General features: G+C 39.9%; 2 protein-coding genes and 1 long non-coding RNA gene across 3 annotated transcripts; 2 read left to right on the forward strand and 1 right to left on the reverse strand.

Moving 5' to 3' along the window:
• Positions 1 to 280: 280 nt before the first annotated feature.
• COL4A5 (collagen type IV alpha 5 chain) lies at positions 281 to 71,652 on the forward strand. The gene is made up of 52 exons (XM_021547744.3): positions 281 to 393; positions 20,054 to 20,113; positions 24,999 to 25,088; positions 26,411 to 26,455; positions 27,162 to 27,206; positions 27,313 to 27,375; positions 28,115 to 28,168; positions 28,874 to 28,900; positions 30,064 to 30,144; positions 31,179 to 31,241; positions 31,760 to 31,795; positions 31,881 to 31,922; positions 32,030 to 32,122; positions 34,246 to 34,299; positions 34,404 to 34,460; positions 36,636 to 36,680; positions 36,781 to 36,834; positions 37,013 to 37,054; positions 37,517 to 37,649; positions 38,277 to 38,450; positions 39,291 to 39,374; positions 40,608 to 40,700; positions 41,267 to 41,337; positions 41,564 to 41,755; positions 42,202 to 42,370; positions 43,040 to 43,132; positions 43,219 to 43,323; positions 43,877 to 43,974; positions 44,230 to 44,380; positions 45,033 to 45,146; positions 48,373 to 48,540; positions 49,325 to 49,414; positions 50,174 to 50,323; positions 51,560 to 51,658; positions 52,618 to 52,707; positions 53,023 to 53,162; positions 54,068 to 54,194; positions 55,422 to 55,502; positions 56,046 to 56,144; positions 56,700 to 56,750; positions 57,487 to 57,678; positions 60,060 to 60,071; positions 63,926 to 64,059; positions 64,391 to 64,463; positions 64,611 to 64,682; positions 65,045 to 65,173; positions 65,460 to 65,558; positions 66,830 to 67,042; positions 67,380 to 67,557; positions 68,120 to 68,234; positions 68,522 to 68,694; positions 70,171 to 71,652. Exons 1-52 carry the CDS (start codon positions 304 to 306, stop codon positions 70,250 to 70,252), a joined length of 5,085 nt encoding a protein of 1,694 aa, XP_021403419.1. The 5' UTR covers positions 281 to 303; the 3' UTR covers positions 70,253 to 71,652.
• Positions 71,653 to 76,081: 4,429 nt separating this feature from the next.
• On the reverse strand, positions 76,082 to 98,259 carry IRS4 (insulin receptor substrate 4). Its single transcript, XM_021547745.2, has 2 exons — positions 94,599 to 98,259; positions 76,082 to 78,467 (listed from the first exon to the last, which is right to left on the reverse strand). The coding sequence occupies exons 1-2, from the start codon at positions 98,074 to 98,076 to the stop codon at positions 78,463 to 78,465; spliced, it is 3,483 nt and encodes a 1,160-aa protein (XP_021403420.1). The 5' UTR covers positions 98,077 to 98,259; the 3' UTR covers positions 76,082 to 78,462.
• A 3,538-nt stretch (positions 98,260 to 101,797) lies between these two features.
• Positions 101,798 to 130,811, forward strand: LOC110480095 (uncharacterized). Its single transcript, XR_002467047.1, has 3 exons — positions 101,798 to 101,859; positions 126,149 to 126,222; positions 130,771 to 130,811. It is a non-coding gene; the product is annotated as an uncharacterized LOC110480095 (long non-coding RNA).
• The last annotated feature ends 4,839 nt before the right edge of the window (positions 130,812 to 135,650 follow it).

A 135,650-nucleotide genomic window follows, 5' to 3' on the forward strand; every position in this document is an offset into this window, starting at 1 on the left:
GGTGCGGGGCGGGGAGAGGCGGCGCCCGCTCTTCGAGCCGACAAAACCGCGGCGCCCGAGGGAAGGGTGGGGGGGATCGTGGCCTCCTCGGAGAGGGGCGGTAGCAGCGTGCCCCGCACCGCCCGCCCCCGGAGCGGAGGAATACTGTAGTCCCGGGAGGACTTGAGCCAGGAGGAGCGGGGGAGCGCGGCAGAGGGGCGGGCGCTGGCGTCGGGGCGGCCGGTGCGAGCCGCCTGCAGGAGCCGCGCTGCCCCGCCGGGCTATGCCCGCGCCGCTGGGCCGGCCCCGGAGCTCCTGAGCAGGATGGAGCCGCGGCGCTGGAGCTGCAGCCTGGCCGCCGGCTGCCTGGCGCTGCTGCTGGGGTGCTGGGGGCCGCAGGAGGCGGCGGCGGCGGTGAGTGCGGGGCGCCCTCCTTCTTCTCCTTGGGCGCCCTCCTTCTCCTCGGGCGCCGCGGTCCGTGCCGGGCGCGGTGTGGAGCCTCGCGGGGGGCTTTGGAGCCCCTTGAGGGCTGGCGTGGCTGAAGGTGGCATTCCCCTGACAGGAGCTCGCTGGCTTCTTGCGCGGGCGGGGGTCGGCGGGGCTGGGCCGCGGGAGGGTCTCCCCGGCTCCCGCCGGTGTTGGGGCTCCCGGGCCGAGCCCCGCGGTGCTGCCCCGTCGGACCGGACCGCTCCCGGCGGGCCGCCCGCGCGTCTGGGTTCGCCGGCTGCTCCGGGGAGGAGGGAGTGCGAGGCGGGGGAAGCCCGGGAGGGCTTAGTGTGGGCTCTGAACCCGCTGTTCCTCCAGGACAAAGGAGGAAAGATTTCCCCCCCCCGCCTTTTCCCCCCCAAAGAACTCCGTGAAGAGGTGTCTGAGCTCTTGCCGCTGAGCCATCACCTGCAGCCGTGAGTAACGCTTGGATGTGGCAGGGAGATGGAGCCATGTGGGCATGGCTCGTCGGAGGACTGTGCCTCGCACTGGGACTTGGTTTTCTCGAGGGTTGTATTTCTGCTTTCTTAAAACTCGAGTGGAAGTGCTAGCGGCGATGGTAAATGTGTGCGGTGTAGTAGAGAGCGGACGGGAGGCGGCCTGGAGGAGACTTTGTGTTTGGAAAAGGGATGCTGCCCGGCTTCCCTGGAGTGGCAGGGCCGTGGGACTGAGAGGTGGCAGAGGTGATCGCTAGCTTCAGGTTTCAGGCTATTTGACTAAGACCTCTAGCTGTTAACAAGTGGTAAAATGATCTAAAGAGGTTTCCACTTTAACCTGCATTAATTTCAGATTTTATAATCTATGTACTTTCTTAACATTTTTTTTAAGTTTACTTGGAAAGTGAAAAAAAAATCTAGATTTCTGTTGTTTAGGGTTCCTTTCTAGTTGAAAAGTCATAATGTGCTATGGTAATAGGTGCAGAGTATAATTCTGCTACTTCCCCCCTTCAATTCTGTAGTTAGTGCTGACAAAATCTTATTTGTCCTGAACTCTCCTTTGAAGTGCATTCCTTTACAGTGAAACTTTGTAGACCTTTCATCTACTCTCTGAAAAAGCAAAGACCAGCCATAATATACTTCCTTCCTCTTCCACCCCTCCTTACTGTGCCCAGGTGGGAACCCAAGTGTAAGTGATACTGGTGTGCCAGCAGTGCTCACTGATACGGAGCTGCTCGGCTCCGCGTTGTCTGTGCCACTGGTCCTGGTGCTCTGCTCAGTGAGGCCTCAGCCCAGCCTGCCTGCCAATGCCCCCACCCCAAAGAAGGACCCAGGCAGTCCCACCTACAGGACCTCACTGTTTTAGCAGGTAGGGGTTGAAGATAGGGATATTTGCGTGTATAAATGTGGCCCTTTTCTTTCTTCAGGAAAGTGTCCAAGCAGAGTTCTGTGTGTGCAATTACTGTGAATTTGTGGGGTGTGGGAAGGGACCTGTGGTGACCTTATAGGCAGTCCCCTGCCTTGGGAGAAATGAAGAAGGGAGCAAAACCAGTGGTAGAATTTCTGGTTCTTAACACCACCTTGTGCTGCAGCCTCTCTTTTAGGATTTGCAGTGAGATAAGATAAACTGAAGACCCAAGGGCTAAGTGGGGGCGGGGAAAAGAGAGAGATGTCTCTGTTCCACACTACATAAATCCCGCTGGTCTTTTGTAATATGTTTTTTTCTAATGGTTTCTCAGTACTTTGGTGTTCTGATGATGGTGTTTTAAGTTTCCTGTCATAACGCTAAATATTGCTTGTTAATGGGTATCAGTAATTTATTCTACCCATTGTCAGAAAGGGTTGAGTAGATGCTGCAGCAGTATGTTTGATACATACAGTCTCTCCTGTGAATTTTGTTTTGGGACCCTGTGTCAGAATCATCCTCCCAAAAGGACAAATTTGGTCAAATGACTTCAAATCATTCTGGTGTCCTTATTAAAATAATACCTGAAATTGTTATTCAATATCATAATTCACATTTCCAATAAAAAAATGTGTATATTCTGTGTTCCAGATTGTTGTAATAGTGTGTATTGCTATGTGATCAGTTACTAAGTGAGAGAACATAGTTAAGAATCATCTGCCTGTGCCCATCACACAGAAATCCTTGTGATTTATTAAAAAAATCCAAACCAACATTTCATAGTGAAGTAGGGATGGATTTCACTGTTTAAATTTTATTGCTGGGTTTTCACAGCCCACAGTCTACACTTGATGAGCAGCATATGGATCATGCTTTGCACTCACGTGCAGCCTCATTGTTGATGTAGAGTGAGGCATGCAACTACTGATGAATGGTGTAAAAGTAACTGGGAATTTGAAAATGTGTTTTCTTTTGAATGGGTGAATGAATGAGATGGAAGATGGTTTCATCAATTAGTGAAGTTAGAGTATTTTTTAAAAGTGCGTATTTGTATGCTTTCAGCAGAGGGCTTTTTCCAATGGACAATTTCAATCACTGCTTAACTGCCTTGCTAGTTTTAATATAAATCCACATACATGTATATAAGCCAATCTTTTATAAGCAGAATTTTTTTCTTCTCCTGGCAGGTTTACACTTGCACTGTGTTATAGAAAAGTGATTGCAAGCTGTGACAGGGAAATCTGTTTAATTAGAGAACATAGATGGACTAGATTCTTCAGTTGTGCTGTCTATGAAACTCACTAGAAGTTAGTGACTGATAATTGGCTTATATTGGAAAAAATTCCCTCATGGCTAAGGCCTAGATTTTTAAAGTGTAAATAGTCTTTGTCAGCCTAAATGTTAGTAAAAATTGAGTAGTGTCTGCAATGTCTTTTTTCTTTGCCTTCCATTATAATTCCACTTTGACTAAAAGTATAGGATTGAAAAGAGTTGTTCAAATATGGTAAGGCAAGCTGGTAAGTTGGATATAACTTGTGTTTAGAGAAATAATTATTATTTGTGAAAGTTCTCCAAGTTAGTTGAGATTTCTTTTTTCCTTTCAGAGGTTGCCATATGTAAAAATACATGCTGCCATGTCAGTAATTACAATGTACATGATCAATACAGTTAATTTGATGGTCATCTGTGTTTCTTGTTTGTTCTAATTATTTTATCATGGTGGTGGTTGTTTTTATTTTCCATTTCATAACTGGCAGTGGCTCTTTCTAGTTACAAAAGCTAGGTCTGTAAAAGCAGAAAGTAGTGGAAGCTGGCTTTTAGGATTCAGAAGGTATTTAATCCTGAAATTCTGTAGATGTGTCTTGATTAGTCATGCACAAGATGGGTTTCATAACATCAAGGCTGAAGGCCTCCTGCTTGCAACTTATCATGTCATGTGTTTTGGTTTTGAACTTTTCCATGGCTTTTAGTTGAAGATATATAGTAGAAATTATATCTCAAGTTCTGTTCTAGCATGTACTAAAATGTTGCCATATCCAAGGAATCCTGAATGAAGCAGGATGTAAGAACAATTTAGACCATAACAGAATCTTATATAAAATCACTATGTATTGTTTTCATTTTTTCCACATGATGGAAATAGAATGATATTTCAGTGGGACTTCCTAGGCTTTCATTTTCCTGGTCATGAATGAATAATGTATGCATTGGAACCAATTATTAGTTACCTTTCTTAAAGTAGAAAGGGAAATTTTCCTAAGACAAAATTAGTTAATTTATTTAATAGGAAATGTAAATTTATGCAGTGATTTTTTTCCTACTATGAATAAGCGATGATGCTTACTGTAATGCAATTAGCTGTTGTTGGGTTTACTAGAACATGTGCAAACTTTTCTGTATTATAAAACTACTGAAATCATGAAGGGCATCCCAGCAAATCTAATGTGCATATTTTCAGTCTGGAGCAAAGTACGAGGAAGAACGTGTTTTGCACATGCAGTGAAGATGCATTGTGCATTTTTACCTTTCTTTCACTGAGATGAGAAAGCTTCCTTTTCCAATTGTGCAAACAGTCCACTGATCACCCCAGAACAAGATAGCCAGGCAATGCTCAGGTGCATGTTCTAGGAATGGTATTGCACAAATGCACTGAATAGAAAGTAGCCTCTGCCAGCGGTGATAATACCAGACAAAATTAAAACACTTCTTGCTTGCCTGTTTCATAATGCTGTGTGGAGTCAGTGACATTAAAAACCACTGGGGTGCTTTGAAGTTCCTGCTCAATGCAGTGTTTGGCAATCTGGTGTTGACTGCAGAATTTTTAGTGCTGTAAACCATCTATTCTCAAGAGTACCTGAAATAAAACTTGTTCAAAATATAGAGTACTGATGCAGTTTTAATGATCACTAAGCAGTGTTCTCTACCCTCCCCTGAAAGGCTTGCAGTGCAATTAAACCTTATTAAATATCATTGGTACAGTACAGTGTCTGAAAAAAAAGGCAATGTGCTGAGCATCTTGGGTATGTAGTTGCTAAGTGGGGAGAAAAAGTTTCAATGTGATGTGAAATTGTCATCAGAATAAACCTAGCTGAGATGAAAAGGGTCCTATTTATAAAAAGAAATCTATTGCTTATTTTTTAAAAATTGCTTTGCAATTGACTGAGTCTTTCTTGCAGAGCTTAAGTATTTCTTGGACAACTTGTGAGACACTGTGAGAAGCAAAGACTGCAGGATGTGATCTTAATTTTAAGAGAGATGAATGAAAGGCAATTAGATAATTGCAAAGCTGCATTACAAGTTTTACATTGTAGCTGAAGCCTGTTAATCCTTTACTCTCCCTTCTTCCAGAAGGCATGATGCTGAAACTAATGTATTAGGAGACATACCGTCAGTCTGCTTCAAAAAGACTGATATTGTGTGATTCCTAGTTATGAAACCCTGCCTCTCTTTTTACACGTTTGAGTAGGAGACTGGACTAAATAAACCCAAGGCTCCTTCCAGCTTGAATTATCCTAAAAGTCTAAAATTTTGTGGAAGTACAGTTGTGCTCCTAGGTGTACTTTCTGTTAAGACAATTTTCATATCCAGTAATTAAGAGTTAATCATAATTCATTGAGTTAAATTGCAGATTGCAAGGTATCTGTTTTTTTTTTTAAATTTAGTTTCTACTAGTTAATAAATAATCTCTTGTCAGCATATAGCATTCAGAATTTTAATTTTGTCTTCTACTTTTGTAAAGGTGTCTTATGAAGTGTGTGTTTTTATGTGTATTATTAAATGTGTTTGTATGTGCATTATTCAATGTGTTTGTATGTGTATATGTTATAATGGAACAGAAGAGAAATTGTAATGGCAATATAGACAGTGTTTAGGGGTTTTGGTTTGGGATTATTTTTTTACTTGAGGAGTGTGTGTTAGGAGTTGGAAAGAAAGGGGCTTTAAAGCTATGGATTTCAGCTCACTTGAAGGCTCTTGGTTATTGCAGCTCTGTTGTTGGATTTCTTTGTTCCCTCCCTTTGGAGGGCAAGGGAAATAGTTTAGTCTCTCATCTGTATTTTGTTTCTTTTACCTAATCTCTACAGAGAGTTAAAATATCAGAGTTGAATTTCAATCTCTTCTCTCTCCTAGCACTGTAAAAGGCATATGTGTACAAGACACTGCTGTTTTACTTTTGGTTTAGTTTATTATCTACAGAATGATTTGTTTCATTGAGGTTTAGCTAGACCTGCAGAACTGCCCTGCTCTAGTCTAACATGATGCCAGTGCATACTAGATAAGCTTTGCTGCTGCAGCTCTGCTGAAATCCTGCTTTTCCCTCTCTTTCCTCAACATAAGCCAAGGCTTATTCACTTCCCTGAAGTGAATACAGTGAATGCTAACACAGGTTAGTAAGTCTTTTTGCCAGTGTCTGTATCTGTCAGGCTTTTCTGCTGAAAGGCATTAAACATGTTGGAAAGTGTGTTTATTCAACACCATTAATTTAGATAAAAATATTTATGCTGTACTGCTTCCTAGAGAATTTAGATGCCTTTAGAAACCAGACTTCCACAACCTTTGGTTGCTCCTGAGGTCTGATGTGGCAGACCCCTTCTCCAGGAGGAGCAATGAGCATGGAGGAAATCCTTGGTTGCTGTTGATGTGGTTCACTGGTAAAAAATCAAGACTTTAATCTCCTGACATCTCTTTCTCTACTGCAGTAGTTGTCTGTCCTGCTGTTGTATTTGGAGACCTAGTTCCAATAGATAAGGTCACCTCATTGGCTCTGGTAGAAGAAATAGAGGTTTGGCAGGTCTATTTGGTGCTGTTTCTGCACAGACTCACCTGAGAGCCATGGCAAATATCCAGAGCTGCAGTGGAATGGCTTCAGAACCATTCACTGGAAAGATAAAGCTTCATAGAGACTCTTCAGCTCAGCTTGTTTTAGGAACTACTGCTGTAAGTGACAGAAGTCACAATAGCTTAGTACTTTTGTACAGAAAATGAAACAGAACTATGCACATGTTCCTTTCTATCTTATTTTTCAAGTTGACTGTCTTTATATGGTTACCAGGCTGGACAAAAACATAGAACTTTATTATGCAAAGTATAAAATTTTGTCTTTATCTGGCAACTATAGTGCTAAAGTTAAGTAAACTACAACATTTGTACTGAGAGAAATTGTACTGAGCCCTTGTAATAGTGATGAGTTTTGAATGCTGTTTCAAGTAATTAGCTGGATGTTTGGAAGAATCAGTTACCAATGGGTACTGTGTTTTTTTGCTTGCCTGCAGTGCTGTAGGCTGGCAGTCTTATTTTCCTATTACCAGCTCCTTCATGCTTTTCTTATAGTAGGAGATTTCTACTTTTCTGTCTTAATCTAGAAAGATATGACTGATAAGCCTTAATTTGTATGAAGTAGTAACTTAATTTGTATTATAGTATAAGCAGCATGATGCAAAACTTGTGACTTGGAATCCTTGTACTACTTAAAAGTAGTTAGGGGAAATAAGAAGTGATGATATATACTGGACTTACCTGTATTTCTCCAGTACTCTGCACATATCAAAAACCTACAGTATATTCAGAATAGTTAGTTTTATTTCTGTCTGTTCTGGTTCCTATCTACTCCAACTCCTGCATTCTGTGTGAAAATACAGCAAGCATTAGTTATTAATTACATAAAGCTGTGAAGCTTAGGCAACCATTAATTCTGCAGTTATAGCTGATTTTTTGTAATTCACCATGTTAGCAATGGAAACTTGTCTTCCTTCCTTAGGAAAGATTTTGTTTCGCGAGTCATAAATATATTTCTCTCTAGCATTAGTCTGTACCTGTTAAATGTATCATCAGTTCTTCAAAAGCAAACTTTTCTCTTTATGCACTTAAATGCCCCGGGAATCTGATAGAAAGGAAGAAAATGACCACCCTGAACCATGAACTGCATTCTTTCTACATCTTGAATTAAAGTAGCAATTATTAAAACCCACAATTAAATCGCTTTACTTAAAGCCATGAAAACTAATGTGACTTGCAGGCAAGGCTAGACAAGTCTGCAGCTCCTAGAAATTGTGATGTTCTGACAAGAAATGCCACTGAAAAAAATGTTTGGGTGAAGGAGCTTATGAACTCAGCTTTAAAATCTTTTTAAAATAATCCTTTTTATGAGGCAGTGGGTTTTTTTGAGTCGACTTACTTAGAACCAACCTGTCACACAGAAAGACAGCAGAAACCATTTTTTCTGAAAGGTAATTTCTAGCTGTCATTCAGACAATAGGAATTGACTTCATAATAGAAAATACTTGTTCTGAATTAGTTAGAACACTTCTGTTGTATATTCAACCCTAAAGGGCAAAGCTATTCAGATGGAAAAGGAAGCTTCTGCGCTGAGAAATGAGAATTTATATTTGACCTTGCCATCTCTTTTCATAAGTTCACTGTGTTATCAGAAATGAGGGGAAAAAAAATTGAGATTTCTGCAAAACCATTACTTATTTAGTGACTTAAGAATTTAGCAATATTTAAAATAATAAGGAGAAAATCTAGAGAGAATGAGAAGTTAGCCTGGAGAAAAGGAGACTCAGGGGTGACCTTATCACTCTCTACCTGAAAGGTGGCTGTAGTCAGGTGGGGCTCAGTCTCTTCTTGCAGGCAACAACTGACAGAACGAGAGGACACAGGCTGAAACTGCACCAAGGGAAGTTTAGGTTAGATGTTAGAAAGAAATTCTTCACTGAAAGAATAACTGGGCAATGGAATCATCTGCCCTGGAGGTGTTTAAAAAAAGACTGGACACGGCACTCAGTGCTGTGGTTTAGTTGATGGTGAGGTGCTAGGTAGATCATGGGTTGGACTAGATGATCTTAAAGGTGTTTTCCAACCTAGTTCATTCTGTGATTCTGTAAGTTGCAAAGCTTGAGTGTGTTTAATTTTGGTAGTTTAACTTCCAATATTCATTTGGGACCTTTTCTAATGGGGAAGGTAGTGCCATGAAATTTGCTAGAAGGCTGTGCCCAGAGTCTGCCCAGATACACAGTGAAAACATCCATGCAGAAGTTGGTATTTGTCTGGGTGGAAATGATTTTTTAATTCTGATTGAAGGAAGAGTATATACATAATTTTATTTCGTTTCTGAGCCAGAATGCTGATGGAAACCTCTTGGCAATAGAATGAATGACACTCCTGTATCAGCAGAAAGTAATTTTTCTGTTCTAGAATCTTTAATATTCTTAAAGCAGTGGCAATAATAAAGTGTTAAAACATCTCTATCTAATATATGAATTTTTGTATCCTAAGTAAACCTAGAAAACTTCTTCATGCTTGGATGAGAAGATGCTTGTTGGCAGGTCTAGTCATGCTCAGGAAATGTGTATTTTCAGGACATGGGTATACTGTACCCAAAAATCAGAGTAATGAAACAGGCCTCTTTAAAGAACCTTAGATTGCAGATATGCTGCAAAAGTAATTGTGGTGGAAGAGCATGGTCTGTTATAGAAATATAATGGAAATAGTAGTACTTTTTTTTTCCTGTATTTTTAAACAGTTGGACTAAGCAGATGTGTTTAACATAACAAGCTCATTAATCTGGGATGTATTTTTCTAAATTGTAGTGTAAGCTTTTCAGTAGCTATTTTTGTCTTGATAGCAGAAAGAGGAGGTAAGAAAAGGGCACATGGTGTGATTCTTGGGAATGGTGCTAAGCATGGTCAGGAGCTGGACTTTGTGATTCTTGAGGGTCCCTTCCAACTCGGCTTACTCTGTGACTCTGAATATGCTGATCATTTTGGTAGAAAATTACTTAAAGCAACAAGGATGACCTTAAGCTTTCTGGTGGTGTTCAGGAGTGTAGTGTCAGTTGCTAAAAGAATCAATACAGAACGTGAATATTTAAAGTGTAAAGATGAATTTTCTGAAGGAAATCATTAGAAACTGATAATGAAGAGACAAGGTGTAACAAACTTACCAGAACCCTCATTCCCAATCCTCCTGTTCTGCTGGGGGGTAGGAGTGAAGAAATTGAAAGCGAAGTTAACCTGGGAAGAAGTATGGCAGGAGCAAGGTGTTGGAAGGTCCTTTTTTTTTTGTATTTCTCATTACCCTACGCTGACTTTCAGTTGGTAATACAATTTATTTCTCTGAGTCTGTTTTACTTGTGATGCTAATTGCTGAATTATCTCTCCATATGCTTGTCTTGGCTCAGGAACCTTTTGCTATGTTTTTTCTTTCCTGTCCAGGTAAGGAATAATAGTGGAACTTGGGGGCACATGGCACCCACCACAAAAGTATTGTTGGATTTAACATCCTGAAAGTTTTACTTAGGTGTAGATAACAAAATTAAGAAGAGGTGATGTTCCAAGCTAATTTATTGTAGGATCATAGTAAAATTTAGGCTGGAAGCATAATCCTTCTGTTCTGGAATCTAGATTTGGTGACCTCTTGCTGACTTTGAATTTCTGTTTATTGCTCAAATAGTTGCAGTCTAAAAGGACCTTGAAACACTATCTTCTATTCCAAACCTTGCTTATTGTAGGAATAATGTTAAAACTTGGTGGGAAAGCTCCTAATTCAAAATTTGCAGTTAACTTACTGATTACTGTGGGATGCAGAGCATGTGTCAAACTTGAAGCAGGTTATTTTCTTTTCATATGTTTGGCTGCAAATAGCACTTGTGGAAGTCGGTATACTCCCTAAAATGGGATGCCTGAGGGAATACTTTCCCTTAGAGAAAGTGACTTTATTTTGGAGTGAGTACAAGTGCCAGGGGCTGTTTCTTACTCCTGCCAAGCTTCAGATTGAACTGCATCTCAAGTTTTAATAATACTCGAATGCTGTTTCTTATGAATGGCTCTCCTTACTTTTAATTATTGTGCTGGGGTGTTGGAACCATATGTGATCTCTCCTTGCTTACCTGCCCCCACCTCCACCCTTTTTAAAACTGACAGTATTTTAGTGTGATGTTGCAAGGAAGACAGCTCACCGACATCCTCGGACCTGGTCAGAGAATCACTGCAAGGAGATAATTCAGGTTGCATATTGTCAACTTGCTACTGGGGAGCCCCCAGAATGTGACTCTGAATAAAATCAATTGCTGACAAAAGCAATAATGTAAATTTACAAGTATTGAAGTGAGAAGCTCAGTGCTGCTACTGAAGATTTCCTCCCTCCCCTTTTGTTTCCCTCTGAAACAAAAATACAGTGTCTTTCCTGTCCCTCTGTACCTTCTTTCTCTAGCACTGATGAGTTTACTTTTGCCTGTCCTGTAATTGATACAGTGTTAATGCTTTCAAAATTTTGTTGGCTTTTTAATGTTTTATTTAAAGATATAATCTATGGCCCTTTCAACTACTTCATTGCATGGGTTCAATTTTTTTTAATGTAGCAAATCTCTGAAAAATGTGACTTAATTCCTGAGACTTGCCTTCTGTTTCATGATGATCAGTGCAATCTGAATGCAATGATTCTCAGGATAATGTAATTTGTAGCCTCTAGATGTAATTTCTCTGGTGTAAGGGAGTGGAATCTTTTTCTTCTAATCAAAGTTGAGTATCAAATTCCAAGATCTGCATGTGCTAGATAGAATGTTCTACTAGCACTAGCTTGGGGCTATCTTACAGCAATTTAAAGGCAATAAAATACATTCAGGCCCCCTTTTGGTTTTTTCCCTGTAAGATAGTCTGGGAAATTACTGTTGTGATTCTCCATTCACCATAAGGTCACTCCTTTATAGGAAGGTGCATTTTGCACAGAAGTACCTCACTTGAAGTGGCAGGTGCTCTAAGGAGCCCTAACCTGCTGCTATAGCACATAACCAGTGCTTAAGTGAATGAACTTGAGAGGCTGACACTGAGGGTACTCCATTTCTGCTGAAGTTCAACGTGTGAGTTTCTGGACAGGCATCTGAGACCTCTCACTAAATATTCAACTTTTATCAGCTTTAAGGATTTCTGAACCCATGTGGATAAAAGGGTCTCCCATCTCCTCAGATCCTGATGTTCCATTCTTTTACGAGTGCCTCTGACTTGCCGGGTTAGGAGAATTGTTTGGTCTTCATTGCTTCTTTGTTTAGCTAGGCCCTCTTCAGTGCCCCTTTTTAAACTGATTACCTGGGGCTGGAGAGTAGCTCCCTGTTAGCATTGAGCACCACAGAGAAAGTGCTGCCTGTAGTGCTCTCTTCAGGTGTTAAAGTGCACACATAGTGTGCTGCTGCCACAGGCATAAACAAATGATAAAACAGCTCAAACTAGAAGAACCTTGAAGCTATGATACTTGGTCCAAGAACTGAAGGAGAATAGAGCTGATAATCACCTCCACCACAAATAAAAAAAATCCCCCAGACACCCACCAAGCCTTAAAGTGAGTTAGGTCTTGTTCTGGCAGTTAAGAGGGTGTGGACTTCTTCAGATAACATCTCAGTGCAATATCACTCTGCACAGCCTCTATTCTTTTTAGCATGTATATTTGCTTAATCTTTGGTATTAACTTAGTGCTCTTGGTAGTTTCAAAATAGACCAGAATGGAGTTAGATTAATCTGAAATGCTATTCTATTTTGCCTCCTTTCTCCAAGGAAGAAATGGGTTTCTGTTCTTGTGAGGTCTGCTTCATGCTCTTGACACCTGAAAGTGCAGTTGTCAGTGACAAATGTCTGACCTCTGTTAACAGGACTCTGGAACTGAAGCTTCTTCTATTGCATGTTATATGGACAAGGGTGAGGAACAGGACATTTTCCAGGGAATGGTTGTGTCTTTATTCCATTTCTTTAACTGGGAAAGGAGTAAAAGCAGAGTGCCAGAATGACTGGTGCTATGAGTGTGCAATACTTGGCTTGCAAGCATATCTGAGACTTAGAAGCCTAACTGACCGTTTGGTCTAGGTTTGTGTTACATTTGGACATGGTTATAGAAAGTGGCAACATCTTAACACCTGTCACATGGGAAAGGTCCTAAATGACTACTAAATCTTAACCTGTAATGAGTACCATATGGCACTTCTTATTTGCAGCTGGAAAAAATCAGGAAGGCCCAAGAGGCTGGTGATTAGAGACTTGTGTGTAAAATAAAAGTAAAATTGAGACTTCCTGAAAAGTCAAGTGGCTTACTGTATCCTGCCACTGACTGACTGCCAGGTGCTCCATGTGGGTGTCTCAGGGATGGTGTGAGATGTGTAGCGATGGAGGCATGCTTAAAACTAACCATTCCTCTAATTTACTTGTTTAGGGGTTCACTTATAGTCTGTATAAAAGTTAGAAGATGGCTTGCATTCAGAGTTCAGCATTTAGAACTGAAATGAGCAGTGTAGACTGCCTGCAGAGGTGGTATGAAATTTATGCATTCCCAAACTGCAAAGCCAACCAGAGTTACTTTGTTTAGGATGTTTCTCTAGATATGCTGAATATTTAGAGGTTAATGCAGCTGCAGTGCTTGCTGAAGGAAATGAATGTGGTGTTTGGCATCTGTCAGTTCATTAATGTGGAGATGGAGTGGGTTGAGAAGGCCACCTGGTAGTTTACATTCTGGTTTAGTGCTCTTAGCTTGCATGTTTACCAAGAGGTGTACCTGCCAAATCTAAACATAGATGCTTTGTAAGATGCTGCCTCTGGGTGGCAGCATAAAGATAGCACTTCAAAGTTGCTGTTAAAGGAATTTTTTTCCAATTCATACAGTCTGATGTGGAGCTGCCTGGAAATTCATGTTCATTAGGCCAGAAGTATTTGGCCTCTCAGGTCTCTTCAATTGTAGCTTTGATATGCTTGTGAGAAGGGCAAGGGAGCTTATCTGATTATTTTACTTTCTGTGTCTCATTCAGTAAAATATACTGTACTGAAGCCCATTCTGTGTTGTAAGACTAATAGACTGCAGAAACCTTAGGGTTTTCAGAAGTGGTGAGAACTGTCCATGTCCTTTTCCTCACCTACACTTGAGTGCAAGGCTGGCAGTGCCCCTTAAAGCAGAGGGCAACAATCATTTTTGAAGATGGAAGACTGTGTAGAAAGTAGGAGTGAACTACTGTGAGTTGTAAAGGCTAACTGTTCCTTAAACATTGTACTTCAAGTTTCTGCCTAATGTTTCTTCATGTTCTGAAGAGTTATCAGCCTCAGCCTTCTTAAACCCAAGTATTGAGAAAGGGGGTAAAGAGTTAGATGCCCAGCTGGGCTCTTCTACTTTGTCTTCTGGTTCAGGGGTCAGATACAGAGAAATTGTCACATTTTGATACCTCCTGTCCTGAATGGGTGAGTAGTTGCAGTCTGGGAATTAATCAAAGTTGTTCAAGTTTTGGGGTGTTCATTCAGTAAAGAGTCCTTGGCTCCAAAAGTTGCCTGTAGTTAGACTGGTCTATGGGAAGATCTGTTGCTGCAAATATTGCCATTATTTTAACTAGAAGCTTCTGTGAAAGATATTCTTTATGAAAAACTGTATGTTAAAGAACCATAATAGTTAAGTTTAAAGCAATAAATTCCATATTGTTTCAGTACAAGGTACAGGCAGAAAAGTTCAATCCTCTTTAGATAAGAGCTCCTGTCCATTTCTTGTAGCACAAAATGTTTTTAACACAGACGAACTTGTTTCAATTTTTGCATATTCTGAAGGTAGTTATGCCAAGCTTTTCTAGCTTATAATTTTAGGGTTTTTCTAAGTACACCACTAATCCCAACCAATTTGTAGTAACTGTATTCTAAGAGAATTTATTAGTTCTTAAATTTTCCAGTTAATCAGACCATTCATGTGGGGTGTGATAACTAGACTTAACTAGATCACTTAGTGATAACTAGATCACTTAGAGTAGTTCCATGTTATTATTAATAGCTATTCATGTATCTAAAAAATAAGCACATAGTGCTACCCCTTCAGAGGAAAGAGGGGGTTTTTATCATCAGGTGCTTGAGAATGGTTTTTAACCTGCCTCTTGTGTTCTCATTCACTCTGGGCAGAACTGTAGCTAGTACAACTAAAACTCTGCCAGTCTGAACAGGTCTTATATTGTACAGATTTCAAAGAAAGATAGTGCCTTGAGGTGCAACAGATGAAATTGCATGCCAGAAGTTCCCTTAGTTAAAAAAAAAATTGCCAAGCACTTCTGCAAACATATTTTGACTCTTACAATGTAGACCATGATATTCTTTTCACATCTTTGGGTAGACTGAGGGAAACAATTCCTTAGAAGGGCATGTAAAAGCATTTCAGTCATATTCTGCTTTAGCAATGTTACTGCCCATAAATTCACCACTTTAGTGAGAAAAGGATGGCCATTTGGATTAGACACCTGTGATGACTTTGCTGCCATAGCTGACTTCACACAGATATATTAATAATAAATTATCTTCAAATTTGTACTCCTGCTTAAGCCTAAAGAGCACGGATGTGAAATCATAATTAGAACTCACAATAGGTGCTTTAACTCTGCTTGTCAAATCCCCACAAAACCTTTTGTTTGTTGGTTATATTTCTGTCCAGGCAAGTGAAGGGAAAATCAGCTTGCTGAAGATACATGGTGAAATCTTTGACTTGGAGGAGCAGTAAATCCTTAGCTAGAAAACTGCACAGGTGTTTTGTTACACAGATCTTGACAAGCTAATGAATATGAGGATACTCTTCAAGATCACCACCAAAAAAAAGCTTAATCTTTGCTTGGAATTGAAAGGCTGAATTTATTTGCATTATAAATAAAGGTATGAATAATTGAGTTTGTGGCTTTTGCATGGTTACAGCAGGAAGATTACTTAAGCCATCCTCTTAGAGCAAAGGCATTTGTAACTGATGCTTTGCTGTATCAGAGTGAACAACAGTCAGTCTTTATGATTGATAGAATTATTCAGTATTTATGCTCCTTTTTTTTTCCGATGCTGAACTTATGCTGACAATTGGTAAAGTGTCATATTTGAAAGCAGAGGGTGATGTTTAATAGCATTAAGCATTTGTTCACTGTGTATTAGCTTTATTCTAAGAATATCTTTCACAGATGTCTAACAGGTAATTGCAGCCCCTACTGTGAAAATTGTCTTCTACCAACCCTAAGTCATGAACAAGAGCAGCTTGAAAAAGCTTTTAACCACAGCACATTTTGAGGATGACTTAGGCTATTCATTTCACTGAGCTGAGTGTAACAAACCAGGAGTAGGAATATGTACTTTTCTTCTTCAAACTGAAAAACAACAAACAAACAAAACTGTGTTCTGTTGGTGGCATAAAGCAGTTTTCCTCAGTCCATGTAATACACAAAAGACCAAGCTTGTTCTGGAAGAATTATCCTTTGACCAGTAAACCAATACCATCCCTCCTTTTATATACTAATGAAAAGACTTGTTCTCTACACACAGATTCAATGGGTAGAAGCTGTCAGGAAAATCCAGTGACAGGATTAGCTAAACTTGAATAGATTAATTAGAGCCTTTGGTTGTGTCTTGCTATGGAAAAGTCAGCATAGGAAATAAGCAGTGATAATGCATTCATCTTTACAGGTACAGGAGCAGGGAGGCAACAGGAGCACAGTAAGGAGAAAATCTAAGCAGCTTGTCTTGAGTTCTTAAAAGTTGCTTTGATTCCTTATTCATCTTGGAGTAGTTGAAAACTAAAAGATTTTGATAGATGTGGAGATTGTGACCAGCTCCTTATGGTCAAGCTACAGCTTGCTATTATATAAAATATTTTTTATTATCTTTTGTCACCTGAGACAGTGTGTCCTACTGGCCAGAGCCAGGAACAGAACTGCTACTGAAGGCTTCTGGATGCCAGGTAATAATACAAGGCAAGAGTTGTGCTTGGTTTTCCAACTGCATCAAGTGTAACTTGGAGTTCCCCTGAGGTTTGGAGTCATTCAGTTTTCCATATCTGGAAACCCAGGAGGTCACATAATTTTCAGAACAAGTGATGATTAACTGGTTACTAAGGGTAAAGTACAGATGGTAACCATCTAAATCTTACTCTTAATGTAGATTTTTCTGCATTTGGAATGCCATTGCATCCATTTTCTCTGTGTGATTGAAATGTAGATAACTTATTGTTCATGTGCAGGAGAAATTCCAAGTGTTCCTATGCATAGTATGGAGCCTAGATTTCCTTAGCATTCATGTGAGATACACAACTGATTCTGTGACATCAAAATCTCTAGCTTGTGGCTGCTGAGTGATTTTCAAACTTGTACTAACTTGTTATGTAATATGCAATCTCCTGTACTGCAATTTTTGTGCCTGCTTTGCTTAGTTTAAAAAAATGGCCTTGAGATTACTGAAAAATCTAAACAATAAGGCAGCTTTCACTCAGAGCAGGTCATTAAGCCTTTTTTCTCCTCTGTGCCATCATGTTTTACTTTATTTTTTTTTTAAGTTATACAGCAATAAGACCTCTAAGTGGCATTAATTGATCTTGAGATAATATAGATTCTCTTTTTTTTTATATTCAGACTGTTTAATTAAGAATACTTTAATTTGGTGCAGATACAAGTTAATGCAAATGAGAAGCACAGTCTGCCAAATACAGCTTTTGTACAGGAAGATAAGTGACTCTGCTGGAGGAGTACTTCTTGATAAGCTTGTGTGTGAATAGATCATCCCTGGATTTATGCCGAAAATTTACTACCATTTGATTACATTGGGTATTTGAAAAGTTTTCTGATTACAGGCCTTTAGCTTCCCTTCACTGCTGTTTCCTTCCTGCAAGTAATGCAACTGAACTGGATATCCAAAACCAAAAAGCATTTGTCAAAAAGCATTCAGTGAGTACTCCTGACTCTCCAACACGGGCCAATTACGTAGGTTAAGAACCTACTCAAAATATAAGAAATCCAGTCTGAATATCTAAATTGCTTTGGAAGACAGTCATAGGTTTAAAAAGAACCCCTACATTGATTAAATCAAAACACTTTGGTGCAAACAAGATAAGGGAGAGAAGTACATTTTTTGTAAACTCTGTATATGAAACTTTTAATGGATACAAGTTGCAGCATAAGGAAGGGGCTGTGGGATCTCCACTGCTGTAGTTATTCAGCCTGCAACTGAACAAGGACCTGTGCACACTGCCTAAGCTGCCCTGCTTTGAGTGATTCCTTCCATACCAAGTTATTTCATTTGTTTTATTAATTAGATCTATTTCATTTGGTCTTGGTGCTGAATCACAGTTAAAGATGTGTAAGCACTGACAAAGCAGCTTTCAACATAGAGTAGCAAAGGGCAGAGACTCCTGAGCTTAATTGTCTGAAAACTCACCTTCACAACGTTGTGCACCTCTGACTTGTTTTGTGAAGGGGCCATGTGGTCTCATATCATCTTTTTCCCTCCCAGCTTCCCTTTCTCCCTGTTTATCCCAACAGTAACCTTGTACCTGAAAACTGAAAAAAAATCTATTAGAAATATTTTGTGGAAGCTGCAAATTAGTCTCTTCTGTTCCATAGGCTGAATAAATTCTCCTCTTTGTGCAGGATATTGATCATGCTTTTGGTGTTTGTACTATTTTAAGCTGTGTGTTCTAGCACAGTTTTTGGTGGGTTTTGGTATGTGCTGATATAGTTTGTTATCTTCCCCCACCTCTTGGAGGCAGCAGAGGTTTTCCATGTTGCTCTCACTGTTCCATCCTTGTAACACAGAATCAGTGCTGCACAAAGTGAGCAAGGTTTTACTGTGAGGGAAGGGAATATTGCATGGAACTAAGGTTAATCCCCTTTAAATGAAGCCTTGTTAAAGAGATTAATACTAACACTGCTTCACAAGGAACTTGCTTTTTTAAAACCCATTTTTAAAAGTGAAAGAGATCAGATTCCAAATTCATAGGATAGCTGGGATTGAAAGGGCATCAGAAGAACATCTAGCCAAACATCCTGTTCCAAACAGGAACAGCCATGAGGTCATTGGACATTGCTCATCCAGCCTGATCTTTGAAAGCCAGGCTGGAAAGATTCAATTTCATTCTAGGGAATGACTCAATAAAACCCTGTTAAATAAGAATTTTTAGTTTTCATATACATAGCACCAAGAAACTGGTAACAAAAGCCACATGGAAGGTCAGGAGAAACACTCTGGTCATGTCATGTAGCATCACTGCTAGACTTAAATCTCAAAGCTCTGCCTTTTGCTTGCAACATGCTTGAATAGATCCTGGGATTTTGTAGCTCCAAGTGAATTAAGTTACTTCTGTATTTTCAAACTGATGCTTAGTAGTATGTTTAGGCTAAGAGCCAGGGCATTCCTAATGCCAGGTAAGGGATGGGTCGTGTCTGTAAATGCTGTTGTGGTAATGGAGGCTACAATTCAAATGTGGGTGTATTTCAGATCTGACATACCCACCAGTTTCTTGATTGAAACTTTCTACATAATGGTCTCTGTCGATTACTGAAGGGGATGACCCCAAATGCTCAGCTTTTCCAACTTTTAAAGCATTAGCCCTGTGTTTTTAATACAGTGCTGCACCTGATCTCAGAGCAAGTTGAACCCTGAAGTATGTCAGCTAGTGTATCTTCTAATACGGCTCATAGTTTTTAACTATGAAGAGGTCTGAAATATGTATTATGTAGAAAAATTCTACCAAAGAAAAGGATTTATTCTAGACATCTCACTTCTGTAAACAAATTTGTTAATCTGAGATCAACACAGGGCTCTAATGAATATCCCATGTTAGAAGGGGGGTGGAAGAATACAATCTAAGCAAATGTGATATGGAAGGGTTACTTAACTTGGGTCATCTTATCCTTTCTTCTTCTATATCCCTCTCCTTTGAACCCCTTGAAATCTGGGTGCCTGTCACCTTATGCTAGAGACTGTTGTAGCTGGTTTGTCAAGCTTTGCACTGGTATGTGAATGCAGCTGCATGAAATAGAGGTTTTTAAATGTGTTTTCTCAGTAACTGAGCTATGGGGGGAAGAATTAATCACGTAGTAAGTATTTGTCTAATAACTATCACAAATGTGCTCATAACCGTCAGGCTTGATTTAAACTCTTGTGCAAAACCTGACATCTGCTGGTGGGAAGCATAACTGGGCTCTTCTCAGCTGGAGATGTGCTGAAGAGCCTGTTTTATAAAGTGTTGGTGCTTTTGGCTATAGGTGTTGCATTGTACTGTTTAAGCATAAATTTGGAAATCTAAAATGTAAAATACTTACAACATTGGTATTGTTAAAGGTGATTGAACTTTCAGTTAACTGTGTCTGCTGAACACATGTATAATGGCTGGTGGACAAACTTTATAGGTTTACATTTTAGACAAACTTTTTAACTTTTTGTGACAATATCAAATACTTCATATAGTCTTATGCCAGTTAAAAACAATTTTTTCCCCTTATGTTTTAAAGGCTTGCCATGGATGTACATCTTTGTCCAAATGTGATTGCAGTGGAGTAAAAGGTGAAAAGGTAAATATTCTTTTTTTTTAACTGTGAGACCAGCACACAAATGACTGAACCATATGCAAACTTCTGGTAACTTAAGCTTATGGATGATAATGGATAAAGGTTATGGATTAAATTATTGTTCATATCTTTTTTCTTTGATGGTAGTGTGAGCAGGAACCAAAGAGCAGAGCTGTATTAACAGTCAGGTATTGAGTCAGACTGACTGGTCTATCTGACAGTGTAAGATTTTCATATCATTATTTTTTCAAGAATGGGGAATTAATGCACAGATTTTTTTTCCATTTATCTGGCAATTTTGAAAAAAAAAAAGCACCCCAGAGAAGAGACAAACTCTAGTAAAATAGAAAGAATTCCTATTTACAGCCAAATCCTGCCTATAGTAGCTACTTAGTGTTGACAAGCTAAGGTGTGGAATGTAGCATAATGGCTAGGCTAGTAATGCTTCAGTGGGATTTTAAAATTGAGTGAGTGTAGGTTGTTTTCTCTCTTGCACTGCCAGTTCATACGTAGTTGATGCTGACTAATATGTTCTGAACTTGTACTGCTTTTCACCTCTTAATTTGTACAGCTGTAAGCAAAGGTGATGATTGCTGTCACTGTCTAGATGTGAGCTGGACAGTGGGAGTGACAAAATTCACATAAAACTTTCCCGACACAGCTGGCATCCAAGTAAGCAACTAGTTAAAGGCCAAAGATGTATTCTTGAATCAAGCAGAGTAAAAACTATCCCCACTGCAAAAAGTGTCTCTGTGTACCTCATTCAGGTGCAACAAGCTGTTTTGGTCTGCCCAGATGGCATCCTAAGGCTGAGAAATGTATGTTGACATATTAGAGCTTTCCTGCTTCCTTGCAGCTTTGCCTTCCAGTCTCAGTATATCTGTACAGTACTTCAAGTTTGTCAACATTATTTCTTACTGTTTTACAATTTTTTCTCTGAGGAAACAGCAGGTGCCCAGCATTTCTTCTAGGTACAATGCACTGTAGATAAACAGCTCAGTACTGTGAACCCAGCAAATACTCTGTTCTTTCTTCATTGTGGGGAAGCCTGGTTGTGAGTAAATTGTGTTTAAATAGTTCCCATGTAGCTGCTGTTGTCACAGGGAATGAATGGGATGTGATCACTGCAAGGGGCAGAGGCTGCCCAAAATGCTTCCACTCTTAGTCCTGTGAACAGTTTTTGCTTGAGATACAATGGAGTTGTCCTAAAGATGTGAACAGAGTTTGAGAAGCATGTCTTATCAAACCACTTACCCTATCTCAGCAAGGTTCTAGGAGGGTTTCAGTGCTCTAGATTAATTTTTGACACATTTCAAGGGTAGTTTTTGACTTGCATAAACAAATGTAACCTTAAATGAACAAAAGTAATTCAAAATACTGCCACTATAATGTGCTGGTGCAGAGTTTTACTATTGGCTCAGGTTACACAAGGCAACTGTCCAAAATTCAAGGTAATGCTCAATGCCACACCTGCCATCCAGATAGCTCCAGACAGATGAAGTCATTCCTTGGCATTTGCTTGCTTTTAGTTCATTGAGTACATTCCCTATTTACATACCTAGCAAAGAATGGTATTCCCTTGATGGCAAGATTTCCAAGTTAGATTTGGTTAGCCAAGCATGAACCTGGTTAATGTTCCTAGAGGATCTCAGATGCAGGTACCCAAACCAGATGCATCCTAACTAGTCACAAATTATTTCAAGTTCAGTTTGAAGGCATTTAAAGATCAGATTTCTATGTCCAGTAGTTATTGCAGGTACAACTTTGGAGAACCTTTCTGTAATTCTAAGTTGTTTTTTTTTTTTTGCACTTGTCACAGCTATTTTGTGAATTGACTGAGCAAGTAGCTGTTGTCTGGTTAATGTGGATCTAATGCAATCTGTCCTTAGAATTGGTATGAAACTGGGGAACTGTGATTCATTTCCACTGCAGCCAAGGTAAACACAGCATAATCCTGAAGCATGCCGGAGGATTTTTAAATATTCCCTCTGAAGCTTGCAGACCATCATGTACCTTATGTAAAGGAAGGATGAAAAGCAAAGCCCCACATTTCCTAGGTATGGTGTGTTGCTAGTGGAACTTGTTTGAGCACACATGTACACACCTCATTGTTAGTTGTCCTATAATTACAAAGCCCTCAGTATTTGATGCACTGTTGGATTCAGCAGTTCAGCTCTGGGGAGCCCCAAGGTCTGTTGCTGAAATCCTAATGCTTTATCTTATAAATTCTTTGCTTTGGTTTGCTTAGGTTTTGAATTGTTGTTTGAATCTTCCTAGATTCTTGTACTACTGCAAGATGTCAAGGGCTGTCTGAAGATGATTAGCTGGATCCCTCACAGTGTATCACTTAGTTATACATTTGCTCTAAGTTTCCAAAACCAATACTGCTTCATCCTGCAGTGACATCTGAACCAGGAGTGATACGTTTTGAAGAATGCAAGTCCTGTCAGAGGGGATTTCTGTGTTTGTCTTGATTAGATACTGTAGTTTTAAATGTGTTGAATTAGTGCTCTTGGAGTTGAGGAAGAATTTGTTGGTTAGCATTACAATGTGAGGCAGCCATTACTTTCACCCCGTTATTTACAAAGGTGGAAAGCAATATGGGTGGCTGAGGCATCAGTTCTTCCATGCTGTGCATTTTAATATTACTATGGACTTTTGTACATGAATTTAGTTTTAAGCAGCCACCCATAGTTAAGTGGTTTTGGACTCTTTGAAACTCATTATTTTCATAGCAAGGGCAGGAAGCAAGTATGTGCCATGCTTGTCAAATGTTACAGCCATGTTCTTGCATATGTTTAGACATTAAAATGGGCTCTTCAGCTACTGCTTTTCTGATGATTTTTTTTTCTCCATTTAAAATGTTTTTTGGTTTGTTTGGGGTTTTTTTGGGGTTTTTTTTGCCATGAGTATTTCACATTAATGTAAGTAATTATTCTGGTTTCTCTCCCCATACTGTTTATTTATAAATATGGGATTTTGGAGAACAAATTCCAGAAATGTGAATTACTTGTCTATGCTTTAAAACTGCATCTATCCCTACTTGTGTCCTATTATTAGAGTACATGGAAGTCTGCCAAACTTTTCTGTATCCCTGTTTAATTGGCTATATCTTGCTGCAGCAAAGCATAATTTTAGGGTGTTTCCTACCTATATTTTTTTCTTTCTACACTCCAAGCAACAGTCACGTTCAAGCTTGTGAGCTGGCAGTTTTGCTGTATTGGTGTAGCTGATGGAGGGCCACTGAGATCAGATTCCTTGCTCATTCCCCAGACATGATGGCTTATAGCTGGGGCAACTTTATTTTGGTATGGAAACAATCCTGGATTTTCAGGATTGGAAGAGGACATCTGGGTTGACCTAAACCTTTGCTATTTATGTTTTAGTTTAGTAGCTTCCAGTCTGAAACAAGATGTATCCAACCTTATGCAGTTCTTTCTGTGTGAGCAGAACTGCCTAGTGAGTTTTTGAATTTATAAGAAAATATATTGCACACTAAGCAGGGACTTAATTGCATTCTATCCCCAACAATATGTCTTTTTTGGCACTGACTTTTTGTGGAAGACTTGTTAAATTTCTTTTCCGTTTCAGTATGTTCCTGCAGTGAGCAGGCAGTTTGTTCTGCCAAATTTGTAGCATCCAAATCCTCATGAAAATCGGTATGGTGAGGGGAGTAGGAAAATCTGGAGGCAGAAGCAACATCTGAAAATGGTTGTTACTTACGGAATCATCTATAGGCTGTTTAAGTAGAAGACAGTTTAAAAAAAACAACTCAAAGAGAACTGGATCAGAATAGTTTCCCTTCCCACAAAATTTGCTCACATTTCTTTAAGCAATTTTTTATCAAAAATAGGGATTATAGTGCAGCCATTTCCACTGTAATTATTTTAACTTTAATGTAAGTTCCCTTAGGCCATGTCTGATGTACTCCCTCAGCTGCCTCCAATCATAGTCCTTCAAATAATCTGTTTGCTTTTGGGGGTAGTTTGCTTGCAAACTCCACCGGAGTTGCCCTGGCAACAGTTTTCCTCATGCAAGACTCTCATTTTTGCTGCTCACTTTCAAAGTGGGAAAATACTCATTTCAGTTTCAATACTACAGTTCACTAGCATCTGTTGTTGCCTCTTTTGTTCCTCTTAGCTGTTCAACTTGATGTTTCTGTTTCTTTGAAGGCCTTGGCTTCCCCATTCCATGACTGGAGTGGAGACCTTGGAGTAGCTGCATTTTAGAGAACAGTTCCTCAGCCTCAGGTGACACAAAGCCAACCCTCTGTTAAAAGTCTGTTCTAGCAACCATTTGTAGATGCTACTTGCTGTAACAAAAACGTGAAGAAGAGTGATCAGGTTGAGATTAGTAGGCACTCTGTAGCCTGGCCTGCCCCTCACACATCTGACATGCCTCTTGTACACGAGCTGATTTTTTTTTTTCCAGTGTGCAAACACAGTTCATGCCAGAGCTTGCTCCAAAATCTGGTTTTACCTAATATTTTCTTTATCTGGCACTCCTGAATTCCTCATTTTCTCTTCTTCAGGAACACACTAACCCTTTCATATCCTGACCAGAGGTAGGAACACTCCTCCACAGTGTCACTTTTCAGATGAGGTAGCAGACCAACTGTACAGCATGCAGAAGTACCTGTATTGGCTTTGCAGGGGAGAACACTCCATGAAAACTTGTAAACCTATGAAATCGGTTTGAGTGCTGTAATTAAAGGTAAATCTGTCCCTGTTCAGGAATTTCTTTAGTTAAGCAGGTAAGATGGTTAGTGTTAGCTTGTCAGTGCAATGACTTCCTACAGAAAAGAAGAAAGATGTGTGTTCTAAATCTTTCTATCATATATTTTGTTTCTGTCATATTTCACCTCCACCACCACCTATTCTTTTTGTAGGGTGAAAGAGGATTCCCAGGCTTGGAAGGACAGCCAGGTTTGCCTGGATTTCCAGGACCAGAAGGACCACCTGGTCCAAGAGGCTCAAAGGTAAGTCCCAATTCACTTGAATGGTATGAAGGTGCTGGGCAGTGTTTGCCTAATTGTAGTGCTGATCCTAAGCAATTCCAGAACTCCTGATTATCATTGGTTTAATAGTTAAAGTCTTCAGATGTTGGGATGTAACAGGTCTTTTGGTTGATTAGTTTGAATAGTCAGCCCATGGAAAAAGATTGCTTTGAGTTTGCTATCCAGTTCTTCCCCTACACAGGTGCTTGGCAGCACTACCTTGCACTAGGTACTGCCCATGAGGGTCAAAGAACAGGCTTGGCAAGGTGCTGTGATGCAGCTTTGTTAGTCCTTGCACTAAAGAGATCCTGGCTTAGCTGAGTTTATTGATAAGAGCAGAGGTTTGCTCTCAGCTGCCCTGGGGGCTCCCACCATGTAGGTAAACTGTTGTTTGCACCTGGTGACATTCCTGGGCTGAGTTTGGATGGGGTGATGCTAATGAGGGCCTCATTGAACCTATGTGCAGAGAGCTGAGGAATGGTCCTGGCTTTCCCTGGAGGGGCTCCATTTACTTTTATTTACTACTGAATTGTACCCTTACTCAGATGGTGTAATTCAGCAGTAAAATTCCTCTGAATATATTTGCCTTTAAGAAATATAAAGATATCAGGGATCTGCCATTTTTTTTTAATAAATGCTCATAGTATACACCTAACAGAAGCACATAAAAAAGCAAAGGAAAAAATAGGCAGGTGATAAGAAAAAAATAAAGGAAGTCTACACTGAAAGAGAAGATTAATTTGCTATAACAAGAGTGAAACAGCACAGGGGTCTTGGACTAGAAACTTTTGCTACACTTTTATTCCATAAACGCATTTTCTTAAGATTTTGATGCAAAGTTCTGCATTGTGATTCTATGATGATCATGAAGCAGAGCAGCTCTGGTACAGTGTGAGCCCTGTTGAATCGTGACTCCCCTGCTCTGCCCACACGGGGCCGCTGGAGGATGCTCCATGGGAGGGATGACCCTGAGGTTCTCAGGGACCCGACAGCACTGGGGCCTTTAGGAAAACTCCCCTCTGAGGCATGGGTCATCAGCGGGAACAAATACTTTTCAGCTCAGAGTCCAACACCAAAAGTTAAAATAGTTTTGAACCCTTTAACTCAGGGTTATGGCAGCTACTAAATGGCAGCTGCTATAACTTTTAGCCCACTTACTATGAGCATGTAGGAGAAAGTTAAAGCTTTTATCTTTCCTAACTGCTCAAAGTGATTAAATAAAGACACTGAGTAGTTTAATTTGATAGAAACACTAACTGCAGCTTGAGTGTGGGGTCTTGTTTGTTTCTGTTGTTTTTTTTTAGGGTGACGATGGTCTTCCAGGGCCTATTGGACCCAAAGGAATCAGAGTAAGTATTGATGCAGTTTTAGGGTTGGAATAGTAATAAAGACCAACAGGCATTGGGGTGGGTCCTAACAGAAGTGGTGATTGACAAGAAAAAAAATTCACTTAAATCTGAGGAGTAATCTACCCACCAAAAGAGATCGTACTGCTTTTTACAATTAATACAAGATTGCATGAGCAATACTATCTTACATATTGTTTGCATTTCATAAACTGTTTTAGGGGGAGCTGCCCCAATACTCATTTTGCAACACAGGACCTAAGCAAGTGGCAGTACATTTGTTTCAATGCATTCTGAAGTAGAGGCAATATGTCTACAGTCCATACAGGAGAGGTGGACTTGTCTGGAAGTCCTTTAGATTTTGTGCCTTTGCTTTATCTGTCAGACACCTCAGCTGGTAATAATTGACACATCTCTGACTTTGTTTGGCTGCATCCATTTTTCACACCACAAGTGTTTATTCATTTTCTCTTTGTATCTGTAATCTATTCCTTTAGTAGTTCTGCATTGTCTTTTCTATGTTTTTGTGGCTATTTCCCTGAAAGATTGGTAAGAACTTTGAATGCCATGTCAGCATGATTTTTTATTCCTTACATGTGATTCAGATGTTTGTCTGTCTTTAATTACACCTGCACAAATAAGTTACATTTAATGAAATAATGGTAAATCCTTTTGCACCCATTCATACACATGGTTCATTTTCTTCTAGGGACCGCCAGGGCTTCCCGGCTTTCCAGGAACACCAGGACTTCCTGTGAGTAGGAATGGGCTGTCTAGCTACAAATCCATTCCCTTTTGTCTTTCAAGCCCGGAGGAGCACCCTGCACTCTTAACTCTTCTTTCCCTTTTCTACTTTAAAGGGATTGCCAGGACAAGATGGGCCACCAGGACCTCAGGGTATCCCAGGATGCAATGGAACAAAGGTGGAATTTCTTAAAAAATCTGAATGCAACAATAATATAGTAAAAAGCTCTTGTTCTCCTGGCTGTACCTAATAAATTTAGTCTGTTGTGTGTAACAGTACTTGCTGTTACTGAGTTGTGAAGGTAATTCCAAGATAATTCATTGAGAGAAGGGGTCATGGTCTGGTATTTGAAGCACAAGCTTTGCCAGAAATTGCCAGCACCAAGACAAAACACTGTGCGCTCTGCAGCCTGTGTGGTTAAACTCTGTGTTCTAATCCTTACTTGTATAAGTTGCAGCTGAGAGCTGTGTCTGATAATTACCTCAGATGCTGTGTCTCATCATTGTAGTAGATTCATGCTACCAAGAAAACCTCATTATTTAACAGTGATACTTTTTAATTATTAATTTTAATATTATATTGAAAATACTGTTGGAGGGAATAATTTCATTCTGACATGCTACTTAGCTTCATGTTGGGATTTTCCCAAAGAAGTTGATTTTCTGTAACATTCTGTGAGTTTTCCATCTCTGTAGTGTAGTATTTTGCCTGGAAATATGCAGAAACACCTGACTGTGGAAATTTGTTTCCCTCAGTTGTGTGAATTAACTAAGTGATTATTCTGTCTTGTTCCAATATAATTTTCTATTCTGGAGTCATAAGCTAACAATTAAACTGGACTTTGGAATCAAAATTTGCTTATCTGGTTTTGTTATGTTTTAGTTTGGTGTTGACTAATAATTTTCTTCATCCCTAAGGGAGAGCGTGGGTTCCCAGGCAGTCCAGGTTTTCCTGGTTTACAAGGGCCTCCTGTAAGTAAAAGATTTCCCAGTCTTGTAATCCACTGAAAGACTTCTATTATGAAAAATAAGAAAAACTGTAAAAAGAGGCTGATATTTTTCTTTTAATAAATAGGATTGTAAAAAAATATTTAATCAGAGCATTTTACATGTCCAATGAAAGTGAGTTTTTCTGGTGCATGCTGTAATAAAGCTTAAAAACCTCTTTGAATTCTCACATGCTGAGATGCTTTACCACCTGCAGAAAAATACAAATACAGGCATCTGTGTCAGAGAAGGAAGATTTTGATACTGACATCTTGTGTTTCTAAAGAGTATTATTGGTAATTAAAGGGTCAGAAAAAAGAGGGGGTTTTCAGTATAAAACACAAGGGTGTGTAGCAAAGTGACTGTCAGAACCAAAGTACAAACAGACATAGTAGCCAGGATGGCTAATAGGAGGCAACATAGAAAAAAATGCTAAGAAAGGGAAATGCAATCCTTCTAATGCTCAACATTCACTAGGAAAGTTCTCTAATTTTTCCATTTGATTCTGAAGTTCATTAAAAATTTATTTTCCCCTGTTCCATATATTGTTATAAGTTTCTGTCTTTAATGTTTGCCTCATTGTGTAGATCTGATTAGTGGTTTGCAAACAACATACCAGTAATTTATTTCTATTGATCTTAATTTTTTTTTTTTTTTTTGGTTGTTGTTGTTTGTTTCTTTTAAACAAAGGGACCCCCTGGGCTGCCAGGTATGAAGGTGAGTGTGATGTATTCTCACATCCGGGTACTTACCAGACAGGGGTGTGCAGTGGGATCTGCCATGAGTAACCTGCTTGTTTCATGCAAGACTGTGTGCATGCACTGGAACCTGGAGTGATGTTCTTGGTGTTTCCAGGCCACTCCAGTGCAGCTAACTGGAAATTCTGCAGTAGCTTCGTTTGGGTCAGTAGCTTGAGAAGTAGCAGAGTGTTTCCTGAAGCTGTTCCTCGGGACTGCGAAGGGTCAGTTGAGGCATCAAGTTAACAAAATGTCTACAAATGCCCAAATGCACATTTGTCTGCCTGTGCATACTCAAAACACTCCCAAAGACTTTACAATAGTGACCTAAAATACCCAGTGACAAGAATAATACAACATCTTTTGTACTTTTGAAACTGTTTTTTGTACTCTACATGTTACATAGATGGTTTTTGCTCCTGGAGTCTCATGATCTGATGTTGAACCTCTTATTTTTTTAAGGGTTTGACCAGTTGAGCATGTGCCAAAATACCATTTTTGATTGAGATCTATTTAGGAGGAAACTTGGATTACACTGTAAACTCCTGAAAGGACAGCATAACCCTGGTACTGGAAAATTGGGACTATTAAGCTGAATTGCCTTTCTTAGCTCCTTTTCTTCCGAGTTGTTTTCAAGATATTAAAGGACAATCTCATCAGAACATATACTTTCAAAACAAAGATATTCCCTGAAATCAATAAGAAACTACTTCAATATGGAGCACAAAGCATAATTGTTGCAACAGTACAATCAGCACTAATCTCATAAGCTGGGACATTGGAAAAAGCTGAATGAGTCATTTTTCTGTTGTGTCCTATCCACTGCTTTCACATGAAGCTGGAATGTTTCTTTTGTGAAGAATTTGTGTTTCAATCCCCTAATCTTTTGGAATTTAGATCAATGCTGCTATCTTTGTACAAAATACATCTTTTAATAGTTGTTAGTTTAGCCATTTATAATCTTCATCTCTCCTAAACAGAGCTATTCTTTGAGAATCTAGTGCTTATATGAACATATACTTCTAGGGTGTAGCATAGCTCAGAGTCTCTTAGAGTCTTAGGAGCCACTATGTGCCTTTTGGAGTCAAAATGGTGGTAAGGAATTATAAAATGTATTGTTAAAGTCAACTGTATTTTTTCTAGGGTGAAGCAGGTGAAATAATTACATCCTTGCTGCCAGGACAGAAAGGTGACCCAGGATTTCCAGGTCTTCCAGGGATACCTGTAAGTTGCATAAAGTATTATTAGGCTGTGTTCTGCCAAAAAGATAACATGAAAAGTACTGTTATTACAGCACAATTGGCAACTTGATGCTTGGGGATTCATATGTTTTCTTGGAGATGCAGGGTTCACATTTAATGTACCTCTGATTTATGGCTTGAGGGGAAGTGTGTGATTCCATATTGCTCTTAATAGGGTGACCCACAGAAGCCAGAAATGTCCCCTGGTCAGGGAGGTGGTATCCAGCAGACAGCAGCACCCAGTCACTGATTTGCTGCTCTGCTTTCCCTGTCTCTTCCCCCTTCCTAGACATTCTTTGTATCAGTTCTGGAGTTTCCTTCCCTTCTTTACTCTGAGTTGGTCACATCTGGCTTTCTGGCTGTAGCTGCTGTTTTGGATGGTGGGAAGGAGAGGCTAAACCTCAGCTGTTCTCCTCATGTTGCACCTCCTGAACAGTGTTTCTGCCCTCCCAGCAGTGCTCTGTGAAAACAGCTAGTGACTGCAGGCCCTGTGCTTCCCCACTGAGCCTTTCATTGCTCTAGTGGAAGAACAAGGGAAGCCGAAAATGAGTCTATCGGTCTGAGCTGGACAGAAGCCAGACTCCCATTTCCTGGTACACAGAGGCAGGCCCCACACTATTCTGTGACCAGACTGAGCCTGTTGGCATTTCTGGCCCTCTGATCTGTGCTTCCCTATTGTCTGTTTCTGGCTGGGAGGAATCACAAATACAAAGTGTTTTGTTGTTCTCTCTCAGTGCATGAAGAGAAAGAAAGTGCAAAAGTAGTTCAAAACAAACCAAAAAGCATTCCCTTATCCAAGCCAAACAGATGCACTGATGTTAAGAGCAGAACTCTCCTAACATGATGTACACTCCTTTAGGCCTTTCCCCAAGGACAGATTGGTAGGTTAGTGGTCAGCTACATGGATTTGACATGTATGGGGTGGCAGCTGTTGGGGTTGTTTGAGCTTGAAGCTCTCACTTGATTTCTTTTTTCATAAAAAGTTGATTTTCATGGCCTCCTCCCCTTCCTTAACAGGGCCCCCCTGGCTCCGTGGGAATTCCAGGTCCAGTTGGCCCTCCAGGGCCCCCAGGTTTGACAGTAAGTTTCTTTAACCTGCTGCTCATAAAGCCTTAAATGGGACAGTCACTGCTTCATTTTGGGTTCTCAGAGGCAGGTCAGTAAAGTGCAGAGGCCATGGTAGTCAGGACTTGGTATGAGGACAGCAGCAGCCATGTGTTCAGTTCAGCCTGGAGCTGTTATATTGTGCCTGTTTAAATAACATACTTCTGAAACAACCTGTTCCCAGACATCGTTTTGCTTTAAATTGTGTTGAATCATTGTGCAGGCTTCTTAATGTGAAACATGAGACAAGATTTAGCTTATTTACACTGATGTTTAATACCTGACTGTTCAATTTCATTTTATGGTCTCACCTAAGGGAATTTTCTTACATATTTGTGAAGTTGAATAGCTTGAGTTTTCAAAGGCAGGCAAGGTGCCTTGTCGGCATGGAGATAATTCACAGGAAACAAAGCTGCAACATTGTTGGGGTTTTTTTCTACAGAGGTTGTAAAGTGCTTTTAAGTGATTAGTTTTTTTGTTTCCTTTTTCAATAGGGACCTCCTGGTCCACCAGGGCTTCCAGGACCCAAGGTATTGTCTATCTCATATTGATGGACTGTTTTCTTTTTCTTTCTGTTTGTGACTTCTAAGGGCTGATGAGTTATACATTTTGCAGGGTAATATGGGTTTGAATTTCCAAGGACCCAAAGGTGAAAAAGTGAGTAGGTGATCATAATGATATTTTTACTTATTACTTTCAAAATACTTATGCTTGCCATTTTTGCTTGTATTGCCTGTAACAAGCTGCATCTTCCTACATGTTAGGGTGAACAAGGTCTTCAGGGACCTCCAGGGCCACCAGGACAAATTGGAGAACAGAAAAGACCAAATGACATTGAGTTTCAGAAAGGAGATCAGGTGAGTGGGACACTACACCCAAATGTGGTGAGCGTGTGATCAAGCTGCAGCCTCTGTTGGTGTGGCTCATATATGCTCACATTCTGCTTACTGCAGAGGTTCTATTTTTTTTTTCCTTAGAGTACTGAATATTCCAGGCCTGAGTACTTTTCCTTTAATAGTAATCATGCCAATCACATTAGTTTTTACTTGCCTTAGTAAAATAATTATTCTAAAGAAACTCTCTAAAGGCAGTTCACAGTAACATTAAAAGCAGTTAAAATACTCCAATTCTTTGGAACACCCAGAATTGCAATTTTCAAAGCAGTCTGGGGATTCAGATTCCCACTAATTAACCAGCTGTGTCATCCATTGTGAAGAAGTCTTTCAAAAATTTTAATTCAATTTCTTCCTTTTTTGTTATTAGTGATGCCCCACGATCTTTACTCCTTGTGGTCTGAATAAAGTGCTTTCCCTGTTTCTGGCATCTCAAAAGTAAATATCAGTCAGATTGTTACAAGTAAGCTCAAAATACTGGTTTGATTTGTATGCATCCCTCCCTACTCATCAATGCCAGAAAGTCATTGGGAGAGTTAGCAATTTTCAAGTTATTATACTTTTTTTTCTTTCTTTTTCACTGGAGAACATTCTGCAGTGCTGTTTAATTCTGGGTGCCATAGACAGTCTAAGCAAAACCAGCATGGATGCCTAGATGTCACATTTTCCTTGAAGTTTTTGTGATGTACTCAAATACCACCCTGGGTAATAGAGGAGTTGAGGTAGATACTTTGAGGGAAAAGAGTTGAGTGATCATTTTTGTGCTCTCACTACTTTGCAAATGTCACTATAGTAACTGACATTTAAACTATTAGTTTCTTACATCAGTGTTTGGATCAGTTTCTTCCTTTCTATCTTATCTTGGGAAATGTGTCAGAGAAGAAGGCTTTCCACACAGCAGTATTTTATTTGAGCAGGTTGTAGGACAATTCTGCCCTTCATCTTGATCAAAACCATTTGTTACTTTTCCTTTCAGAAGACCATGAAGCAGCACTATGTGCTGCTGTACACTTGCAGTGCACAGTCATCCTAGGAAGGTCTCTGGTTTTGTCTGTAACTGGGTGATAGGACAGAGTAAAGAGCAGCATTGTGTGTCTTTATAATTCTAATAAAACACAAGATAACATTTTGACCACACTGTTGAAGAAAAAGTTAATCTGATTTTATTTGGGTTAGAGTAATTTGCTTCTGTCATTAGGGACCACTGAAGGACTAATTATACTGGCACCAATTTATGTAAATACACAAAGTAAAAGCATTCTACCTACATTCCTTTTAAAGCACTAAGAATTATAAACATTCTGAGTGCATTGCCTTTGACCAACATTTATCATGATTTCCAAATTTGCAAATTGGTTTTTATTTTAGCAAAATTTATGCTTGGTAGTGCACAATAAGTAAAAAATGTCAATATTGCAGTTACTTTTTTGTGAAATGCACATGGAGTTCTGGTATGTGCCTCCACCTATGATCTCTGATTAAAATCAGGTGTGTAGATGTGCTTGAGTCTGGGATGACTCCAAGAAAATAATGGAAACTGCACAGAAACTTTTTTCCGGATTCAGTAACCTGTAACTTTTCTTTAGGTTAATGGTGAAAAGATATAATAACTTGTACAAAGGTGTAATAAGAGAAAATAGAAATGAGAACTTTTTAACACAGTGATCCTGTGATACTTTTCTGACAAACGTACTTTGATCCTGATGGCCTCTAAGTTTAAGCAATTACCAGTAATCTAATGACTGTTGCTCCTATAATTTCAGCAGAATTTGGCATTTGTTCTTTCTTCCCTTTTTTCCTTTCTTCTCTTTACTATTGGATAGCATCTGCAGGCCACCAAGCCAGCTGCTGCAGTGCATGCAAGAGGCAGCTGTGTTTTTAGGAGTGAATCATCTAAATAAACAGGATGAGCAGTTAATAAAATTTATAGATTCCCTTGTAATTCCACACAAAGAATAAATATGATCCTTTGTAACTTGGAATCTAAATGACAGCAAAAGTAATGCTATTTAAGTTAAAAAAGTCAACTGAACTGCTAGAGAGTGATGGAGGCTCTAATTCTCTTTTTCTCTGCCCATGATTGACAGGGTATTCCAGGTGATCCAGGCCCACCAGGACTTCCTGGGCCTCCAGGCCCTCCTGTGAGTAGAACTCTTAGTTCTATTTTGTTTCATTTGTATCAGAACTGTAACTTCATTCTACTCTGGCTTGTGGGCTCAGTTTAAGATGATGTTTGTGTGTCCAGGGTCTTCCCGGTGGTGTGAAAGGTGAAAAAGGTGAGCAAGGAGAACCAGGCAAAAGAGTAAGTAGTCTGTTTAACCAAACATTTATCTTTCCATTCAGTGTTATCTTTGACAATTAAGCAAATGTTGAATTCAGGTGGGGCCATCAGTTTATGGGTAAGAGACTACTTTTTTTTCTCCTTGTAACCTGGCAACTCATAGATGATGCACAGGGGTCATGACAGTGTTTCTAGCTGTGGCTCTCTGTGTTTCTGATAGAATTATCTACATGTAGATCTTAGTTTGAGGGGCAGGAGAAAATATTTTAAACTGTTATCTGGTTAACATGTGAGAATCTTGACAGTTGTTGGACTGCTGGTCTGAAGCAGCAGTTTTCTGTTTCCTTTTAGAAAGGGTCTTCATTCACTTTGCTATGTACTGGGTTGCCAAGCAGCATGAGATTGGTGTGTGTGTATAGATATATATATATATAAGCTGGTCCATATAAACTCATTCTTGGTGGGTTTGCTTGTGAGATTAATCACAAAACCAAGTCTCTGAATACTGTTAAGACCACAAGTAGTCTGTTTATTTCCCAAGAGACTGACTCAATTTATGCGCTCTTTGGGGAGGGCACGAGTCAGGATTGCTTTATCTAGGGATAGCAAGAGTGGCTTTGTTCCTGATCAGACTCAAATTAATCCTGGAATTAAAATGTACTTGGATATCACAGCTCAGAAAAGCTGATCATAGAAGTGCTAAGAAATAGGATGAGAATAACATGGGCTGGACCAACAAAGAGAGGCTGTAACCAGCTCAAAACATTCAAAAACATTCAGTATCTTTACTTCCACAGCTTCTGAATGCATTGTTTCATCAACAAAGTGCCTTTGAAAGTCAAGGCACAAGTTCTGCTCTGGTTAATTGGACAATATATAAACACTTCAGAAACATGCTGGTAGTAGATTTTCCAATTTCCATAGGAAATAAAGACAGTGGAAAAAAAAGTTCGGTACTCCAGATAAAATCTTTCATAGTTGCTAAGATTTACAGAAGGGCTTTGATTTGTCTCTTTTAAAGAACATAAAATCAGATTTACCAAGCCAAAAGTCTCATTGTATTTTGAGTGGGTTTTAAATTGCTGCTTTTCTCTGCAAAAATAGATGAGAACCACATAAATTTGCAGAGATCTGAAGGGATAAAAGTCCTAAGGGGATATGTCAGATGCCTTTTGCCAAAAGCTTGTTTACCAATATTTTTGTTTGGTTTTATTACTCTGAATCTGGGCATGTTGCTTACTTGAAGTGCAATTTTGCTATTAAGGTACTTTAAAGTTGCATTTTAGGGCTCCATATGATTCTGTGAGGCTCAAAGCCATTCCAGATATACTAAAAAATGTCAGTCTGCATATTCAAATAGGTAGTTCTTCACATTCACAGGAAATCTTAAAACCTCAGTTTTGAGCGTTAGAACTCATCACTGGTAAAAACAAACTTCACAAATCACACTCTGATTCACTACATCTGTGAGGTCTTATTATCAATTTTTCAGTGACTGAGAGCTGATCTTGGCACTGAGGAGGGTTCACGAGGTGAACCTGCTCTAGTTCTGTTCCAGCAGGGTCCCCCAGACATGGCTTCTGTAACTCTGACAATAAAGTGCCATTTTTCTGCCCAGTGAATGGTCTGGAATTAACTGGAGCTTGCCCTGCTTTTATTGCAGCCATGACAAATCTGTTCAGCAAGAACATGCTTTTTAGAAGTCACTTCTTTGAGCAGAACTTCATCTTATATTTTCATTTATACTAATGAGAAAATCATGTTGATTTAAAGAAGAGTTAAAAGTCAAACACAAAGTTTTGTTTAGTTTCACTAGTCACATGCTACTAATTTCCTAATTAAATATAGTGTTCTACTATTTAGGGAGTTAGGATCTGTTTTCCAAAAAAATAATTTCTCCATTGCTAAAATAAAAGGAGTAGTAAACACAATGAATCAGCAGTAGTTAACTGGAGGTCATTTTTTGTTGTATTCACCCAGCATTACTCTGAGACTGTCATGATTTTGTGCTCTGGTTTTCAAAATGGAACCTCAGTTTAGGTAACTCCATTGGTTATGGTTGATGTCTTTGTGTTTTCCCAAGAACTGCATTTTAGATAGTTTGATTTATTGAAAAATGGGAAACAAGTAACAAAATTTCCATAAGAATTCTTTACCACTGAAGCATTTTATTTCAATGCATATTTGTCTTTGAAGGGAAAGCCTGGCAAAGATGGAGAACCTGGTCAGCCTGGTAGGGATGTGAGTAATTAATATGTTTTTAATCTAAACAGTCTCTTTATAAGCTTTTCTTTTGATATGGGGAAGATCTGAGTGTGAATATATTTCCCTTTTCTTGAAGGGTTTACCTGGTGGGCCTGGAATAAATGGTGCTCCAGGAAGAGAAGGTGAAAAGGTATGCCAGGACTTTTGTCAGTATTGCTGTAATAGATGGAAATTTTGCCATCACTGAGTTCATTTTTGCCTGAGTAGTAAATGCATTGCCTTTGCTATTACAGTGTTGAGGATTATTTGCAATAATTTGTTTAAGTAGTGCTGCACAGTATCAGAAATACTCTTAATTTCATTGGTAGGGTGAAAAAGGTGACATGGGTCCCCCTGGTCCTCCTGGAATTGTAAGTTGTCGATCCTTTATTTTTTCTGTATTTGGTTGACAGTGGTGTTTCATTGTAGTTCTTGGCTGACTGAGAGTCCTATCTCTGGGTACAGCACCAAGAGCACCAGAAAATTTTTAACATATACACTAACAGAAACAATGGTTTCCTTCTTTCAAGATCAGTTCTGTGCTCTGGGATTTGCTAGGTCACAAACACAGGCTAGACTATAACCTCAGACCAGCAGGACTGAGTCAGCCTCACTGAAGCCTGTTGTAACTATGTTGGCTTGGCAGGCAAACAGCTTCCTATTGGGGAGTGCTCTTTACTGGAATTTTCCCTGGTAATTCAGTGGAGTGGGGAAAGCATCCTGTCATTGGCATAAGATTCAAAGTATGTTGAACTTTCCCTCCCTCACATCTCTACGATTCCAATGACTCTTTTCTTGGCAAGTAGTTTCACATGAGCATGTAACATTTACAGGTTGTTCCAAGACCAGGCATTGATGCAACAGTGGGACCAAAAGGTAGCAAAGGATTGCCAGGACTACCAGGAGCCAAAGGGGAGCGTGGATTCTCTGGTAGGCCAGGCCCACCTGGCTTGCCAGGAGCTCCAGGTAGGAGTGCAAGCTTTAAATTAAGTTGTATGCTCAAAAGTGTCGTTGGGTATTTGGCTTCTCAGTCTTCACACACTCCTTTTAACAGAAGGCAGAATATTTAGAACTGGCTTTCAGCTTGAGGGGTAGTCTTGAACTTCTGGGGTAATGTGAGGAATTCTGAGCATGCATTGCCCTTGCTGTGGTGAACTGAGGATGCTAATCAGATACTAGCTTAATGCTCCTAGGAGTAATCTATCTCATATCACTTATCTGTAATTAATATACATTGTCCATTGCATTACACAGAGAAAGTTTTGTGTACCACATGCCTGGTAGGAGATGATCTGAGTCTCCAGTGGGAGTGAGCAGTGACACCTCTAAGTGCATTATACATGCACAAAGAGAAACATAACTATTCTAATGATACAGCTTATATATGAGGGATTTTTATCAATACTTCTTTCATTAGTCCTATTTTTGTTTGTGTTGGTTTATTTTCCCAGTCATAAACTTAGTTGTTGAGTTTCAGGTCAATTTTTCAAACAAACATCTCCAAAAACGTGAGATGTATATCATTGTCATCCTTGCAAAAATGTGATGTAAAAACCATTAAGCTAGCAAGGAACTAAGTCCTTCCTGTCTTAGGGATCACTACTGTTGGACCTCCCGGCCCACCTGGCTTACCTGGTGAGAGAGGACAGAAGGGAGATCCAGGTTTACCTGGGATTTCTATTCCTGGGCAGCCAGGAGTTGAGGGACCACAAGGACCGCCAGGACCACCAGGTCCCCCAGGGCCACCTGCACCATCTGTTGCTCCTGGTAAGTGATGATCACATAAACAGCAAGCAGAAGAGACTAAACAGCTTTGACATTTGTTTAGGTTTGGGTTTCTGTGGTTTGTTTGTTTGGGTTTTTTAATTCCACCTCCAAGGTGTTGTTTATCAGCAGCTGAAGTCCATGATATTCTGTTGCTATAGGTTCTCTAAGCTGTTCCCATTGCAAATCAAAACATCTGTAGGAGGACCTTAGGCTTAAGGACAGGTACAGAATTTGTTCCCTTCTAAGAGTTGTGATAGCAGGACAGTCAAAGGTGTAACTTTTCACAGAATTCCAGTGACATTTCATAAATATTCTGGTATATAGACCATGAGATACTAGCTTTGGAGTACACAATTTGGATGAAAGCACTTAGCTCATTTTTTTGGTATAAGGAGAGTAGGGAATGGTAGATAGGAATATAAGAACTGGAAAGCTTTAATGGACAGGGGCTAACATGGTTCAGAGAGGAATTTAGTGCCTAGATGGCATTGGCATCTGAAGTGCCCTTGGTCTGAGGATGTTTCATAGGCATGGTTTTATGCTATGAGGCTGAACATCAGAAGAGATGGAAGTGTGTAGGCTGTGGGGAGCAGTGGGAGATGGTTGAAGTTGTAAAGAATTTATGATTGTTGTGTAATATCACTGTTTCCTTTTGAGACTGAATTACATGTGTGGGTTTTCACCAGCAGTCCTGTCTGAATTGCCAAAATGTTTGGTCTGTGATTATGGTGGATGTATTAGAATCTGCACAGAAATACATTTTAGTACTGAATACATGTATTTGGTGCTGCTGTCAGTCTGACACAAATAGATAATAAAGCCTCTCCTGATTTTCCTTAGGTGATGGGTTATGTGAACAAGGGCCGCCAGGTCCTCCAGGAGCTCCAGGACAGCAAGGTTTTACAGGGGAACGAGGCCAAAAAGGTGCAGTGTCATGGCTATATATTCTATTGTTCTCTTTTTTTTTGAAGCTTGGTAAAAAATGTAAAGCCTGCATTAAATAGTGATTAACAATGCCCCTTCCCAGTAGGGTTAAGTGCAAATGTTTTACGTCTCTGTGTAAGAAAGCTGATTGCTTTGAGTGTAGGATACTCCTTCACACCTTATATTAAAGCACAGGAGTCTGAGTGACTGAGAGTGCAACCAATGTCTAGCATGGATCTTGAATAAAGTAAAATGGAACTTGAGGTTTATGAAATCTCTCAGGCAGATAGAAAATGGGTGCTTTGTAACAGCACTGGCCAAGTCTGTGTAAAAATGTTTTCTAGTTCATTAATAAACTTGACATTTTTTATGGAAAGCAGCATTAAAGTTATATTTATAAGACTCCTAATTTGAGCTAGTCAGTCTGCAGTGAGTTTGTTTATTTTCTAAGCAAAAGAAAGTCATATTTAATATATATCCTTGTTTCCAAAAAGACAACCTTGCAATGAGGATGCTGATACGGGTAAGTGAGAATCTTTTCCTAGCCCAACCATGGACATCATAAATTACTTTAGATATCTCACGTAATTTTGTACTCACTTCAAAGAAAAATATTTTTTCTTATGGAGATTGTAAGGATTAACTAATTAACCTAAATGAAATGTTCAAATATTTCACTGATGAATGTCACATAAGTCTGTATGTGAAGAAAATTCCTAAGCTTCTTGAAACAAATCTTTTTTTTTTTTCTAATTAAATACTTTTAGTCTATTTTCAAATCAATGAAACATTCCCAGTATTTATTTTGCACTCTTGGAGTTTAATGAAGTTTGGGATTTTGATATATGTGCTTTAGGGTTGTAGTGAGAAGTGTCAAGTACCTGCTTTAAAAGGGAACACTTTTGCTGAGGAAAAAAGTCCATGATTTTATTTTCTATTTTTGGAAGCCCTGGTTTTGTTTTAATTATTTTGCATTGTTATAAATACATTATAGTCATATCTGATATTGGTTGTCTGACTCCTTGCCACCAAAAAAGCTTCAGTTTAATTTGTTGGGGGCCAGTGAGGGGGGAGGCTTCTAATATTTAAGCAAAAATTATTTGAAGTAGTCACTTTGGACCTGGTATTAGAGATCAGTAGCAAGAAAACAGTTGCTGTTGTGTTGAGTTCTTTTAATGTGATGCTCTTTTGATCTGATGCTCAAGTATGCTTTTTCAATGCAAATTTCTTTAGGTGATCGAGGAGACACATGCTTCAACTGCATAGGAACTGGAGTAACTGGTCCTCCTGGGGAGAGGGGACCACCAGGACCTCCAGGTAGTCCAGGTACGGCTGGAGTCTTCACTAGTTCACTTAATATGTTCCACAAAGTCACTTTTTATCAGGGTGTCTGGGTACGATGGTCACAATATGTCTGTATGTCATGTCCAAGTTCAAATGTGCATTTGTCAGCTGCTGTGCCGAGTTGGTATATGTTGTGTTTTGCACAGTTGGAAAGAAACAAGATGGGCATGTGTAAAAGAAACCCTCATTCTTTGGAAATCTAGTCTTTGAGAAATATTTCGTTGTTCAAAGACAGCCTTGCAAGCATTCTGCATTTTAAAGATTTAGGGTCTGCTGTAGATTTAACTGAGAGAAAAATTAACTTCTACTACTGCTGTTCCTGGAGTAATGGAGGAGCTGGAGCTTTTGAAAAGCATGATGTTTTTTGACACTACTGATTCAACTTAGAGTTACAAATATGTTTCTGCTCAAATAAAATGAAGCTCTCAAAAAAAAAAGTAAACTTTGTCTGCTTATAAAACAACTTAGCTATTATCAATGAAACAATGTTTGATATTGCAGCCTCTCCAGATTTATGTTTTTCTTTTATGCTTTTCTGTAATACTTAGGTTCTCCTGGTTTTCCTGGACCAAAAGGTGAAAAGGGGCTTCCTGGATTAACTGGCCTTGTAGGGCCACCAGTAAGTGGTGGTGTTATGTTCTGGTGGGGGAAATAGTGTCTCATTTGTCTTGCATGATAGGTAGATCTGTAAACAATAGATTTAATTTATTGTCTAATAGGTATGTTTTTTGTCCATAACTATCTTGAATGCATGATTCATACATTGTTCCATACTCAGAGGGGGAGTGAGAGAAAAACTAAAATACCTTCTTCTTGTCTTTCTTTTTTTTTTTTCCTTCTCTCAGGGCTTCCCAGGCACCCCAGGTGCTCCTGGTAGACCTGGTCCTAAAGGAGACCCAGGGGATGTCCTGACTTCTCCAAGAATGAAAGGTGACAAAGGAGACCCTGGCTTCCCAGGACCTCCAGGTCTCCCTGGCATAGATGGCACTCCTGGACGAGATGGACTGCCAGGTTTGCCTGGCCCTAAGGGGGAACCTGTGAGTTCCATGTTAGGCTGTCTTTGACAGGATGGATGTTTTGGGAAGTCCTGCATGCATTTGATATAGTGCGGATAAGAGAACTGGCACAAATGCACTTTCTCTGTATGTGATAAGGCAGGAATTCACTTCAGTAAATGCCAACCTGGTGATGATACACTGAGGTGCCTCCTGAATCTGCCAGTGCTCTCTAGAAATAAGCTGAGGCTCCTCTTGGGCAGTGTCAGAGGGTCCCTTCTGTCATTGTCTACTTTTCACCTTTGTACTGGGAGGAGCTAAGTAGCCAGGTTTAGGCCTGCTCTCTACTGTGTTAGCAAGATGCAAGCAGCTAATGAGGGCTGAAAGGATCGAAACTGCCAGAGACTTCCAAAGCAGAAGCAATGAAACACTTTACTCTTTTGATAGTTAATACATTATCTTTCCCAACATGCTCTTCCTATTTTCAGGGCAGTGTTGCATTCAAAGGAGAAATGGGTATTCCAGGTGACCCAGGGATTCCAGGTCCTCCTGGAGAAAAGGGCCTTCCTGGACCTCCTGGTTTTGGTCCCCAAGGCTCACCTGGTGAAAAGGGCATCCAAGGTGTATCTGGCCATCCAGGGCCTCCTGGCATCCCGGGTGAGTTGGTCTCCGTGTGCTATTGAGCGAGTGCTGCAAAGCCAAACTGCCCCTTTTGCTTCAGGTAGTTCTCAGAACATAATGCTGCTTTTAAACTTTTCCTAGAGGCTTTGTGAAACCTGTTATTTGTGGGGGGCTGCCTTACTGAGGGTCCTCACAGAACCAGAGGGAGGGGGGCATCTGTGCTGTGTCACTTTAGGCACGTGCCTCATCTTCTGCTCTGACCTCCTGGGAAGCTTCTCCTTCCCCACTGACTGCAGTGAAAATGCACTGTGACTACCTTAATATGCTTGTCTATACTGCAGCTAAAACAGGTTGGGGGAAAAAAGGGCTGCTTTGAACAAGTTTGCTGTTGTTACTTTCTTGTCAACTACACAGATCCTAATCAAGTTGTGCTGGTGTCAGCTATGGAAAATACTATTCACATGATGGTACCTAGGATGAAGCTATTAAAAAATAACAGTTCAGAAAAACTGTCTGAACATTGAACAGGGCTTCTGAGCCTCTAAGAGCCTTGTGGGGCTTGGGACTGGAGAACCTATTGAATAAAGTATTGCTGATGCCTGAGTTCTTTATAAGCTTGTGATGGGACTGACATTATTTCAGCTTAAAGAAAAACAGAAAAGCAACTCTTACTGAGTGATTCATATTTCTGCTTTTTGTTTTTAGGTCCAAAAGGTGACCCTGGCCAGACCATTACAGAACCAGGAGTTCCTGGTCCCCCTGGTCCTCCAGGAAGAAATGGTGATCCAGGCCTTCCAGGTAAAGCAGCAGCTATATACCCAGGGAATTCCAAGAGCTTTTAATTCTGATTCTGGATAACAATGTTGATGATCTTCTTTTTACAGGAGATCCTGGTCAGCCAGGTCAGCGTGGTTTACCTGGCATCCCAGGTGCAAAGGGAGAGCCAGGTATTCCTGGCATTGGACTTCCAGGTCCACCAGGCCCAAAGGGTATGTTTACTGCCCTGGTAATGTATGGTACTGGCTGGAAGAGGGGACAAAAGGGGTAGTGTCTCTTCACTTTTTACTAGGGACTAGACTTCTGTCTCTAGAATCCTTTAAAAAATGTTTGTCCTAAAGCTATACATCTTTATAACAGTTTCAGAAATACCAGGAGAAAAAATTGCTGAGGTCTTATTACTCTGTTCACTGTCCTGCTCCTTCTCAGTAGCTTACATTCTTCAGTAAACCAATAACACACTTTGGGAAATGAGCTTGAATCAATAAATGATCTCCAAATGCTGCTTCAAGATGTTAATGTTTCTGATGTGAACTGCTTGTGATTTTTGTAAAAGCTCAAAGCCTAGGGAGTACCCCCTCTGAGAGTCCCTGAGACCCTTTGTGGCAAAGACTGAACGCTCAGAAGTTCTCTCAGCTGAATGGGTACCCCTTCATTGCTTGGGCTAGCACAGAACCTCTTTTATGTGCTTTAGGCATGTCTGGAGGAGTTGTCCTAATGCTCTCTGGTGTCCCTTCTGCTGCCCTAATCTTCTGTTCTGTGTAGGTTTCCCAGGGACTCCAGGCCCACCCGGAGCTCCAGGAACTCCAGGTCGCCCTGGTCTGGATGGACCTCCTGGACCACCTGGTTTCCCAGGAGAGAAGGTCTGTGTGTGTGTTTACTATAAAACTTCCTTAGAGGTTTTTCTGTGTCACTGGGAAGATGGTGAGGAGGATTTCACCTCTCATTCTCAGCTTTTGATAGTGGGGAAATAAATATTTTACTTGACATTTTGAGTGAGGGTAGAAAAAATAGAAATTGGACTCTAAGATGGTGGCCATTTTTAATTTGTTGCTTTTAACATTTTTAAGAGAGGCTGAACTTAGAAAATCCTCTTTTAATTCTTTTATTTGTTACAGGGAGAGCGTGGATTTGGAGTTCCAGGACCACCTGGGCCCCCAGGACCCCCAGGCATAAAAGGAGTTCAAGGACCTAAAGGTGATCCTGGCTTCCCAGGAAGCCCTGGTCTCCCAGGCCGGGCAGGCTTTGATGGAACCCCAGGGCCCAAAGGTATTGAGAACTCTTCCCCTGTTTTGTTCCCCTACTGAACTTTTAAAAATGTAGCTGTGCTGGGAGGCATATGTCAATTAAATACAAGCAATGCTGATTTTAGAGCCATTACTTCAAAATCAATTTTTCCAAAGCAGACACACCTGTGTAAATGGAAAATTGTGTTCTCAAAAGGCAGCTAAGGGAATAAATCCCAAACAGTGGGTCAGTACCTGAAGGTCTGTATTCTAAAAACAAATAATGTTTATATGGAGGTAAAGCTTTAAGGATAGAATAATTGTCATTTAGATGCACTGTGCTTCCACATGCACAGAGTTAGCAATTCATTTTACCTCTGCTCTTGACCATGGCCTGTACTGACCTGCCCAGCATGCCTGGTTTGCTGGTGAGCATCTTTTGAGTTTGATGTGGATGATGGTGCAATATATGTGTGTGTAGCCTAGAAACATAAACTTAATGCAGTCCACATTGAGTGAGGACAAATCTCTGGCCTTGGGAAATAGCCTCTGGAGTGTGTTTTTTTTCTCTCTTAGATCAATGTTTGTTTGCATGCTAGGATGAGATTTCAAGTACAATGTGCAGGGACTCTGCTTTTAAAGCAAATGTCTCTGAAATTAGTTCAGTATTTGACTAAACAAGAGTGTTCTTCTAGGTGACCCTGGACCAAGTGGACCACCAGGACTTCCAGGCCCACCAGGCATTCCTGGCATTGGTGGTCAAGGTCCTCCTGGATCTCCAGGACCTCCAGGTCCTGTTGGCCCTCCAGGTAAAACTTACACAAATGGTTCCCATAGGTTATTTCTGGCATATACAAGCAGGGACACAAGAGGCTGAAGGTCCAACTCACAGATAGACAGTGATAATTAAGTATATGTCTCTGAAGGGAGTTTGGTTGCCTTTTGTCTAAAATGACTGGTGATTGATATGAACTTGTTCCATCTCTGCACAGAAGGGTACATGTGCATGCATGTACATCATTCTATTCATAGAGTTTGTTCAGGGAAATTCCTTTTATTCAGTGAATGGGCTTGCTGTGCTCCAATTCTTGATGTTGCAAATACATGGCAGGCACCAATGTGAGAACACTTCTGTGGTCTTCAGCATGCCTTGCACTGAAGCCCTTCCAAACACATCCAGTTCCAGTATTAAATATTTAATTCTGCCATGCCTGTAAAGCAATGTTTGTGTTGCATGTCTTTGAGCTACGCTATTTGAACATGTTTGTATCAGCACTGGGCTTGTCACTGTTTGCAATGCATGCTGACAAAGTCATGACCAGCTCTAAGACCATGGATCATGGGTTGGTTGGTCATATTCAGATTGTTATGAACTGTGAGCTGAGGTTCAGCAAAGTGCTGAACTTGAAGGTGGACAAGCACTTGAGTAAATAGACCCATGGAGCTTGAATTCTGCTTGCATGCACAATGTGGGTCATGTTTAAATATGTTCTTGCTGAGTGGGGCAAGGAACATGTGGTCGGCACCAGCAAGCCTGGGATGTGCCCAGTGTGGGGAGCAAGGGACAGAAGGGGTTGGGACAAGGCAGACACGGGCTCCCTGGGGCAGCAGTGGGTCCTGTGCCTGGCTGGCTGTGCTGACTACAGGGTCCTGAGCTGCACTGGAGGCTAAACTGAAACAGAAGGGCTTGATTTTGGGGTGAGGGGGATGTATTAGTGTGGGTTTGAATGTTTCATCCAGTGCATGCTCTTTTATCTTCCTGTAACATCTCCCTTGGTGCTAGCCAGAGTTTGATTTCATGTGACCACCAATTTATTCTGTAAAATACCAATGCTGACAATGCACAATGATTACTAGAGTTGATGGATTTGAAATGCCTCTATTTTCACTCTTCGTGTCTGTACTGACTAATCAGTGTGGCTATTAACAGCATGGGGCTCTGAAATCTGGTGCATGCTGGAAGGTCCTGCTTGAGAAATCCTTATTTCCCTTGGCACTGCTCTGTCTCTGTTTTGTGCAGAATGCCTTACATTCCCTTCTCCCATCCACTGTGTTTTACTAGGCTGTTTTGATTCTGATCCTTTATGCAGCATTAGGGTAAAGTTTCTGGGACTCTGTTTTTCAAGTAATTTGGAAAATTCTTGGAAGGAAGTCCCTGTTCAGAATTTCCTTTTTCTGTACCACCATTTATTCAAGTAGTTTGCAATAGCACAACATTTTTCCTTTTTTTAATATGTAGCAAATTACTTTAGAATGTATTGTGTTGTCTATATTGTTCTAGTTATGATGTGGTCACATTTTTTGAGACCAGAAATTAGATTGGAATTAATTTCTATTTTAAAAAATAACTTTACCATTCTAGGTATGGAGTTTGTCCTATATATTATGTTTTCTTTTTTTTTCTATTTGCTGATAGAAAGCCCTTGAACACAGAGTATGTGTATCCCCTGTCCATCATCTGGTACTGTGTTTTTTCTGTGCAAAATAGCCACTCCAGGCACATGACACCATGCTTTAAAGCAGTGATAAGCTGCTGCCAGAGGGGAACATGCTTAGAATTAAATCAATGGAACTCTACATCTTATGCCATCAAGAAAATTTAATCTGCCTTTTCAGTGTGCAAAGAACACATGATGACATACTCCTAAACTTGTTCCTGCAGCTGAGAGTGGGGTCACCATTACAGAGTTGGAATTCTGCTGCCTTGGAGTTATTGATGAGGTTTTGGCATGGCGGTGTCAATTATCTCAGATTATGCCAGGGCATGCAACATGCAATATACCATCTGTGGTGTAACAATGCATGCTTGCACAATAGAACTAAAAGAATGTGGAAAAATACTGGAAGTTTTTTTTATTTTGTGTAATAAGAAAGGAACATCTTTTGAAAATCCATATTTGGAGGGATTTAACAGAATGTGGGACAAATCAATGAGAAGCTGATCGATCAGGTGTACTCTGGTGTTCAGAAAGGGTCCATGCCAGTGTCTAGAAATGAGAATTTTGTAAGAAGCATATCAGAAAAAGCTTGTTCCCCACTTTTGTAGAGAACATTAGATAAAGAGAGAAGGGATTTTTTTTTTTTAATGTACCGTCCATATTTGAAAATATCTGTGTTTGTGGCTTCTGTATACAGAGATGGATGCACTTTTAAAAAGATCTCCAAGTTTCCTTGCAGTCCTGTTTCTCTTAGCTGCATTAGCATTGAATTCTTTGTATTTAGATCTGTTTTCGGTAACTTTAGATAGATTTTTTTTTTTGTCTTTGTTCTAATCTATATGTGATTTATTTTGTTTCCTAACTTAATGACTATTACAACTGCTTACTGCTACCTGTCTCAACTTCCTGATGAGCTCTAACTCGTTGGCTTTTGAACCTCAGGTCCCCCAGGTACTGTGGTTTCTTTACCAAAGCCTTTTCTTAAGTTGAGATTTATGAATTCTCCTTTTTGGTCAGCTACATTTCCACAGTGAGCATCTTCACTGACTGTGCACTGGAGGGAGATGAGCCACCTGCTTGCTTCAGTGTCTTGAGCTCTGGGTCACTAGCAATGAACAATCTTAAGCAAGTTTTGACAATTATTATTTTTCATTCAGGGAAAATACAATGCAGTGCAGAATTTTGCTAACCCTCAAAAATATTCAGCTGATGTTATCTTATATTGTAGGAAAATTAAATAATTCATGGAAATATGTGGATCTGAATAATTTTTAAATACAAACTAGTCTAATCAATTTGGCTTTTTCTTTTATTAATCAGATTTAAAATGTTGTTGAAGAGAGTTGTTTTCCTTTTGAGACTTGAATTGCATTTGCTTCATCTTAGTAAAATTTTAGTCATGTTTCTTTTCAGGAGAACATGGCTTTCTAACACTTAAGCCATTAAAAAATAAATTGTTTTAGAATAATTGCAGGGTTTTCAGCAGTGCTAGGAATGGATTGCAATTAAAACTATTCCTATGGTGCTATACCCAGACACAGATCTCAGCCTTGCCTGACTTTTTGCTAAAAGGTTGTGTCTTAACCACATTGTCTAGGGCTGCAAGGCATTCCAGGAGAAAAAGGGGATCCAGGTCCTCCAGGCTTCGATATTCCTGGTCCTCCAGGGGACCAAGGAGCTCCAGGATATCCAGGACCCCCTGGACTACCAGGGCCTCAGGGCTCACCTGGACCCCCTGGCAGGGATGGAATACCTGGATTTCCAGGTAAGTTCATGTATTTTACCTATGGAGAAAAACCAAACTGCAGTCGCAGGTGGTAAGCTCTTTATGCTTGGCCGTGCCAGCTTAATGTGCTTAAGGTGTTTATCCAATCTATTTAAAGTTGGATATATGTAACCATTACACCTCATACTTTAAAAAAAAACTTTGTAACAATATTTGTTGCATTAAAATCCTTGTTACCTTTTCACTCTTCCCTGTAACTTGATTTAAATATTTCATACCTTATTCTTTTTCATTTAAGAATTTGTTTAAAGAAAATCAGGATAAATGATACTTAATTTTAAGTATTAATTTCCTTATTCTAAGCGTTAGACTATTCAGTTGAGCTAGTCTGTTTTGGCCTTTAAAAAAGAAATAAAAAAAATTAATTTTGATAATCTCTTGGATAGAGGGACCAGTACGAAAGGTTCTAGAAGTAGTGTATATTTAATTGTCTTCTTGCCTTTCACTATATTCAAGTTTGTTCCAACTAGTATTTGTGTTTCAAACCAGGGAATTAAACCTCTTGGAGATATAAACATGCTTTCTACTGTAGCAGAGCAGTGCAAGTTTTCTTCTCATGAACTAACTGGAAAAATTGCCACAATTTTCAAGTGTCATTTTATCTGATATTAATTTATACAATAAATGAGTGCTTGTAATCCCCTTCAAACAAGCATGTGCTGGTTAATAAATACCATAGAGATCCAGAGAAGCAAATTTAAGGTACCTGTCAGGTTTTGAATCTCTGTTCAGAATGACAGTGTGGTTGGTTCAATGCTTTTAGGTGCCAAAGGTGAAATGGGTGTCATGGGAGCTCCTGGTCCGCCAGGGCCTCCAGGAACTCCTGGAAGAAATGGTCTGCCTGGCTTGAAAGGTAATGTTTGTTTTATTCACCCCTAAAGGGATACAAAATGCTGTTTTCCCCATCCTGTGTTGAAAGAGGTTTTGTAATACTAATATCTAGGTTTTAATTTCTGGGACCTACCTAAGTTATTGTCTTGTGACAATGCTGATGTTCAGAATTGCTTTGCATTTTTTAGCCATAGCATTCAATCACTATTTCGTTGATGTCATGAACTGGTAGCTATTTTAGAAACATTTCCTTTGGATTGATGGCATTGAAGTAGGGCAATATTTCTGCATTGTGTTTTGAAATCTGCTTAAAACAGCAGAAAAATGAAAATCAGTAGCTTAGGATTATGGAGTCATCAAGAATTAGCTATATAGGTATCACAGAGAGTCTCTTTCCTCTGCATTTTCCCAACCCCCTTGTTGGAGATGAATTTTGAAAGTTTGGTAGAAGCAAACCCAGTTCACCTCTCCAGAACAAGGAGGCTCTGAGTCCAAAGCTGCTGTAGCTGTTGTGATGCCTTTGTGCTGGTAGCATAGCATGGCTCAGACACAGCTGCTGCCTCTGCTGCCCAGAGCTGGCAGACACCCCTGTGCACTCCATTCACTCAGCCTTGTTCCAGGGCTAAAGATGCTGTGCAGCACCTTCCATAAACTGCCTGATCCTTTGGTGAATTCCAACCTCATTAATAAATCATGGAATGCCTATGTAAGAAAAACCATTACAAGGACATTAGCCTAACTTAACGATTCTTTTTCCTTTTGTTGGCTGTACCTTCTGTAGGTAATAGTGGATTACCTGGTCCACCAGGACCTCCTGGACCAGTGGGGCAGAAAGGCATCAAAGGTGAAGCAGGTCTGCCAGGCCCACCTGGAACACTTGATCCCAAACACCTGGGAGCAAAAGGAGAAAAAGGCGAGCCGGGTGTTCCAGGTAAGGCACTTTGCATGTGGATATGGGGAGGTGGTTTGTCCTCCACACATAGTAGTGAGCTGTGCAATTACTATTCATTCATTCTTACAGAAAAAAAAAAATAACTTGGAATATAAATGTGGTTTAAGGCTGTTGTATTTAGGCTTTTTTAAAAAGGGGTTTTGTGACCAAGTTCCTCTTTATGGTTAGTTTGCAGTGTCCTTGTTCATTAGCTGTTACTGTTATTTGGCACATGGCAGTTTTGTAATAGCACTAAGGTGCTTTCAGCAGGATTACAATTCAGTCTTCTAGGAGTTATTCCTAAGCATGATGAGAGAGTGTACATAGCTGCTGTCCTGGCTGCATTCCTGCTGTCTCAAAGGCCCTTCAGTCTTTGCCACATAGGATGAAATTGCTCAGGTCATCTGCTCATGCACCACCTCTATATTCTCCCTTTGGGTGTCTCTCTGAACCACTGATTAGCTAAATGTCATCTCTGTGTGTGTTTCTGCTTGGGAAGTTGGCAGCCTGGAAGTCTTTGTCAAGTCTGTGTTCTCTCATTCTTGCTGGCTTCTTCCTCCTCCCCCACCAAGGGTTCTGATGTCTCCTTTGAACTCTCAATTTAGTCTTGAGAAGAGTAAAACTATTCTACCCTAGAGAGAGCCAGAATGCTTTTCCCTAATGTTGCCCCAGCCATTATTGTGCTTATTTACCTATTGTATTAATTTCTCTCAAGCCTAGATAGGCTCCTAAGACACTGGTTTTCTTTTCCTGTGGAAGGCAGGTTTAACTACATCAGCAGGGCAACACAAAGTTCTTATGGGATAACAGCCACATAAAATTCATAAAAATCAACTAAAAGACCTGCATTAATTTTATAATATATTAGTCCCAAAGTGATTTTGTAGCAATGTAATTTAACTTATATGTAAATAATCTGGGTGAATGCAGAGGTTAGAATGGTGTCTGCTCATCCAGAAGACAGCCCTTGAATGAAGTATATTGGCATTAGTCATGAAGTTACTTTTTTTGTCTACTTATTTTGTTCCTGTCCTGTAGTAATTTTAAATTTTCCAGAACGAATACTTTGTGTTCTGTGATACTTCTCTTTGCTAAGCTAGCAGTAATTATATTTACTGAGGAAAATATCCTATTTGGTTTTTATTCATCCATAGCTACATCTGATCTCTTAAGGTAAAAGAAAACATACAGTAGTAGTGATAGTAATAATAATAAAATGTGTCTTTTACCCTTGAGGTATTCCTGGTTTATCAGGCCAGAAAGGTTATCAAGGTCTCCCAGGTGACCCAGGCCCACCAGGACTTAGTGGCCCACCAGGTGTGCCAGGATTGCCAGGTCAGTAAACAAGACTTCAGCTGGACAGCTTTGAATAGAGATTTGCATGTGTTTTCATCACATGGAGTTGGGATGTTAATCCACTTATATCTAAACTAACCTTAGGGATTTGCACTTAAAACTGCAGCACAGTTTTGGGACATTTAAAGTCATTATCCAAACATATGCTTGAAGCTCTTCCCTTCAAACAGAGGCAAGAGCAGGTTTAAACTGATCCCATTAAAGATTAAGGTGCCTTTTAGGATGACTGGAAACGTACCTGCTGCTTGAGCAAGCAACGTGACTGCAGAACCTGCCAATAGGACTTTCACTTTGTGTGTTTATTTTGTATATTGCTAAGCATTATATTTTGAAAATGGCCAAATGGATGCATTGCAAAGGCTGTCTGAATGTCAAATATTTGCTTTAAAGAATTGCAAGGACCAAGAAAACTAATTCTGTTTTGCACCACTTCTCCCTAGAGCTGTAACAATTTATGTGAGATCTTGAGTCCTTGCTTGCTGTGTCTAATCTAGGCCTTGCTCAAAATAATTTTTTGAGCTTGGGGAATAATTGTTAACATCCAGGACTCATCTAATTTGGGCATTGTAGGTTGCATTTAAATCTGTAAAAGAAGCTGCTGAATGCTTGTTGCACATGAGGAGATAATGTGTTCATTCTGCATGAGAGACTGTGTCACACCAGAATCCTTTCAGATGGTGACTAAATCCTGGACTGAGATTTAGCCTATTTCATTAGACTTACTTCAAAACAAATAAGCAGTGGCCCTGCTTGCAACAAAATGAAGGTGTTGAATATTTTACTACAAGTGTGGAAGAGCAAGTAGGAGCAGTATGAGGCCTAAAGCACCTCCAAATCCATTGCTTGTAATCAGATGATAAGCATGGTCATATGAGAATGTATGGATATCAGAAACCTGTAATTATTGCCATTAATTAACTCAATCACACCTTTCCTAGGCATCAAGGGAGACATGGGGCTTCCTGGGCAGCCAGGACCAACAGGACCTCCAGGATTAAAAGGAGCTATGGGAGAGATGGGTCTTCCAGGTTAGTTTCTGTGTTGAATTTTACTTCATTTGGGCTAGTGTTCTCCTTTTATACTCCAAAGATGACTCTGCTTGTGTCTAGCATGTAATAATAGCAATAAAGATGAGGATTGCATAAAGCCCTACATACATAATGAAGATTTTTAGGTAATTGTTTTAGTTTGTTTCTTAAAGTAAAATAACATTAGGTATTCAAGGCCAGTCAGTCAAATTATTGGGCATTTCTAGTTCAGTTTCTGTACTTTGAATGATTTCTGTAAATTACTGCAGAAGTTCTATTTATATTTATTTTAATTTCATTTTATCTTTTGGACAGGTCCCCCTGGGCTTAAAGGCAGCCAAGGACTAGCAGGACGTCCAGGGCAGCCTGGGCCTGCAGGGTTTCCTGGACTGAAAGGGGAGAAAGGTGACCCTGGTCTTTCAAGCATTGGCATTCCTGGCCCCCCCGGACCAAAGGTACAAAATCCTTCCAATTGAAAATTCCATTAGGAAATTAGATTTTGTGTTGACTTTTTCCCCCTCAACTGTTACTTAATATATACTATGTATAACTGTAAATATGTATATAAATATATTAGTAATGAGCTGGGTGGACTTTGCAGGTGAGATAAAAAATTCTAATTTTAAAGGTGGAAATATTTATATATAACTTAATGAGGTTAAAGGAGAAGATTGTTTACCAGACTTTTCAAGTTGGGTTTATTTAGTGGCCTCATCTTCACTGTGACACTTTTGTAGTTGCTAGGGATTTATATAATTAATATTATTGTCCCCCTGTTTAATTATGTAGTTAATTCCTAAAAAATTCAGCAATGCATTTAAGAATAACTTACTGATAATGCAGCATGATTGCTGCTGCTTAAAATTTTAAAGTCTGTATAAAGTATTTTAATTAATATTCACCTATATCATCCTTTGTGCCACCCACAATAAAGTGACAAAAAGATCTTCAGAATGTCTAACAGTCTTCACTGATGCCTTGCAATTGATGTTGTGCACAATTAACTTAGCAAAAACATTGCATGACTAAAGCTGCACTGATTTCCTTTTTATTCTGCATTGTCATGGGGTAGAAATCTGATCATGCTGGAAGAAAGGAAGATACTTTTTTCTTTAACATAGGCCAGTCCTGAGGAAAAACTATGATACTGTACACAAAATTATATGGGAAGACTGTTGAAGTCTTTACTCTTGCTGTTTTTGCTTAATTTTGTGTTGAGATGATTGACATTAACTGGATATGAAGAGAGGTGTACACAATATACTTGTGACCCTGATGTGATGGTAGGATGGGGAACATACAATAAGGACTTTCCTATCTTACGAAGTCTGGGTTCTTATTTCTGCTTAATGTTTTCCAGGGTGATCTTGGCTTGCCTGGATACCCAGGTAGTCCAGGCTCTAAAGGCATAGCTGGAAATCCTGGCTTGCCTGGATTTCCAGGCAGTCCAGGTGCAAAAGGAGAACCAGGCCTTCCTGGATTCCCAGGTAATTCTCAAGAGATTTTTTTTTTTTTTTAATTCCCCTCTTGCTAATATCAATATGAACAGCTAAACACAGTGGGTAGCTGGGGGAGACTCCAGTTTCTCAGAGTTTCTGGCAATCTGCTGCTTCCAAGCTTTATGCTGTTGGAATTGTCACTGCAAAAGTGTGGGAATGCATCTCTTATGAGTCTCTTCTGAAGTTGTTCATCTGCTCTGAGGGGATGGAGCAGCTGTGTTAGTTAATACTCTCCATAGCACTCACTCTTAACCTCCTCTAACACACAAATATTGGGGTCAAAAAAAAGAAGTATCTATATCTTTTTCTTCATGAATCAATAAAAAAGTGCCATCCTGGAAGACTTAGCAGTGTTCTTCATAGCATTTATTGTCAAAAAAATATTTTATAAAGAGAAATCTCTGAAATATAATTAAATTAGGTTTTACATTTTGTTCTTTAAAAAATATTAATAGTGGTTGTTCACAGGTGTATGTCAGTTTTTTCATTCAAAATTTAAGGAAACAAAGTTTTTGCCTCTGCTGCATTTACAGCACTAAAGGCTGTTTTACAAACATGCTTGAGCTGCTTTGGTTTAGAAAATTAGGGAATTTAGAATTGTGGTCATTGACAGCAGGAAGCTCAGAAGAAAACAAAACCTGGCCATGAGCCTGACAGTTTTTACCCTCTGTTTCATGTCATGCCTGAAAGACTGAACAGCCACAAGGTGTATTGAGACACTGCCTTGACCAGGCTCAGGTGCTGCTCAGAGCAGACATGCAACAGATCAGGTGTTTCTCCTGCCTCCCACTCAGCTCATGCTGTAGGGGTGAGAATCCAGGGTAAACTCTAAGATCATTTTTACTTTTTCAGGAAGGGAAAAGAGGATTGGGAAACAACTATTCAATCCCAGCTCATAATGCTTTCAATTTGTTGTCAAGCAGAAACATCTGTCTGTACAATGGTAACTTTTGAGTTGCTGTGTCCTTGGCCATGAGCACTCGCCTGTTAAGAGGAGGCTTGAGAGTACCAGCAAGAGTAGTTGTACCAGCATGTTTTGTTTCTGTGCATTCTTTGCTTTCTAATTCATCTCCTTGACCAGCTGTAAATCTGCAAAATGAGCATACAGTATCTTGGTAAAATTAACTTGTTTGTTACTTATGGCATCTCAGATCGTAGCATCTGCTGAAAAGTCAGTTTTGTTCATTATTTGATTGAAATGCCTGCATTTTACAGGAACACCAGGAATTCCAGGACCAAAAGGTATTGAGGGCCCTCCAGGTAATCCTGGCCTGCCTGGACCACCTGGGCCAGTAGGTGAGCACGGACAGTGCAGCAGAGTTCAGCTGCTTCTGTGAAAAACACAACACATGAAGGCACTTCATGTCTTACCTTTTTCATAATGGAAATGTATCCATATGTACATGCATGCTCAAACACCATTGCACACACTTAATTCACCAAAATTAAACAACAAAGAAATTTAACTTTCTTTTGAGGACTTGTATTTGCTGTCAATTCATTAGCTATTGAAACAAGAAGTTAACTCTTTCTGTACTTACCAGCTTTATTTATGCTAAGTATTACAGTGGGCTAATGTGTTTTTATAGGAACAAAATCATAATTTATTCTAAAGGGAAGCATTATATTTTTAGCAACAGTAATTTCTTGAAAATTCACAGCCCTAAAAGACTTTTCTGAATTGTCAGGGGTGAGAGAGGTTTAATTTTAAGATTACACCCCTGTAAATCTTTTATTGCATTAACACACCTTTATATTCAGATGGTGGTGAAGGGGATGCTGGTTTTCTTTACTGCAGTTTAGGCAAGACTATGCTGATGTGTTCCATCCTTGTTTTAGGTGATATTGGTCGTCCTGGCCCTCCTGGTCCTTCAGGAGAAAAGGGACAGCCTGGTCGAGATGGTATCCCTGGACCAGCGGGTCAGAAGGGTGAACCAGGTTAGGTGCCCTTCCTGTTTCTCTCCTCCTCTTCACTCTGCTTTGACATGTCCTGCTTGCACTAGTCTTTCTTTCCTGTAACTGCCCTTACACCCTCAAAGCTGTTCTGTGGTTCCTGGCTGCTGGGTGGCTCACAAAGGGTGCCGTCAAGCTGCCAGGGAGGCACAGGACAAGAATTCAGTCAGCTCTCCTGGATTTTATTACCTGTTCCTGTATTCCATGGTAGCTGTATTGCTTCAGCTCAGTTACACAGTGGATAAACTGTGTGATCCCTGCTGTAAAGACAGATCTTCAGACAAAAATGCCAACATAGTAACTCCCAAAATCTGAAAGAATTGATTGCAAGGGGATGGAAACAGTTATGAAAGTTAGGAATGCATTCAACAGCAAAACCTCCAACGTTGGGGAAGGCTGGTAAGTGAATGACAATCCAAGCAATCTCAAGGATCACTTATTTAGATGAACTGCACTCTCATTGTTCTAAGCCTCATATTCCCATTCCTGGAGACCTGAAAGCTAAATATTAATTTTTGTCTAAATCTGTCTTTTTTTCAGGTCTACCAGGTTTTGGGCGTCCAGGACCCCCAGGGCTCCCAGGATTGTCAGGTAAAGCTTTTCTGTTGCCCATTGCTAAAAAGGTTCAATGTAAAATACATTTACACACCAAAACCAAGAAGGGTATGTTTTGTTTTTGTTTTTTTGTAACGAATGCTATAGCTACCAATAATTTTTTTTTCCTCATCAGACTGTTTTAAATTAACCACAGCAATAAAGACCGTTTATTACTGACCACTGTATTTTGTCAATTAGCAATTGTGCAGCCAGAACAAATGCACACAGAGCAATATTGCATTGTGTGGAACTTTGCTGATTGGTGTCAGTAAATTCATACAACAGATGAGAAATGAAGATGCTTTGAAAGTATAGGTACTTGATACATTGCTCTTCTCTGGTAGCATTAAAGCTCCTAAATTCTCCAGGCTTACTTGAAATTTTTGCATGTCATAATTTTCAGCAATATCTCAAAAAAGGATAAAGTCTTAATACTGACAGATTTCTTTACAGAAAGCCTTATTTGTAGGCTTACAGTCTCCAAGGATGTTTATGAATTACAGCATCACTGGCTTTTTAACATGTTATAAGCTATGGTGCTTTCTCCTGCAAGAAATATTAGCCCTCACTCTTTTCTGAATGTTAGACAATTTTACTCTGCCTCACCCTGCAAATAAGGGGAGTTGTGGCCAGACTTGTGCCTTCTGCAAGAGAGAGAAATGGCTTTGCAAGTTGGCTTTTGGGCTTTATATAAACTTCTAACAGTATTCACAAATACGACTTTCTACAGGGCAAAAAGGAGAGCTGGGGTTGCCTGGCCCACCAGGACCCCCTGGACTTCCAGGACCGAAGGGAGAACCAGGTTTCCAGGGATTCCCTGGTCTTCAGGGTCCACCAGGTCCACCAGGAATACCAGGGCCACCTCTAGAAGGTCCTAAAGGTAGCCCTGGCCCACCAGGTGTTCCAGGAAGGCCAGGTAAGAGCATGATTCATATCTGTGAACATCAGACTTTGATACTTTGCTGGTAGGTCATCAGCCTTTAAATTGGCTCAGTTTATTTGGATGGATAAGGTCAAGCCTCATGGCATAGGTGTGTGGGCAACCAGAGAATTATGTTGCCAAAAAAACCCAGTATCTATAAATATAACTAGCCTCAGTTTCTCTAAATTTTGGATGCCTGGCAGCAAAAATCAAAGGCGTTCCCACGTGGGAGGGTCTCCGCATGCTGCCCCAATAATCACTCACGAGCACCTCTGAACATCTGAGACCTTTGCAGTGTTGTCACGCGATCAGCAAACGTCACCGCGCACAAAAAACCAAAAGTAACAAGCCCCATCATCCTAAGAGTCATGAAAATCCAATTCCCACTAGCATCCCAGCATGGTCAGATTGGATACTGCTCCTCATCTCCAGGCCATGTAACACCAGTCATTGCTCCACTGTGTCACGTGGCTCCCGTGGACTCTGTGCTCCATCGTGCCATGTTCATCTTTCCATTCCATGTTTGCATCTTATTCCTGCACCAACTAATTCTGGGAATGAGAAAATTCTACACTGAGTTAACATTGCTGAGCACCTACCTGGCTGGCCTGTGTTAGAAATTGATTTCTATTTTGTGTTACAGAATGTTTATTTGCATTTAGATACTGCTCTTGAAAAAAAACTAATTTAAATGAACCTGCCACAGCTCCAGCTCAAGCTTAGTTCTGGACCTTAAATCCAGAAGTACTTTGCTACATCTAAGATTCATCTTGCATAACAGGCTTGATCTCCCTAAAGGAGACTGCTTTCAAACCAAGCTGTTGGTTGATGACAGGGATTTTTTTTTCCTTTGCAGATTAATGGTGAGGCAATATTTTTATTTATTGCCCTCAAATTATTCTTTAAATAAAAGACTTTTCTGAGGAAAGTTAGTTTTGAGTTAGTACATTTGTAAAATAGCTGCAACACAGATATTGTTGATTTTTGGGTATCAAGGGAGAGTTTAGCTTTGCAGTATACAGTTGAAAAGATTTAAAGAGTCCCATTTTCCTCATTCGCTTCTGACACAAGAGGAGGCAGTCACACTCAATAATGTTTCTTTGAATGAAATTTTATCAAAATATTTTCCCTAGAGCTGGAATTGAGCCATATGTTATTACCAATGGCAATATGAGTTTTTTCTTTTGCAGAGTAGGCTATGAACTCATATACCCTAACTGTGTATTTAAAAAGAGTCATTATAAACATTGGTTTTAATCTATAACACCTTAGAACTTGGGTGCTGTTTGCCAGTATAATGAGGTTTTCTTTTAGTGCCAGTGAAAATCCTTCAGTTGTGTTTCATCCTAAAACTGTTTTGTGTGTGACTGATGTAGAACAACCACCCTATGGGTTAATAATCCCCAGCCAGGAACAATGTCTTCCTCGTTTCCTTTTGGTTAGTAGAATGAGGAGTGCAAGCCTTCCTCCTTTTTCCTGGAGGAACTGACTCCCTGCTGTGTCCCAGGGGCTCTAACCAGGCAGCAAAGCATCCCTGCAGCACATTTGTATCCCTGTTTGCTTTGGATTTTGTTAGTTCTTCTGTATACAGTAGTACAGTGATTCAAATTTTGGCCTAGGACAGTGATTGGTCCGTAACAGTATAGGCTTTAATTTTTAAAAGTTTCTTATACAGAGGACGTCTCCGTACTTCAAAGTCATCTTTAAAAGTACATCAGGCTAAGCAACCTCTGAGGTGTAATAGAAGAACCAACTGAGATCTCTGCTCTGCTGTAGCATTGGGGTTTTATGGAGCTGCTCATCCTGTTCACACTTCCCTGCCTAAATCAAGTTTACTGATTCTGATCAGCTGGGAAGGTGGAGCAATGGTGGGACTCATTTTGTGCAGGCTTATGAGCAGGGGAAACAACCAGTGAGGTTCTGCTCAGCCATGTTCTCTCTCTTTCTCTCTTTCTTTCTCTTATTTTCATTTTTGTTGCATGCAATGTATAAAGTGAAGCATTTGTTTTGCTTAGTTACGTGTGAACTAATGTGGATAAACCAAACTATTATTGCAGTTCTGGTACAATCAGCACTCCAGCCTTTTGTTTCCAATGATAACAGAGTCTATTGTTGGAATGCTGATTTTGTAACATTTCAGCATAAGGCAGTTACTCATAAAAGCAGCTGTGTGGCTGTCAAATTACCCCTTCCAGGGACAGAAATAAAACAAGAAGCTGTTTGCGTGTACTGTTTGTTGTTGACTTCTGGGTATATTCTAAGATTAGTAAAAGAGATGAAGTCAAACATGATGTAGCTCTCTGACTCCAGTTGAGTTACCCCTAAAATAAACATTGCTAGATGGTGTTGGCATAGATTTATTAATTCATTATAAAATTAAGCCAATTTCCAGGGCAACAGAACACTGCTGTTATTCCACATGTCTATTTTCCTTGCTATAAATAATAATAGTTTGGTGTTTTGCACACTGTATGTAAAGGAATATTGAGCTAAATCTAAAAAGAAAGGTTTAGTTGAATATGTTAGTTTGTTGATATTTCTAACAATTTTGATGTTTTTCCCCTTGTTCTAATGATGACCTTGGTGAATTCTGACCCCCTACTCCCAGGTCCCTCAGGTTAGACCCGTAACTCCAAAATAATAACTTTGCATGGAAATGAATGTATTACTTTTGTAGTGTCTAAATGTAGATATGCAGAGTCATGTTTCAGACATACCTTTTAATTTGTGGTGGGAAAAAAATGCTCAGAGTTGGCTCTCAGCCATCTTCCATGTTGTGGGACTGACACTGGAAGGACGCAGTTGCTCTGCCCATGGTGAAGACCATGCGAGTCTAGATTTGCAAGGCTTTTATAAACTGTCCCCAGCTGTGAAACTTGTTTTTAGCATTTTTTTTTTTCCTCAGTGCAGTTGGAAACAACATATTCTGATTTTTCAGCTTTTTTTAAAAAAGCACATTGCACTGTCCTCCCATGACTTGCTACATAATTGTGTGTTGCAGCTTGGGCAAGTGACAGTAGTCATTTTTGTAGCACCTGCTACTGTTGATTTTGGACACTCTCAAGTGACTTAAATAAATTAGATGCTTCTTTTATACCAACAGTATTGGTAGGAAAATTTATATAGACTAACAGTTGTGTTTTAGATTCCCAATTTAGAGCCTTTTAAGTTTTCGGTGCAGAGAAATCCTTATTTCCATTGTTTCACTTCACTAGCCCAGTTAGAGGAAATGAGAAAAGTTCTTCCTTGCACAAGTATTTATTGAAAATAAAGCTCACAGCCATGTCCTCCCTGGCACTAGGGCAGTGGGACAGAATTGGTGAGACATTTATTGTAACCTTAGTGTATCAGCATGGAACACAAACTGGCACTTGGGAAGATTTAAACATCTAGACATGAAACATGTCTAGACTGAAAATGACTTGGTATATCTATTTAATAATGATGTCTTTAGGTTTTGCTATGATGACTTTCAGGCAGCAAAGAACTGTCATGGAAATTTAATAAAGGAATACATTTTTGTTTTCAGCCTGCTGTCCTAAGCACCACGAGGTAGCAAATTTGGTAGCCCCTGATGTTTGAATCCTATCTTTATATAGCCATGTCAAAAAAAGAGAATGTGGCTTTACCTTTTAATTTGACTGTGGTCACCCAAGCAGTAACCACACTTTCAAAGAGAGCTGCCATCATGGGGTGCTGAGAGGAACTAAGCAATTGCATCAAATTTTGTTCCACCCTGTAACTGTGATCAGCCAGAATTCAGTGATGAACATGTGTAGGACTGATTTATAAATCATAGCAGAACTTACCTATCAGTAAAATATTGTTTATAAGTACTTAACAGTAACAATGAAATGTCCATGTCTTTATTTTTAACAACTGTATTACAGTTAGTATTTAAAATAATTTACCAAATATATAAGAAATAGTGCTGTGAGGTAAACCTGATGTGTATTTGTTGCAGTTTTTAGCTGCAAATTGCATGATGATATGTTGATATATTTTAATCATTTCACTGACATGAAATATGCAAGTGGCACAGGAGCTAAAAATATATATTAACTTAGGAGCATTGTAGGGACAACCAGCTTATCTTTTTAGAGAGGGCATTTAAATAATTTTTCTAAGGGTGTTATCACATGCCATTCTTCATATAATCTTGAGTAGGCAAATTAGCATCTTGAAATATTTTTATCACGACAAAACAATGCCAACAGTAAAGACAAATTCAAAATTTGCAAGTTCTGCTGTATTTTTGCTTACAGCATTTGCAGCCCTGTTGATCCATGTCAATCTTGCTTACAGTTTCAACGAGGGCCTAAGCCTACTTTTCAGTCCTGGAATTGTATTCACATATAGTTGAGGCTCATACCTGATTAGTGATGATAAGTCCTTCTGTTAGTCACACTTCCTCCCTGCCCAAAGCAGAACTTTGCACAGGAGTAAGTTGTATTGCATAATTTACCTATTTGCCTGTGAGGCTGAGTATTGTCAGTGAAATGGTTACATAGTCCAAACCTGTTGTGAGAAGGACTAACCATTTATAGGCCTTAGCTGTAATGTTAAAGCAATAAAACGTTCTCTAGTGAAGCTTTAAGTTTGCTGTTAAATGAAGTGTCAGATTAGTTTCAGTAGAGCCTAGTCACCAGAATAACTAGTATCTGAAAATACCTATGTTTGTGTATTCATGTGTGGTTTTATGCATGCATGTGGATTATACTGTAAATACAAAATATGCTGGTGAAATGGGTTGTTGTGTAGTGTATATGCTGTCATCTGTACTATTTCTAACTAGTAATCTTGTTTTGTACTGTGTGATGTCTGACCCTTCTAACATCGATCATTGGGCTTTGGTGAACTCTGATCCTTCCAGGGCCTCCAGGTTAGACTCTTAACTCGGGCAATTTGTTTTACTGCATTGCACTTGATGTAAGAGAAACAGATGTTTTCCTGTGATTCTGGGATTGTCTTTTCAAGGGCTGTGGTTACTCTGCAGACTGTATGTGTTTGACTAGCATGCCCCAGATGGTAATCTGGTATTATTTTGCATGTGTACAGTACTAGACCAGTATGAAGGAGCAAAATGAACACAAAAAGTCCTTGCATGATGGGATGTTTTCTGTAGCTGAAACTGCTACAGGATATGTGTGAAATCTGGTACAAAACTGCTGTTGATTTAAAAAAGGAAGGAACTCTATAATCAAATTTGCATGCAGAAACACAAATCATCAAATTTATCTATTGGGTATAGACTATGAGGATGTCAAAGGAGATTCAAAATTGCAGGAGGACTGAAAATCCAGCACAGTGATTAAATGTTAGATTCATATGCAGGAGAGAATGTCATAGCACTGTCCTGCAAAAAAAAATTCTTTGTTAATCCAATTATGAGCTCTAACTTGTAAAATGTTATTGGCTGTTGCTGCACTTGTTTATGGTTTATTTTGCCACAAATTAATACTGGTTACCTTCCTTTTAGATGGTGGGACAAAGGTGGAGGTCTCATCTTTGAGTTCTCCAGATATCAGAGTTTTCTTTTATACCCACTGCTTTGTTTTGGATTAATGTGGCTGTAGCAAAGGCAAAATATTTAAAGACCAGCCCAGTTTCTCTATTAGATTTACACAGTGTAAGTCTACTGAAGATTTAAAAAGCCAGTTGCAGGAAGAGTCATTCAACATAAGGAAGTTTCTGCAACTCAGGTTATGTAGGCAAGGCAGAATGACAAGCTTCCTGCTGCCCAGCAGTCAGGAGACAGCTCTTTAATAGGTGTGTCTAATTCTAACAAGAAAGCAGCACTACAATGTTTACACTGTACTGTGTTAGTGTTGAGACTAGCTTACAAAAGGAATTCAGGCTGTTAAGAAGCACTTAAGACATAGTGAATGTAATGCTGGTCAGCAGAGGGGATATTTGTACCATCTAATTTTGGGTTTCTTGGCTCCTAGTAAAGACACTGGTCTGGTCACCAGTAAGCTGCTAATGCAGGAGAGCTGCACTGCCTTCTGGAAAGACCTGCTTCATCAGCTAGATAAGGGGCCTTGGTTCCTGATTTGGGTAGTGCAAATAATTCCTCTTTGTTTTCCTTTTAGTTTACCCTGAATTTAGCACTGAAATAGAGCTAGGAAGTTAAGCCAAAATATCTTTTTCTTTTTTTGTTTTTGTTTTTTTTTAACACTGAAGGCACAAACTTGGGCAGAATGAATGATATATACTGATGTGTGCGTATTTGTTCTGCAATGTTAAGGTCCACCAGGCCCAGAAGGTCCACGAGGGCCACCAGGCAGTGGAGGACTTAAAGGGGAAAAAGGGAACCCAGGTCCACCTGGTCCACCTGGCCTGACTGGTCCAAAGGGAGATCAAGGACCACCTGGACGCCAGGTAGGACAAGAAATGGAGTTTTCACCTAGTTAATTTTAAAATCAAATAATAATGGAATATATTTGGGTGGAACATGGAGTTTAATAAAAGCCAAACTGTCTTGTAGCAAGGAAGAGGATATTTTCCTCAGCTATCCCCCATAGGCAGGATGTCCCTGCTATGTTCCCGTGGGAGCTGTTGACGCAGCCTCGTGTTCCCACTCGCACTGACAGCCCCCATGGCCTCAGCCCTCCACAGCCCCCAGTGTGCTTTGCTGTCCCCAGCCACCTGTTCCATTCTGGTCCTCTGGATCTGCTGAGATGAGGGAATAACATGAGGCTCTTCTCTGCAGGGGGATCCTGGTCGTCCAGGTCTGAATGGAATGAAGGGTGACCCTGGGGTTCCAGGCGTTCCAGGATTCCCAGGTATTTCACTGGGTATTCCCAGGTATTTAACCAGCATTTTGAGCAAAACCTCCGGACACAGTAACAGCCTGTTTAGGTCATTCCTGCAGCAGACTTTGTAGAACAGCATGTTCTTTCACTGGGTAACTGTGTGAATTGATGTTTCAGGTATGAAGGGTCCCACTGGACCTGCGGGACCCGCTGGCCTCACGGGCAGCCAGGGACTGCCAGGCCCACCAGGTAGGAGTCCTGTGTAGTGGCACTGTCACTTTTGCTTCCTGTCAGTGGAATTTGTTACGTAGATGAGTTGGTCTCAGCCAGCAGTCAAAGTGAAGTGAGCAAGATCTTCAACGTAATTCCAACCTGTCCTTTTTAGCTCCTACAAGTAATTCTAATGTTTTATATTCTGTATCCAGTCTATATGAATTAAATCCTCTGAGAGGGTCCTTAGAGGGGGTCACCAAGAGTACTTTTTTGTCTTATACATACACTTTTCTTTTTTGCAATGTTGGAGCTCTTGGCTTCTGATCGTGAAATAAAGAAACTGCTTCTAATGCTGTCTTCCACCTTGGTTTATCTAATACCCATCTTCCTTCTCTCAGGTCCACCAGGTTTACCAGGTACCATTGGACGAAGCATTGTTGTCAAAGGTGATCCTGGTTCCCCAGGTCCTCCAGGACAGCCTGGGTCCAAAGGGCCACCTGGATTGCCAGGGCCACAGGGATTGCCAGGTACGATCCAAGGTGGCTGCAGAGGACATGACCAGAAATTACCAGAGTGCAGGTGCCAGTGACATGGCACAGGCTGCAGAGATGAGTTACTGACCTCAGCAAGGGGCAAGAGAGAAATGCAGGTTAATAGATAACAGATAAACACAGGATTCCACTATACACATCTGGTTTAATGGACACCTCTTATGTTATCAGAAAGAAGCAACAGATGAGTCACTGACAACTTGAAGATTTCTGTAGTGAGATTTCAAGAGCTTTTATTTCAGCTATGCTTTGTGTGTTCTAGGTCCAATTGGTCTTCCTGGTGACCCAGGGAGAGATGGACTTCCTGGTTTTGATGGTCCAGCAGGACGAAAAGGAGAGAGAGGTCTCCCAGGCCAGCCAGGTAGGGTGTTTATGCTATGAGGACTCACTGGAAAAAGACTCCCATTTCTAATGGAGGTCAATACTGGGAAATAAGATCTTTGCTTCATGGAAATAATGGTAAAATCATAATTTTAGGATTTCCTTAATGCAGAAATATTACAAGCACCGGAACATACTTTGATTTGGAATATTCTCAGCACCAACACACTGCTGGTCATTGCTGAGTAACATTGTCAAGTGCTTTACCTCAAGCTTAATGGCTTCCCCTTTGCAACATAGATGATGCAGAGGAGATAATGAAGATTGTAAAAAACTGAAGAGAGAGCTTAAAATAATGCTTATTTTGCATGGAAATTATGAGTGGGAACAAACAGACTTCATAAAAGAGTTTCACCAAACTCAGAGATTGGACTATCATTTAGGTATTGCCTAGAACTACTGAACTAGGATTTGAGAAATCAGACTAGGCACTGGGACAATTTTCTAGAAGTGATAGACATTAAGTAGCTCTGTATTACATCCTATGAGAAAAATTAATTAGAACTAAAACAGTTTAAAAGTATACAAAAATCCATAACACCTATTTTTCCTTTTTCTCTGAGCAGCTCTATGAAATATGTTTGCATTATTTTAGTAAAAAAATGTAAATAATGGCTGCAGAATAACACAGTCTGAATATTTGTAGTTATATTTCCTGATATTGGTGTTCAAGAACAGCCTTTTCTGATACATTTCTCAGTCATTTGACTCATTTTTGCTCACATTCAAGGCTGTTCTAGCTTCTTTCCACTTTAATAACGTATTCCAAAACTGGCAGCAGCTTTTTATTTTGATGGGCTTTGGCTCAGGTGTTACCACAGCATGGCTTGGAGTGAGACTTGCCCCTGTTTCTGGTTCTACCATTTATTTTGTGATCTTGAGCAAGATATTTCAACATTATCTTAAGCTGCACACACAGGTATATTTTGGAAGTGGGAAGCTGACTGAAGTAATTCCGGTGGCTGCCATGTCCTCTGCAGTGCCTGACAGCCCTGAGAATATTTAACTTCACAATACCCCTACAACACAGAGAAGTTCCACTGTTACAACCACCTATGACAATCTCCCTGATTCAACCAAGCTTAAATGAAAAAAAAAAAAAATCCAGGAAGACAGTGTTAACAACTACCAGGTGCCCTAACACACAAGCACTTAATCACAAGACCAACAACCTTCCAGAGCTATGCTGGTCATAAAAGAGCAAGCAATGGTGTTAATCAACACTGTGCTGTGTTTCTCTCATGTGAACAGGTTCACGAGGAATACAAGGACCTCCTGGTCCTGATGGCTTACAAGGCCCACCTGGTCCTCCTGGAACAGCTTCTGTTGCTCATGGATTCCTTATAACTCGGCACAGCCAGACCAGCGACACACCACTGTGTCCTCAGGGAACATCAAGAATATATGATGGATTCTCTCTTCTATATGTGCAAGGAAATGAGAGAGCACACGGCCAGGATTTGGGTGAGATATTCTCTATGCTCTCTCTTTAAGAGGAAACATGTTGTAGCTGCTTCTTTGAATGCTCAGGTTCTCTGAAGACATAGCAGTCTTGGAGATTTCTAGATGAGAATGGGGATTGCATACTGAGATCTACTATCTCCAAAGGATGCATATTGTAATTCAGAATGAAGGAATATAAACCAAAATGGAGAAGTGAAGTTTTTCCCCCATGTGACAATCTGATAGCACTTGCTGTGCACTCATAGGAGAGGAAGGATCCACAAGTACTGTTCTGAAAGAATTGCTATAAAAAGCAATGAAGTGAAAACTTTGCTGTCTTATGTGTTTTACTCTGTAGGTACTGCTGGGAGCTGTCTTAGACGTTTCAGCACAATGCCCTTCATGTTCTGCAACATCAACAATGTTTGTAACTTTGCATCAAGGAATGACTATTCCTACTGGCTGTCAACCCCCGAGTCAATGCCGATGAGCATGGAGCCACTGACTGGGCAAAGCATTCAGCCGTTCATTAGCCGGTGAGGCAAAGCAGGCCAGCAGGTCTGTTTTAGTATCTGGAGAAACAGTACATCTCAGCCATGTGTTTCCAACATGCAGCTTGGGAATTAAGAGATGAATCTGTCATGTTTTGTTCTGGGAGAGACTAGAAAAATAATTTGTTTTAAAGTATTCATTGTCTGCAGAGGTTCATCTCTCTGCAGCAGTGATAAGAAGAGGCTGTACAGCTTTTCTCAAACAAGCAAGCTTTGTAGTCAGCAGAGTGAGATCACTGTGGACAGGAAAGAACATAGAAGCAATTGGCTTTAGAATTAAGGCACTCACTTGGGGACTTTGAGCTTCCAGTTTCTGTTTCAGGAACTGCTTCAGTATTTTATCCAATGTAGTGGAAATACAGACAGATTTGAGCTCCAAAATACTCTTACTGCAGTCACAAAATATGTGAGAAATAGAAGTCTAGATTAATAGGTGAGCTTCTTGCAGGTGAGTTTTGTTCCCTTTTTCAGTGTAAAAATTCTTAATAAAACATACTCCTATTATATTTTAACATCACATGTTTCTCTGGTATTCCCCTGTGTCCAGATGTGTTGTGTGTGAAGCTCCTGCTATGGTGATAGCTGTCCACAGCCAGACCATTCAGATCCCTTCATGTCCTCCAGGCTGGGACTCCCTCTGGATTGGTTACTCTTTCATGATGGTAAGAACTGCCTCCTACTCCAGAAGCAGCTACTGCCTGCCCACCTGTGTCCTCAGCTGCTTTAGGACACTGATAAGAACTGCAAGGGTTGTCATTTTACCTTCGTCCACTAACCAAGGCAGCCAAGACTGACAGTACCCAGGTCCCAGCATCACTGATGTTTATGGAGGTGCCTGACACCACATTATCTCTGCCAAGAATGAACAGTGACTTTTCAGTAGCTGACTGCTGTGCCATTCAGTTTTTAACACCTAAGATCCTTGTTTGTGTTCTCTTTCCTCCACTAGCACACGAGTGCTGGAGCAGAGGGCTCTGGCCAGGCCTTGGCATCGCCTGGATCCTGTTTGGAGGAATTCCGCTCAGCGCCGTTCATCGAGTGCCATGGCCGGGGCACCTGTAATTATTATGCCAATTCCTACAGCTTCTGGCTGGCAACTGTAGAGGTGGCGGAAATGTTCAGGTAAGAAAACCTGTTTCTTGTCCTTTGCTTTATTCTGGAATGAATGCTTTTGAAACTAAATTTATTCCAAAGATCAAAAGATATTTGTTTATAGGGATATAGGGAAATAATTTAGCTTGTTTTCCCCCCTCACAACCAGTTTTTCAAGTGTTTCTTTGGTAAGCCTTTAATATTATGTAAAAACTTGCTAGGGCACATTCTGTTTTGCAAGGAGCCAGATTCTTTTTGTGTCAACTCTCATTCACATTTTGTTGTAGCACCTCCTCTGAAAGTAGTCCTACTGTGTTTACTATATTTGGAGACCAAAAGAACTTTGACTTTTTTCTTGCCAAACCTTTCAATAAGCTCAAATATTTGGAAAAGTGGTTCACAGATACACAAGGGATGGAAGTGAAGGGCAAGATCAACTCTACTTAAACCTTTTAAGGCAAAGGTTCATATGATTTGTTTTTAAAAATCTTATATGAAGGTTTCCTACCCTCCATAGCCAGCCTTTTATTCCACTTTGCAGAAGGAAACAGAATGGCATTTTGGCTGCAAGGAAGCCAGAGTGGCCATTATGTCCTCAGCTTCTCTGCAGTCAGCATTTCAGCTGGAGTCTCTCAGCCCCTCCAACTTTTTCCCTTTCAAGTTGAGTAGCAAATCATTTCTTCACTGAAGAACCATCTCCTTTCATAAAATAAATAGCTACTGCCCTGTTTGTATGCTGATAAAACACTCTTAATATTTCCTGATACCTAATTGAAAAGTCTAGCTTTGTGGCACAGGGCTGGCACTATGCTCTGAGCATTGGTGGCCCCAAGTTGGTTTTGTAACACCTACAATCAGGGTACTTGACATAATTCATCACTCTTTTCTGGGTAGTTGATTATTGGTAATTTCCCAGTGAAAACTTCCTGTTAGTAGCTGCCATGCACCCTTGAGATTTCTCTCTCTACTGTTTTCTCCCTCCCATTAAAACAACTTCCTTCATTCTATTTTTTTAAAGAAACTTTAAAGTATTTGACTTGTGTACACACATATTATGCTAATTGTATTAATCTCCTGTCTTGTTACCCTTTCAAAATGAAAATAAATTATTTGGTAAAGCTACCACTTAAATACAGCTTTGACTGTATTTAAGTAGCAGTATTTTCGATGTGTTGTTAAAATACCCTTCAACTAAAGGCCAGAAACAGACCCCAGATACAGTCTAAAATGTACACAATTCACCTTCCCCTTGGGTTGTGTTTGTGCTCCATCATCTGCCAGACTGAAACAGGTTCTTAGCATACCTTGGGGACACTGACACAACTGAGCATCTGTCACCTGGTGCTGGCAACAGACAGTGAATGATCCCTTTTAGAAAAACTCAAGTTCAGGACTCATTCCCTGCTCACATCCTGAAGTTTTATATGAAACAGTGAATTCAGTACAAGTTGAAAGGAACTGTAAACAAAGAAAAACCTAATGCAACCTTTCCTTTGTGTCAACCAGCAAACCTCAGTCTGAGACACTGAAAGCTGGAGACTTGAGGACGCGGATTAGTCGTTGTCAAGTTTGCATGAAGAAGACGTAACATCTTGGAGAATGTTTTATAAAACAGTCGAAAATTCCTAAGATGCACTGTCTTCCAGCTGCAACAATGGTGCTACTGTGCAGAAAGAAAAGAAAAAACCAATCCAAACTGTTTTAAACATGCAAATTCAAGTGTACCTCACTCATGTGCCAAACTAAGGGCTGTTCAGTACGTATTTGACAGCAGGACTAAGATGAAAGAATCGACCTCTTGGAAACAGAAAAGAACACTTGAGGTTCACAAAGGATCAGAAGATGAATTTTTTCATTTCTCTCCCTGTACCAAATGGCACCTTTTTGATCAACCAAGAGAATAGAGAAGAACACGACGCACTGAGTATGTTTAAAATAACAAGACTGCAGTTTTGAAAAACATTTTTCATGGTGCTACTAACCCTACTGTATTTTTAATATGAAATTTTAAGCTTATTTCTCTTTGTAAGTAATGAAATGTGTATATTGTGTAAACACCTTTTTAATCTAAACTTTCAGTCATCTAGAAACAAACCAGACTGATATAAAAATCCTTATGTCTAAAATTAAAAGATAAGACAGTATTTTATTATGAAACTTGTGGTACAGAGAGAATTTACCCCTCTTATGCCAGTTTCTTCATTTAATTTTTCATTTCCTTCCTCAGTTGCCAACCTGATGTATTTGGGGAATGCACAATTATTCTGAAGTGATTTTGATCAGGGTTTTAAATGTTGTACACCGTACTAGCAGTGGTTTTATTTGTGCTTAGAAAACCCAATCCACTTGAAAAGGGTTTTTTTAATCTTGTGAAATATGTGAAATTATTAGCCATATTCTATATCCTTCTTTTAAGAATACAAGTCACATTCACATTTTAGTAATCAGTTTGGTTTAACCAAACCTGTCCTTTGGGAATATCCAGTTACCAAAGCATTTAGAATGATGCTTGCATGAAACTTCAACTCTGAAGTGGTGTCATGTGTTTTATCTATAATAGTATGCACACTAAGAAACCTTCTGAATAAAATAAAGCATAAGCTGGTGGAAACCTTCCTATTTACAAATGAATCTTTTAATCTTATGTGAATTTATACACATCCACAATGTATTCACAGTATACAGCAACTCCTGTGTATGTATAGTTCACATAAGGCCTTGAAAGATGGTGCATGCAGTCTTTCTGATGTCAGTTTGTAAGAATCCTCCTATGTATGTCTAAAGAGTGTCACTACTTGTGCAATAGCTGAAAAGTGATCATTTTTGTATGCATGACTGTTCAGCTTCCATGGTCAGAGCGTTTCATTTACCCTCTTGTATAAACAGCTCCCTGACAATGCAGGACTCTGTCAAGTGACAATACTTTCATATTTGCATTGTATATTGCCACCTCGACTACCAATACAACCTAACTTGTGAATTAACGTACTGCTCTATACAGTTGATGTGTATTTGTTTATTGAATACTGTTATTTATCTGCTAATGGCTGTTCTTACCTTCCAGTTATCCCTGTAAACACGGAGCATCTGACATCTCCTTGTTTTACACATTTGACAAATGACATAGGACTGGTGACTAAGCAGGTGGCAGTGATATACAATGAGATTGGTGCTGATTTCTAAAGCTTTCAACTAAGTATGAAACTGAAGTTCTTTAGTTTAAAGTGCAAAATAATAATAGCTTTGTCTTTTTTCCATTAGCTGCAGTTATATCTGTTGGTAGAGAGTGGGAATTCAGCAATGTGTATCTTTCAGCTCAGTTTAGTTTGGTTTGCTGATGCATGTAGTAATAAACTGAACCTGCTGCTACCTCCAAGTCAGGAACTTTTTACCAAAGCTGAAATAAAATAGTAAGTCCCTTCATGTAAACACAAGCTCTTATCTTGCTGCTGGTTCTGCAGAAGTCTAAAATGGACATAGCTGCCAATCCCTAGCCCTAAAACAGCAGAAAAATGGAAGCTAAGGCCAAGGAGCTCTCAAAGGAAAGGGCTCTCCCAGCCTTCCCTACCAGCACCCCATCTTGTGTTTACTGACACAAAGTGTTCAGATGTGGGGACATGGAATAGAGTGGACCATGTTTAGTAAACCAGTGCATAACTGGTGCTTCTTTGTGAGATGTGGGCTTCTCTTGCAGCAGGTGAAACCAAGACAGGAGATCATCCTCCAGGCTAAGGTACAGAGGACCCAGACCTGCTTGTCTTGGGGCAGCTTCAGGGCCCAAAGCTGTGAGGTGACCACAGAAAAGTAAAGTATGTAAAGCAGCTGTGCTTGTGACAGCTCTGTTCTCTGTTGTGTCCTTGCAGCTCTGGCCCTAACCTGGACAGGAGTCCTGAAACTTAATGAGCTTCAGGCACAGAATTCCAAAGGGGCGATTTTTTACTAAGAGAAAAGTGGTCTAGACACAAAGGAATATCATTTGAGATCTGCAGCAGAGATTCAAAAGATGTTGGGTTAATTCTCACCCCACCTCCTGTGCCTTAGAGCAGGTAAATCACTTGACCTGTGTTGGATTGGAGTTACTGATCTATAAAAGAAAACATGGTTATTATTCTCTTCTGCTTCTTGATGCTTAGACTGTAAGCTCCTTGGGGCAGAGACATTGAGGGGGCTCAAATGTTGGTTGGGGCCTCTAGGTGCTATCCATCACTATATAAACATTAAACTACAGGTAAAAGTTTGTGTTTGCAGCTTTATTATTAAAAAAGGAAAACACTACTTTGGCCATTGGATCCTTAAAATAGTTTCCAACAACACCTAAACACAGTGCAGCTCGGGACACCACTTCAGCTCTGGTTAAGGCTCTTTTCCTGATGTCTGGTATGATTTTGCAAGTTTTTATTCTCATAACTAATCATATAGACTTGGGCTATTTTAGTTAATCTCAGCAGGCACCTGGCAGGTCTGAGCTGTTGGGGACATGCTGCAGCCACTCGAGGGCACCGTGTGCTTTGGCAGGAGCTGTGACAGCAGCACTGCCAGCTCTGGCCCTGCCTGGAGGAGGGAGGACTGCAGGGAAGCTCAGCAGGAGGGGGCTCCCCACCCTTCCTTGCCCACCACGTAGGCCCAGTTCTTGTGAGCTGCTGCATGTGGGGCACTGTAAATTGCAACCAGAATGATGAGTGGAAAAATGCAATTTTTTAAAAGGAATACTAGTTTTAATCCTAAAACCAGGATTTAGCAATCTTGTGCCTAGGCTGGATTTATATTGTTCTAGTGTTAAAAAAAATAAATGTTCTGCTTTTCAGTCCCTCTAGAAAACCTATTACGAAGAGGAAAAAGCTTCCTTCAACATCATATTCATTTATAGAGTGGAATTTAAATTTAAACTTCTTAAACACTTTTGCAGTCCGAGGACAAACTCAACCAAAAGGGGCACACGGGGCAGTGCAGCAGGACTTCTGTATCCTGAACTAGATGTCACACACAAGTACTGTGCTGCAGAAGCTCTGAAATGTGCAGCATTTTGTCCTCTGCTGTGCAAGTCAATTCCTCTCTAGTGACCATTTCCAACAGAGTACAGGAAGTATCTGTTTAAAAAGTAGTTTTAAACTTGAATATTTTCTATATACTTTGATACCCAGGTGCAGTACTTCTGTAGTCAGCTTGCTGCCTGAACTGTGCTGCTGTGCCATCCTTGGCCACACCTGAGGGAAGGCTGCTGGGCCAGATTCAGGACTGTGCTGCTGGGAGCAGCATTATGTGTTTTAACAGATCCTTCCCAGAATGTTTCAGATAACCCAGCACTGCTGGACACACAATGCTTCTGCTGCCATGGCTACTTCCACTAGAAGCACAAGCTGAAAACTGCATAGGAGACTGGAATAATTTAGTCTTTCCAGGTTAGTCCAGTGAAAAAAAGCAGGACACTTGCTAATGGGACACAGAGGCAGTGATTAGCTCAGGGGAGCAGTGAGTGTTCTACATATAAAATGTAGGGTAAGTATCTAGAACTCCCAAGCTTTGGAAAGAAAGATTATTAACTCTTCCCCTTTGCAGCAGACAGGTGAGCACTGCCTGAGGACAGCCCCAGTCCAGGTGACAATAACTGGTCAGTACCAGACACCTGCTGTCCCTACAAGGGGGTCTCTGCCCGGGTGTAGCACGGGATGGGGGCTGAGGCTGCTCTGCCAACAGCAGCTTCCATGCCTGCTCAGCTGTTGCCTCACACTAAGCTTTAAAAAGTTGTAAATTAATTCAGAAGGAAACCAAAGTAAGCAAAGCTTGGTGTGTTTCTTTAGCAAAAGGGGATGAGGGGGAGAAGTTTCTATCTTCCAGACATGCACAGCAAGCTCAGAGCTCTTGCTCTCCCCAAGACATGCTGCTCCACAGCTCTGCATGGACAAAGGAGGGGAGAAACTTATATATATATCTATATATTCGAGGAAACACTATTGTTATAGCCAAAAGAGGATGCAGGGATAAAAAAAAAAAAACAAAAGGCAATACAGAGTATATTGATAGCATATTGATACATGGTACCTCTAACAAGGTCCTTCTTCCAGTGCTGGGAATCACTGATTCCAAAGTATTTGGTTATTTCCAGTACCACAGAGCTCAGGGAGATGCACAGGCCATGAGAATTGGGCAATGCATTTCCACAGACTTTTAAGATCCAGTCTAGTGACTGTCTTTGGATTATGGCAGAAAGTCTATCTTTTCTTTTGGCTTTAGCTGAGAGTTTTCACTATCCTTTAGGCACCCAAACGGGCTTGAAAAATCAGTGTAAAATTGTGTCCCCCCCACATAAAAAAACACCATAACCCTCCAGTAGTTGGCCCATTTCAAATCCAGTCAAAGGTAGTTGCAGCACTTCCTGTTACACTGTCACAACAGCCTGGACAGAGTTTGGATAATTGTCACTGTTTGTTTGCACTGCTGGTAGGGACCTTTCTGCCATGGTTGAGCAGCCCCCTTCTCTTTTCCCTCTCGTTACAGGCTCCACACTATGCAAAGGGACCCTAAGAAAAGGTTGGTTTATTTGAGGAAAACCCTATTCTTACAGCAAAGATGACCTTTCCAGGGAGTTGTTTCAATGTACTATTCTGAGTAACAGGGTAAGAATTAATTTGGGTAATTTTAAAGAAAGGTTTCATCATATTTCACAGTAATCACCCACATTTATGGAGCATATTTGCTCCCATCTATAGATAAAAGCCTCTTTCTATAGAAAATTATTTGCCATATCCTTCAAGTCAGTAAGGAATCTGAAAAGGTACTACCTTTTGTTGGTATTTTCTGATTTCAGTTGTTTTTACAGGTGGGTGCATTACTTGAAATGATGAGATGATCTATTTTTGTTTGGGTTTCAAATACTGAGACCTATTTACTGTATCTTTAAAACCAAAATGTCACTGGAAAAGATACAACACCAAAACACACCTGTTCCTTCATGCCCTCAAGTCAGGCCCCTATTTGATAACACACCACTGAAAATTTCTTTCAGGACTAGTACTTTTTGATCATGAGTCTTCCCTATTCAGTGATGGACAAAGTTTGGGTCAATTTTTTGTTCATGCCTTCCACATTTAAAGCAGAAAATGTACTGGGCACTGATTTTATATATAGGTTTTTTTGTTGTTTTTGTTGTTTTCATTCCAAAGGGTAATTGTTTACAGGGATTATGAATCCATGGCAAAAAAAAAAAAAAAATGGGTGTTTTTCTGTATCTTACTTTCTAAACTAAGTGGAAAGGCAAAACTGGAGAGATGGGAAATCACTACCCTGAAATAGTGCTAAAACTTCTCCAAATCTTCAGGGATACAGGGTGACAAAACCACTTTCAGGAGAAGCAGCTGCAGCAGGAGGTCTGACGGAAAAACCCGAAAGTTTGTTTAAAAATAAAACCCAGACACGGAGCTACATGAACACGTATTTACTGCAAGTAGCTCTATGGAAAGCCAAGTCAGATAAATATAAACACTATACAGAGCTTCAAGCCAGTCTCCCAAAACCGCAAAGGCGATGTGTTTTACAAAGAAAACAACAGAACAATATTTACAATGGAAGACAAAGCCAGATCAATCAGCCCAACTTTAAAACAGATCTGTGGAGCAGAAATAGCAAATATAATGAACAGTTTCAACCATATATATTTTAATTTGTACAGACAATAACTGTCCAATATCAAATTAAATTTACAGGACAAACATTGTTCTATCATTGGTATTTTCGTACTATACAGCAGCATAAACGGGTAGCTGGAAGGTAGTATATATAGTGATATGTTTTACATCATCTGAAAATGTTCTTCCAGCACAATACTGAATAAATTAGTTGCTGTAAACTAAGAGATTCAAAAAGATTGCATATTTATTATGCCGTACCTATTAGTATTTGTACCACTATACTTGAGGTTACCCATTTACTTATTTATTCAGCATGTATTAAATCAGTGCTGTATATTGTACAATGGCAGCCTCAGGGACTCTAATATGAAATAAGTATGTAACAAATTTCTTCAAAACAACCTTTTCCTTTCACATTAAATGTTTAGAACTATCTTCACCAAATTTTGATTTCTTAGAAAAGATGTAAAGCTTTATAAAAAGCTGTCTATGTATTGCATTATTCATTTATGAGACCAACCAACAGCTATATGGCAAGACAGTATCATGGTCTGTAAGAGTGGTTGTGTTTTTAATTCCTGTATGTTTTAGCAGCAAGTAATTGTACCAACTGAAACTTCTCTTCCAGAATCAAAAACAGGTCTGTGCTTTTAAACCCTGTAGCAACAGATTTTCCTGTCACTAGACACTGTGTAAACTGATTGGTATCATGTTTCCTAAAAGAATCCCAAAACAATCACCTCGTATTTTAGTGACATGTACATTTCATTACTACTCAGAAATAGATCTGGGTACACATCACTGAACAATCCAAGCTGACAGTGTCTGATTTGTTACACAAACTGTACCAGCAATCTAAAGGTTGTTGGAGGTGAGGCAGCCTGGCACATCCGTTGTACAATATACACGTGGAGGATTCCCAGCTGTGTGGTGCAGTACAGCATGAGGATTTGTGTACCACTTTGAAACCCTTTAGCAATCATCAGTGCCTTTTATAATCCATTGCATGTACCAATGACTAGTGTCATGCTCTTTTAAGTTCATAGCAGTGTTAAAAAGCTAAACTCATTTCAACCAAAAAAAAATTCAGTACAAGAGTGAAGCACTTAAATTGTAGAAAAATCAGGGCTTATTTTAAAAATGTCAAATATTCATTGTTCACGTTTCTGTCAGTGGGATAAAGACAGTCGATGAGCCAACATTTTACTTTATTTCCCCTTTATGCCAGAAAGAAAGAATAAAAATAGTCCCAAATTAAAAGTGGGACTTTGGTTGAAAGTAAGATCAATTAGGGTGGTTTCCCTTTAAAAAGCTACAGCTGACAAGTCTAATGCAGAAGTCACAAACATTGGATACGACTCCGCAGTTCTCCATTCGAATCCATGAACAAAAACCTCATTTTACACAATTCATATTTATAAACAAGAACAAAAACAATCTACAAGACAACCAGCCCATTAATCCTACTTTGTACATACCAAAATTCTGAGCAAAAAAATTTCCGTTTAAGCTCTGACAGACACTTGACTTAAAAGCCTCTAGCCTATGCTCAAGAAATACCTCTTGTACCATAAAAGCAAAACTTTAAAAAAAAGAAAAAAAAAAGGCAGAAGAGGTCTCTTTTCCTCAGAGCTGTCCAGTCCCACTGGTTCACCCCTCAAGCTAATGTGCATCTTTCCCTCCCTCCTTCTGCCCAGTCACCTGGAAAAATCCTGAACTGCCAAAGTATTTCTAAGCAATGCATGTTTTAAGCTAACCACTTGTTAATGTACCAGAGAAGTAAAACCCATGATAAACAGACAATCAGAAACCAGCTTTGACTTCTCAGAATATAAAGTTTTTTAAAAAATTAACAAGAGAGGCAGGAAGAAGAAAGGGACATACAGGGATCTCCTATTAGCATTCACACTGCCTCCCAAATAGATATGACATGAAAGACCAAATTCCATCACCAAAGCACAGCTATGAAAAAACGTCAATTCAAATTAATTCAATTGTAGAGAGCCGATGTCTATGAAAAAAAATAATTAAAAGGATGTGTGTCTATGTCCGTGCTGGTGGAAATGAAAGTAGCCGGCTGGAGCTGAGCTTTGCTTCCAAAAGCACCACACAGTTTCTGGAGTTACCAGCAGAAAAGTCTTCTCTTCCAACAATGGTTTCCATGGCAATGCAATCAGTCTAGAAAGGAGGGGGGAAAAAAAAAAGTCAGTGACATTTCAGATGCAAGTTATATCAGAAAAAAAAATGTTTTCTAGGGAGGAGAACACATGGAGCTTATCCACTGCAGGAGTGAGAGCTGCTGACTGCAGAACGCAGGTCCAGAGGGAGGGGACACTCCCTGATGCCAACCCTTCAGAGATCCTGAGGGAGAAGAAGGATGGAGTCTGAAGCAAGCACTGAGGAGCCACTGCAGCCAGAGTGACACGTGTACATGGGACAGGAACTGGGGCAGCAGCCAGCCCCTGGTGCCAGCCCATGCTGGGGACAGCCCAAGGCTCAGAGGTCCCACTGCACTGTCCCAGGCGCAGAGAGCCGCGGGGGCCGCTCACCAGGACCTGCGGCCACGCTCCCACCCACAGCAGGGCACGGCTGCCAGCTCCAAGCACGGAGCAGCAAGTCGTGACAGCTGCCTGCCCTGGCCTCAGCTTTTCAGGAAAAAGCTTGATTTAGTTATAATTAGAAACACCTCACAGCACACTCGTCCCTTTTTGAAGGAAGTCTCACTGCAAGGCAACACCCAAGTACAAAAGCACACAGCTATAGCCCTTCTTCAGAGGCTTCAAACTGACTGGAAAAGGCAGAAATCCAAGCCTTACTAAAATGAGGGGCAAAAAATATACTCTTATATTGCAGGAAGGTACAGATGGGTGACGAGGCACAAATGAAAACAGGAGGGAGTCTGCCCTCAAAGCACCTTATCAGCCCTGCAATTAACCACGCACATGCCAAGGTGAGAGCAACTCAGGAGTTTCCTGACATGGAAGACAAAGTGATGAAGGGCACGCAAATGCTTTCTGCAGTTGCATGAACACAAATGAGGAACATATAAAAAGTCACTTTTCAGCTCTCTACAAAACCCCTTCCGCTCCCAGCTGAGCCAACACGAACACTAATTTTCAGTCTGGAGGGCTACTGCAAACCCAAACAGTGAATCACTCTCCCAGCTGAGACAGACTGTCCTCTTCCACCATTTTTGTCCTCTCAGCCAAGACTGAGGGCACTGTCCTCTGCCAGGCAGGTGTGTGTGCTCACCTTCTCTGCAAGGTTGGAGGTACATACCTGCAGGACCTTTCCTTGCAGTACAGCAAAGAAGGAAACAACCAGTTGCTCTCATTGAGAAACGATGAGTGCAAGAGGTTTAGGCTTAAGAAAACAACAGATATAGAAATGTCAGCTACTTTTTCCCTCCAAGCCACACCGTGCCAGCTCTCTCCCTGTTCTGGGAGCTGCCTGAGCTGCAATATGGGAACACTTGCACAGCAATGGCAGCACAGTCCTCTGAAGCAGAGGATGGGTTTCAGGAATTAATCCTGCCCATGCTCTTATGCTGGGTCACAAGGACATCAGTTACATCTCACTGCTTTAGATCTCATAGTTCTTCCTTGCCTCTGCTCCACGGATATGCTAAAGAAAAAATGACCATGTAAAGAACAAGCATTATGTGTAATAATGCAAACCTGTATGTTTACTTACAAACCAGTCATGAGGTACATACACACCAACTCCACCCTGTGCTAAAGAACTTCTGACTTCTGTCCAGCTAAAAGTACTCTCCCTCCGAAAGAAAGAAGCAAGCTAAAAAAACCAGAAAAAAGACCAAAGCTCAGCTGAGCAGCCCTGCCCCATCCCAGCACTCAGCAAAGGCTGCCTGTGGCTCCAGAGACAGAGAGGCAAAGGCAATGCAGGTCTGACAGCACTGTGGGAAGTACAGAGGGGTCCTTCCTCTTCAGGAGAAACTCCCTTTTAATCCTACGCAGCCTCACCAAGGTCCAGGTTGCTGTTTTCAAATATTCCAGTGATTTCAAAAATACAGCAACTTAGTTTTCCTCAATTAAAGGAAGCAACAGCCAAAATACACCCACAACTTGAGAATCTCTATTTGTTTTATTTCACAGACATCATAAGATCACTACAAAAAGCTATTGCTTTGTACACACAGAGCGTGATGTGGTCAGCAATGGCTTTGTTTTCACAAAGGCCAACTGAAGCTATTATTTCTGAAATAGTTTTCCTCTTTAGAAAAATATTGTTTTGTTGTAAGACCAAAGAATGAAAATATGCACCACAGCTTACATGAATCACACCTCAGTATGATGCATGCAAGTCAAACATTAAAACAGTTAAAGCTTCTATATTAAACTTATACTCAATAAAAATTAACTTTACCAGCAACCCCCCACCCTGTCCTTGCTGTGGACCTGTAAGCTCACATAAAAGGAACTTCAAAAACTGTCTCTGCTTTTGTCAGGACATTTTTCCTCCACGCCTTACACACCAGACACACCTGAAAGCTGTTTGACAAGTTATTCTAATCTCTCCAAGCACATCCCCAAAACATTTTGAAGAGCAAAGGCCCAGTTGCTTAAAGACAATCCCATATGGCAGAACTCAGTATTTACACCTAAAATATTTTGAAAATTTTCATAAACTAATGCCAAATTACATTTAAGCTATTTGGATGGGAAGGGGAAGGGCTTAAAAGGAAAAAAAACCTCAAGCCTGCTCAAGTCCTAAGTTTAATTCTCTATAGCAGCCTGATGTACTCAGCAGCATGGTAAACAATTCTAAAGCAAGAGCATCGGGTAACTCCGGGCAGAACCCCAACAGCACAAATTAATTTATCAGAAACCAGAAGAAAGCCTGGGACCTCCCTGCACCACCTCCCCTTCCCAAAACTCTGCACATCCTAAACAAGAGCTCATTAGTTTCCTGCCTCCATGATTATAAACTACACTTCAATGTTTCTTCTCCATTTTTAAGGTAAAACAGAATTATATGAACTGTAAAAAAAAGTAAGGGAGTTTCACGTAAATATTACCTACAAGCTGATGTCAGTCTCATAAAGCCTTGAGTCTTTCATACATGGAGCTATTGGTTGTCACCACTTCTCTAATCCCCTTATTAAAGCTGGAAACTGCAATATTGCAGTTGGAGCAGTACAGCTGGCTGCTGTCCTGAGTCAGCAGCACTTTTTTGGTATAAAAGTATCAAGTAGATATTTATATATATACACACACATATATGTGTATAGATGGATGCATATATCATATATATCACATATTTATCTTTTCCCAGACAGAAAAGGCTAAGAGCAACTTGTGAAACTTGACCACATGAAAGAAAAATATTTCATTTGAAATCTAAGAGGAGACCCAAGTCTTGCAAGATCCCTCCTGCAATGCCCTGCAGTCACCACCACCCCCGAGGCCCCACAGGTCACCCAGCACAAACCTCCAGGCATGGCAGAAATCCCCCAACACACCAGTGCAGTCTGCACCCAGGGGCAAGTGGGGTCTGCAGCCCAGCCCAAGGCAGCTGGGCAGGCACAATCACGAGCCCTGGCACAATTCCCAAATCCCCCAGCCCTGGAGCTGGGCTGGGTCACAGCACCCCCTCACTGAGCCTCACAGGTCACTGCTCCCACTGCCCATGGGCATCAGCACCCCGGGGTCACCTGGGCACCAGGGAGGCTTAGCAAGAGAAGCTGTTCATCAGAAGAGGTGTAAAATGGGTTTAATGTGAGAGCAAGGCTTGGGCTGCTGACACCTGGATTCCCACCTCTGTGGCCCCTACCAGAAGGATCCTTTTGAAGGGACATGAGGGGTTGCAAAAGGACTTGCACATTAGGCTTTGTGACAGTTCCCCTCCCACATCTGAACTGCTTCCATTTTTTTACTAACCCGTTGGTGAAGGAAACCTAATGAGGCCAAGCAGTGCTTGAAGAAAACAGCAGTGCTTATGTGAAGCTGAATAATCTTATTTCAGTCTCATAATATAAGATTCCTCAGGCATCAGTTTCCTCTGTTAATAGTACAGATATGAGAATTGCTGATCAACAATAAAAACCAGATTAACACTTCATACCAGATCCCATATGAATGGATTTAACTCGGCACTGACTAAACAATAAAGGAAGCTGTCAGAAAAAGGGATGAAGAAACTCTTCTATAAGGAAAACAAATTATGAGATGTGAACTAGCAGAGACAAGAGGTACAATTCTCAAAGAGTAACCCAGCATTCCCCTGAAGTTCTCAAACAAAATGCCACCAAGTAAAGCTTGGTGGCCAGATCAGACAGAACTTTCTCTTGCAGTGTAAACACACAGCTGTTCCTGGACTGTCACAAGCTCTTCTAAGAAAATCTACACAGTCTGAAAGAAAAAATAATTAAAAATCTGATAACTGAGCATGACAACAAACAAGCAGCAAAAAAACCTCTCGAGGCAGCCCAGAAATATACTACTCTAAGAAGTTTCCATTGCATTGCACCCTACACTGGCCTTTTCTATCCAAACTTCAGGTCTATTAACAGATTTTGCACAAAAGCTTCAGCCTTTATTCTACTGCTTCAGACTATTGACAATACAAATTCAACTTCTCATCAATGTTTAATATGGAAACCTAGTCTAGACAGCATCCAAACATTTTCAAAGTTCATCTCATGAAATATATAAGCAAAGTTTGGAAAATTGAAGCAACCTCTTCATTACACAATTCAATTTCAATTCATCAGTTTAAGATGGGATCAGATTATTAAACTACATGCAGCTGTCTGAATTCTGCTGAGGAACAACCAGAGGAAGAATAACACAAGGCAGAAAGAAACTAAGGGGCAAATATTTGAAATAGGATGGTAGCACTGCTAAAAGACGTTTTATTTAAAATTAAGAAACACACTGAGAAAGCATTCTGCAAGTTTTTTCTATGCAAAAATCACAGTTTTATAAAACTTAGGGGCAGAGACCTAAATCAGCTGTAATTCATTAGATGCAAACCCAGTGTGATCCACTTGCAAATGTATGAGATGAGAATATACCAAATTTACACTTCATTTCCTGCATCTGAATTATCAAGGCCATACAAGTCAAGACACTTTGAAACATACTGAGAGGCTCTAAGAACACAGCAGACATACCCTAATTCTCTCAAAGAAATCCATCCTCAATAATACCTGTTTTCACAGGAAAGATTTTTACTGACATAATTCTGCAATTGATTCCTAAAAGGATAAAAGTTTTGCTTACTGAAGATATTAGTTTAAAATAATTAAATTATTAAAATCTCTATGTCAAAGACTAAAACAGTTTAATGCTTTCTGGAGAACACTGCTGAAGTTCTCCATTTCCTGAACTTCAGGTTAGGGGGAAATCAGAATTAATCTGATTTACTCAGATCAAAAGCAGCAGAGCAGCCCCTAGATTTTCTGTGCACACGGCCACACAATATTCCTGTTGTTCAGGAGAGCAATAAACCCAGCACAACCTCAGGACACAATGTGGCATCCAAAAGCATTTTGTTCAGCAGCCAGGCTGGGGAAGGAGCACAGCAGCAAGTTCCACACGGGGCCCTCCCCATGGCAGGCAGGCCAGGGAGGGATCACTTGTCCAAATACATTCTTCACAGATTGGTGAAAATTTTTCTTTTGCTCTCAATTTTATGAAATAGAGTCACTATCCCATGCCATTGTCCTATTTCTTGGAATTCTTATTTTAATGGCATAGCTTTAGACATTGCTAGAGGCAAACAGTGTTACTTGAGAAAAGCCAAATGTCTTAATTTGTACCTGGCAGACACCAAGTTTACAAATACAAATCAAAACCTGAGCCACTTGCTGCATCCCTCACATGTGCAGTTATGGTGCCTGGGTGACCCAAACAAGGCCCTGACACAGAGACAGCCTGATTTGGCAAGATGTTCAACTACCTGCTGACCACCAAGCACACACCCCATCTACTTTCTTCAGCCAACAACAGACTGATGATGCTCCAAATCAGCTAACTAACGTATGTTGAACCTATAATTTTACTGACTTTCCAGAAGCCAAAAAAAAGAAGGCAAAATTTGGTAAAAAAAATCCTGCTTCATGACCCACTTTTCACTGGATAAACCATTTAAATGTTGCAACTGGTAACAATATCCCAGAATTGTTCATTTAAAACACAGTTTTGTTACTATCAGTGCTCAGCAATTTCACGAGCTAAGAACCTCTCCCATGCTTTCAGAAAATTTCTACTCACTTAGCAGAAATGCCTTATCTCTTGCAACAGTGGCTTTTTTCCCCTGTTTGAATAAACAGCAGCGTTGTTTCTAGGAAGGCTGTATGCACACTCCCTAAAGTCATCTCTTCTGCTGATACTATTCCTAGAATCAGTAAACTTGCCTGCAGTTTTGGCAGAGGTCTAACAGCAACTCAAATTGCACTGGACAGCTTGACAAGAAGTTGTTGGAGGGTTTTTTGAGTTCGTTTGGAGGTTTTAAACTAAATTTCTATTACAATATAACACAACAACACTAAAAATTAACTCTTCTCCACCTCAAAATACATAGTTCAAAACTTCAGATTTTCATGTTGTAGAATAATCAAAAAAAAGGTTTTGCTTTTGAAAAAGCATTCTCACAGCAAGTATGTGGGTTACTGCACCTGACCTGAACCACAGAAAATATGGGTAAATTTTAGCCAAAAAAAAAGTTGTTTGTGTGGCTTCTGAGAATACCACCTGCTGCAATTCCCTCTGCTCCCATGACAAAGGTCAGGAGCCCTCAGTACCAATAGGGAGGAATATTTCCTGTCTGTGCTCTTGCTGCAAAGTGGGCATTATGAACTGTTTGGAAACAAATAGGAAAGAAAACAGCCACAGCAAACACCTCTGTACATACAGCCCTGCTTCCTGCATCCAGAAAGAAGGGAATAATACTTGGGAAGTTTCAGTAGGGCAGAGAGAACTCCTGCAAGGTGTGACACAGCTTCTCAGTGAGGAACAGACTGGTAACAAGAACTCTTCAGCCTGCAGAGGAGTATTGGGACATAACAGGAAATTTTAAAAGCCCAGATTATATCACAGGTCCACACGACGAGTGGTACAACACACTGGATAAGTGTATGACAGAGGAGGGCACAGCATCTACGCAATCCTAAGTGGCCTGGAAGAAAAAGATAAGATTTGTTATCTCTCCCACTCCACAAAACAGGAGCTGCCAAATTAAGATGGTGCAGAGCAGGGTCCAAAATGCAAAGAGGTCTGCATGCAGCATGTCCTGATGGATTGGGAGCTGCTGTGGATACAAGGAGTTTACACAGGATCAGAGAGAGATTGGAGAAGTACTTGGATTAAAGAATTCTAAAACTGACTTGAATTACAAAGCAGACAAACTACATCAGGCTCAAGAAATCCCCTAAGCTGAAAAAAAAAAAAAAACAAACCCAAAAATCAGAGGTTTGAGTGTATGTTTGTGGGAGGTATTATACACACCTACCCTGCTCTTCCTCTGCTGGGTAGTGTCTGCTTGCAGGCACAGGTCTGGGGCTTGAGTGAGCCAAACTATTCTTAGGAACACAACCAAGAGAAAGGGCAGGGTCACTCATGACTAATGAAACACCACCCCACCTTTCAAACCACCTTTCCCAAAACTTCCTTTCTACATGAAGTTTCACCTGCTGTAATTCATCCCTTCTCTCTTCTCAACTACTTTAGACCTCAACACCTGCAAGCATTCAGCACTACCTTTTTCTTTCACCTCTAGTGCTATAAATGACTGTCAAAGGCAGAAAGTTACTACACAGCCCAACACCTACACAGTTACACACCTGTGCAGGCTCATGTGTGCCTGCATAGAAAATAAATATACCTTTGCTATCACTCACTCTCTACTATCACACATAGCAGTGACATGCATCAATTTTTTACATTTCCTAATTATCACATTATTGATTCTCCATTAATATTAGGACACCCCAAACCCTGGCTCACGCAGGAGAGGAAAAGAAAGGTTCAGACTGGACTTCACATATGAAGCAACATCTTCTCAAACCTCAGGACATGCCCAACAGCCAAGGATTGCACTTCCGGCTTCCAGGAGCAGTTTGGGAGCTCACAAGGACAGAGTTAAACTGACTTTAAACACGGACAATGTTTAATCAACAGTGTCCAACTCTTGTTTAGTGTCTACCTTGAGGAACATGTCAACATTAATATTTCAATCACTCATACCCTCAACAATGAATCCAACCTCAATGCTGCCACCACTTCCAGATTGACCCAAAACCACTGCAGTGTCTGTTCAACTTGATCAACAGACACAGAAATAAAATCACTTTCTCCTGTGAAAGTGACTGCGCTGCACTCCAGCCATCATTCCAGGACATCATTCCTGCAGCTGACAGCACTGCAGCAGGAATGAGCAGGTTCCATGCAGACCTCCCCACCCAGATATGGGCTCCAAACGCTCTGGGGCATTGGTTACACATCCTAAAGGTGACAATCTTCCAAGCCCCACTGTGCCTTCTCTCCAATGCTAGAAGACTGCCTGAAACTGAGAGATGTCACCTTAAAAAACCCCAAGAAGGAGCCAGTAGTAACACCAAGGCAGTTCCACCAGCTTGGCTGCTTCTGGAGCAAAATCTCACCAAAACAGAGGCCTCAGTCCACACAACATTAACTGCCAAAGGATGCTGCACAGGGTGATCCTGTGTTTTGGTATGCATTCCTGCATAGCTGCTCACACCAAATCCACCAGCTATATGTCTGCAAGAAAATTAACTTACAGAAAGGAAAAAGAAATAAAAACAGAAAAAAACCCACATCATATTCCACATCTAAAAGGGAGGCATAAACACTGGGACACGCTCCTAACTCAGAGATACATGTTGGCCCACATTCCTCTTACCAAGATTAATATCCTGGCCTGTGTTCTGACATTCATCTCATCCTTTTCAAGTCATTTAAACCATTACGACACTACCTTCCCTTGCTCCCTGCCATGTGCATACCCTTCCAAATGCCTACACCAGCTTCCTCTCCTACAACCACTCTCAGCAGCCTTTTATCTCTCCAGGCTCTTATCTGGATTCTGCCAATGGCAGCAGCCTTGATCTCTATCTTTCTCCACCCCAGCACATTAGGTTTCATCCATCTCTTTAGTTTCATCTCTAAATTGTAAGCTCCTCAAGAGAGGGACCAACACATTTACATTTGTGGCACCATACAGGGACCTCCATCCTGTCTACCTGTTCAGGTTCCACAACAAGTAAGAAATCCTGTCTGGAGCTACATGCTTTCATTAACAGACTGTTGTAATAATGTCTGAATGACCTCAAGATCAAATCTGTTCATTTTTTCTGCCCATTTCTAACTGATTTCCTGTTCACCACAATCTGCAATTTAAAAACATCTCGTTCTACAAGCACTTAAATACAAATCCCACCCACCCCAAAAAAGCATCACACAGCAAAATATAGACAAAAAAGGCCTCCCAAAGCATTTCACACAAAATTTCAAACAAAAAACAAATGTTGTTATGAGCAAATATACTACTAGAAAAGTAAAGAGCTTACAAATTGTTCTAACAGATTAACTTAAAATTCTAAATAATTCCATACAGGAAACAGAAATGCCAGTGCCTGTCAATAACTTAAACAGGGGTTTCATACAAATTATGTATCCCACAGCTCACAAGAAAAGCTCTGCTTGGGCTAGCATGCAATCAGTACATACTTAGCAATGATACATCTGCTTCACTGTCACTAAGAACTTCCCAAATTCCTGCTATCCTAAGAGGTCTGGGTAACAAAAAGCACTAGTTCCCAAAAAATTAATTCAGGTTCAGGCTATCCAGCAGGAAAAAAAAAGTTACATGGCTAATTCATCTGGTCAGCAAGAACCTAAACAATAAAGCAAACTGGGTCAGCATGGATACAGGAACTGAATCACACTATTCCCTGTGGAAGGAGAGTATTCCTCAACAGTGCCTCAATAAATTCAGAAACCAATTTTAATAGGTTTTTTTGAAGCCCTTTTGATATTACTTCCTACAATTTTCAGGGGGGAAAAAGTATTTTTGATATTCTCAATCTTTCTGCAAAATTCTGTTCTACTAAAAAAGAATCCTTCCTCTAAGTAGGCAGCATATTTATCAGCCTTTCATACCCTCGCAAAAAGGAAGTACTATTCTTATCTATTTATGCCCTAAATAATAATTCCGTTTGGTATTTATAGAAGTTCATAACATGCATATGCTATGCAATGAATACAACCCCTATTTACCTTTAGTAGTAATTTATTAAAGTTTTCAGTTTTCTTGAGTCACATTAAATTGTATCTTCACCTTGGAATTACAGCCAAATCCGAACTATAGTAATTTCAGTATAAGCCACTTCTTTCAAAAATCCCCTCTTCTTGGAAGACTAAAAAAAGATTAGAACTCACACTTAACTCACAAGTCACAGGCAAACAAAATACATGTATACACACAGGTGCAGTCTCAATGATTTGCATCCAACCATAGATCTAAATCAACAGAAAAATAATCTGGGAAATAAGCAACCTCTGGCCCTTAAGACACAGCTCATGACTTGAAGAGGGCAGAAAATTCTTGCTAACTCTACTAACACTGTTGCTCCTGGGGTAAAGCTACACCTGAAGCAAAATCTCCACAAATCCAAACACTCATATATGTTCAAGATCATTTAGATAAGATACTCAGCAACACCTCTGAAATGCCTTTGATGAGTCAGGCTCATTCACCTTTGTCTTCCCACTGCCCTCAAGTATGTCAGAAATCCCTTCCTGATCACAGCTCTGCCTCTCAAGTAAATCATAACCCATCCCTAAGCTTGAGTGACCTTCACAGAGTTGCAGGGCTTGATTAAAACTGGAACACGCTTCTCCATTTTTCCCTTGTCACTGCCTAAACCTGCAATACAACAGTGCAACTTGATCACAGGATTGTTGAGAATATTTAGAACCTGAACTGAAAAAAGTTAAACAGCAAATTTTCAGGGGGGGACCATCAAACAGTTCTCCAGCCAAGTCATTACACACCATTTAAGGTTGTTCATAAGACAATAGGCCATTTTTAAGAGAAAACAGCAGTAATAGTACATCTCCAGACTCCAGAGAGTTTGACTCTCTCACACCCGACTTCCAGTTTTATCACTCCATTTTCCTTTGAGCTGAAGAATGCCACATTTGATCACAACAGTACCTAAAATAGAACTCTGGAGTTTGTTTCCTTCTTCAGCTCAGAAAAACAAACTTGTTAGTGCAATCAAAAGAATTCAGCATGGTTTTGGGAGCACCACAGATCCACAAACAGAGCACACACACACACCAAGGTACAAGACAGTACTATAAGCTCTTTTTAGTACCACCCAAAACCTCAAGGTATAAATCCTCCCCCGAGCAATCAAAATGACGAAAATGTATTAAAGATCCTTTCATTAAAAAAAGACCATATACAGAGAAAAGCAAACCCAAACTCTACCTACTGCTAACATACCACTGGACATACAAAAACCCCAAAGAAATACCCAGTGACAAACCAGCCCAGTAATCATATGCTGGAATAGAGCCTCTGGAAAGACCAAAGAGGCACTGCACACCCTCTGCAACTCCAACCTGCTGCCCCAGCCACAGGGGAACCAAGGGGCCCTCAGACATCAAGGGAGGAGGTGAAAATGTGAACTTGTAGAGGGAAGAGTAATAATGCATTTAAGATTTCAACTAAAGACTTCAAAATAAAAAACAAAACAAACCCAAAAACATCCACAAAAAGCACTCTGAACCCATGCTGGATTATTCCAGACCTCCCTGCATCCTGCAGCCAATGCTTTCACCAACTAGACAGCTACAAGTGAATGGTTTTAGACTTCCAAAAAGACAAATGTCACCATCAGCTACAACTATGGATTTGAAGTATGGAAAGCTGATTTCCAGAAGTATTTAAACGCTGACTCCAAGTAAGCATTCTCTTTTAATGGCAGGGGAACAGCCTTGCCTCAAACTTTTTCACCAAAACACAAGTAAAACTGAACTGATTCTTGGTCAAATATGTCATAATTAACTCACTCCCACGCCACACAGCAAAAATCTGTTCTGCCTTCAGCAGCTCACATTCTACTCAAGAAGAAATTACCCAGGGTATTTTTAAGCATAGCTGCAAGTTACCCAATATTATTAAAGTGGCATCTGTTACAACAAGATTAAAATTGTTTGAGTTGTTTGGGTTTTTTTAAGAATTATTATCCCAGCACTACTTCAAAGATGTAGGATACACAGCAGCACTTGGATGTGCTGCAGTAGAGTTCTTTAAATTATTTTTAAATGAGCTCCTGCCTTAAGTATTCTGCCAATACAGAAGAGCCTCAGTTTGAAACAAACTTTAAAACCACTACTTAGAAACCCAAAAGGAGTGGTTATTTGCTTCATATCCCATAAACTGTAATTTACTATATTAGTAATAGGTAAAAATTTCAGCTTCTGAATTTCTTAAAGTGTATATTGTTCCTTATAGTCTTCAAGATTTTGCATTTGAAATATGCAAGTTACCAGAAAGGATTTGGACAATTTGAAACGTAAGTTTTGCTTTACAGCTATTGTTGTTTTCCTTCCTCTCAGCTTCTCAAAGTGTACACAGCACTCTCACTCAGTCTGGCACAGGAGAGCTTAAAAAGGTGAGGAACAATTATATTATAATCCAGCACTTTAGAGAACATCTTAAATAATATCATAGCATAGTGTAAGAATATCAGATATGTATCACAGAGTAGCACATAAGACTGAAGAGTGGGTGTAAAACAGCAGAGTTGCTATTAAGCTGAACATTACATTTAATCTAAACAGCTGTTTTTTGAGTCCAGGGTATCTTTGCAGGTATAATATTTCTAATTAGGACTGAAGAAACTTGTATTATACAGGACTCATTATGCATTTTATTACTGCTCTTTCTCATTATCCTGCTTAGTTTCTACAAGGTCCAATAACAAGGTATACATTAGCTAAGCCCTGTTTGAAGTAGCTTTAGTGTTCTGTACTCCTAGCACAAAATGTCATGACTCAGATTCATGTAATCAAAACTGCAAACCACTTGCTTCAATATTGTGTAACAATTTCATTATGAAATTGTTTTGCAAATGACCTCCTTAAACTGCAAGCACTGAAAATCAGTATCTTAAGTTCTTATTATCATTATCAACATAAAACCTGAGCTCAGCTTTGCCTAAAACCCCCCAAAAAAAGTTTAATAACAAGTCAGGCATAGTTACCATTCCAGTTTCTGCTCTCCCCTTCCTGCATACATGTAATGAATGGAGAAGGGGAAAACAAAAAGTTTGATTCACATCAGTGAACCTGAACCAAAAGTAGTTTGGGAATTAAAATGAGGGAGCAGTGATGCATTGGAAATCACTCCACCACCCTCGGCAGTTTGGAGAACACAGCTGAGTCACAGAACACAATATGCCATTTAAGCAAACAAAAACAAAAAGCAAACAATCCAAAGCTGGGAAGTGTTTTCCTTCCAATAAAACTGTGGTTCAGGGAGAGGAGATGAACTTCTCTGCCTGACAGAACTTAATACAGATAGGATAGCTCCTTTCCAGGAAGTTACAGGTAAATACATCTGCTAAGTATGTTCCTTAAAAATGGATTTAGCCACAGAGCACTTTTTAAAGCAGAGAGACTGAAAAAGTGAGATGCAGTAAAAAAGACAGCATGCGGTTCTGCTAAGTCTCCAAAAGTATTAAAAATATAAATTACCTAAAGGCACACTACACCTCCTCAGGAGACAAGAGGTTGAAGACTGAAGCTTTATCTTCACTACTTACTGGAATGTGAAAACGTTTTTCTGGATTACAGAAAACTTATAAAATATTAAAATAAAAGCTTTATTACCATAGAAACCAATAAGCTGTTTAAAGAATACAGACTTCTGAAATTGTGCTTGCTATAGCTCAGAGACATGATTTCCTATGTGAAAGTAAACAGCTATACTTATAATGAAGAATTTTATGTCATTCATGAGAAACAAATATACATCACCAATTTACAGTACTGTATTAAAGTCTGGCAAGCTGCTTTCAGCCTGGACTATCCCAAAATCTGTTCACCCCTTCATGAGCCCCTACAAGTGATAAGTGTCCACACCCCACCCACCCTCCTATATACCAGAAATATTTTACACTGCCTTCATAAAAAACTGTTAGGCCTTGTGTAATTTTATGTTTCTTATTAGGACTATAAAGATGCTTGATTTCCTGGCAAAGCCCACATTTTTTGCACAGAGCTGTTTTTGCCTCCTTTCAATGCATTTCATTTCCAGAAAACTTCCACTCCCAACAAAAGCCAGCAGCTGTTATGCCTCTTGCTCCTCTGCAACTTGTAATAGAGAAGGGAAAAACCCCAGGCAGGGGCAGTAAATATTTTGCTGAAGCAACAGTAAGCAAAATGCTTATAATAAATACAATTTCTAAACACAGTATCTCTTGCAAAATATTTTTCAATGTAATATTTACAAAATAACTGAAAACATATTCGGGTTTTTTTTCATCCTAATTATGTAAAAAAAATTATAACATAGATTTTAGTCATATAAGGGGAATAAGATTGAGTTTAAAATTCTGCTGGTTTTGGAGGTGCTTAAAAAAAAAAAACACAAATCAGCTGCAGTAATCAGTGTGCCTCTGACTGCAGACTTAGCAGACAAATCTTTGAAGTGCTGAAAGACTAACTTTGGAAGCAAGCACTTCTTGGACTGGCAACTTTCAACGTCTTCTAAATTTGATTCCAACCAACAAAACAAAGCAGAGGAAAAAAACCACTAAGGCAAACCACACATTTCTGAGCAGCCCCAAGCAGTGCTGCCAGACTCTGAATGGCATGCAAGCTGAGTCAGGCTTATACTTTCCACTAGTAAAAGCTATACAATTTTAAGCTCATGCAATACCTTCTACCTTTAGAAGTTTTGTTTTAAAGCAAAAATAGAAAAAAAAAAATCCTTCCAGGGTTCAAGAGTATAATTAAAAATATAAAAGTCAGCAGCAGCCTGGCCCCTTACTGCTTTATCTGTAGACAAAGTAAACAAGTATCAATGTCCAACCATGATTAAATATTTCCTCTTAGTATCCAACAATTATTGACTGTAAGTACATTTGCAAAGAGAGGAAAACATAATTTCCAACAAAAAAGGTTTTCTACCAGGAGAGTGAATTACTGTAAGGAGTTCAGTGGGTCACTGGCACCAAAGCAATGATTGCTCTTCCAGAGTTCCAGCACAGCACTCACACACACCATGGCTCAGCCGGGGGACATGCACTGACACCATAATTACTGGCTTTGCTCCCACCACGAGAGCTTATCAAATGAACAGGAGCGTCCCTCCTCTTTCCCATACTCTTTATCCCCACCTGCAACACCTTTATTTTTATGCACACTTCAAACTGCACTACCTTTCCACTGGGCCAGACCACTGACAACTTGAAAGGCAGCAGCCTCCCCCACCAAGTTTCAGACCTGGAAGACACTGCTCAGAGCCAGCTCCTCCTCAACCACAGGTATTCCTCACCTGCTACACAAAAGGCAGATCCCAGGGAAAGGTTACTGCTCAGCTCAGCCCTAGGTGGTGAATTTGAAGGCCACGAGCTGCCTGAGCCCCCCTCCACACTGCCCAGCCAAGTCCTCAGGCTTCTCCAGAGGACATAAAGATGCTGTGGAGACCAAAGCTCAAAAGCAGGCACCAAACCTTCAAGGGGAAAAAAAACTGAGTTCTGTTTACCTAAGATTCAGGTAAATAAATCTGAGCAGATTTGCACATTAAAAAACGCTATAATAGGTATTTCAACTACATTAAAAAGAAACAAGAAATATATTTAAGCCTCAAATTTTGAGGTCTAAATCAAATTTAGCCATTTTGAGCTTTTAAATAACAAAAATTGCAGATCAGAAAAAAAAAAATGAAGAGTCATCAGAAGGGAAAAATAGCAAAACAGAAGTAAAGAGCTACCATAACCTCAGGACAAGAATTCACAACATGAAATACCACTTGTGCTTATGCTAGCAAAATTAATTAAAAAAAAAAAAAAAAAAGGCAGACGACAGTTTGATAACACCTCTGCAGAAATCCTTTAGGCCAAGGACCACATCCTCTTTCACTGCTGTTCAGTGGTTCAGATGCTGCACTACAACAAAACTGGCTGTACTAGAATAACACAGCAGATTATAAAAAGCATCTACCCCACTCTGAAGGCAGCGCTAAGCAGACAATCTAATTCCTATGGTTAAGCAAGCATGAAAGGGAAGTGATTTTAAAGTTACAAACCTTTTCTCGCGTTACACTTCAGCCCATCTGATCTGCTGAAATCTATGCTTACATAAGCTCCACTGTCCAAACCTGAAGTACCATTTTGGAGATGGCAAGCTGGCGCTGTAGTACTCGCCTCACAGCTTAGAGGGTCATCACGTAAATTCAGAGCAATGTAGTTTAAGCCATTCTGAAATCCAGTTGAGGTATCCCTGGACATTTTGTTTTCCTGACCATCAGAAATGTTTTCATCGGGTTTTAACCAAACATTGTCGAATGAGGCAGAGCTGTGTCTTTTGCTACTGTCAGTAAAGAAAGAGGATGAGGTTGTCACAGTCCCAGCAGAAGAGAATGTTTCAGAACTGTGTCTCCTCCGGCCTTGAGGGTCAGCTCGAATCACTTTCGGTCCTATAGGAGGGTCAGAACTAGGGACAGAGAAGCTACTGCTACCACCATATCGATCAACAATGCAGAGTCTATTAACGATGGAAGAAGGACTATCCATCTTTACAGCACTGTCAGATTCAGTGGCAAATGGCCTCGGTGGTGTTGCTGCCATGTTGAATGTCATCTCAGTGTAGTCATCAGTCCTGTTACTTGCCGTGCTAACACATGCAGCACCAAATGAAAGCCTGGCATAGTCAGGGTTTGGTTGGTTTCTAGGAATACTGGAACTTGCATAAATTGAAATATCTGTTAGAGAGTTTGACAGTTCCTTCGCTGCTTTTGGTGACTGCACATCCAAGTCAACACTCATGTAATCAGAGAGTGGTGACTGTCTGTGGTCACTACTTGAGCCTAGAGATGATGGAGATCCTTCTGCAGACAAGGAATATGGCGTGTTACTCGCCTTTTCATTAAAATCAATATTTATGTATTCGCCAGGACTCGCTGGCTCAGGTGGAACTGTACGATCATACATTCTGGGGATGGTGTTACTCCCTCTCGTACCTAGGGGCAGTCGTGTGGGCCTGGTAGCCCTGTTCTGCACAAGTCCTTCATCCGAACCTTTCAACGTCGGCAGTTTAGAGATGCCATTAGCCAGAGTCTCACTGCTGACTCCCTTAACATTTTCTGGTGCACCATACAAGAGTTTTCCAGGTGAAGACATTGGAACATATTCACTGTGGTCACCATTTTGTCCTGATAATGCCTTAAAGCTTCGGGGCAAAGAAAAATATGAACTAAAACCTTTGGAAACAGAAGTGGTATGAATATAATTTGAATCACTGGGGTGTTTTGGAACTGAATTGCCAGGTGACATATCCATATACTCGTTGTTTACGATCTTCTCATTACTTCCTTTAGAAGCAAATCCAGTTAAAGGACTCCGTACAGGTGAAGAGCTGCCCTTTGGAAACATCATCATATAGCCTCGGGAGTCAACTTGAGATGGTGACCACGAATTGTTAATCTGTTTTGGAACAGACATGCTTTTAGGAGTCATTGGCAAATAATCACTGGTGCTGGATAGAGAAGATGCAACTCCTGGCATCATTGGCATGTACCCATCATCCCTGGCTTTACTCCTGCTTTGGTTACACATGGAATCAAGGTTAGTGTCACTGTACTCCAATTCATGGTTATCTTTCAATTTTGGTGTTTCAGAGTAAAGTAATCGTCCGTGATTTCCTGTAGAATCTTCATCCAACAAAGCTGTAGTTTGTGTTGTCTTCTGCTGCACTGCCACAGAACTTGGCTTTGTTAGAGAGTAAGCTCTTTTCCTGAAGCATTTTTCAGCCTCCATATAATCATCTCTTGAGCCATCATCTCCCTGTTGCTTATTCATGGACATGTACTCACTCAGACAGTTCTCCTCTCTGATAGGTGGTGTGTTTCCCAGGGAATCTGGTGTATTACTCCTCACCCTAAAGTACCTGAAATCTCCAGGGCTGGAGCCATACTCATCAGAAGAGATGAATCCCCCATCACTTGGGGAACCACAAACAGACGAGCTGGAAGGCCTGGTCAGCATGTCCGAAGCAGAACCATGGCCACTGCTGGAAGAAACACTGATGGGACTTGTGGTGGAGGGAAAATGAGAAACAGGTAGCGAAGCAGACCTGGTGTGATAAGATGAGCTGAAAGCAGCTCTCACGTACCTTCCACTCCCTTCCTGCCGGCCCAAATTCATCCTTGCAGTATTCAGGTGGATCAGACTCCCAGTCACTGACCTAAAAGGTCTAGTCATGGTTCCTTCTCCTTCACTGGATGTTCTGAAGCGATAGGAGTTGTTGCTTTTGGTGGTAGGAGGAGTGCCTCCAGCAACACTCTCAGTTCTAGATCTTCTCTGCAAGCCTGTCTGGCTGGGGGGTAGGTTGCCCAAGTGCCTTCTGGTGGTGATGAAGGATATGGGATTGGTACCGCTGCCACCACCAGAAGACTGGCTCTTGCTGCGAGGCCTGAACTCTGCAAAGGCCTTTAGAGCTTTCATGGTATCCAGAAAAGTCTCATGCATATTTTGGGCAACAACCGAATCATCTACTTGCATCCAGAGCTCTCCAGGTCCAATGGAGGCAGATCTGCCCACTTCAATGAAGAAGAAGTTCTCTGAGTGTCCACAGCGGCGAATGTTCATAAGCTGCAAGTGAACAGAGGGCACCTCCGAGTTCAGCTTGACAAGGTGGATGGCTTTGCTGGAGAGGCACAACCTGTACACTCCAGTGAGGTTTTTTGTTTGTCCCAAGCCTTTGGGCTTCACGTTGACCTGCCACACCTCCTTGAAGACGGTGCCAGGCCTCAGGGAGGCCCCGTAGTGCTCATCATCCTCATCCACCTGCTGATCAGCATGGTCCTCCTGCTCCAGGAAGCCCCTCTTGCTCTGATTCATGAGCTCGCTGATGGCCTGGTACCAGGCCTCCTGCTCGGCCTCGTTCTCGGCCAGCATGGCGAAGTACTCGTCCTTGGTGTACAGGGCGATGATGTGCTTGTGCTTAGCGTCGGCCCGGCGGCTCACGGTGAAGCACTGGTACAGGGGGATGACCCGCTTGGGCGGGGGGCAGCACAACGCGGCCGCCCCGCCAACCCCCGCCGCCCGCAGGCTGCTCTTGAACTTCTTCTCGCTGTCATAGTACTCCAGCCGGGCGGGGGCCAGGTGGCTCTCGGCCCGAAGGACGAAGTAACGCTTGTGCCCGTGCTTCTGCTTCCGCAGGTACCCGCATTTCCTCACGTCCTCGCCGGCGCCGCGGCCCGCCGGGGGGGGCTGCCCGCCGCGGCCAGCCGAGGGAACGGCCCGGCCCGGCGCGGGGGCGGCCTCGGGCGCCGGGCACAGCGAGGCGCTGGGCGAGCGCCGCAGCAGCAGCAGCAGGTGGTGCGGCTGAGGGGACGGGCAGCGCCCGCCCTCGCCCGCCGCCGGCTCCCCCTCGCCCACCGCCGCGCCGAGCACGCCGGGCTCCTGCTGGGGCGCGGCTCCGCCTCCCGTGTGCCGGGCGCCCGGCTCCTCCTCGCTGCTGCCGCCGCCGCCGCCGCCGCCCGAGCCATTCATCCCGCTCGCCATCTTAGGGGCCACGCAGGGTCCGGTGCCGCCGGGGACGGGGCACAGGGCGGGCAGCGGGAATCCGCGCTCACCGGAGAAGCGCCCCGTGCATGGGAAGCGGGCGGTGCCTCCTGTGCCCCCAGCCCGGTCCGCGCTTCCCCCGGTCGCTCCGGCCACTCGCACTCACGGGCGGCGGCGGCGGCACCGCGGCGAAAACATCACGTGACTCCGCCGAGGGCGGGGCCGCGGCGGGCGGGGCGCCCGGCGCGCGGAGAGAGGGGGCAGCGGCGCGCCGACCGGGCCGCGCGCCAGAGTGGCAGTGGCAGAGCCAATAGGAAGCGGCAGTCCTTCGCCAGTCAGCCAATCAGCGGGCGCTCCAGGGAGGAGGGGCGGGCTTCGCTGCGCCCTGTCCGGGGAGGCGGGGTTAAAGAGGACGGACAACGCGGCGGACCAATGGGAGGCGGCGGTCGCCCCGGGGCTGGCCGCGATCTGCAGGGGTGTTTCCTGTGCTGGGGAAAGAGGCGGGGCCGACCGCGATTGGCAGGAGTGTTGAGCGGTCGGTCCGACAGCCAATCCGCGCCTCACACACACAGACGGGGGAGGCAAGGCGGGGGAGAGGTGTATTCGGCGGCGAGAGTAAGGGGGAAGGCGGGGCATTGAGGAGATGGGCAAGCTGTTTGGCTAATCAGCGCAGAGCCGCGGCTGACGAGCGGTACCGGCTGACGTTGCGTTCGCCCGGTTCCTTCGGGGCGGACCCCGCCCCTAGCGCGCGGAGCCGGCGGCGTCTGCCATTGGCCGGCGGCGTCTGCCATTGGCCGGCGGCGTCTGCCATTGGCCGGCGGGGAGGGCGCGCGGGCGGGGAGGGGTGGGGGGCCGGAGCGCGCGCCGCAGAGGAAGTAAACAACCCGCCAGCGCGCGAGCGGGCGCTGCCGGGGCGGGCGGCGTGAGGGGCTGCGCGTGATTCCCCCACAGGGCGCCATGTCCGGCCCCGGGGCTCTGCCTCACTCGCGCTCACGGACCCCACACATCTTCTCAGCCTCCAGACCCCCCTTAAAGCCCTCTCAGATTCTCTCGTAGCCCTCACGGGCTCCCTCATAGCCCTCACAGACTCTCAAAGCCCTCACAGATTTCTTGCATAGCTTCTCATAGCCCTCACAGCCTCTCAAAGCCCTCACAGACTCTCTCATAGCCCTCACAGCCTGTCAAAGCCCCCACAGACTCTCTCATAGCCCCTCAAAGCCCTCACAGATTCTCTCACAGCCCCCTCAGCCCCCACTCCTGCCCTGGCAGAGGCAGCGCGGAGTTGGTGACATGCAGTGGGTTGTTTATTTTCCATCCACTGCTGCGTCACCATTGTCTCGGGTTCGGGATTGCCCTCTGCCCGTCGAAGTGGGGTGACAATCCGCATTACTCTTGTGACCTTTGCCTGTGAGATCCGGGCAGGCCACTAACATAATTCCTAGGGTTTAGCTCAAAATACGAAGCGTGAAGAGCAAATTCATTCTGTTTCACAGGTAACGGGCATTTCTGTGACATAAAAATCTCTGCTCCATCTAGATTAATTGTATTGATAAAATACAGCGCTGGATGAAGTTACATGTACGGCTGCCCCACTGCAATGGTGGAGGGCAGGGAGCCACTTCCAGTCCTCTATCCACTTCCCCAACATTTTCTTCCTCTGGTAATTAATTCCTCCTTTTGGCAGCTCGCCTATGTCCTCACAGAGGACACTGTCCAAGCTGTGGGCAGAGCACACGGCAGGTCTGTGACAGCCCAGAACCCAAGCCTTGTTCCTGTGCTGTGGTGCAGGGGTGCTTAAACTGCAGGGCAGGGCAGGGTGTTGGCCACAGATACTGTTCCTGGTGCCTTCTCACTCTTAATAAAAGCATCTCTGCCAAAGGTACGTTTTATTTGAGTTAGGAGTTTGTGTGTACCAGTCATGTCAAGTGTAAAAATAATCCTTTTCCTGTAATGCAACAGCAAAGATCATTTCCCTAGCCAGTAATTTTGACCACACGTCTCTTTACTTTCTGTCTTGATTTGCTTTCAAGGGCATTCTTGGACTCACTCACCTATGATTCATTATGAGATGACAACTCTCAACAATTCCTGACATCAGCTTCCATCACCCGCTTGTTTTGTTTTGGGATAAATAGTTCTATGTTTTCTTTCATTCTGCCTCTCAGGTGTGGGAAAAGATATTTTTTGAAGTCCGGTAACTCAATTTGAAAGCTGACATGCCAAGCCTTGTACTTTCCACGTTGATTGTTCATGTGTCTTTTTTTTTTATATATATAATTCTGTATTCACTGCCTGCTCACAGTGTTTAAGCTGCACTCCTTTTGGTTTATGTTTTTACATCATCTAACATGGCCTATTCCTGTACATTGCTAGAGGTCCTAAGTGTTATGGCAATACTGTAAATAGGGTGTTACTACAGAAATTTATTTATTCCCAAAACAAGAATTATTAACACTAGAAAACTGATATTAAATATAGTTTTTGGAGCCATTCAGACATGTTGGCACAAAAATACACAACTCAACTCCCCATTAGTTAATGGTGTCATGACTTAACTATACAATTATATTGCATTGTATTGTTAATAGCCCTTGGTAGAATGAAACTGGTTTTGGAAGATGAATTCCTTTTATTTTTCATTCTTCTCTGCCTGGTCCAACAGTTGGGTGAGGCTGAGATTTCCATAATTGTTAGGGCTTCATTCTGTACTTTTACATGAAAATTTAAAGTGGTTTTAAATGTATAGAGCCAGGTGAACTTTGTTCATTGCATGTGTATTTGGGCTTGTTGATAAAGGATATACATGGGAAGAAGAAGGGAAAACTTTTGAAAGAACGGGCTTAGGTTCTCTTTTTTGTTTATGTTTTTTTTTAGTCATCAACCTCTGGGCTTGCTTGACAGTAACTATGAATAATCTGTCCCAGTAAGAAAAAAAATATATCAGTGTTTTCTGTTCTCTTTTAAAGTCCTTTGCTCTTACATTGCATTTACAGTGCTTTTGCTAGGGAGTTGAGAAAGCGACCTATGCATAATGAAGTCATGCAGAATTTTGGGGTGGTGGACACATGTGATCAGACTGGCAGGGACCTGCAGAAACAGAATTAATAGAAATGGATTTTTCCACTGGGTTCTCTCCAGCTTAAAAGTAGTGCTTAGCATTCCTGAAAACTTAATTTATTCATGTTTTCCTATGTGATTACTAAAAAATACTTACCAAAAGTACAGGCTAATCTATAATTTGCATACTCTTTCTCAACTTTCATTAGTAGAAAGAACAACTATTTGTTTCTTCTGTCTTTGAATAGATATTGTTTAGAGTCTTTTGTGCAGTTGTAGAATCAAAATTACGGGTTTCCTGCAAGAATGATTTTTTTTTATTTTTGTAGCTTATATAATACATTTAAGTATACCTGTTAGTGTATTATACCCTTCCATTACTGAGATAATTGTCTGGCTATGGGATTGGATCCAATTTTACTATCTTTTTTGTCACAAATGATTATAACTTTCACAGACTTCTGTAGGTTTCTTTCTTACTGTTTCTCTGGCTACTTGTCTGGCATAGCCATAGATCACTTTGTAAAGTCAATGCCCCACTTTTTATATAGAATCACCTTTATATTCATCACTTTTGCTTACAGAAACCAACATAGCCTGTGTATGGAATATTTCCTTAGCTGTGGGTGCACTGTCTTTCAGAAATGAAAAAGAAATCCAGATTCTCCTCCACACGTCTCTTGATCTTCACCAGACTTGAAGAACCTGTAGTTCTTAGAGCTGGAGGTATGTTTGCTTTATGTTTCATGTATTTGCTCCTTCTACCCTACCAAGTGTCTGCATGAAGCAGGCACTGTCTTAGGCCAAAAATTTGAAACCATTTCTTTCATTACAGTTTCCACAAGTGACTATAATGAGTGTAATATAAAGCAATTAAGCTATTGGTAGTCATATTGTTGACCCAAATGCAGGGCCAAATATGTCATCTGTGGCTGAAGTATTGAGGAACAAGGAATGGGTTCCTGCAGGGATGTCTGAAATTCTACAAGGAGTGATATTATTCATTTAGTTAAGATATAAGAAGTAAATGGTTTTGGATGTGATGTTGCATGATTTATTGTTCATTTATTCTAGTTACAATAGCCTGTCTTACGCCCATCCTCAGTTACATCTACAGGAGTAATTATCCAATAAAAACCAGAAAGGAAATAAGTTTTGTTGAGTAGTAAAACACAATCCTGGTTCGGTTGTGCTTGTGACATGTTCATAAAAGAAAAGGAACTGGAGAAATTACCTCTCTAGAAATTTAGAATAGAAATATCCCAGAAGTATTTAGCAACCAAAGGATGTTAAGTAAAGGGTAAGATTCACAGTTTTTAATTGTATGTGTTACATTTTCACCAATCATATATTTCTATACATTTGTGCAAAATAAATTAATGTAATTGTTCATAATGTGTATTTAGGGCCCAAACTCTTCCCTCATTTTAACTTTACATCTCCAAAGTAGCCTGCTCTCATTTCCTTCTTAGCAGTTTTGTTCTCACAGCAGGTCATACGGTGATTTTCACAAGAGGCAAAGTTAGCTCACAAAATCAAATAGAACAATGATTTTAAATTACCAGTTAGCATGGGTCATTCTGCAGATGGGGAAGTGTACCTGTCAGTGGAATAAGAAAATGAAACTATTGTGCCATTCTTAACCAAGATCCAGAGGACAGTAATACCCTCTGTTTAAGGTACAGATAGAGAGTTCTAAATTGTCACTTCAGTTTTTGGCAGGCTTGCCCTACTTCCTTGGGCAAATCTCTCCTACCTTGTTTCAATCCCTTGGTCATTTAATGGAAATAAAAATTTCCCTTCCTCAAAAGAGTTTTAGAGATTTTATCTCTAAAAAATCTGTTCATGACAAAGAACCTCACACATTTTGGTATCAAGGTTATATCAAATTATTATAAAGCCAGCCTGATGCTGGCTTTCCTTCATTCCTATGGTTGTATAGAATCCACTGTGCTCTAAGAGTCCTCTACATGTGCATTGCCCGGCATAAGCTACATGTGGTCTTATTTCTCTCGTCCAGGTCTTCCTTGCTGTGTTGTAATAAGATGCTGAAATGTTCATAGCAATTGTGATGATGCTCACTTATGAAAATGTACATATTTGAATTTAAGATTTTCAGGCACAAAAATTAAAGGCAGACATATTAAAGAGTTCCCAGTTTAAGTTAGAGGGAGCTGTGGGTGCTCAGCCCCTCTCTGATAATGAGGATTTGGTTGTTTATTTGTTCCATTATACTCCTTTCACCATCTATCTAATCCTATCACATTATTGTCTACAGAAATACTGAGACACTTGGTTTCTTTACTATTTTGTATAATTGGGGATGGTGTCACCACGCAGTGAAAAGAGCCACAGAATGCTGCTTTTCAAAGGCATACGCTCACATTTTCACAACATTTTCTCACTGGATCATGAATGAATAGTAAGATTATTCTGCCTGTTTGTTTTCCTATTGATGGATAGTTGCTGTTTGGGATATATAGATTTAGGATTATGTGTGATATTATGCAACTCTGCTAGTGAAAGAAACATAAATATGCCCTTTTGCTGTACACAGTTTGGCCATATGTCCAGATCATTAAGACAGGGAAACTATTAAAGCAACCAGACTCTTATTCACTAGTTTCACAGATTGTCTTTGAAGAATAGCAGAGTGGAACAGAAACTAAAGATACCCATTTATATAACTGGAAATTAAAATGGTATAATTAATATCAGTTTTCAACTATTTATGGTAATGAGCAGACAGTTCTGGTTTTGTAAATCAAAAGCTTTTTTTTCCAGACTGAGTAGAGATGAACCTTTCCCACTACCTTCTTTGCGGTACATCGTATCTAGCAAAAGGTGTTTTATATCAATTAGCCAGTATGTCTTTAATTCTTTGATTTTGCTACTAGGTGCTGATTGCCCCCTTTGGTTTGGTGGTTCTTGGTGATGGAGTCAGAATTCCAGGCAATGCCTCTGCAAGTGCCACAGGCAAAGATGAGGATCACTGGCTCTGACTGGAACTGAGCCAGTTCTGGAAATGTGACTGCCAGGGAGGGCACTGTGCTGGCCACTGCTACTAAAGACTGGGCTGATAGACTGCGTCAACAGGGTTTATAGTACTTGTAGCAACCTGTAGCAACACCAGGCAGTGGAATTAATTTCATCTTCCCCCACCAAAAAAAGAAAGGCCTTTTTAATGCCCAAATAGGGACATGAGGAATTTGAGATAAGAACAGGTAACGGACAAAACATGGATGAACAGTGCTAGAGGGGGAAGAGCAGAATGATTGTGGAGTATTTTGGTAGTTGTAATTATGATGAAGGAATGAAGGGAGTATTGTCTGTAACTATTGTTGGTGTTGATGCTATTTTGATTTTGATGCAGGGAATTCTTTTGGTTGATGTAAGTGAAGTTTGTGATGAATGTGTATTTTCATGATAATTCTTAAACATATGGTACCCAGGGGTGAAGAATGGAATGCTGGCTGAGGCAGCGCGGTGTTGGTGACATGCAGTGCGTTGTTTATTTTGGTAGGTTTGGGTAGCTGGGCGTAGGGGCTACACGGGTGGCTTCTGTGAGCAGCTGCCAGGAGTTTCCCCCATGTCCAGTACAGCGAATGCCACCTTTGCGGTGCTAGCGCCTCAGGGATGATGTATTATGGAGGGGAAAGCGTGATTATGGGTTTTCTCTGGTGGTCGTCCTTGTTTCCATCTCAGGGAGGGCAGAGCTTGGTTCCAGCAGTCTCTTTCTGGAGCTCCCTGATGCTCCTTAACCTTTCTCCCTGCGCTCGCAGCAGTGCCGGCGGTGTGAGCGAATCAATCTTCTCGGCCTCCGCTCGCTCCGCTGCTCCTGCGCTGCCACCCGCTCCCCGGGACGGCCTCTGGCACCTGGGCGGCGGCGTGTTCCCATGGCAGCTCTGTCCGGGGCCACGGCCGTTCTGGCGAGTGCCGAGGACGTGGCTTTGTACCCGTCCCGTTGGGAGGGCGCCGGGCGGCGGCCGGGAGCGCCTCCGGAGCCGCGGGGGGACGGACCGGACAGACGGACGGCGCGCCTCTCCTGGCGCTCCCGGGGCGAGCTTCAGGGAGTGCCCCTGGCTGTCGGAATGCCGTGAGCTCCAGAGAACCCGTAATTTCCACTTCCCAAAGGTGCGGTGAAAATACCTTTATCCTTCTGTAAGGAATTATTTTAAATGTGTAGCATGACACCAAGACCTCTCGGACAAAACATACTAAATGCACTGCTTTACTGTTTGACGTCATTAGCAGAGAGTGGTTGCCTTTTTGTTAGTATATATGAGTCTGGTTTAATTATTGCAAAGGGAATTAGTGCTCAGTGCTTTGGTGCCCCTCACGAAGTCAGTACTTGCCTGACACACTTGAGAACACAGGGTGAGGCGGATCTGTTCCAGGATGGGACAAAACGTGGCCATGCCCGTTCAGAGCAGCTCAGTGAGAAGTTGTGACTCAGAGGCATCCTCTGAATCATATTTCCCCTGAGCTGTAACATTGCACAAGTGGGGAGTGTGCCATCAGACCCTGCCAGATGAAGCATGTTCCTTCCTTCATGTCCAGCCAGTTCCCTGTGCTGACACAGAAGGGAGCAGAATGATGATTATGTTTGCTTCTGACCCAAATTCCCCCCACTTCTCCACTTGCTCATGGAAGGAAATAATTTCTCTTTGAGGTTGGTTCATTAATTTAGTGCCCTTAGCACAGCTTTGAGGAAGGGTGGCACAGAATGCAGGAATGCCTTACTACTTCCATGCAGAACTCTGTGACCATCAGATGCCCAGAGTATAGTCTATCTGCACATGTGTAGATAGGTGAGACATTTTACTCACCTGTGAGCTCTGAAACTAGTGCTTGTTCTTTGGGCACTCACTTTTCATCCTGTAGAAAGCAAATCTGTCACAGTGAGAGAAGATATCAGCAATGCATACATGACTTGCAAAGGACCATTCAAGTTTGATTCCCAGCAGACTTGGCAATAATCACCAATATGATTAGACAAATCTGAGTTGTTACACATTTTTTTAAGCAAACGAGTTGCACTTACATGGAAACCAACAAAAATACACTTTCTGTCAACTAAATTTAAGAACTAAGGCTAGCATAATCAAATAATCAGCCAATCAGCTAAGCTCTGCAATGACTTCTAACAGATTCAGGCAGCAGATTTTTCAGATGAGCAGTGATTTATCTGTAAATAAAATTGAGATTAAAGTACTCATTTGTTAATATTAGATCAGCTAGCAATGGAAAGCTCTGTTGTTCTTGATGTCTAAAGAAGTTAATGATTCTGGTAGGAATCAAGCACTGAGAATTCCTGCTTTAGGAGCAACAGTAATCCTTTGTGAAGCCTGGCAGTGATTAGCACTTTTTTTTATTTCTTGGTTTATGAGGAAAGAGAATCTATAATAAATAGGATAGTGTGTGTTGAAATAGGTTATTTCAGTGTTAAACATCTATACTTTTCTAGTGAAATTTTCAGAGGACTTAACCTGAACCATTTAATTAAGGGACAAATTATGCTCCTGTCAATGCATAAGGAAATACCAATTGCTCAGTTTAGCCTGTAGGGCAGTTTGGGTGAGTAGTTCTCACCAAAAGAGATACAGAGATAATTATTTTTAATCAAAACCTTTCCAAAACTATCTTAAGACTCCTGAAGATAAAATGTGCAGGGTATTCATTTGTATCACTTCATTTCATAGCAATGCATTTCTCATCTTTAGGCAATGTATAAAGGAATAGTGTACAAAAAAAAATTTAAATCCTTTCTAAGGTTCTGCTGTTGCTCCTTTAATAATATTCTGAAGTGTTCATGTTCCACATCTCAATTATTTTGAATCTTGCAAAGAGGACATGGCATTGGATGTTAATCCCTTCAATAGAAAAGCATAGTATGACATAATCAAGCTGCCTTTCATACAGCTTAACAAACAAATTATGTTCCAAATAGGTTTAGAGAATTCATTACTGTTTGTATGTGTAGTTACAGAACAAAATCAAGGGTATACATGGAAATGACATAAGTTTACAGAATGAAGAAGTGCAACAGATAATACCCCTATGTTTGTTCTTATTTGCATATTTAAAGGCCCGTTGTTAGTATAATAATAAGTAGATGGCAGTTTTAAAATAAATCAGACTGAAAGCAGGTGGTGAGTAAGTGTGCAGAAAAAGCCATATTTGTAGGGATTCCTTCACACAGTGGTTGCTCATTTGAGGAGCACTGGCCATCGTACATTCTCTAGAAGATAAATGAAATAAAAGTAAATAACACATTTCTCCTAAAAATCTTTTAGTGACATTACTATTTTAGGCTGAATCAAGACAGGCTCATTTCCGTGCTCTTTACTGTACTATGAATAGAAGGTGTGCTAGAACCTTCTAAATGCCCAATCAAACAGCAACACAAGTTAAATGGTTTGAAGAAAAGAAAAACCAGTAAGGACAGCCTTTGTGGGAAGGTAACTATACTGTTAGGAGAGGGGAACAAATGCAGGCCTTGTACAGGTGGAAATAACTCCAAATGTCCTTAGAGCAACACTAATTTGCCATAACTGACCAGTGGATTGAGCCATCCTCCTTTCCAAAAAGTTCACCACTCTTAGCCTTCAAATTGTTTTTACATTCTTCTCTTTGGACCTGTGTGAAAGCATTAACAGAGGTGAGTAGTTCAGAGGAATGTTACAGTTTCTTCTATGCTGTCTCTTGTAGGTTTTTTCTCCAAAAAGCATTAGGATGGTATTGCTCTCTAGTGAGACATTTTGGGTTAGTGTATTTATTAAGTTTAAAGTTTGCATTTATAGATTAAGACAAAAAAAAAAGTAAACCTTTTGATGTCTATATTTTTTTTATCTCTGACATAATTAATGAATTAAGAGCACAGCTCAACTGATTGTTCAGTATAGTCAGAGCTTATGAAACTCAGCCTGCTAACTCTGAAATTTCTCATTGTAATGAAAACATGTAAATCAATGTTCACACAGTTCTAATTTCTTTCATTGTCAAATCCAGTTATATACTGGAGAATGTTGACCTAGTCAATCATTTGCTCAGAGACTGCTTTTCTTTCAGGAATTTGCACTGAAATTACCTGCACCATTTGAAGTTGTACCCATGTACTCGATGTGCAACAATTTACAGCTGACTCAGAGCAGCTCAGTGCAAAAAAACAAAGTGACTAATCTCTTTGTAGAACTGAGGCTTTGCAACTTTGCTCTGAGTCATCATGACAGCTCAAAGTGCCTTGACTTAGTGCAGAAATAAATAGATTTAAACAGAGCACTCGGTTTCAAAACAAACATTACTTCTGGTCCTGTCAAAGTGACCTTGTTAACCCCATTTTATAGCAAAGTGTCATTGATACGCAGGGTAATTTCAAATCTCGAGAAGACTGTCAGAGTGGAGCCCAAGAAGTTATGGGAAAATATGGATGAAAGAAGGAAGGCAAAAATATTTTCTCACCAATTAAGAGTGCCACACAGAGTGGGAGCAGTCATTTGTCTAATAGAAAGACAAATGACTGAACTGAAATAATAAAATGGGAATTGGTGGCATTAGAATATGTAGGAAGAGGTAAGGGAGATATTAAAAAGTTTGCCTGTTCCAAACATATTTTAGCCACCCTTAATCATTTCTTCACATTCAAAGATCAAATAAATAAATAACTAAACTAAACAGTAACATTAATCCTCTGTTATTTGGCAACCCTCTTTGTGTTACATATTAATGGTCCTCTTATCTTTATGCTCCTATCTTAAGGGTAAATATTAGTACAAGTGGAGCCAAAATCTCTTCTGAAATGGATAAGTAGTTTGTGATTTTGTTTTCCAGGGCTGCTTTGCCTCAGTGTAACAGGAGTTCAGGTCTGCCAGTGGGTGTGTGTAGTAACACCCAATATCCATGCACAAGGCACCTTCCCTGGGGAGCAAGCATTTCAGAACAGAAAACAGCATTCATATACAACCTATAAATTATCGATATCAAAATCGATTTAGTCATTAGATAATCAGTCGTAGAATTGAGTATATTATATAGGGCTTGAGGTAATAATGTGGTTTCTTACACACATACTACTACATCTCTGTAATTAATTTATATATAGGTGTTGAAAAAGATTTTTATAGTAATAGTCTCATTTAGTGTCTCATTTCATACAGGCTGCAATTGCTGCAATAGTGGGAAAAGTACATAAATCTAACAAAACTTCAGAAATGAGCAATGTCTTGTTCTTTGAGTCACAAAATTAGCAAGAGGTAACATGTTCATTAATGTTAAGAAAGGATGTTTGTTTAAATGCTTTTTTGCTTGAGGAAAGATCATGTATTATCTCAGAAACTGAGCAGATTTGGGCCTAGTCTGTACTTGAATGGAAGATGTGTAATAAAAATTTGTCTTATTACGAGAAAGGATGTCCGTGGTTTGGGTAGGTTTGGTGGTTGTGGCTGACTCAGTCCAGCAGTCACGCCTGCTCTGGTGGGAAGGAAACATTCCAGTGCTGGAATTGGATCCCAGAGTCATTTGGTGGTTAGGGTAAATTTGGATACACAGTGTGTGGCATTACATTTAGGAAAGCTTTTTTCTTGAATTTTCAGCTGTATTCCCATAACAACAATAGGAGATGTGCAAAGTTTGACAGTATTAAAATAATATAATACAGAATAAAATAAAATAATGAGATACAGTATTAAAGTAATGTAAATATGCATCAAATATTATTAGTGATTGACATATTTTGTTTTGTTTTCAGCATAAGTCAGTTGCACAACATGGTCCTCATTACAGTTTCCCTGTATGCTGATCTCTTTGTTGCTCAAAGACTTTTTACTTGTAAAAATAAGTAGAGGTAAATTGATTTAAAAGTTTAAAAATAAGTAAAGGTTCTTTGTGTTACATCTACAATCCAAACATAAACCACAAAAATGATGCTTCAAATGAGCTGAAAATAAGTACTTGTAGAAAACTGAGATGGGAAGATAAAGATAAAAGGACAATAATGGCAGCACTGACAAAAATTTGATGGCATTTGTACAGAATAAATAAAAAAATTATCTAAAGCCTGTTAGTCCATTAGTTTATACTAATACAAGAGAGAGAGACCTTTACAAGGAGTGTATAATCATTGCACTTTTGAAATTGCATTCTTTCTGAATCAAAATTCATTCCAAATCTGACAATTAGGATGTGATGTAAAATTCACCTTTGTGAATACACACTTTCAGAAACTCATTGTGGTCCCAAAATTATAATTGTTTTTATGAGATGGAATTTGATATTTTTCTTATTTTTCCAAAGCTTCTTTGGAATCCACAAGATTTAATTTCTGTTGATGGTTCATTCTGTCATTGATGTAGCTATGAACATTTCACACATAAAAAAATTGATTAATTTAAAATTAACATCGCTGAAGATTAAAGGGAAAGTTAATTTTTGTAACTTGGGAAAATAAAATTTGCATGGAAATTTTCACTGTAAAATCCTTTCCTTCATTCCTGTTTATTTGGGTGCTAAAACTTAATTCAAAACCTTTTTCTCTTTAGCCAGAAATCCTCTGTTCCTACTCATCTGAGAAGCACATCCTCTGCTGTTCCATTACAGTTCTCTGTCTAGAAAACAAACACCTTTTCAGTCTTTGTCAGAGTAAATGCCCTGGTTTTGGGTCCGTGAGACATCTGGCCCTGCCACTGTGTCTGGGGCTGAAAAGCACTCGCTGGGCAGGAATTTGGCTTGGAATGCTGAGATCCAGAAAGCTGCTGGCTCTGGAAATTACCCCATTTATGAACTAGTGTTGCACTTCTCTTTAGATTGGAAGCAAAAAAAAAAAAAAAAAAAAAAAAAAATTATAATGGCTACAAGGTCTGCAAAGTAGTTTGCCTGCCTGTGGGAATAAGTTTTAAATGTCATGAATGAAGTTAACATTATTATCTATCATGAATCTGAAGACTGAAAAAACAGAACTGTGTTTCATAATATCTTTGGGGAATAATCTGACAAATAGATCTGCAATTAGGGATCATTTCCTGACAGCTTTGGTGTTTTCTGTAAAGATTGTGTAATGTTGATAATGAGTTGTTGGATTATATTCACACTTAAATCACTTAAACTATCTTTGCCTCTCATGTGGACAAAGAAACAAGGTATTTTTAGAGGGGTTATGATGTGTTTCCAAATTTTGGGGGTGAAGGAACTTGCTATAAAGTAGAAGAAATGTTACTTTGGGTGGTATTTTTCATAGAAAGTCTTACTCTATTTCATGAGAGAACTGACAGAGTATTAGTTTTCAAATGAATATCAGATAATATTATGCAACAACATCATGTCATGATATTTGTAAAATAATTGCTAGCTGGAGTAATGAGTAAGTACCGAAAACAAAGACAACTGCGTAAAGCTGCTCATATTTGCATGGGTAAGCTAAAATATGTGTTTAATTGCAATAATTCTCAAAGTTCTTGTAAACAACTATTACATTTCTTAGGCAAAAATGCTTGATATTTTTAAATCTAATAATAAACATAAATATTTTTGTTATTCACAGAGGTATTTAAGTTCTCTGTGTCTTCAGTCCTCCACTAGAGCTGCTGGAAGTGAATTGCTGCATGGCACAAGCACTGCTGTTTTGGGAGTGGGTGCAGCCTGAACTGGGAGGCCAGGATGGTGTCCTGTGCTTCTGCATGCTTGTTTTCTATCTGCAAGCATTGCAAAGAAAATTCTCTCTTACACTTTTAGAGAAAAAGGGAGGGAAAGTTGTGCTTTCATTGCAAAGAAGTTACTTATAGTATGAGTAACTTCCTTGTGAGACTCATCCTTAGCTAGATAGTAAATCTAGAGCAGCTTTGTGGAAAATAAGACCCTTGACAGAGACAGGAAATACTTTGAAATTTATATTTATGTTACATTAAAAGTTTTGCGTTTTGAAACTGGATGTTTCTGTCAGTTTGTTACCTGCCTTATCTCTGAACTTTGGTGCCTTCACACAAATATGATAGTGTGTGCTTTTTGTAGGATCACATTTATGAAATGATTTTTTGATTAATGTGACAGGAAAGATTTCTGAAAGTTTGACAAGCTCCAACTGGTTAGGATCTCAAAGCACTGAAAGCTGGTGATGTCTAAACCTGCTTTGCGGAAAGTCAGATATAAATGTATTCAAAACTGAAGGTGATAAAGACTAACTTTTTGATTACAATACCGTAGGAAAACCTACCCTGTTAAATCTCAGATAAGAACTGTATTTTTCACAAGCATCTTCTAAAACTTTTTACATTCATGGGTGTAATTTTTTCATTTGTTTCATACAATTGTTCATAAAATTGTTTCATACAATTTATTAACTTTTGCTTATATGAAGTCTGAATTTGTTTCTCTAAAGACTCTTGCAAAAAATGGTGCACTCATTATTTCCATAGCTTTTAGTATGTTTTTGGGCTTGATGTTGAATCTATAAATAATGCTAAAATAATTGCTTATGGTCCATCTGTACAAATTGCAATGTTTGTGCATATGTAACAATTGATGCATGAAAATATTGAGATGAAATTGCATTTAGATGTTAGATACTTAGAATTGTAAAGAGGAATGATAGAGGTTTTGGTAAGTGGCTTTCTTTTGTCTGTGATCCCATGCATTTAGGGTTCAATTTGAAGGGGATAAAGGGTGTTAGAGCCTGCCTGTGCAAGCAGAAGCAAGTAACAGTGCCAAGGATTTATACATTTCTCTAAATGTTAAAGCATCTAACAGAGCTTTTCTTCTGGTTTGCCAGAAAAGGCAAGATCTGACCCTTTGGCAGTATCTTTAATGAGAGAGACTCCCCTTTTGAGCATTACCTGACCAAAAGGTGCTGACACCGTTGAGTCAACACAACTGTCCTGGCTTGTTTTTTAAATATTTGTAGGGAGTTCACAGGTGATAAGATGACAACCAAGACAGAGACTCTAGAAATGTATTGTTTGTGAACTTGTGTCTCACATGCAAGAACAAGGTTTTGTAGGAGTAACAGTGGGCACTGAGTTCATGAGTCAATAGGCTGGGCGGGAGTGCAGCCTGCTGCAGGCATGGGACAGCAGCAGCACTCCAGAAGCCAGCTGCTTGCTGTGGCTGTGTAAAATAGTTCAGAATTTGCACGAGTAACTGAATCCAGAAGTAAAATTTCTTTATAACTGAAAAATAAAAAAAATCTCTTTTTTATTAACTAAAAACTGGACTTTTTCACCAAGGCAACAATATTTGGATCTATCATGGCCTGTTTCCACTGGCTCTGTAACAACAATAAAATAGTGAGAAACATGCTAGTTAAAGGTCCATAGAACCCAGTCTGGTTTTAGTGATGCATACACTCCCAAACATAAATAATTATATAAAAGATTGGAAAAAGTCTTAATTGTGAAAATATGTTAAGAATATGTAAGAATGTTGTAAACTTTCTGGGACAGTTTTTATCTTGACAAAACTGCAGCTGAATGGTTTTCTAATCTTCTACAGACAATAAATATAAATTGCTAAAAGATCTACTAAAATTATAAACTAAACCGTAAACTAAAATAACATCAATATAAACAATTTAAGTCAACAAAGATCCTTGATTTTTAATTTCCTTTTATGTTCTACGTAAAGATGGACAAATTAATTTTGAGAGGGTTCTGTTAGGGAGATCCTATCTCATATTCTGTGGATGTCTAGAGAACTCAGCATTTACACCTTATAAAGTGAATTTAATTCACAAAGCTGCTGTGCTCAGTTCAGACATGCTGGTAGGATCAGTCCCTTCAAAATATTTAAGCATATTTTATTACTAACTACTTTTCCAACATGTCAGCTGTATCAAAGCACTCTTTGCCTAATGGTGAACTGAATAAGTAATTTATTGTCAGTCGATAGAAAAGAGTGGCATTTGAAATGCTTTATTTATCTTGCATTCAATAATTGGAATGAAAAATGTTATATTAATATACATTAAATCTATTAAATGTTATGCTAATACATTTATAATTGATAAAAGTAGAAAACATTTGTGTCTCATCTTAAGGAAAACAGAATTTTTGTTATTTCAGAAAGAGGATACAGGTCCCTGATTATAATAACATACTCTTTCTTCCATCCTATTGGCAAGTAACGATCATTTCTGTTTTCATACAATTTATTAACTTTTAAATTATCATTTATCTGATTACAGAGCAAACTGTATACAGTTAAAACCTTTAGGCTAAAATCAGTTGCAGGTAATTTCAGTTGTATTTTAATAGACTACTTTTTGTGATTAACTTTAAATAGTGTCTTAGTGTAAAAATTGTTACATGTTTCTTGAAATACTTTTTCTTTTTTTCTTTGTTTGAAACTCAACTGTTAACACTGTATATTTTCACTTTTGAAAGCTAAAACAGTTTATAGATTTATTCACTGTGAATTGATATAGGAGGGAAAAAAGAACTTATTGTGGTATTTTCTTGCCTGTCTTTTTTAGAAAGGGAAAAACAATATCTGTGGAATTATTACATTTCTAGATAGAAATTAATCATTCTTGATTTTTTTTTTTTTTTTTTACTTCTGTAGCAATTTAGCAAGAACAGTAGGACTAAAAAAAGTCAATCTTTTGATATATGAGGCATAACATGTTTTGACTAATTAGTCACAAGTGTTTGTTCTTCATCAACCATGATTCTTTACCTCATGATCTCCCATTTAATGTTAACCTGGGCTGGTAGTGTTCCATTTCCAGGATCAGATGGGGTTGAGCACTCTCAGTCTGTGTGGGCAGACTACCAGGAGAAAAAATATACATGCACCTGGTAGTACTGGATGGATTATTTTGCTTACAGTGATTTTGTTTCCTTCAGTGTGTACAGAATGGAATGGCTGTTCCCAAAGTAAGGACATTACAAATTCCAGGAGGAGAATGTGTCTATGGCTAAAATATTTAAATATTGAATGTTTTAGTGAACTTACTGCACATAGGAATGAATAATACTTGCACCTACAGTGTGCTGGAGTGCTCACAGACCAAGCAGTGATTAATTTTCTTCTAATATACCATTTTTAAATAGGATGATTCACATCAAAACTTCCCTACAGTAAAGCACTGTATTTTTGTTTGTTACCGAAACCAGGCTGCAAGACCCAGCAGAAGATCTTTTCAGTATAACTTAAGACAGAACTTTGTAGGAATTGTTGGGTTTGAATGCAGTACACAAATGAAAGTTGAATGCAGTACACAAATTGAACTGCATATCTGATTTAGATTCTTAACTGTCAGAAATGCCAGTAAAAACACACTATTGAATCAAAGATAACAGATTATGAGTTAGTCTTGAAAGAAAGAAATAAACAAGACGTTTTTACAAGTACAGGTGTGCTTAAGAACCAGAAGCATTAAGAATCTTCTGTTTGTCTGTTAATGTCCTACCACAGCTAACACAGCAATGAGATTGCTCAATGCCTCATCGCTGCTTGCTTCAAGATGAAAATTTACTGTGCTCCAAGAGCTAGATGAGGCAACAGGTCTGTGATTCCTTTAATTTTTAATCCAGGAATGTATTTAATGAGAAAACATACCCTGTATTCAGTGCTGTATCTAGATTTGAACACCACCACATCCATAATCTCCGTAATTAAAAACATTTTTTAAATGTTCACCTAGAAGGCTTTTGACAAGGTGTAACAATCCTTTCAATTATCTTTCCCAAATTTTAAAGTAATTTTTGATTTGAGCTCTTACTGATGATTCCGTTCAGTAAGAAAATCCCTCTTCTATATTTAGTAAACTGTTGTTAACAAAAAACCCACAAGATCACTTCAAACAGTTTATTTTAGAAAGTTGCTTTGCTGAATATCCACTGTATATTCTGTGTATACTCTGAAATTTTCCTTATACAGTTCCCTACTTGTAGTGTGATATTAACCTTGGAAAGAACTAAGTTTTAATGGGAAAAGAACTGAGAAGAGAAGGCTGGGAAAGTAGCATTAGAAAAAGCAGAGTTTTTTTCACAGAGGAAGCCACTGTGATATTTGGTCAAAAGAAACCCCAACATATTTGTGAAGCAAGGTTTGCCTTTGGTTTCACAGACATGATAGCCAAAAGGTTCTCTGTTAGGTTAGCAGCAGAGATAGAGCAAGGCTTTCTACTTTGTAAGTATTGGGGTTGTAAGATATAAGCAAACACCTTTATTTCTGTGGCAGGAATTCAGATATAGGATGTCAAAATCTTTAGGCTATTCCATGATACAGAAGAGATTGGGAACGTGGGGGCAAGAGCTGACAGGCAAGAACATTGACAATTTTTGGCACAAGCTAACAGTGAGTTTAACTAACATTAGACTGCCATTCAGCTGATGCACATCACAGCTTGTATTTTTTTAAGAATGCAGCTGGTGGTCTCACTGGAGAAGCCTAATACTGGGGGATTTAAAGCCTTGGTCTGCCTTCCTGCCTGCAGAAATATTTCCTTGGAAGGACCTTAGAGTGAATGAGGAAGGTGATGTGAGCAGCTGACACGGTGGTTATGCCATACCTGAGCTGCGAGTAGCAGAGGGTCTCCAGGAGCTGCTGTGGTGCAGTGCAGGGATAGCTCAGCTCCTGAGAGCAGCGCAGCTCAGTAACAGGGCCCTCTGCTCAGCCTTACCACATCAACAGCCTTGGCAGCACAGCTGTACTGCTGCTTTGCCCAACATCTGCTGGATAAACATTCCCTACAACATCCCGTTCTAGATTGATTTTAATATTCAGTTGCTCTAGAGCTTCAGAAAGTGTATGAAAATAGAAGAGCTAATCCATGGAATTATGGAGATCCATAAGCAGCCAGCTCCAGTACTAAAACAAGTGGGTAGAAATAAAGCCAGACAAGCAGGAAGTGGTGAGCCAGGTATGCTGTGCCATGGAACTGGATGATAGAAGCATGGCATAAATGAAATTTTTTAAAAATCTAAAATCCTGCCTGGTGAACAGATGCATGTGTTATGTATGTCTCCTGTGTTTTCTAATGTGTTTTCACAGTTCATTTATTCATTAATATAAAAGTAATGGGATATTAGCATTCATATAGTGGTGCTTTTTATAGAATGGCCTACCAAGGCTTTTGCTATTTCCAAAGTCTGTTTAGGAAGCAAAACCATCCTGATTTAAATTGTTATTCTTTCCTGAATGCTGTGGGTTTTACCTGCCATTATGCAAATTGATCCACTTCCCATGATTTCATTAAAGAATTTACTCTCTTGGGTATGAACACCAAAGAGCTTTGGGAAATTAATCCAGGTAGCTGTAAGCCAGCTAGAGCTGAATCAATATTCCTCCGTGTATTTTGACATATCCTCTTCTGAAGTGTGATATGAGTTGTAAAAAGTAATCCTGATGAAAGGTGTTCCACAGCATATTAGCAATTTTCCTCTCTATTTCATAGTTTTGGGATCACATTTTCTAACAATCAAACCTAGGAAATTTTTGCAGGTCATCAATTTATTTGTATGCCATTCTCCTCATTCATAAGTAATATTCAGGCATCAACTGTTGGTTTAGTTTGTGCAGCAGGACAATGCAGCTTTGATATTCTGCCATTCTCATCCCAAACTAGCTGTGCACTATTAAAAATGGTTCAGATTCATTACTTTGTGGCCATTCAGGTCAGGCCCCAGGCAGCTGTTCAGCGTGGTGGGGAATCTGTGTGTGGGAGAGGGGAAGTTCGGGGACAGAGGGAGTTACATGAGTTCCCTTAAACTCTGGCTTTGTAAACAGAGCTTGGTTCTGCATACTGATTTCATCAGGCAGCCAGTGTCAACACTGACATTTTCAATCTCTTTCTTTTATGTCACATTAGTGGAAAGTGACCTGTTGTGTTTGTGGGAGCTTTGGAATCCCGCAGGAGAAGGATCACTCAGCACCATGGCAGTCTGCCAAGTACAACTCGTTCTGCAACGCAGTGCTGAGAAGTTGCATTATCAACTGAAACTCCGTGTCAGCTTAGCAGGAGGTGGCTTAGGCCGGTGATTAGTGACTTGTGACCAGCGAGCCCCCCAGGGCACGCTTGCAGCTCTGCTGCCGGTTCTTCCTTTTCTTTCTCTTCCCGTCTTCTGTCCGCCTGGCCGCGGAGGTGGCCCCTGCAGAGCTCAAAGTGCCGGCCTCTTCTATCTCTGCGCCGTGTTCAGCGTCTCTTCTGTATGCTGGCCGTGGTCTATAAGGAATAGTTTCCTAAATCGCTAACTTGTTCAGAAGTCATATGTTTTGTTCCAGTGAGAACAAATGCTAAAAGTGTAAAAGACACTAATTTAAATTTTAATTTGATTTCTGCTATCCTACTTTTTTGGCCAGTTTTGGCCTGAAGTCAGAAATCCTAATATTATCTCAAACTCTACTTGATAATAAATCCATATAATCAATACAGAATAATAAAATAGTTTAGCCAGTAGAAAAGGGAAGTAGCTTAAATAATTTTCTTGCAGATGGAAAAGACATAATGTGTGCTAAAAATACAAATGTGTTTGTATTGTTCCAAGAATTCCTGATTAGCAAAAACAAACTGGGGGCAGACTAAGATTTACGTGAGGAGGTTTGAACTTGAGTAGTAGTAGGAAAGGAGGTAGTTTAACCCATTTTTAAAAAGTGCTTACTACAGACAGATGACATAAAACAAATTGTCAGGCAGAGCAGAATCATCTGACCTTTGTCCAAGCTCCCAACATCTAAAACTTCTCATGGGCTTGCTTTTAGCTGCAGTTCTCAAATCTGTGTCTATTCTTTGTGGAATAAAACATAACTTCATATGGAGAATGTAGACTTTTCTCTCAGGGTGACCAGCGAGACTGAGCCCCAGTGCTCCCCTGCTGCAGGCTACCCACAGACAGTGGGTCCTCTCCGTACAGCTCGGCACTCCTGCAGCAGAGCTCTGCAGGCTTCACTGCCTGCAGGGTGAAGCTCCTCCGGCTTTCCCTGTCCTGCTGGGAAAGTCTGTGACTGACAAATCCCACTGAGGGGCCCACATGGTCCTCTGCAGCCTTTGGTACTGCAAGACCAGGGCCTGAGTGATGTGCAGACATAGGAGGGAAAGGAAGGTGGCAGCTCTGGCAGAGGGCAGTGGTAAAGAGTTGTGTGGGCTCATGTCTCACTCATGTGGGGTCTATTGCTAAAATAAATGAGTAAATACACTAGAATAAATTGTGTAAGGCAAGCATATATCTTAAAAATTTTGAGTTGAACAAATCTATATTAAAAGTAAATGTAAAATAAAAGTACTGTACATGTGGAGTAGACTTTCAGAGGAAATAGAATGAGTATTTGTATAATATGGGCATAAATGTGGTTTATACATATTTATGCATAATGTAACCTTCAAGGCCCAGGCAGAAGAGAAGAAAATCCTAATCTGAAAAGAATGATGGAGGTTGGTATGTCATTTTAAGGCAGAATTGATGGCCCCAGAATTGTTAGAAACAATTTTTACAGATTTCTTTGAATGTCTCACTAAGAGCTTATGGTGATTCACATGAGTTTTTCACTGACTAAGCTAAGCATCTTATAGTATTGCTTGTTCCCATTAGTGGCAAATACTATAAGTTATGCATTTCAGTTTAAAAATACCTTTGCATTATTCAATTCTTTAATAATGCTTTCCTAAATGAGGCAGTAAAAATGCTGAAAAGAAGCTGGAAAGCTTTAAGCAGTGTTAGTGCATGTTTCATGCTGCAATTGCAAACACACTCTGAATGTCATTGCATTATTATATGGATATAGCACGTTATTTACTAGAGATAGTTTTTGGGGATCAGCATGTCTTGTAAATTTGAGGAATATTGTCAAAGTTAAAAAGAAAAAATAATAATTTAAAATATTATTATAATTCTTGCATGCTGATCTGAGTCCTAATATTTAGTCATATTTCTACATCATTTTACAAAGGCAGATTATTTGCAGAGATAGAAATTTCACAAAATACTAAAGGAAGAAGATGATGACAGACATTTTTAAAGAGCGAAGCAGCAGAGCAACTGCAGCTGTCAAAGGCTGCAGGATTACAAAAATTGTTGTTTAAAATCAAGAACACCAAGTGCACTAAAGAAACAAAATAGTAAAAATATTGCACTTTTTTATTTTGGACCTGTTGTGAAGTTTATAACAGACCACATAGTTTGCAGAATCTGCAGCAATAAAGACTTCTGTAAGGTACATTGTAAACAGGTTGGACTTTGATTTTTCATGGAACCCATGTCTACATATTGCTGGTTAAAATCTCAAGAAAAGTCTCTGTATTCATCTGGAATTGTAAGGGTCTATTCATTCTGTAGCTTACAAATGCTGGACTGTGTGCCCTTAAAAATGTGTGCCCTGCTGAAACTGAGCACTGAACACATCTTCTGCAAGTGCTTTGTTCCACACAAATCAGAAATCATATAGCAGTGATGCTGGGATTTATACATGGAAGACAATGGGAAATGCAATATTAATACAGAATAATTTAAAATTTAAAGAATACATTGAGAAATGCGGTGTGGTCTAAATGAGAACATAACTTACAATATATATAGTCATTTCTATTTTTGTTAAATAGTGATTAAAATTAAGCTATAAAATACAAAACTAAATCTAATTATTGTGATTCCATTGTGTTTTCAGAAAGGGTGAGCTGACTGGCAAACTTTCAGTCCAGAATGGAATGTACAGAAACACTCAAATTCTTTAGTTTAATATAGCTTTATTTGGCAGGGACATGGATTCAGGTCATTAACCTCAATCTTTTTAAGTCATTGGAATGAGAATTTCTCTCAGTCTTCCATGAATACACCCCACTTTTGGGTGATGAGGGAATGTCTGTATAGCTCATAGCTCATACCCAGGTACATCATGTGCATGGAACCAATTCTACCGGGGGGATCTGGAAAATGAACTTGGAGCAAAAGCAGTGCTTCATCAGGTCTGATTCTGCAGCCACACCTGGCAGTGAACTCTCCTTGAAGTCACACACATTTTTCGAGATTTATTGCCCTACTTTTGCAGACTCTGGAAGACTTAGAGAAGCATCCAAATTTGCATACATTTGGATGAACTGAACTGTTTGATTTCTGAAGGACTTAAACTAGAGGAATGGGTTATTCCTGAATTATGGAAAGCTTGGGTCTATATTCAAATGCTCATGTAAAATTGAGTTATATTGTATGTGGATAAAAGAATGCCTGTTATCGTGTTCTTAAAACCAAATTTCCTCATGATCTCAGTCTTAAATTTTGATTGCTCCTGGGCAGTCATAAAGACACACTGTGAGTAAACTAAGGGATGTCTCCAGAAGCACCCACTCCTCCCATGAGTCCTTGCAGACCTCCATGGTCCTGGGCAGCAATGTCTCTGCTGCTTTATCCCATTTTCAGCAGAGCCACCTGCATTATTGCCTTATCTTGCCAACGCCCTTGCACTGTCCTGCTGCAGCTTGGCAGGTGCTACAACATGGGTGTGATCCAAGAGTCTAACCACAGCCCATAGAAATCACTGGGATTTCAGTTAAGCTTGAAACATTTTGTGTTTTAGTTTCCAACCTATAAAATGGAAAAAATTACCACCTTTCTTCAACATTTCCTTCTAGCCTTTTTTTTAGCTGCACAGTACCTATGAAGATTTGAATTCCAATCTCAGTTCAGTCTAGACTCTATGGTAATAAAACCAGATTTTACTAGAAATAAGCTGTAATGTATTTACAAGCTTTTGTCTCTGTTCAGTCAAATATCAAGTTTCAACTCAAACTTTGAGAGTGGTCATAACAGTACTGTGTGTTTTCTGCACCCACTGGGATGTGCTTATCAGCAATATTCATTGCAGTTATGTGTATTTGCTTTATTTTCTCACTGTCTCTTTGATCTTTCTCCAAGCTCGCAATTCTGTGACCATTTCTGGTTTTATACCCAAGAGCAAAAGCAAACCAGGAGGAATTTGATTAAAGGTTTAGCACAAACTCCTAGATACTGTGTCATTATTAGCAAAAAGCACTTCCCATGAATCAGAACATTTGCACTGTTAAGTGGATAAAAGTACAATAGAATTCACAGATTTACTTAATATTTTTGAAAGAAATAAAATCCAGTTCTTGGTAGAGATAATGCCATGGAAACTAAAAAAGAGGCAATTTGTCATATTAATCACAGATGCTACTATACAAATTCTTGTATAAAATCTGCTGGTACAAAACTGTATTATAATGATTAAACACTAAAAGCTTCATTTAAATAACAATAGGGTCATCTTGCAAGATGATATTCTCCCATCTCATGGATGAAAAGGAAACTGAAATGTAGAATTACAGCTCTTATTTGCAAGAAAAGATACATTTTCAAAATCTATTAAATATATGAGATTCCATCAGCACCATCTTTCTCCAGCTTCCTGCCACTGGTGCTGTGACCTGTTGTGCCATGACTCCGTCTTCATTGGGAATAGCTCTGGTGAGATCTTGACCTATGAGCTGGCTTCATGCTGATATTAACTGCATCCAAATCCTTCCACCTTTCCCTTTCCCACTTTTTATTTAATTCATTATGGACACACTGATATAGTGGATGTAGCAGGCTTATACATTTCATTTATGCAATTTCAAGTACAATTTCATAGCTAGGCTTATGTTATTAATTAGTTATTAAACTTAGTTGAGTTTCTGAATGATCAGCCTTCCAAAATTCAGCCTCTAACTACTTATAATTGCTCTTAATTTGGAATGTTGGCGTGTAAGTTTAAACGTCTTCCTCACCACTTTTTTCCCAAAAATACATTGCCATAACTCACTTTTCCAGTCTGTCAAAGGAAGGACTATAATTAACTTATTTGACCTAAGCATTATTTGGGAAGCTTAACTAACATGCACAGTGTCCTTTGTAAGAGAGATTTTTATTAGAGTAAAATCTCGAATAAATAGTTAAGGATGAAACTCTGAGTAATTAAAAAAATCACTTTCATGAGCAAAGGATTGTAAATAAAGTGAGGGTATAAAGAACTTACTCCCATTGCAGTCTCATAGCTGCAAGGGGCCTTAAGCACATGCTTTTTCACTTTTAGGGGCCCTCTACAGAACACAAATTAAAACCAGGGCATGCCTTTTCTTAGAACCTGTGCCAGGCATTTTATTTTCATAGGTGTCAACTCTAAAATCAGGTTTTTCTTTTACTTGTACTTTGATGGAGGTGGAAGAAATGAGTGGAGAAGTGAACTCTGATTACTTGAATAAAAAGTGTTAGTCATTTTGGACCATTTTCTTTCCATCCTGCAGGTTCCTGGCTGACCCTTATACATGGAATTGGGGGTGGGGAACAACACCAGTCTAGACAGAAGAGGCCAACAACTAGTTGTCCACTCAGGTTTCAGATTATAAATGAAAAATGTTCAATTTCTCACAGATGTTTGGCAGCCATTCTGCTTTCACTCTAATCACAAGCAGGATTTCTTCTGCCTGAAGAATGCAATGACCAGGAGACATACAGAGACACGCAGAATAATGATTCCATCTGCTGTGGTTTAGGTTTATCAAGCAATAGGTTTTTAAAGTGAGATCACTAGGACTATGGTCTTACTAAATGTATTAACTTATTCAGACCTGGCACATCTTCTTTTAAAGTTTGGGGTTTCAAATGTTTCTTTCATGTAGAATGAAATTTGTAAAAATTAGTAGATTTGTTCCAGTGATTAATTATGCCTTTAAATGTAATACAGACTGTATCTATAAAGACTCTTGAAGGATTAGGAAAAACACAGAGATAAAAACTCTATATATGCCCAGTTTACAAATAAAGGAACGGGGTTTTTTTTCCTCAGTCACTTGGTTTTAAAAATCAAAATCTGAAAACTGAGGCATTAAATACAACATTCTTAATTTCTCTTAGGATACTCAGAACTTCACAGTTGCCAATTACCATGTCAAATTACATAAATATTGTAACTCAAGTTTAAAAACACAGCTCTTTTTTTTCCTCTTTGTTACAGAATGATTGAACTTAACAATTAGGTGTTCAAAGGCTTAGATCTTGTCTGAGCACAGGCAAAGGTTGTGCAGGTTGCCTCAATCTTCTTCCAAATTATAAACAAAAACTAAATTCCTTTAATATTAATTGAACAGGAAAAAGGAAAGGTAATACAGATTGAGCATTTTTGACTGTCACAATTCCATAGAATTTGGACAGTAGGGCAGTCAACAAAATATGGTGCAAGAATGATGACAGCAAAAGCAGTCCAGCAGCAAGCAGGATAGGAAATAAAGAAAATATTGCAGATTAAGCCTTGGATAAAGTTTTAATGTCTACGTAACTACAAACTGATTTTCTTCTGTTTCTAAGCATGGCTCGTTCTAGGTGTTCATAGACAACTTTAGTTTATATGTCAAAATATAAAATGAGAACATTTGGAGAATCATATTACTTCCTGTACAGTTATCCCAGATGTGAAATAAGCCAATGAGTCAAAATCCTGTTGTGGCTTTTACCAGAGGTTCTGTTCTGAGGGGCGTTGGGCAATACAAACAGAAACATTGCACTTTAAAAGGGAACAGAAATTGTCAGCTGAATAGCAGGAGGAACTTTGTGACAGAGTGACATATTTGATTGTGAAATAGTCTCCTAGAATAAGTGCTGGAAACAAAATCACTTAGAACATTCAGGAGCTGAAATCCTCTGGAAATACAAGGGGCCCATCATGCCTTGGCAGAGCTAATGGCTGCTTCTTTCTTGGATTATAAGGGAATATAATTTATTACTTTGTACAGGAGATATCACAGTATGTAGAGATGAAGTTTCTAGATACTATCACAATTCAAATGACATTAAAATAATAGTGTCTCACTAACCCTTGGGAATGAAAACTTATGTAAGTTATTCAAAGAAATGAAAGAACCTGCTGTTCACAGATAAGGAACACACAGGATGAGAGCAAGTCAGTCAGGGAAACAGCCAAGGAAACATCTTAGCCTAACCACTATATCCATCACTGCTTGAAAATGTATGCATTGTAAGAGAAAAGAGGAAAAATTAATTTAAAGAGAGAGGGTGATTGTGTTACTCTGGGTTACTTTTTTAAATTTTAGAGGATATTCTGGAAGGACAGAAATACCTCAGAAGGATATGGGTGACTGGATGCAAAAGACTGACAGAAATAGGAGGAATACTAAAATTAAAAATCCTTATAAACACTTAAAAATCAATTTTCCATGCTTACATATTTTAATTACCTATTTGTCATTTGTCAACAAAGGAGAAAAAAACAGTCTGCTAACTTAAGATTTTGGGAACATGCACATTTGGAATGACAAAGGCTTAAAGATTTATTCAAACAATGGACCAAGAATTATTGTGCTGAAAATTTGTCAATTTTCATCCATAATTGTAAATTACTTAAGTAAGGAAAATCACAGCCACCACAGATTTTCAAGCTGCATATAGACAGAAATAATGAAATAAACAATTCCTGGTTGTTCCATTTTCCAACTTTGACAGTTATACTTCTGAGACTGTGAATGCCATACATTCCCAAGCAAAGTGGGCTGGAAAAGCAATATATCCAGTTCATTTGGAGTTGCTTTCAGCCCTAGGCAGGATTTCAAGAAATGAAGAAAAGGCTTCGAATATACAAAGCTAAGTTCTGGAGAAGAACTAAATTATCAAAAGGTTCCTAGGAAAGAGAGACAAATCATATAATGGCCTCTATGAGGCAATTTACCATTTTTGATGCTATCTAAGATAAGGCATATCATGAGTTACATTAAAATGTAGCAGAAGGAATGAGGATGTATTTTGAGAAAAGAAAACACCGGGTCAGAGAAGCTGGTGAATTTTCTTTTGAGCTAAGTTTCTTCAGTTTCATAAATTCTACCAGGGGGTCTAATCCCATTGCCATACAGTACAGCAAAATGTTAAAATGCTGTCTAGCTCCATAAAAGCAGAGGCAATACCAAAGGTTTGATTTAATGTGGATTCAATGAATATGGCACAATGACTAAATCTCTATTTTTCAAAGTATAAAAAATTTGCATTTATTCAGCTGTGATCTGCATTGTCTTCCTGCTGCTGCATTCCCACAGCTATGGCTCTTCTGAAGACTGTCCCTGGTGCCTGGCAGCAGCATCTTCCAAAAACCACAAGTGTTCACTGACAGGTGAGCAGATACTCCGTGGAGCTGGGGAGAGCAGAGACTGCTCTGTAACTGTCTCAGAAGTGCTGACTGCTGGGGTTGTATTTACTTTGAGAATTGATGTCAAAATAATATCCTGTGAAGTGACAACTTTATAACCCAGAGGAGAAAAGCAAAACCAAATAAGTATCACCTATTGCCACAAAATCAGGCCTCAGTTCCAAACACACAGTGATGTTCATTTTTCTATATTTACTGTATGTTATACTTAAGTTGCCAAATGTAAAAAGGCAAATAACTTCCTAGGTAAAATTTTACTGTAAAATAAACAACAAGATGCATATAGCTGCAGGCCTGGAAGTTTGATTGGTTCTTTAAAGAATGGCTTTAATAAGAGAAAATCACAATATCAGAATATAGCTACCAGGTCATAATAATTCCAAAAAAAATAAATATAGACAGAAATTTATATTTCTCCAATAACTTCTGAAATTTACAAAGAAAGGCTGTGATTCTCCAGAAAATTACATAGTTTGGATGTAGCAATGTTCCTATAGAACATGTTTTTTTTTTTTTTTCTATTAAACCTGTGGGGTTTAGTCTATGCCATATTTTTAGGTCTTTTCTGCAAAAGTCCAACTTTTGCTGCTATCCAAAAGAGAAGCAAATATTTTGTTCTTTACCCATTTGTTAATATTTCTTAATGATCATCTTAATGGGGAAATTTTTCTGTCCAATTTGAAAGTTATAAATCTCTTCTGTTGTATTAAAATGTCTTAAAATATCATTGCTTCTTACTGAATTTTAGCCACTCTGAAAAACTAAAGTAATAGGTACACAGAGCTCTCTTAAGGCAGGACTGGAAATATAAAAATCCTGGCTTTTGCTATGGCACCCAGACCACAAGACCACATATATCTGTATCTCATTGAAAATGAAACCAAATTACTTTTCAAGATTTCTTGATGTGTTTCTTTCTTTACCATGTTTGCATTGCTTTCTACTGTGGTAAAGATAAAGGATTAAAGTTTTAGAGTTAAAATTCAGCTTTTAATGAATGTGAAAACTGAAATATTTTGAAGAATAATAATTTTAATACATTCAGATTAGTGCCAGATCAGTCAGCATTTCAGCATGGGATGATAGTGTTCTCTTCTGGCAGTAAATTGTCCATATAATGACTTCATCTCTTAAATTTCTTCAAAAGGTTGATTTTCACCTGAAGTGCAGCTTTTTCCAAGCTATATTCAACTTAACCGTATCATAATTTAGGAATTTAATTTGTTCTATGTTTTTTCAACTGTCTCAGCAGTTAAATGGATGGCACTTTTTTTTTTTTATCTTGGGAGCATAGAATTTGTTTGCTAAGGCTTTTATAGAATTTATGAAATTTGAAAAACCTGAATCATTAATCCACTTCTATTAAGTGGTTATGTATATGTCCATAAGTACATATTTATATATATTTTTAGGTACTTATGAGTGTAACTTGGTTGATAATTTTATATTGTACTTGTATTATTATTCAGATGCTGCCTCTCAGAAAAAGCCTTGCATGAAAATAATCTTTTTTGTAAAATGACATAAGCATAGGCAGCCTATTCCACCCTTCCCAAATTAGTTTTATGGGCAGGAAACATGTTCCAGGTTTTCTGAGACAATCACAGAACTGTGCAGAGCTGTGCAGGACCTCAGTGTGTGTTGGAGCAGGGCTGCTGAGGAACCACAAGGACATCCTGGCAGCTCAGTGCAGCCTCACAAGGACAGCAGCTCAGTGCCCTACACACTGAGCCAGGAAGGAATTCAGGGGATGGGTGCTGGGCATGAAGGAAAGGGAAGTATCTGGGGAGAGGAAAATAGGAGCAGAGGATTGGAACTGTAGCTGGAAAAATATAAGAGAACTTAGAGGAGAAGTGGGGATATGCTAACAGGAATGGAGGGGGGCTGGGAAGGACCTTGGGGTCCCTTCACCCTGGGGAAGGCACACAGTAAAGCTGCATGAAGCAGCTGCCAGGTTGGGCCCGTGTCTCAGAGGGAGCCAGCCAGCACCACTGATGGCTTCACTGATGCTGCTGCAGCAAACCTTACATCCAGACTGATGAGCCATGAGGCAGTCATGAGCTGTGTCTTGCCCATGTGAGGAGAGATCACTCATCAATTAAATACGTCCCTTTCTGAAGTGAGAATATGAAATTCAGATTGCATTGAGTGCTTCAAAAGGTCTTCCTGGCAAAGAAATGAGAATACTACAGCAGACTGAGGTTAATGCTATTGGAAAACTGCCTGACAAATGAAATATGTTTCAAAATGACACAAAAAACAAGCTATGGAAACTTTATATTAATCAGTGGGTGTATTTTTTATTTAATGCATCAGTTCAGGACTGATCCTTTCTTTTAGGTGCAGTAGGATGTGGTATTGTGTATCTTGTGAATACAGCTGTTGTCTTTGTGCTTGTGCTCAGGAACAAGATAACTTTAATGATTCACGCCTCGTAGCATTTCTGTACAGGAGCTGTGTCACTGCCCTGTAGCTGCTGCACTTCCTCATGCCTTGGGCTGAGGTCCAATTGGGGATCAAGAACATTTATGATAAATACTGACGATTCTGTTAAGTCTAACATTATTCTTCCTGCTGAGGAGATGAAGTAGGAAGGGAAAGAGTTTTTCTATATTGCCTCAAAAGTGCAGAATCACTTTTGGCTGTAGCCCTAGAAATTGTCCCTCATAGGAGAGGTGCAGAGTAGGATTAAATTAGGTCATGCTTTCATCTCCCTTGCACCTGCTTCATTCTGGTGTGCAAAGGGCTGATAAGAACAGAGCTCTGTATCAAAAGTGTGTAATGGGGAAGAGAATGGAAGAGAGGAACCATAAGGGAGAGGTGGGGGAGAGTTTCAGACCCTTAGCACCTCCCTCCTGAGAGAGGTCACAGTAGTTCACAGCAGTCAGTCTTCTGAGGAGACATTTGCTTCATGCTGCTCAAGCATGTCCTCATAGCAGTAAATCACTGGGGACAATGGCTGGGAATTCAAATAGCTTAGATGCAAACTGTCTCTTCACTTGATTTTCCATTGCTTACGTTAATCTTCCATTTTATGAATGAAGGCAGTTGCTCTGCCCGGGACAGGAAATCGAATGTATTACTTTTCAAGACAGGATGGCAGAAGTCCAAATACATCTAACAGGGGAAGGAAGCAATATTATCAGCCTTTCTGGCCCAGTGATAAAACCATGGAAGGAAATCATTCAGCTTTAAATGAGGAAAAGGAAGTCAGATAAAATTCAGAAGTTGCCTTGGGAGTTTTCATATCACATCAATGAAAAAGTCACATTCAATTAACCAAGCATTCCAGTCTGTATGAAGGGCTTCATTTATGACATCAAAGCAGAACTATTTACAGTTTGTGACAAGCTTCTCCACAGTGGATCAGGTGACATTTTTCTGGCCTGTCTACTTGGGTAGATACCTTTTCTCTAAGCTCTTCATTATGAAAAAAAAAGACCAAAAAACTGCTGCAGCCACCCTGGTTTGTTTTTTTTGTTGTTGTTCCATTCCTGTAATAAAATCCAATTTTTAGTTACCATTGTACACAGAGTATTGTGACATTTGGGTCTTATCTTTAATTTTAAAATCCAATTATTAATATTCAGAAAAAATAGTAAATACAGTTACTCTGGGGGTTTGTACCTAAGATGGTATCTCTACTGACAGTGTGCCATGCCATATAGCAACAGTACTTTGAGGTAGCAGTATCTCATTAATCACTGCAGTGTACCTTTTTCTACATAATAGACATAACAGCACCTCATGTTCTCTCTAGCAAGCTAGTCTATCTTACTGTGATTGCTGTGATAAACAAACATAATCCCAAATAAATTAGCAGGGTTGGGATTGTTGGAGTAGCTCAAGGAAGTCTGAGGAAAAGAGAGTCTGACATTCTTTCCTTAGGTCTATACTCTGTGATAATTTGAGATATAGTAAGCTAATTTCAGACTAAATCTTGAGATATAGAACTAAATATACATTCAGACAAAATCAAAACACTAGCATTTCAATCATGTGGGTGGTTAGGATTTTGATAAACAGACATTTTTCTTTAGATGCAGAGATCCTGGTTAATGCTAAATACCTGTATCTTCCTGCTATATTAATTTTAATTAATTATGTTAATGCTCCACAAGTGAAATATACACCTTGTATTTTAATAAATTAAATTCTTACATTTCAACTTCACTAAGAACTTGAAAGTCAGAGCAAGGCCTTGTGGATGCAAGTGCCTTTCTGGCTGTTGAGATAAATGGGCACACTGAGTATGCAGATGGCTAGATTATATAAATGGGGAGTCTGTGCATGCTTAAAACACAAAGAAAGCAATAATCAAAACCACTAGACTCAATTTTGTATATCCTGAGAGTAAAGTGTCTGTTTGCTGTCTCTCTGTGAAATCCAGAAGCATATTCTTGCCAGACTCTCTCAGACTTGGTCAGCTATCTAACATTGCTTTGTTATTCCAGAAGATCTGGTATGTAAAATTTCATTTCAATGTATTTGATCACATCCTTCTATTCTCAGTCTTACAGATGACAACTGAAGTTACCATTCTGGGCAAGAAGTTTGAAGCATAATTTATTTTTAGGAATTTATATGTTTTTCTCTGAAGAAATGAGCAGATTGTCTACATATGTCTAATAGCAAGTATATAGGATAAAGAACTGTATGAGATTCCTGCCCTCCTGGAATTAATACTGTGATGACACCTGTAAAATGCCTCAGACAGCAGAAAATGTGCTGCTTTCCTACTTATGATTTTTCTGTTCTAATCCAGCTAAGATGGAATTCTGGCTGTTCTACCTACTTTTTTGTTTACTTATTTTAAAGCCTGTTTTGTTATCATGAACCGTCTATGTGGGTGTTAAGCCTGATTTATCAGAGCCTTGTTCACTGTGACCTTTAAAGTACAACATGTTACTGTAGCAAAGTTGGTTTTCCAGTAACAGAGAAATGAATCAATTCACATAGCCACGGCCTTTTCCATCTTGCAGGATTTATGGGGTCATGTGTTCTCTTTGTGCAGTCATGCTGTAGGTCAGCAATACAAGAGTTAAGTCAAATTTCAAAATATTGCTCCTCTATCCTTCTCATGTTATAACATGAAGAGGCAGAGGTGGAACTGCATTGTTGAACATCCATCAAGACAAAAAGAAAACCTTAGTTCTTATAGAATACAGAACAGTTGTTCTCCATCTGCCAAAATGTGATAATTCTGGTCGCTGGTCATTTTTCAGGCAAAAGAGGTAGAAACCCAAGTATTCAATAATCCCATGCAATCTCCAGTGGAGTCAGAATAAACTCTATTGGAATGACAAATCCCACAGACCTTGGTCCAGTCAAGTGATTTCCTCTGCTCTAACAAGCTGCTACAAAGTATTTATACTTTTTTTTGGTACATATTCAGACTGCCTGCCACTTGTAGTTGTCTGTAATTCAGAGAAGGACACTAAAATGGAAAGGGAACACATTGGGACATTTTCCAGACAAGCTCAAATAATCATAGTTATGGTATAGAGGAGATCTTTGCATTGTTTATAGCTGTAATGTCATATGTATACATTTGTGCGTGCGTGCGCGCGTGTGTGTGTGTGTGTGTGTGTGTGTGTGTGTGTGTGTGTGTGTGTCCCCTGATTATTCAGCTTAAACACTTAACAAACTGTGTCATTAAAGGACATCTCAAAATACTTTTTTTCAAAAAAACCAAAACACAATACAAATTACACACTGAATTTCTGATTATATGATTTACCCTTGACTGAAAAAGAATACCCAGCCTCCAAAATGCCAATCCTAAAGCAGCCCCTCATTTGAGTTTGTTTCATTCAGATGTGCACAGCCTGTTTCAGTTGTGATGTTTTTTCAGGTTCAACACAATATTGTAATTTGGTATAGCACAGGTTTTAGTCTTCATTTAGGTCAAATTACAATTGAATCTGACAGTAAGAAATAGGTTAATTGCTTTAGACTCAATTTAACAGGATTTAGCTTTTGTATAAAAATGCTTTTCTTACAGAAAAAAAATAACATTATTTTCTAGGTGAAGGGGGAGGGGTACTTAGTTTTCAGTATCACAATAAAAAACCCTTTTATTTTCAATCTTTATAAATGAACACTCAAATATTAAGGTATTAAATAGTCAATATAAACTTTAGGTAAAACCTACCATGGTATAATCTTTACAGCTAACAGAAGACTTCTTCTGATCCATTCTTAGAAGCAGCCCAGATAACCTACAGAAGAGACAAGAATCTTTTGTTACCTTTCACAGATTGCAATTTTGAAAAAATACATTTATTTAACATTTCACTTGGGCTCCTACAGTCTCACTAATGCTCTAGTCGTGGCCCACTGTCTGCTTCTTTGCACTCCTTGTCTAACTGCGAGATGAGAAGAAGGAATACAGCAGAGAGTTCTTCCTCCCCTGGGAGTGTGATTTGGCCACTCCAGGTCTCATTGAACCAGAGTTTGTTCCACAAAAATCCTGAAGGTAATCAAACTATAAAAGTATCCCAAAAACATATTAATAATTCTGATAATTTCCTACTGGACTTCAAATTACCATTAACTTTTGTTTTTTATAAAGCATGGTTGACTTGTTGGTTTTATTAAAGAGGAACCTATGTAGATTGTCTATGCTGCTAACCGAAATAAAAGAAATAGGGAAATGCAAACATTAACTGTATCTTCTGGCCTTGTACATAAGAAGTTTTATAATAGGTGTTTCCCAATCATTACTGGAATAGTTCTGCCAAATCATTGATGGAACATGTATTATAAAGTATTTGCAGCTTTGAGAGCTAAAGGGAGGGTCGTGTTCTGGCTGACTATCTATCTGTTTTATAGAAGAATGTAGCTCTCTCTTCTGAGAAAGCTAAGATTTTGTTTCCCATCCAAGAAGATATCTAGAAACCAGAAAACCTTTGGAATAACATATAAAAATGGAAGAAGAATGAGAAAAGGTTGACGGGGGAGAGAAAAGGGTAGTTTAGCTCCTCTGGCATAGACAACATGTCTGGACTTTGTCTAGGAAGCAGGTTTGACATTTATACTGTTTATCTCGGTGTGGCATCAGAGAACTGGATTTCTGTCTGTGTGACTACAGGAAAGTCACTTACCCCTCTTGTCCTCCATTCCCACCATAACCTCTTATTTATCTTCATTTAGGATTTCAGTTCTGTGGGACTGGAGGCTGTTCATATGTGCAGCCCTTGAAGCAAAAATCTCAGATGCAGCCTGTGCATGTTGCTGAAATACCAACATTGATGTTTCTCTTATGACTCAAAAGAAGTCATTTTAACTCTTTGCTGTTATTTCCTCAACTTTAAAATGGGACAGTAACTCATGAGTGGGTTATGGCTAACTGATTCTTGCTAATGAAATATGTTTCATTTCTCAGAGAGCTTTTTAAGGAGACCAAAATACTGAGGAAATTACAAATGTATTCTAATTGGTTTTCTTTCATTCATTCACCTATGCTGTATGATTGACCTAAAAAATGCACTTTTGGTCAATCAAAGAACATTCCATGATTTCCTCTGATCCAAATCAGAGGATCCTCCTCTACCATTCAGAAGTGACAGTGTGTAAAGAACAGTAGAGTTACCTCAGAAGACTAGTGAGCCCTTTAAGAATGAAACTCAAACTAGTATGTGACTTCTCTCAAAGTACACCAGAAGCCTGTTCAAATTTCAGTCAAAAAAATGAAACCATTTTGTATCAAAAGCTGACTCATTTTAGCAATGCAACGTGTGAAGAGCTGGGCTGGGCTGTGATAATATTATCACAAATCCACAAAGAATGATCCAGTCTTTCATCTCTCAGGAAGCCAAGAATTAGGGAACCTTGCTGTATACTGTGTAAGGAACACAGAATTTGAGAGCAGGAAAGTATATGGAGAGGCCAATGTGGAAGGGTTAGAAAAACCCAGGAATCAAATAAATAAAAAGAGAACCTGCAAGCTTTTAACATGGATGAAGATTAAAATATTTTTTCCAAAACATTTTTCCTAGGGAGTACTAATAAATTCTAACTGTGGATAGAAAGGTTCCTCAGAGGTGCTGGTGAATGGCCAAGTGGCTTAGTGGACAGTGTGAGTGTATAAGTAAGAAAACAACTAGACTTTAAAAAATTTTTGTAATTTTGATTTCCATTTTTTTACAAGATTTAAGATCTCACTGGAAATGTATTATTTTTGTTACCTAAAATACTTAGCAATTCATAGGACTCTGTTGATTTCAGATATGTATAATTAGAACTGAAAGCTTTTCAGTGACAGAATGCTCTATAAAGCCTTTTCAGCCAGAAGAATTCCATATTTTTTTCCTATTTGCATTGCTATAGGAAACTGTCATGCTATTTTTATATTTGCATGTCTATGCATCTATGTGTATACAGCGAATTTAGAAATACAATAACCCTGGAGGGATGCTGAACATATTGGGACTGAAGAAGAGAGAAAGACAAACTGCCTGATAACTGAAGAAACAGTTCATTCTACTCTGTGCAGGCAGGCAGGAAAGGGAGTGCAATGTAAGCAAGACATTTCATTTGTGGTTGAATCCACAGATGAGCTATTGTAGAAAGTATTCTCCAAAACATGCTTACATGAGAGATGGGGCACGTGGTACTGATTAGATTTAGTACCAGCAGGGCAGTTTTATTACACAGAAACACTAGGGTTTGAAAACTGCAAACATGTTTCAGTGTTGGAAGGCTGCTCCTTAGCATTTCCTGCCTTACTGGGAATTCATGGGGCTCTGCACCTTCTCAGAAAGGGCTCAGCACCTTTTAGCTTTGACTGATGTTATAGCTGGAAAGATTCAAAGCTAGAGACAGTGTTTTCTTTGAACAGTCAAACATGCTGGAAAACAAAGGAGAAAGCATGCTTCACATTCCACTGAAGTCAGTGGTTTCTGTCTCTTTTTGCACTTTAGATCACTTCCAGTCCCTTTTGGCAGGAGAGGAAGAGTCTGTGTTAGTCTGTGTTGTCTGCATTCATCTGTGGGCTCATCCATGGGCACTGAGCTCAGCCCTCCCAGAGAGGGAATGCTGCTCCCTTCTGCTGTGCCCACTCACTGGCTGCCTTCCTCACTATAAACCAATACCTTAGCAATAGCAAAAAAAATGTACAGGCTTTTTTCATATTTGGTCTTCTTGTGGAGTGCCACTGATTTGGTTTATACTCTTTTTATCTAGATGATACCTAGACATTTAGTCAGTGGAATGTTTAGTTGGATTTACTCAGATCTATAAAAGCTTCATTTCAATGATTATTCTTCCAAACTAAGGAGAATAGGAACAACACAAAACACAGAACTCGGTATGAGTTCATTAATCTCACACTAAAATTAAAGCATAGCCCTCTACCAGCTACTCTGGTAGCTCTCCACTGTAAATAAAGT

Source organism: Lonchura striata, chromosome 14 (genome assembly GCF_046129695.1).
Source record: "Lonchura striata isolate bLonStr1 chromosome 14, bLonStr1.mat, whole genome shotgun sequence".
Classification (NCBI taxonomy): domain Eukaryota; kingdom Metazoa; phylum Chordata; class Aves; order Passeriformes; family Estrildidae; genus Lonchura; species Lonchura striata.

Coding starts and splice junctions, on each gene's coding strand:
- COL4A5 (XM_021547744.3), top strand. CDS start 304: ATGGAGCCGCGGCGCTGGAGCTGCAGCCTGGCCGCCGGCTGCCTGGCG. Junction 31,796..31,880: donor CAGGGCTTCCAGGACCCAAG/GTATTGTCTATC, acceptor TACATTTTGCAG/GGTAATATGGGTTTGAATTT. Junction 32,123..34,245: donor AGTTTCAGAAAGGAGATCAG/GTGAGTGGGACA, acceptor CATGATTGACAG/GGTATTCCAGGTGATCCAGG.
- IRS4 (XM_021547745.2), bottom strand. CDS start 98,076: ATGGCGAGCGGGATGAATGGCTCGGGCGGCGGCGGCGGCGGCGGCAGC.